At 53.3% G+C, this 136,500-nt stretch overlaps 10 protein-coding genes and 1 long non-coding RNA gene across 22 annotated transcripts; 7 read left to right on the top strand and 4 right to left on the bottom strand.

Annotated features, from left to right (window-relative positions):
* The first annotated feature begins 5,477 nt into the window (after nt 1-5,477).
* Nucleotides 5,478-6,810, top strand: ZSCAN22 (zinc finger and SCAN domain containing 22). The gene is given in 3 exon segments (XM_027514461.1): nt 5,478-5,509; nt 5,993-6,636; nt 6,639-6,810. Coding segments are annotated over 3 exon segments (759 nt in total). The 3' UTR covers nt 6,722-6,810.
* A 4,309-nt stretch (nt 6,811-11,119) lies between these two features.
* On the bottom strand, nt 11,120-15,335 carry A1BG (alpha-1-B glycoprotein). Its single transcript, XM_027514580.1, has 8 exons — nt 15,189-15,335; nt 15,081-15,116; nt 14,718-14,996; nt 13,819-14,091; nt 13,298-13,594; nt 12,552-12,848; nt 11,636-11,923; nt 11,120-11,296 (listed from the first exon to the last, which is right to left on the bottom strand). The coding sequence occupies exons 1-8, from the start codon at nt 15,220-15,222 to the stop codon at nt 11,289-11,291; spliced, it is 1,512 nt and encodes a 503-aa protein (XP_027370381.1). The 5' UTR covers nt 15,223-15,335; the 3' UTR covers nt 11,120-11,288.
* A 14,739-nt stretch (nt 15,336-30,074) lies between these two features.
* On the top strand, nt 30,075-36,062 carry RPS5 (ribosomal protein S5). The gene is made up of 6 exons (XM_027514593.1): nt 30,075-30,525; nt 31,253-31,361; nt 34,543-34,752; nt 34,899-35,027; nt 35,769-35,867; nt 35,947-36,062. Exons 2-6 carry the CDS (start codon nt 31,254-31,256, stop codon nt 36,013-36,015), a joined length of 615 nt encoding a protein of 204 aa, XP_027370394.1. The 5' UTR covers nt 30,075-30,525; nt 31,253; the 3' UTR covers nt 36,016-36,062.
* A 1,272-nt stretch (nt 36,063-37,334) lies between these two features.
* On the top strand, nt 37,335-40,359 carry RNF225 (ring finger protein 225). Its single transcript, XM_027514590.1, has one exon. The coding sequence runs from the start codon at nt 37,335-37,337 to the stop codon at nt 38,316-38,318; it is 984 nt and encodes a 327-aa protein (XP_027370391.1). The 3' UTR covers nt 38,319-40,359.
* Nucleotides 40,360-49,758: 9,399 nt separating this feature from the next.
* Nucleotides 49,759-57,374, top strand: ZNF584 (zinc finger protein 584). Of its 2 annotated transcripts, none has more exons than XM_027514586.1 (3): nt 49,759-50,205; nt 51,071-51,197; nt 55,854-57,374. In XM_027514586.1, the coding sequence occupies exons 1-3, from the start codon at nt 50,188-50,190 to the stop codon at nt 57,119-57,121; spliced, it is 1,413 nt and encodes a 470-aa protein (XP_027370387.1). In that variant the 5' UTR covers nt 49,759-50,187; the 3' UTR covers nt 57,122-57,374. The 2 variants fall into 2 exon arrangements, with proteins under 2 accessions (XP_027370387.1, XP_027370388.1); XM_027514587.1 differs by having other exon boundaries at nt 50,197-50,284.
* Nucleotides 57,375-61,835: 4,461 nt separating this feature from the next.
* Nucleotides 61,836-72,206, bottom strand: ZNF132 (zinc finger protein 132). 2 transcript variants are annotated; one of them, XM_027514544.1, is made up of 4 exons: nt 71,846-72,206; nt 69,324-69,404; nt 68,999-69,167; nt 61,836-64,670 (listed from the first exon to the last, which is right to left on the bottom strand). In XM_027514544.1, exons 1-4 carry the CDS (start codon nt 71,858-71,860, stop codon nt 62,746-62,748), a joined length of 2,190 nt encoding a protein of 729 aa, XP_027370345.1. In that variant the 5' UTR covers nt 71,861-72,206; the 3' UTR covers nt 61,836-62,745. The 2 variants fall into 2 exon arrangements, with proteins under 2 accessions (XP_027370345.1, XP_027370346.1); XM_027514545.1 differs by having other exon boundaries at nt 71,835-72,205.
* Nucleotides 72,090-80,000, top strand: LOC113875898. The gene is made up of 2 exons (XR_003506353.1): nt 72,090-72,617; nt 79,788-80,000. It is a non-coding gene; the product is annotated as an uncharacterized LOC113875898 (long non-coding RNA).
* Nucleotides 80,001-83,087: 3,087 nt separating this feature from the next.
* On the top strand, nt 83,088-88,828 carry LOC113875882 (zinc finger protein 324A-like). 4 transcript variants are annotated; one of them, XM_027514566.1, is made up of 5 exons: nt 83,088-83,485; nt 83,596-83,658; nt 84,989-85,115; nt 85,400-85,516; nt 86,108-88,828. In XM_027514566.1, the coding sequence occupies exons 1-5, from the start codon at nt 83,450-83,452 to the stop codon at nt 87,499-87,501; spliced, it is 1,737 nt and encodes a 578-aa protein (XP_027370367.1). In that variant the 5' UTR covers nt 83,088-83,449; the 3' UTR covers nt 87,502-88,828. The 4 variants fall into 4 exon arrangements, with proteins under 4 accessions (XP_027370367.1, XP_027370368.1, XP_027370370.1 ...); XM_027514569.1 differs by having other exon boundaries at nt 83,449-83,485; nt 83,596-83,665; XM_027514568.1 differs by having other exon boundaries at nt 83,449-83,485; nt 83,596-83,766.
* Nucleotides 88,829-90,774: 1,946 nt separating this feature from the next.
* Nucleotides 90,775-99,240, top strand: ZNF446 (zinc finger protein 446). 6 transcript variants are annotated; one of them, XR_003506351.1, is made up of 8 exons: nt 91,363-91,631; nt 92,133-92,500; nt 92,576-92,777; nt 93,086-93,180; nt 94,256-94,337; nt 94,466-94,558; nt 94,713-95,168; nt 95,397-99,240. XR_003506351.1 is itself a non-coding variant. In XM_027514585.1 (7 exons), the coding sequence occupies exons 2-7, from the start codon at nt 92,159-92,161 to the stop codon at nt 95,090-95,092; spliced, it is 1,191 nt and encodes a 396-aa protein (XP_027370386.1). In that variant the 5' UTR covers nt 90,775-90,869; nt 92,133-92,158; the 3' UTR covers nt 95,093-99,240. The 6 variants fall into 6 exon arrangements, 5 of the variants coding, with proteins under 5 accessions (XP_027370386.1, XP_027370385.1, XP_027370384.1 ...); XM_027514585.1 differs by lacking the exon at nt 91,363-91,631 and adding an exon at nt 90,775-90,869 and having other exon boundaries at nt 94,469-94,558; nt 94,713-99,240; XM_027514584.1 differs by lacking the exon at nt 91,363-91,631 and adding an exon at nt 90,775-90,869 and having other exon boundaries at nt 94,713-99,240.
* Nucleotides 99,241-103,097: 3,857 nt separating this feature from the next.
* SLC27A5 (solute carrier family 27 member 5) lies at nt 103,098-112,450 on the bottom strand. The gene is made up of 10 exons (XM_027514556.1): nt 111,203-112,450; nt 110,647-110,856; nt 110,165-110,323; nt 106,301-106,425; nt 105,060-105,254; nt 104,889-104,979; nt 104,123-104,321; nt 103,771-103,868; nt 103,529-103,659; nt 103,098-103,448 (listed from the first exon to the last, which is right to left on the bottom strand). Exons 1-10 carry the CDS (start codon nt 111,888-111,890, stop codon nt 103,272-103,274), a joined length of 2,073 nt encoding a protein of 690 aa, XP_027370357.1. The 5' UTR covers nt 111,891-112,450; the 3' UTR covers nt 103,098-103,271.
* A 648-nt stretch (nt 112,451-113,098) lies between these two features.
* ZBTB45 (zinc finger and BTB domain containing 45) lies at nt 113,099-118,010 on the bottom strand. Of its 2 annotated transcripts, none has more exons than XM_027514572.1 (3): nt 117,914-118,010; nt 114,495-115,773; nt 113,099-113,898 (listed from the first exon to the last, which is right to left on the bottom strand). In XM_027514572.1, exons 2-3 carry the CDS (start codon nt 115,771-115,773, stop codon nt 113,642-113,644), a joined length of 1,536 nt encoding a protein of 511 aa, XP_027370373.1. In that variant the 5' UTR covers nt 117,914-118,010; the 3' UTR covers nt 113,099-113,641. The 2 variants fall into 2 exon arrangements, with proteins under 2 accessions (XP_027370373.1, XP_027370372.1); XM_027514571.1 differs by lacking the exon at nt 117,914-118,010 and adding an exon at nt 117,586-117,822.
* Between the last annotated feature and the right edge of the window lie 18,490 nt (nt 118,011-136,500).

The raw sequence follows: 136,500 nt of genomic DNA, 5'->3' as shown, positions 1-136,500 counted from the left end.
CTGGTATTCCCATCTCTTTCAGAAGTTTCCACAGTTTATTGTGATCCACACAGTCAAAGGCTTTGGCATAGTCAATAAAGCAGAAATAGATGTTTTTCTGGAACTCTCTTGCTTTTTCCATGATCCAGTGGATGTTGGCAATTTGATCTCTGGTTCCTCTGCCTTTTCTAAAACCAGCTTGAACATCTGGAAGTTCACGGTTCATGTATTGCTGAAGCCTGGCTTGGAGAATTTTGAGCATTACTTTACTAGCATGTGAGATGAGTGCAATTGTGTGGTAGTTTGAGCATTCTTTGGCATTGCCTTTCTTTGGGACTGGAATGAAAACTGACCTTTTCCAGTCCTGTGGCCACTGCTGAATTTTTCAAATTTGCTGGCATATTGAGTGCAACACTTTCACAGCATCATCTTTCAGGATTTGAAATAGCTCAACTGGAATTCCATCACCTCCACTAGCTTTGTTGATAGTGATGCTTCCTAAGGCCCACTTGACTTCACATTCCAGCATGTCTGGCTTTAGGTGAGTGATCACACCATCGTGATTATCTTGGTCGTGAAGATCTTTTTTGTACAGTTCTGTGTATTCTTGCCACGTCTTCTTAATATCTTCTGCTTCTGTTAGGTCCATACCATTTCTGTCCTTTATCAAGCCCATCTTTGCATGAAATGTTCCCTTGGTATCTCTAATTTTCTCAAAGAGATCTCTAGTCTTTCCCATTCTAGTCTTTCCTCTATTTCTTTGCATTGATCACTGAGGAAGGCTTTCTTATCTCTCCTTGCTATTCTTTGGAACTCTGCATTCAGATGTTTAAATCTTTCCTTTTCTCCTTTGCTTTTTGCTTCTCTTCTTTTCACAGCTATTTGTAAGGCCTCCTCAGACAGCCATTTTGCTTTTTTGCATTTCTTTTCCATGGGGATGGTCTTGATCCCTGTCTTCTGTACAATGTCACGAACCTCCGTCCATAGTTCATCAGGCACTCTATCAGATCCAGTCCCTTAAATCTATTTCTCACTTCGACTGTATAATCATAAGGGATTTGATTTAGGTCATACATGAATGGTCTAGTGGTTTTCCCTACTTTCTTCAATTTCAGTCTGAATTTGGCAATAAGGAGTTCATGATCTGAGCCACTGTCAGCTCCTGGTCTTGTTTTTGTTGACTCTAAAGAGCTTCTCCATCTTTGGCTGCAAAGATTATAATCAATCTGATTTTGGTGTTGACCATCTGGTGATGTCCATGTGTAGAGTCTTCTCTTGTGTTGATGAAAGTGAAAGTGGAGAGTGAAAATGTTGGCTTAAAGTTCAACATTCAGAAAACGAAGATCATGGTATCTGGTCCCATCACTTCATGGGAAATAGATGGGGAAACAGTGGAAACAGTGTCAGACTTTATTTTTGGGGGCTCCAAAATCACTGCAGATGGTGATTGCAGCCATGAAATTAAAAGACGCTTACTCCTTGGAAGGAAAGTGATGACCAACCTAGATAGCATATTGAAAAGCAGAGACTTTACTTTGCCAACAAAGGTCCATCTAGTCAAGGCTATGGTTTTTCCAGTGGTCATGTATGGATGTGAGAGTTGGACTGTGAAGAAAGCTGAGCGCCGAAGAATTGATGCTTTTGAACTGTGGTGTTGGAGAAGACTTTTGAGAGTCCCTTGGACTGCAAGGAAATCCAACCAGTCCATTCTGAAGGAGATCAGCCCTGGGATTTCTTTGGAGGGAATGATGCTAAAGCTGAAACTCCAGTACTTTGGCCACGTCATGCGAAGAGTTGACTCATTGGAAAAGACTCTGATGCTGGGAGGGATTGGGGGCAGGAGGAGAAGGGGACGACAGAGGATGAGATGGCTGGATGGCATCACTGACTCAATGGACGTGAGTCTGAGTGAACTCCGGGAATTGGTGATGGACAGGGAGGCCTGGCGTGCTGCGTTTCATGGGGTCGCAAAGAGTCGGATGTGACTGAGTGACTGAACTGAACTGAACTGAACTGAACTGCGTGGGCTTAGGGATTTCCCAGGTGGCACTAGTGGTAAAGAACTCACCTGCCAAAGCAGGAAAAATGAGAGGCAGGGTTCTATCCCTGGGTTGGTAAGATGCCCTGGAGGACGGCATGGCTAGCTGCTCCAGTGTTCTTGCCTGGAATAATCCCATGGACAGTGGAGCCTGGTGGGCTACAGTCCATAGGGCTGCAAAAAAGTTGTACAGGGCTGAAGCGACTTAGCATGCACGCATAGTGGGCTTAAAGGGGGAGAAGATTCTAGAGCTGAAATCCCGACTTGGCCACTAGCTAGCTGTGTGATATTGTAAAAGTTACTCAACCTCTCTGTGTTAATCATGTGGTCCTGTACCAGTTACTCAAGACCTCCCCTCAGTTGGGCGTGCATTTCCTTGCCTGGAACACAGTGGTCAAAGTGCCTCTTTCTGAAAGCAGAATGAAGCTTACACGAGGCAATGGAAGTTACCCACTTGTTGGGGGCCAGCGTGAGGTACTCCGCCCATGGCAAAGGTCATGAGGAAGGAGGCTCGACATACACAAAGGCGGGATCGAGCCTCAGGAGTCCCCCTGGAAATCCTCGAGCATCTACCCCCATAACCAGAGCCTGCCTACTTTACTACTTTGTGCTCTTACCTACACCTCTGACTTTACAGGGGGCTGTCCCCCACCACCTCTTTCGGAGAAGGAGTTAACTTAGAGCTTCAGTTAATAATAATTCTTGGGTGTGATAGGAGTGTTTCAACCTACAAACTCTCTGAAGGTTCTCTAGCCTGCCTGACAGGAAGGACGCCTGCAGCCTATGTAAACCCACATGTGATTGCTCACAGCCTCCCAACCGTGAGAGGCACGAGATGCTTTAAACCTTCTAAAAACAGGTTCCTTAGAAAAGTTAGAAAACCATTAGTATAAGTATAGTGGGCTGATTAGAAATTGTATTGGTGAAGGGTTTTTCATTTGTTGAGCCAATGTTTGTTGCTAAGTCTCCACATTCCCTGCCTTTACACACATTAATGAATATATAGAAGAAATAAGTATTAACCTTTGATATTAATCACGTTAGACCTTAGGCTAAGTAAATTCTTTCCTTAATTAAAACCAACTACACCCTCACCCTATAGGAATGTAACTTTATCTGGTACCTTCGGAAGGTGGAGTCTTTTTTAAGAATAATCACCCCTGGAGAAATAAGTGTCCTGGTTGACTGACCGCTGTCACAAGGAGAGGGTCATAAATTGTCAGCAGGGCCCCTGGCCAGAAGATGATGTAACACCTCTAAGACCTCTGTATACATTTGTGTGAAGCACCTGACTTTGATAAAAGTCAGGACTGCTGACCCCGCGTGACTTTTGCATAACATCTCAGTGTATAAAAGTAGGCCATGGAAAATAAAGAATTGGGATCAGTTTCTCGAAATACTGGTCTCCCCATGTCGTTCTCTCTCTCAAACTCTAGCTGAGTCTCCATCTGGAGCGCGGAACCCACCAAGCTTACTAATTATGCCTGGGCTTCTAAGATCCGACCGGGGAGGCCTCAGTGTCTCCTCTCCTTCAGGAGAACGGAAGGATGCCTGCAGCCTACGTAAGTGGTGCAAGCTTCTTGTCTTGAAGTTTTATTGGTCTCCTGTGTAACCAAGCTACTCAGCCTCTTTTCTCCACTGAATTTTCCTACTGAGCTATCCTCATTCTATTACTCTTTACATTGCTAATTAATATCTAATTGAAGCTATTGTATCCTGATCCTCGCCGACGCTGTCCCCGCTTCAAACTCCCCAGATCAGCCGGGGTAGTTGGAGCCTAGCATAGAACAAGAGCCTGATGATGGCCAGCAGCCCTGAGAGGCAAGCAGTATAGTATCCCGTCTTCCAGATGAGGAAACTGAGGCCCAAATGAGGGCAAGACTGCCCAACCCTTGGAGCTGGCCAGCGGCAGAGCTAGAGCACTACTGTGGACCTAACCGACAGTTATTCCAGCCACCCCCTTCCTGGAATATGTCCAGCAAACAATGCCCAGTCAAGCATCCTCAGACCGTACACACCCGTCAAGAGCAGATCAGTTCAGGCATGCTCCTACCCCATTCACAGGCCAGCTTGCAGCTGCCCCTTAGGTGTGCACTGCCTTCCCAGCAGATTGTGAAGAGTGGGCCTTGGGTTCCAAGGTGGCTCAGGGAGGCCAGGTGGGCATCACCCACCACCCACAGCCCCAGGTATCTGCCTGGGCTTCAAGGGCAAGTCTCCTGCAGCCTGGATTGATTCCCTCACCCAACCAGTCTTTACTGAGCCTCTGCAGATTTGTCCAGGTCCAAGCAGCAGGGAATGAGGGGGTGGGATGGAGCTCGAGCCAGCCCCGGAAGCATGTCCTCAGGCGTCTGGCTCTCTCAGATCAGTTCAACCCTGGGGATTTCCTTCTGATATTTGAGACAAAATCAGGGGCCTTAAAGAATGGAGGGTTTGAGAGGGAGGTAGTGAGTGAGGGGTGACTAGAAACCTATAACAGGGTTTTTAATATATTGGTTTACAATGCTGTGTTAATTTCTGCTGTTTAGCAAAATGATTCAGTTATACACACATATACATTCTTTTTCATATTCTTTTCCATTGTGTCTTATTCAAGGGCATTGAATATAGTCCCTGTGCTGTACAGTAGGACCTTGTTTATCCATCCTATACATACTAGTCTGCATCTGCTAACCCCAAACTCAGTCCAGCCCCACCCCTCCGCCCCGTGGCCACCACAAGTCTGTTCTCTATGTCTGTGGTCTGTGAGTCTGTTTCTATTTCGTAGGTAAGTTCATTTTTGTCTTTTTTTTTTTTTTTTGGCTGCGACATGTGCCATGCAGGGTCTCAGTTCCCTGGCCAGGGATTGAACCCGCGCCCCCTGCAGTGGAACCAGGGAGTCTTAACCCCCGGACCACCAGGGAAGTCCCTGTGTCATATTTTAGATTCAACATGTAAGTGATATCATGCGATACTTATTTTTCTCTTCTTGACTTACTTCACTTCGTATGATAATCTCTAGTCCCATCCATGTTGTTTCACATGGTTTTATTTCATTCTTTTCATGGCTGAGTAATATTCCATTGTGTATATATACCACATCTTTATCCATTCATCTGCCAGTGGACATTTAGGTTGCTTCCATGTCTTGGCTGTTGTAAATACAATATGAACAGGGGTGCCTTTTCAAATTAGAGTTTTGTCTGATTATATGCCTAGGAGTGGGATTGCTGGGTCATATGGCAAACACTATTTTTAGTGTTTTGAGGAACTGTCATACTGTTCTCCATAGTGGCCAAGTCAATTTATATTCCCACTACACACCCTCTCCAACATTTATTGTTTGTAGACTTTTTTGATGATGGCCATTCTGAGCAGCATGAAGTGGTATCTCACTTCTGATTTGCATTTCTCTCGTAATTAGCGATGATGAGCACCCTTTCATGTGCCCATTGGCCGTCTGTGTGTGTGACGCAGGTGGTTGATGGTGTTGGAGGACACCATCCAAGACACCAAGTGAGAAACTTTTCTTTGGAGAGGGGACCAAATGTCAGGAGTGGCCCACAGCTTCCCTCTCAGGGTGAGGTCAGGGCTCGGCAGAGTTAGGGAGGCCTGGTATGAGAAAAGTGGTGACTCTGTGGTTTGAACTGTTGCAGGCTGGGCGCTGGGATCTGAGCTCACAGACACCAGCTATAAGCGGAGTGGTTAGGAGGAGTCGGAGCCCTGGGACAGGGCCGCGGAAACTCTGGGAGGAGGGACTCCCTCGGGAGCCGCCTTTGGTGGTGACTGTGAATCCCAGGGCGGCCCAGAGAGGCAGGCCAGACTCTCAGGGGAAACGTGGGCCCAGTCTGTCTCCCACCACATGGATTTCAGGAAAACTTCAGGGCCTCACAAGGACGCTCCCCTAGCCCAGCCCAGCTGTGAAGCTGGTGCCTTGGGGGATAGCCTCCACGTGCGGCCAGACCTCACCTCCTGAGAGAAGACTCCTTCTGAGGAAAGATGGGATCCACCGGATGGTTGTGGGACAGAGCCTCCAGGCACGTGCTCGGGGAGGAACCCCCCGACGTGTGGAGAGTGGGGGAAGACCCTCCGGAGCCCCTCGGAGGCCCACCAGAAGAGCCAGGCCCGCAAGATGCCCTACACCTGCAGCGAGTGTGGGAAAGCCTTCAGCCGGAGCGCACACCTGGCGCAGCACCAGGTGATGCACACGGGGGCCAAGCCCCACGATTGCATGGAGTGTGGCAAGGCCTTCGCCTGGCTCACCCACCTGAGCCAGCACCGGAGGGTGCACACCGGTGAGAAGCCCTACGCCTGCGGAGAGTGCGGCAAGGCCTTCCGCCGCAGCACCCACCTCAGCCAGCACCGGCGGACGCACACGGGCAAGCGGCCCTACACGTGCGACGCGTGTGGCCAGGCCTTCAGCCAGAGCACGCATCTGACCCAGCACCAGCGCATGCACACCGGCGAGAAGCCCTGTGAGTGCGGCGCCTGCGGGAAAGCCTTCAGCAACTGCTCAGCTCTGGTGCGGCACCTGCGGGTGCCCTCCGGGGAGAAGCCCTACCAGTGCCGGGAGTGCCCCAAGGCCTTCGCGCAGAGCTCCTCCCTCCTGGAGCACCAGCGCGTGCACACAGGCGAGAAGCCCTACGGTGCGACGACTGCGGGAAAGCCTTCAGCCGCAGCTCAGCCCTCATGCTTCACCTGCGCCTCCACGTCAGCGTCCTCCAGTGACGAGCGCGCCTCCCGCCGCGGCGCAGCGCTGGCAAGGAACCTGAATTCCAGAAGAGCCAGGACAGCTGGACTGGGGACTGGGGCGTCCCCGAAACGACAAGGGGCTTACGGGCAGAATCTGGGGCTGCTGGGGGACAGCACTTCATTCAGGGACGCGGAGGGAGGCTCTTCAGGCCAGCCGGCGAAGCTTCCAGAAGCCCTGGCTGCCCTCCGTTCCCCACTCAGGGCCGTCTCAGGACAGCTGAATCCAGGGGGTGCGTTGATCCTTGAAGCCGGGACAGCCCAGGTCGCGCTGCTCTCAGGACTCAGGGGCCCCCAGGTGCTCGGGCGGGAGGCTCGTCTTCACACGCCCGCGTGGCTGCCCTCCTTGCCCGCCCCTCTCCTGTGTAACTGGGGCCTGCCCGCGCCCACCTACTTCTTCACACACACTGTTCTCTCCGCCTGCTCAAGTCCGACTCCGAGGCCAGCCTGGGAGCTGCCTTTTCCACGAGACCCTCTCCGACCCTCAGCCTCTCTGGCATTTCCCCCGCCCTGAGGGTGCTCTTGTCCCTGCACAGCATCCATTTTTCCCTCCCCACTCCGTGCACGGCCCACCAGTCGTCAGGCTGTTGGTTTTACCTCACTACTCCATCTTCACCGTCATTACCTTCTGCGGGCCCACATCCCCTGTTCGCGGGATTCCAGCAGGGGGTCTCCTTCCTAACGCCTTCCTGCCTTCATCACACACACACACACCACATACATATACACACAGCACATACATATATCACACACACCACATGCATACACACACAGTACATACATATATCACACACACCACATGCATATACACACAGCACATACATGTATCACACACCACATGCATATACACAGCACATACATATATCACACACACCACATGCATACACACACAGCACATATTATCACACACACCACATGCATACACACACATGCACACTATATACAAACACATTTCCCCCACACCACATACACCACACACAAACCAACACACGCACCACACACACATGCCACTTACATACACTCCCCACATACACACACACGGTTGTTTCCTTCTCCACACGGGCCTCCAGCAGGCTCTTTCCACAACCCGAATCTGATCGTGTCTCTACAGTCATGGGAAGCTCTCCACTGTGTCACCTTCTACAGCAAAGCTTCCTGAATGGGTTACAAGTTCCTGTCAAGGCATCAGCCTTCTTTCATGTGTTTCTCTGATGACTCTATGGTGTGTGAACCTGACCCCCCACCATACAGTTGTGTATTGTGTACTGGTCATCTATACCATCTCTCCCGGTGTTTCTCCCTCTGTCTGGAATTCATTCCTTCTGTGTCATGAGTAAACAAAGACCTCTGACGAGCGAGGTTAAGAGCAGGAAGGCTGAGACCCAGGGAGACGGAGATCTTGTAGTGTCTCAGAGAGTCCTAGATGTACCTAGACACAGCATGGCTGAGGCTCAGATGCTGAGGAACTGATGGGACGTGAGGAAAGACTGAGAGGCAAGAGATGCATGTCCCCCTGCCCTTAGGCCCCCAGCAGGCTGCAGGGAGTGGAAAAGACATGAACCTAACATCAGGACGCCTTGGGGACCCCAGGTAAGTGACTTCCCTGAGCCTTAGTGACCGGCTCGGTCAGGAGAGGGGATGATGAGACCCGCCTTGTGCAGCACCTGATGCAGGCTCTGAGCACTGGCCCTGACTGCTGGCATCTGACTCCCCCTTTCCGCCCCACCCTCCCGCTCTCTTTCACTGAGGAACTGAATCTCCTCCCCACCCCAGCACTCAGAGCACTATCATACCCACTTTGTTGTGAGATGTGTATCTACTTTGTTTATTCAAAGGAGAAGGAGTTCAGGGGAAGAAATGAATCTTTATTAAGGTCTTACATCCCATTTAAATGGTAAAGTATTAATTCTAAGTAGACTGCAAAGAGTTAAGTATGCATACTGTAATCCCAAGAGAAATCTTTTAAAAAGACTATACAAAGAGAATTCATTGGAATGACTGATGCTGAAGCTCCAATATTTTGGCCACCTGATGTGAACTGACTCATTGGAAAAGACCCTGATGCTGGGAAAGACTGAAGACAGAAGGGGATGACAGAGGATGAGGGGGTTGGATGGCAGCACCGACTCGATGGACATGAATTTGAGCAAGCTCTAGGAGTTGGTGATGGACAGGGCAGCCTGGCATGCTGCAGTCCATGGGGGTCGCAAAGAGTCGGACATGACTGAGTGACTGAAATGAACTGAAACAGATGATCAAAAACTCAGATGAGTTAAAAAGGAAGCTGAGAAACAACCCAAAAGAAAGCAGGAAAGGGAAAACTGACAGATAACAAAAGGAGCAAACAGGAAAGAAAAAGGCAGACCAAACCGTAAGCTTATACATTGTTACATATAAGTGATCTAAACATACCAATTAAAAGAATTTGCCAGAATGAATTTTTTTAAAAAAGAAAATAAGAAACTTAACTTTCAGTGTGATGATATAGGGACTTCCCCGGTGGTCCAGTGGTTAAGAATCCACTTTGCAATCCAGGGGACGGGTTTGATCCCTGGTCAGGGAACTAGATCCCACATGCTGCGTAGAAACTGAGTACCACAACTACTGAGCCCACGTGCTCCGAAGCCGCTGAGCCACAACTAGAGTTCATGTGTCCCAGGGGAAGATCCTGCATGATGCAACAAAGACCCTCAGGCCCCAACTAAGACCCAGTGCAGCCAAATAAATAAATATTTAAAAAATAAATGTAATTAGGTAAGCTTAAGGTAAAAGAGTGGGGAAAGATATATATTATGAAATCTCCACATCAAAAAATGCTGCAATGGCTATATTAGTATCAAACCAAGTAGACTTAAGAACAAGGAAAATTACTAGGAACAAAGAGAGAACTTACATAGTGATAAAGAGACAATTCACCAAGAAGACATAACAGTTCCAAATAATGTATGCATTTAACAACAAAGCCTTAAAATAACAGGAAATAAAAACTGATAGAGCTGAAAGAAAATAATAGACTTTAAATTCACAAATTATAATTGGAGACTTCAACACCCCTCTCACTAGAATCAACAGAACAAAACAGAAAACCAGTAAGGATACAAAAGAACTGACCAATGTCATCAACCAACTGGATGAATGGATGAAGCTGCCAAAGGTCAAACTTTGTTTATCCAGAAATAAGTAATTTCCCATGATTTAAGCTAAGATAAAGCTTTTGAAGTCTGATTTTAAGCTGTTACTAATGTTTACCCCCAAAAGTGAATGGTCTAAGTTTCCACCTGAAGAAAATGAAAAAGAAATTAATTCAGAATTAAGTAGAAGGAAGGGAATGACGCAAGTAGTGAATCACAAAATAGAAAAGAGTACCAAAATGAGCACTCTCAAAAGGTAATCTGTTCTTTGATAAAGATAAATATAAAGATAAATACAATTGATAAACCTCCAGCTAGACAGAGAGGGAGAAGGGACACAGCATCAGTCATGAAAGAGGTGGCATCCCTATAGACCCTGCAGGCATGAGAAGACTACAGCTGTGCTATGAGCAATTCTGTGCCAGTCAATCAGACCTCTCCGTTCAAGAAATAGGCAAATTTCTTGCAAAAACAGTTCACCAAGCATTAGTTGATTGGAGAAGGCGATGGCACCCCACTCCAGTACTCTTGCCTGGAAAATCCCATGGACGGAGTAGCCTGGTAGGCTGCAGTCCATGGGGTCGAGCAGAGTTGGACACGACTGAGCGACTTCACTTTGACTTTTCACTTTCATGCACTGGAGAAGGAAATGGCAACCCACTCCAGTGTTCTTGCCTGGAGAATCCCAGGGACGGGGGAGCCTAGTGGGCTGCCGTCTATGGGGTCGCACAGAGTCGGACACGACTGAAGCAAGTTAGCAGCAGCAGCAAGCATTAGTTGTTAATGCTAGCCTTACTCACAACTGATGTATGTCAGCACCTGGAGGGCCAGGCTAGGGCCGGTCAGTGGTCCAGGAGAGGTCCAGTTCGGGGACCGTGGGGAAGAGCAGAGAGGACCCCTCCCCTCCCGCGGCCTTGGGCTGCGGGGTGGGCGACCCGGCCTTGGAGCGGGACACAGCCCCGCATCGCCACCTGGTGGCCGCTGAGCCGGGAAGAGAGCTGTAAAATGCAGCCTCTGAACCGCCTCCCATCCAGTCAAGGAGGTCCGGAGCTTCAGCTGCCTCCCACACCTGCGAGGGTTGGGCGGAGGGGACTGGGGAGCAGGAGGAAGCTTAATGGGAGAAAGCAAGAGAAGGGGCCTCCACCCTCAGGATCCATCCCAGAGCCCACCCACCTTCAGGACTCAGGATCCCAGCCCGGGGGCTCCCGCCCCCCGCACCTGGACCACCATGGGCCAGAGACACGTCTTAAAGGCTGTCTGCACATTTATTAGTTCCTGGGATGGATCAGGGAGAGGCGGCCATTCCCCCTGCTCCCAGGGAGAACTCCAGCTTCCCGCTGCAGCACAAGGCATCAGAGGCAGGCTGGAGAAAGGACTTCCCGAGGATACTATCAGCACCCGAGTCGGCCACTGGGTCAGCTTCCTGGACCAAGTGGACAAAAGAGATGGTGGGGAGGGAGGCTCCCTGCGTCCTCCCTGATGAGTCAGGGCGGGCCTCGTTGAGGCCTCAGCAGGGCGGGGACTGGTCAGCTGCCCGCGAGGAAACATGCCCCCACCGCCCCCTACAGGTGCTCGTGACCACACCCCGCCCTGCCTTGCAGTCCCCCGACACACACACACACGCACACACACACACCCAGCAGTCTAGGCCCACCAGCCAATGTCAGCCCTGGAAGGGCGCATGAAAGCGCAGCCCTGGAGGAGAGTACCGTCGGGGCAAAGACCTGGATCGCAACCCCCTCCTCCTGGGGCTTCAATTCACCTGCCACCCGGAGCTCCACCGGGTCGCTGAGCTCCGACAGCAAGGAGCGGGGCCCGCCGGTGCGGTAGCGGCAGCTGTATGTGCCGGCGTGCTGGGGCCCCACGGAGGTCAGCACCAGGTCCGCGGGGCCGTGGGTGGACCAAGCCACCGCCAAGGGCTCCTCTTCGCCCGCGCGCAGCAGCAGGAAGGAGACGTCGGGCACCTCGGCCTCGCAGCGCAGGACAGCATCACGGCCCGGAGTCAAGGCCCCAGTCCACAGGGCCCGGAGCTGCGGCCTGGGCAGAGGCCCTGGGCGAGCGGCGGGAGGTCAAGTGAGGCTCCTCGCCCCGCCTCCGACCCTCGGCACTGCGCTGTAGCCGGCGGGCCTCCCCGCCCCACCCCCCAGACCTGCCATGAGGTCTGAGCCCCCCAGGGGTCCCCATCACGGGCACACAGCGCCCAGGAGGAAAACGCCACCCGCCCAGCGGAGTGGGGTTCCTGCGAAGGGCACAGCCGGGGCAGCGGCCCAGAGGTGGGACCTGTGCGGCCAGGAGTCCCGGACGCTGAAATCCGAGGAGCACACAGACCCAGGGCCGGGGGGGCTCGGCGAGAATTACACCTGGACCCTCCGCGTAGGCACCTGGGCTCCAGGAGGGCCGGGATCCTAATCTGACGACCACCGACAGGCGCGTGGCGCACGAGCCAGTGCAGAGCGGTTAGGAGTCTGAACCCTAAAAACTGGATCCGCTCTCCACGATCTCCACCAAAGCGCCCCACCTGCCCAGCGCTCACGGCGGCGGCAGACAGGCCACCAGGCGGGGCGCCCCGGGGCCCTGGAGGCCGACCCCACCCCCTCAGGCCCCGGGCGCCTCCCGTCGTATCCCGGGACAGGCGCCCGGGTAGAAGGGGGCTCCGGGCCGCCGTGCCCGCAGCTCACCGTCCACGCGCAGCTCCAGGGTCGCGCTAGGCTTGGAGCCCGCGAAGGGCGGCGACGTGTCCACGTAGACGCAGCTGTAGTTGCCCGAGTCCACCGCCGAGACGCCGCGCAGCTCGAATTGGGCCTCGGGGCCCGCGGGGCTCAGGACGCGCTGCACCTGGCGCCCGCCGGCGTCCTTGCGCACCAGGGCGAAGCGCACGCCGGCGCGCGGTGCCCGGCACCGCAGCTGCACCAGCGCGCCCGGCGTGGGGCTCAGGATCGCGGGTTCGGCCGACAGCTCCGGCGCGGGGAGCGTCCCTGCGGGGAGCGCGCGGGAGGCTGGCGCACAAACCGGATCCTCCCCCAGAAAGATCCGTCTTGCTCCCTCCCGGGAAGCCGGCTGAGACCACCCCGGAGCCTTCCTCCCGACCCGGCCCGGTCCTCGCCGGACGCGGACATTCCTACGCTCTCCGCACTAGTCCGTAAGCGCAGGAAAACGGGGTGCGGGCGCGTTTTGTGGAAGGAGCACCCCCGAGCCCCCGACGACCTCTCCTGAGCTTTACGCCCCTGGTCCGAGTCCTTAGGGGTCCTGCAGCCCCCCCTTGGCTCCCTCCACAGCGGCCTCAGGGCCCACCGGGGCCGGCCCTGCGCTCCTCGCCTTAGGCTCGCGGGGGAGAGCGCGCCCCGGGCACGGGCAGGGCCGCGTCCGGGCTCCGTCCGGGCTCTCGCAGCCCTCGCAGCCCCGCGGTCTCGTCCCGCAGGCTCACCGTCGCTCAGCACCAGCTCAGCCGGCGCACTGTCCCGGGACCAGGCCGCCAGCTCGCTGCGCAGCCGGTAGCGGCAGGTGTAGCCGCTGCCGTCGCCCGCGGCCAGCGCGCTCAGCCGGAAGAAGACGCGGTCCGGACTGGTGCTGGCCCGGGGTACCAGCTGCTCCTCCGCGCCCCGCCGCAGCTGGAAGTCCACGCCGCTCAGGGGCGCCACGCAGGTGAGCGAGGCAGACGAGCCCGGCCTCAGGACCTTGGCCGACTCCCTGTCCACTGTCAGCGTGGGCGCCGGCGGCGGGTCTGCAGGGAGGGGTGTGTCACTGGGGAGGCCGCTGGGGGGCGCCCAGCCCCCAGACCTCTGTCCCAGGAACAGCCTGCCTGTGGTGGGTTCCGACGCAGCTCCCCAGGCAGGCCGCTGCTTCCCACAGCCGTCCTGGGTGGGGCTGCTCAGGGTCCAGGGTAGTTTCTCGTCCTCCAGGAGCCTCCTCCCCCAGGAAGCCCTCTGGGCTGGCCCACCCACTCACCTAGCTCCTCTATGGTCACTGTGGCACTGGGCTCCGAGGGGGTGCCTGCCGCGTGGGTCCGGTAGCTGCAGCTGTAGTTCCCAGCCCGGTGGACCGGGAAGGTGGCTTGCGTGGCCTCTGGGGCCTCAGCCACCTCCAGAAACTGGTCCTCTCCTTCCAGCCTCAGCAGGAAAGTCACACCTCGAAGTCCCGAGAGGCACAGCAGTGTGGTGTTCAGGCCGGGTGTGATCCAGGACACGGGACTGGTTGAGATCGAGGGTGGGGGCAGGGGCTCTGCAGATGGGGCAGGGGTCACAGCGGGACAGGGGTCTTGGGTAACTCTGCCTGAGCTGGGAGACATGGGGGCCCAGCCCGACCTGGACCTCCAAGCTCCTGACAGTGTGAGGGAGCCAAGATGGACGTCTCGATGGGGGAGTGAGCCGGGAATACAAGTGGAAGGCATGGGGCCGGCTGCCCGCAGCTTCCTGGGGATTCAATCATTTATTCTCACAGCCTTCTAGGGTTGGTGAAAACATCACCCTCTTTTTGTTCAGTCACTAAGTCTGTCCAGTTGTTTGGCACCCCACGGACTGTAGCCCGCCAGGCTTCTCTGACAGTGGGATTCCCCAGGCAAGGATACTGGAGCGGGTTGCCATGCCCTCCTCCAGGGGTCTTCCCGACCCAGGGATTGAACTGGCCTCTCCTGCACTGGCAGGTGGATTCTTTACTACTGAGCCGCCAGGGAAGCCCAGTCACCCTTATTTAACAGATGGGGACACTGGGCTCAGAGACAGCACCGGAACTGCCCGAGGCCACCAGCTGCTCTGGAGCGGCAGCAAGAGCACAGGGAGGGTGAGGCTTGAGCAGAGGAGCCTCCCCAGCAGCCCGCCTCCTGCCTCCAGGCTGGGGACCACACTCACCTGCTCCGGTCACTTCCACCAGGTTGCTCGGGCTGATCCAATCGTTGTCGCCCTTGTAGCTGCAGCGGTAGAGGCCCCGGGTGGTGCTGGTCACTGGTCCCAGCGGGAACCTGTGCTCATGGGCAGGGGACTCCAGGTGCACTGGTTCCTGGCCCACGCCATCCTTGAGGAGCTGAAACTTCTGGGTCGGCAGCGGGCTCTGGCAGGTCAGCGTCACATCGGCCCAGGGTGCCAGCAGTGAGCCGGCCTCGGCCCACAGGGATGGCCTGGGGTCAAAGACTGAGTAGGGGAGGCAGTCAGAGCCGGGCACCCACCCGCGGGCTCACCCCGCAGCACCCTCCGTGCCCAGGCTGGCCCACTCACACGTCGCCTGCTCAGTCACCGGGCTCAGGGACAGACCTGCAGAGACCCAGCTGTTAGGCCTCACTGCCGTTCCCCCCAGCCCCCGACCACCCCAGGACCCGGCCTCACCCCAGAGCAGCAGGAGGGCTGCCCAAGCAGACATGGTCCACGTCCCGCAGCCTCAGGGCTGTCTGTGGGGTTATAAGGTGCAGCCGGGGCGGCAGGGCTCACCCCCGCACCCTTCCCGGAAAGCTGGGCTCCAGGGGCAAAGGGCGAACCTTGACCCCCAGAGGCTCAGCCACAGCAACAGTCAATAACCACGCTGAATGGGTTTGCTGCCTTCCCGTCAGTTTTGCAAATCACTCAAACGCAGTCGTCTGGGGACTAGCGGCTGTCAGGTTACACGTTTTGCCCCAGACATGTCAGAAAGACTGGACACGGCTTCTTTTCAGGATCCCGCTGGCAGCCCTCACAGGCAGGTTATTTTTCCCTTGGATATCCCAACCACAAAAAACCTGCCTGCCAAACAGGAGACGGGTTCAATCCCTGAGTCAGGAAGCTCCCCTGGAAAAGGGAATGGTAACCCACTCCAGTATTCTCACCTGGGAAATTCCACAGACAGAGGAGCCTGGAGGGCTATAATCCATAGGGTCCCAAAGAGCCAACACAACTTAGAGACTAAACAAAAAATCTCAACTACAGCCGCAGAGATGAATCAGTGGTCAGAGCTCTGGGGAAAAGGTTTTTGAGTGGAAATCAGCCACGGTGAATTGGTTAAAGGTGAGATTGCTGAGGAAGGTGTGGCCTGCGGACAGTGAGGGGCCACAGGAGCTGCAATTGCTCTGCTCGTCAGGGACTGCTTGTCGGAATCCAGAAGCTGAAGGCCCCGAGTAAGAGCGTCCCGTCTGGTCCTGCGTTCGGCAAGTAACTGGTCTGAGGCATTCCCCAGAGAAACAAGGAGGCCATACAGACAGGCAGGACCTGAGGTTCTCACACAGGTCACACATCACACACACTCATCACACACACACGTGGCCATTGCACAATCTCCCGTCCCCTCTGGGCCTGTGTGGGCCTGGCCTTCAACCCAGGGAGGTGAAGGCCTCTCCCCCCATTGGTGGCATTGATCGGGTAATTCCTTGGACATCCAGTGCCTCCCGTGCTCTGTGGCAACTCACCACATTGTCCCTCGGTTTCTCCACCTGACAAATTAGCCAGCTGGAGCTTGAGACTGAAGAATGGGTGCTGGGAGCCCCTTCTCCAAGCAGGCGTGAGGATATTGGGGTGATGGTGAACACTGGCATGCCATGCCCCATGCCAAACTGTCCCCAGGGCCCTGATGGTCACCCGTCACCACGTGGGAGGATGTGACGAGAAGCTCCGCTTTCCCAGAGCTCGTGGGCTGGAGTCCGAGGATGCTCATCCCAGGCGGGACGTGGGCTGGCCGCCATGCTGCCTGTCCACCTGAGATGCTGAGAATGGGGCTGTGGGGAGCCAGGTGCGCTGGCTCAGCAGCAGGTGGGAACAACCTGACCCACAGTGGACGCCAGCCCAGGCCGACAGAGCTGGGGTCAGCAGCTGTGACTCCTGGGGGAGGTCAAGGAAGGTGTTTCTCTAGAATTTGAAGCCTGTTGTGCAAGTAAGTAGACCAGCCGCAGGTTCCAAAAGACGTCACTCATACGCCCAGCAGCAGGTGGGAACAACCTGACCCACAGTGGACGCCAGCCCAGACCGACAGAGCTGGGGTCAGCAGCCGTGACTCCTGGGGGAGGTCAAGGGAGGTGTTTCTCTAGAATTTGAAGCCTGTTGTGCAAGTAAGTAGACCAGCTGCAGGTTCCAAAAGGCGTCACTCATACGCCAGGACGGGCAGAGCGGTGGGCGGCAGGCCCTGTTGTGTGTCACCCACTGCGGCTTAACTGCTCAGGCATCCAGCACCCGGCCCACACAGAGTCTGCCCTGCCGAGGACAGATGGGCGGGAAGAGCTGGCCGGGGAAAGGCAAGTGCAGAATGCACCCTCATGTGGCAGCTGGGAATGGAAAACAGTGCAGCCAGCCGCTGTGGATGGCTGCCTGGACGTGCCCGCAGTGGTCAAACAGTACACCACACGTCCAGTCCTACGTGAGAGAAGTGAAAACAGGCGTTCAAGCAAACACTTGTACACTAATGTTCACTGCAGAATTTTCCCTAACCGCCAAAAGGTGGAAACAACCCAAATGTCCATCAACTGATGAATGGCTAAATGAATTGTGGTCTACCCATAGGATGGAATATTACTCAGCAATAAAAAGGAATGAAATACTGGTACGTGGTCAGACCACAGAAAATACCACGGTCAGGGAAAGAAGCCAGACACCAAAAGGCCACATATTGTATGATTCCATTTATATGAAAAATCTAGAACAAGCAGATCCAAAGTGAATTAGTGGTTGCTAGGGGCTGAGGGGAGGAACAAAGGGGAGTAATGGCTTAATAAGCAGAGTTTCATTTTGGAGTGTGGAAATGTACTGGAATTAGTGATGATGACAATCACACAGCACAGAAAATACATGAACTAAAAAATATAACAAAAACAAAAACCAACCTGAATTGTACACTTTGAAATGGTTCAATTATGTTCTGTGAATTGCATCTCAAAACCAGAAGGCACTCAGGGCATAAGGTGTTCTTGCCTTTGGCATGCTGGGGTGTCCACTTGAGGTGGCTGGGGCCAGCCCACCCACCAACATCCAGAAGCCATCCAAGCCCCGCCACAGGGACAAGATTGCATTGACAGGAGGTGAGTGCATATGTGTTTAAGCGATATTTTTATAATAAAAACAAGGTCTTGGGAATTGTTAGGTAAAATAAAACATCAGCTTTTTGTCCATGGTCAAGCTGACTGCACACCAAGCAGTTTTTACATCAGAAGATTAACGCAGGGTTGACAGAAAGTGGAGAGTGAAAAAGTTGGCTTAAAGCTCAACATTCAGAAAACGAAGATGATGGCATCCGGTCCCATCACTTCATGGGAAATAGATGGGGAAACAGTGGAAACAGTGTCAGACTTTATTTTTCTGGGCTCCAAAATCACTCCAGATGGTGACTGCAGCCATGAAATTAAAAGACGCTTACTCCTTGGAAGGAAAGTTATGACCAACCTAGATAGCATATTCAAAAGCAGAGACATTACTTTGCCAACAAAGGTTCGTCTAGTCAAGGCTATGGTTTTTCCAATGGTCATGTATGGATGTGAGAGTTGGACTGTGAAGAAGGCTGAGCGCCGAAGAATTGATGCTTTTGAACTATGGTGTTGGAGAAAACTCTTGAGAGTCCCTTGGACTGCAAGGAGATCAGCCCTGGGATTTCTTTGGAAGGAATGATGCTAAAGCTGAAACTCCAGTACTTTGGCCACCTCATGTCAAGAGCTGACTCATTGGAAAAGACTCTGATGCTGGGAGGGATTAGGGGCAAGAGGAGAAGGGGACGACAGAGGATGAGATGGCTGGATGGCATCACTGTCTTGATGGACGTGAGTCTCAGTGAACTCCGGGAGTTGGTGATGGACAGGGAGGCCTGGTGTTCTTCGATTCATGGGGTCGCAAAGAGTCGGACATGACTGAGCGACGGATCTGACCTGATCTGATCTGACAGCATTCTCCCCAGGGCACAGACTTCTCTTCAACCAGGTGTCTCTTAATCCACTTGCTTCAAGAAGAAAATGCTTTGTGGGAAGATGGAGACACCTGCTGGGAATAATGGGCAGCATGCTGGGGCGCAGGGCCCATTATTGCCCTGTGGAGGCCAAGTGCAGGGCACTTCAGTCACCACAGATGAGGAGCTGTGACTCCACGAGGCCTGACTCTGGCAGGATGTGCGGCTCAGTTTGTCGGACTCTGGAGCCCTGGCTCCACACCCGGGGGGCACTGGCTCCCACCACTGCCCACCTCATTCAGCATCTGCCTCCCACAGGGGTCGGCCTTACTCTCTGGCAGGGGTCGGTGGGGCAGGGGGTGGTCTGCAGGGCAGGCCCAGGCTGCTACCTCCCCAGCCTCGCTTGAGTCTCTGCCTCTGCAGGTTTAACAGACTTCCTTGGTCTGCCTCCAAGAAGCCAGGCTGACCCTGCAGGGGACCAACTGCAGAGCTGCTGGGGTGGCTGCCAGGAACCTCTACTAACGGGGCCAGCCCAGGGACGCCGGCAGGCGAGGATCTGGGGTCCCCACACACAAGGGAGCCATGAGTGCTGATGTGGGGACCCTGCCACCCCTTCTCTTTGTACAGCTGCAACCCAAGTGTGAACCCGGCCCCTCACAGAGAAGGGGACCCCACAGGAGTGCCGAGCCTTCGGAGGCTGTGCCTGCCAACACCTTGATTTCAGACGACTGGCCTGTAGAACTGAATCAAGTCCTGTTGTTTCAAGCTGCCCAGTCAGTTGTAGCCACACGTGCAGAAACCAGCCCAGCACCCTCGATGGGATGGGTGGGTTGCCTGGGGAGGGGGCCTCTCCTGACCCCCAGTGATGCCCTCCGATGACTGCTCAGTGCCAGACAGAGGGTCGCGGGTGATGGGGTGGTACCTGGAAGCTGCAGCCCCATCTTGCAGGAAGGGGCCGTGGACTCACAGGAGGCAGGGCTGAGGGCGCCTCCAGACACCCTGCCCCCACAGGTGGCTCCTCTGCACATCCCAGCACTAGAGCTGGCAGATGGAAGCTGCAGAGCGTGGCTATGTCTCTGCCTCTGCTGCCCTGCTCCGAGGCTGCATCATCGAGCCACCTCTCCTGTACTTGACCACCTGCCAGCCACGGACCCAGGATCTGGGGCTGCGCTTGGCGAGGGCAGCCGGGAGCCCGTCCCTGACCCCAAACTGCAATTGTTCCAGGTGTCTGACAGTAACCTCCCGTCTGCCCTGGGAGACCACGACCTCCACGCTGCGGGCTGGCCCAGCCTTCCTAACTGGCTGCCGGTGAATGAGATTTGGGCTCAAGGACCTTCGGGCCCGCAGGGAGGCTGGGGGGGCCAATGTCTCCCGGGCCGCGTCCTGCAGACCGCACGCCAGCTTCCGTGGGAAGGAGGTGAGCGAGGCTCAGCGTCCTCAGCACCCGGACACGACCCCTGAGGCTAAGATTTTCCTGGAAATCAACAGAGGCAGCTTTGAAGCGCGGAGGGCAGGCCGGGGGCGGCTCCACCACCTCTTATCTTAAGCCAACCGCACCCCCACCGAGGGCCCGGGAGAACCCTAGCGTCTGTCCCTGCACCCGGCGGAAGGGCGGAGCAGGACGCACAGCAGGGCGGGAGGAGCGCAGTCTGCGTGCCGCCAAACTCCCTCCCACGCCCGTCCTCCGGGTGGTGCAGCCGCCCGGGCCTCGGCCTCCACGACCGGGACGCGGGAGCCGGAGCCAGAAACACAACGGACAGGCCCGCCCGGAACTGAACGGCCGACAGCGGTGCCCGCCCGGGCCGGAGCCCGCGGACCGGAAGTGCGCTGGTCCGCCCCGCCGGGACCCCGCGTGCAGCGCTGGGGTGGGATCCGGGGTGGCGGACGCCTGGGCGCCCCGCTTGCAGGCTGGGGTCGCGGGAACGCGCGAGATGCCCGTTACTCGCCGGGGTGGCCGGCGCGGGTCCCCGCGTCCCCGCCCGCTCGCAGCGCGGAGCCTTCCACCCTCCTGCTCCGGGCCACGGTTCTGAAGAGGGGCGCGGCTGCGAGGACGGGCGGGACCCCCGCCCCCGCGGGTGCGCGCTCAGTCCCTTCAGTGGTGTCCGACTCTTTGCGGACCCGTGGACCGCAGCCCGCAGGCTCCTCTGTCCATAGGATTCTCCAGGCAAGAACACTGGAGCGGGCTGCCGTGCCCTCCTCCAGGGGATCTTCTCGATCCCCGTCTCTGAGTCTCCGGCATTGCCGGCCGATTCTTGACACGCTGAGCAGTCTGGTACGCCCCGCTCGCGGGGGCTGCTGGGAAGTGTAGTCCTGCAGCGCTTGGCTCTCCGTCCACCCCAGGACTCCGGTTGCCGTGGTAACGGGCTCCCGCAAGGAGTGAGCCTGCGTTGTCGCCAAGGAGATGGCGTCTGGGACCTGGGACTCCCGGGCGCACCTGGCCCGGGAGAAGCTGGTGACTGGCCAGGACGATGCTTAATAGTCCTTGTCCCCTGTCTGACTTCTGGGACATACGGACTGGGAAAGGCGTGGATGGGTCGCAGGTGGAAACACCCGGGCTGCTCTGAAACGTCCGGGTGAGCAGGTCGCTCCCAGAGGTGAAATCAGAATCTCGGAGCGGGGCTCGAGCATCTGCGTGTCAGAGCTCTGGGGCAGATTCTAGTATGTGCAGCCGCGTTCCAGAGCCGCGAGCCCCGGGGCCGCACAGGTGACGCTGAGCCTGCTCGCTCTGCTGGGCAGGATGTGCCGGTTAGGCCCCCCGCCCACTATGTAACCCGCGTCGGTGCCCGCCCTTCCCGGGACTCCTGAGCCACAACCACACGGACACACGTGATGATGTCGACCGATGTGGCCCCCATGTGGCACTCAGCGGCCCCGACGGTCTGCTCCCACTGTGTGTCCCCTTCTCCATCCTTGTGGGCGTCTGGACATAGAATGCCCTGCTTCAGTGAGGCCTGTCTCCCTGCCCAGCGGCAGTGTCAGGGCTTGCTTGAAGCTGTTGGTGGGGGTCACCACACCGTAATGTTGGAGCGGTGGCTGACCGGCACGCGGAGGGCCGCTTGCCCGCGTGCCTACCCTGGTGGAACAGGAAGGCCTTGCTAGGGTGGCTGCAGAGGAGGGAAGGTGCGTGGGTGCCCCCGGGGTGTGGGCAGGCCCCAGCACTACCTGAAGACTCTTGTGCACTCCCTGGGGCTTCTCACTGCTCAAAAGGCCAGGGCTCAAAAGGCTTACAGAACTGGGACCTCTCAAGCCTGTGGGTGCACTGCTGCTGAAGGAGCTTCTCCTTCTTGCAAAAGGACCTCCTGCTCTGGGTGCACAGAAAGGGCCACTCCCTGGAGTGAATTATCTGCTGCCTCAGGCCCACCTCCCAAAGGCCCTGTTGCTGTTGGGCAGTCCTGGAGGGTGGATGTGGGCACCTGTGTGAGGGACTTGTTTCTCTGGGGTTGGCTGCAGGGTCTGCTTTACAGAAACTGGTTGCCTAAGATGACCTCCTGTCCCACCCCCTGCCCCCTAGGGCTTATGCTAGGAACAGCACCCGAGAAGTACTTGAGTGCCCTGGTGGGCTATAGGGGGTTTTTAGGGGCAGGACCCCTGGTCACACTGGGAACTGAAGTGGGACTGGGGCTCCCGCATGAGGTCCCTTGAAATATCAGGCTCCTGGACCAGGGCTCACACCGGGCCCCAGCCCTGGGAGCCTGTGCTCAGGGAGCCTGTGCCCTGGGCAAGCTGTCCTGCCACCTACCACCCCCCCGACGCAGGAGGGGGCCTCTCAGCTCTGTCTGCTGGGGGCCCAGGCTCCACCTCGGCCTCGCCTGAGGTCCCAGGACAGCTCGTGGGGCATCAGCCTGCTCAGGGCACTTGGTGTCCAAGCATCCATCCCAGGGCCAGCCTCCAACTCAGGAGTCCTCCTTGCAGGACATGGAAGAGCTGAGGAATGGAGAGGTTGGCCGTTCCTATGAGGGGAAAAGCAAACTTCAGTGACTGAGGGATTCTGGATGACTTGGCCAGATTTCCTTAAGAGTCTTGAAAGCAGTAAAAAGGGGAAAGACATAAAGAAAGGAGTTTCAGGGCCTTCCCTGGCAGTCCAGTGGTTAGGACTCCATACTTCCATTGCGGCAGGCATGGGTTCAATCCCTGGCTGGGGAACTAATATCCACAAGCTGCTCGAATTAGCAAACAAAAAAAGAAAAAAGCAGGAGCTGAAGGCAGCTGGTTCAGTGGATTGAAGTAAGTGGTCAAGAAAGAACTCCTGGCCTCTCTAGGCTTGGTTTCTCCCCTCCCCTCCACTGTCCTCTCTCACCCCTGTGACACCTGGCCCTGTGCTGACCTCTGCCTTCCTCAGACCCACCCTCTTCACCAGCTGTCCTGAACATCCTCCCAGACAGCCCATCTGACAAGCCACACCCAGTACTTGTCATTTGGTGGCTGTGCCAGCCCCGCAATGGACCTGCTGCTGACCAGTATGGAAAGTGCAACGTGTATATGAGGTCAGCAGAATAACGGACCGCAACTAGATCCACATCCTAATCCCCAGAGCCTGTGAGTGTGCCACCTCATATGGCAAAGAGGACTTTGCAGATCTGATAAGCGATCAGGAGATAGAGAGAGTGTCCTGAATCATCCGGGAGGGCCCTAAATGTGGTCACAATGCTCCATATAAGAGGGAGGCTGGAAAGCCGGTCAGCAGAGGAGGTGTGATGACAGAAACAGGGCAGAGTCACGCAGCCGCAGGAATGAGCGGGGGCCTCTGGCCTGTCCCTCCCCATTCAGCTCCACGCAGACCCCTGAGGGACCTGAAACTCCACACTGAAGTTGCCCAGTGGAAACAAAGGATGCAAAACAGAGCTCTCAGGGAAAGTATTTCTGGCACTCAGCTCCCTGTAGCTGCCTGTAGCTGCCTCTGGGTGGGTCTGGGGCTGTGGGCCATCTCTTTATACCTCTGTGATCATAACTTTTCCATCTCTTCTCCAACAAGTAGGTATTAGGAAATTGGAAGGCATCCCATTTTTGCTTTTACAACATTTCAGGGGCCCACTTGTCCTAACACCTGGGCAGTTATCTACGATTGAGTAGCAAAGCACCCCAATATATGTATCATCCACTCTTAAGAAGTGTGCTTTATTCCACTTAGCTGTGAAGAAAGTTCTACATTAGAATCTGTTTTTGCTAAATGAAAGAATCTTTGAAGAGGATTTTCACCTTTAGGAAAAGTTAAAAAGGGAAAACTTCATCCCCCATTTGTTTTGCAGCGAGCCGAGTGACAGAGGAAGCACACGCATGTAAGTTAAATAAGCAGGGTGGCAATACACAACCTTGATGTACTCCTTGCCCTATTTGGAACCAGCCTGTTGGACTTCCCTGGTGGCTCAGACGGTAAAGCATCTGTCTACAATGCGGGAGATGCGGGTTCAAGCCCTAGGTTGGGAAGATCTCCTGGAGAAGGAAATGTCAGTCCACTCCAGTACTATTGCCTGGAAAATCACATGGACAGAGGAGCCTGGTAGGCTACAGTCTAAGAGGTCGAAAAGAGTCAGACACGACTGAGCGACTTCACTTTCACTTTCTGTTGTTCCATGTTTAGTTCTAACTGTTGCTTTTTGACCTGCATACAGATTTCTCAGGAGACAGGTACGGTGTTCTGATATTCCCATCTCTTTAAGAATTTTCCACAGTTTATTGTGATCCACACAAAGGCTTTGGCTTAGTTAATAAAGCAGAAGTAGATGTTTTTCTGGAACTCTTCCTTTTTCCATGATCTAACGGATGTTGGCAATTTGATTTCTGGTTCCTCTGCCTTTTCTAAATCCAGCTTGAATATCTGGAAGTTCGTGGTTCACATACTGTTGAAGCCTCGCTTGGAGAGTTTTGAGCATACTTTGCTAGCATATGAGATGCCTGAAATTGTGCGGTAGTTTGAACATTCTTTGGCATTGCCTTTCTTTGGGATTGGTGTGAACACTGACCTTTTCCAGTCCTGTGGGCACTGCTGAGTTTTCCAAATTTTCTGGCATATTGAGTGCAGCACTTTCACAGCATCATCTTTCAGGATTTGAAATAGCTCACCTGGAATTCCATCACCCTCACTAGCTTTGTTCGTAGTGATGCTTCCTAAGGCCCACTTGACTTCCATTCCAGGATGTCTGGCTCTAGGTGAGTGATCATGCCATCGTGATCATCTGGGTCGTGAAGATCTTTTTTGTATAGTTCTTCTGTGTATTCTTGCCACCTCCTTTTAATATCTTCTGCTTCTGTTAGGTCCAAACCATTTCTGTCCTTTATTTTGCCCATCTTTGCATGAAATGTTCCCTGGGTATCATTAATTTTCTTGAAGAGATCTCTAGTCTTTCCCATTCTGTTGTTTTCCTCTATTTCTTTGCACTGATCACTGAGGAAGGCGTTCTTATCTCTCCTTGCTATTCTTTGGAACTGTGCATTCAAACGGTTATATCTTTGCTTTTCTCCTTTGCCTTTAGCTTCTCTTTTCTCAGCTATTTGTAAGGCCTCCTCAGAGAACCATTTTGCCTTTTTCCATTTCTTTTTCTTGGGGATGGTTTTGATCACTGCCTCCTGTACAATGTCATGAACCTCCATCCATAGTTCATCAGGCACTCTATCAGATCTAATCCCTTGAATCTATTTGTCACTTCCATTGTATAAGTGTACGGGATTTGATTTAGGTCATACCTGAATGGTCTAGTGGTTTTCCCTACTTTCTTCAATTTAAGTCTGAATTTGGCAATAAGGAGTTCATGATCTGAGCCACAGTCAGCTCCCGGTATTGTTTTTGCTGAATGTGTAGAGCTTCTCCTTCTTTGGCTGCAAAGAATATAATCAATCTGATTTCAGAATTGACCATCTGGTGATGCCCACGTGCAGTCTTCTCTTGGTTTTTGGAAGAGGATGTCAGTGCTTTCTCTTGGCAAAACTGTTAGCCTTTGCCCTGCTTCATTCTGTACTCCAAGGCCAAATTTACCTGTTACTCCAGGTATCCCTTGACTTCCTACTTTTGCATTCCAGTCCCCTATCACGAAAAGGACATTTTTGGGGGTGTTAGTTTTAGGTCTTGTAGGTCTTCATAGAACCGCTCAACTTCAGCTTCTTCAGCATTACTGGTTGGGGCATAGACTTGGATCACTGTGATATTGTATGGTTTGCCTCGGAAACGAACAGAGGTCATTCTGTCGTTTTTGAGATTGTACCCAAGTACTGCATTTCAGACTATTGTTGACTAGGATGGCTACTCCATTTCTTCTAAGGGATTCTTGCCCACAGTAGTAGATATAATGGTCATCTGAGTTAAAGTCATCCATTCCAGTCCATTTTAGTTCACTGATTCCTAAAATGTCGATGTTCACGCTTGCCATCTCCTGTTTGACCACTTCCAAATTGCCTTGATTCATGGACCTAATGTTCCAGGTTCTTATGCAATATTGTTTTTTGCAGCATTGGGTTTTACTTCCATCACCAGTTACATCCCCACTTCACAGATGGGAAAACCGAGGCCCAGACAAGAAAGCCACGCATCCTGGGCTCGACCCATGCAGCCAGACTCGTATCCACGGCCCACGACCGGGGGCTGATCTGCCCCAATCCCTCACCCCGGCTCCATGACCCCGCCCTATCCCCTACGGGCTTAAGGGCACGACCCCCAGCCCACCCCAGGGCAGCACCCAGGCGCTACGCCCCCCTCTCGGCGTTCAGCGGCTGAGCACCCGGCGAGAGAGGAGCCGGCGATCGTCTCCGGGCTTGGCCAGGCCTCCCGGTTACCTTGGCGACCACCACCTTTTCCGAGCCCAGCCCCTCTCTGAAGGCGGCGGTAAGTACTCCAGCGTCCGCGTAAAGCTGGAGCCTTCCTGCGATTCGCCATCGCCTTGGAGACACGTGGCGTCACACAGCTGACAATCACTTCTACGCTAGTGATTGGTCGTGCCCAGGGGAGGGCGGGGCTTTCGGTGTGGGTCCTGGCTGTTAGTCGGGTCCACTCGCAGGACAGGCAGGCCCGAGCGTTCCCTCGAATGTTTGAACTGTGTCCTTAGACCGCCCCCCCCCCCTCCGCCGCGAAATCCCCACGGCCGGGTCCTCCTGCTCCGGCCTAACTTAAGTTCCCGCCTCTAGTTCCGACGAGTCCGGATGCCAGATTCTACCCCAGTTCTGCCATTGGATCCCACCGCCCAAATCCATGTATCCGTTTCTCGCCCAGTTAAGGCGTTGGTTTCCCCTCTTCGAGTCCCGGTCCCCCTTTCTCTCCGAATTTGTGCCCTGCATCTCCAGATCGCAGCCGCTAGTGTCTGTATCTGTGAGACTTATGAATTCATACATCTGGCCTCCAAAATTTGAGATCCTGTACCCACTAACTCTGGATATTTGGATGTTCGAAATGTGTTTCTGGACTTATCCTTCATCCAAGCCTCTGAGAGCCCCTATTAATACCCTGTCCTAAATTCTTCCTCCCCTCTATTCTCCACCCAAGTGCTGCCAAATGAGGAGACAGGTCTGCAGCTGCTCGGGCATCGCCATCCCAGCCCTGCACTTTCTGTCCCGTTGCCCCTTCTGGCCCTCATTCCGAAGAGCCACCCTGAACATGTGGTCCTGATTTACAACTAAGCAAATTGAAGACGGGGATTGGGCTTAGACTAGCCCACCTAGCAGGTGAGCTGGTCCAGGTACCTCCCTTGTCTTGAGCTCTAGTCCTATAACAAGCATCCTGGACAAGCCACCCATCCCTGTGAGCCCAGACTGATGCTCAGTGGCCAGGGCAGTGGGAAAGATCAACTTGCTCTCTGCCAAGGAGATGGGTGCGGGTGTTGTGTATGTGTGGGGGGTGGTGGTGGGCGGGTGGCAGGAAGACTAATAGTCCTGCAGGAGTTAGAGGAATGATAAATATGCTTGTTTGTTCACATTCATTTGTTCCTTTGAGCAGGTTTGAAATCAAAGAGACCATCCTTCCTTGGTAAGTATATGGTTACTGGTTCATGAACCTTTTCTTTAATAAGGGAGGAGCTTAGGGGGCAGAAAGAGACCCTCTCTGAATCATGCCAGATCCAGTGGAAAGGCCTAGAGTTGATTGGACTCATTTGTTCATTGGACACATATTTATTGGGCACTTTGTAGGTGCTGAGCTCCCTGGCACTGGGGCAGACATGATGCAAAGAAGTGGAGAGGCCAGCTGAGGGAGGAGAGGTCAGGTTCTGGGGCAACCAGCTTAGAATTCCAGCTCTGCCCCCTTTTGCTGTGTGACCCTGGGTAAGTTACTGCACCTCTCTGGGCCTCCATGACTACCTAATCAAGTTGTTCTGAAGAGCAAATTGTCTGATTCCTAGATTCCTAATGCCTACCTGGGATTAGGAAGGGGTTTCCCAAGGCTGACCTCGATTAAGAGGTGGCCAGGAGGACTTCCCTGGTGGTCCAGTGGCTAAGACTCTGTGCTCCCAAGGCAGGGGTCCAGGGTTGGATCCCTGGTCAAGGAACTAGATCCTACATGCCACAACTAAACAGGGGTAGCCAAATAAAAATAATTATTTTTTTTAATTTTTAAAAAGAGGTGGCCAGGAAGAGGGACAGAACCACGTGAGGAGGTGTTCTGAACAGGGGACAGAAGGACTATGGGTCTGAAATTGGTGTCTCATGGAGGAAGGAGGCCCAGTGACTCAGTGTCTGCCTGAAGCCCACAGTGGGAGCAGCAAGACTCTGGAGACGTGCCACAGTTACTGTGAGCAGAGGCTGTACTTCCAGCTGGGGATACACAGAGAACAAGCCTGACATTCCACCCTCATGGAGCAGTTGGAAAACCAGGGCACAGAGGATGGCCAGGGCTCCTTAGCCCAGAGTGAACATGCTGCACCAGGAATTGGGCGGGGGTGGGGGTAGGGGGTGGGGTTTACAGAGCCTTGCCCCCTCCAGCCTGGAGAACACAGTACCAGCATCCCGAGGCTTACAGGATCAGACTCCAGACTTTGTACCTGTGTCTGGGGACCTGGAGAGGTGGGACTACCCTAGCCCTGGCAAATAGTGTGTGATCTTCAGCTAAGCAAGGTGACCCCCGCCCCCCCCCACCACAGAGGGCTTTACAGCAGGTCCTCCCATCTGCTCTTCACTGCACGGTGGTCACTCTTGTCAAGTCTATAAAGATGTCCACTATCAAGTGACCACTGATGGCCAGGCCACAGACTCCTTACTCACCTTGTTTGATTTAGTTCTCATTTTCACAGACAGGGGAAACAGGTTCAGAGGGGTGGGCCCTTGTCAGCTTTTGAGGAGAAAGAGGCAGGGCTGGAGGCGGGGCACTCTATATCCTGCTGGGTGAGAGTGCCCAGTGCCTACTCCTAGCTTCCTGTTTTCCCCTGGGAAGTACTTCCCCAGCTGCATCCCCCAGGACCAGACAGAGCCTACTCAGCCCCTCCCTATCCTACAGACCATGGTGGGAAGCCCAACTGCTGCTCTGCACACAGCAGGGCAGAGGCCAGGGGAAGGCTACAGGATGCAGGGTGGTGGGGGGGTGGGGGCTTGGCCTCTGGGCTCAGTCCCCAGACTTCCACCCCCCTAGAGCCTGAGGTCTGATTCTCTGCCCAGACCAGCTTCAAGTCCTGTGTCCCCCCTGGACAAAGACATGAGCTGCGATTGAGACAGTCCAGAGTTTCTGAAAAGCTCCAGGAATTGAGATGGGGTGGGACCGAGTCTTTATAGTCAGTAGTCAGTCAGTCAGTCAATACACACCGCAGCTACTGAGCACCCGCAATTCATATGCTGGGACGGTGGACAAGTGGGGTTGCTGGAGACAAATGAAGGACCGCCTGAGTCACGAGGCTGAGCCCCTTCGGGTCTCAGAAGGGGAACTCCCACCGGTGGAGGTTGAGATGGGCACTTGGAGGTGAGGAGGCTCAGGGGACTCAGTTCTGCCAGGTGCCGCTTCCTGCCATCTGCAGCCAGCACGGGTGTACAGCTGGTGCGTCGCTGCGTCTGCGAAGCCCGCCGAGGAGGCGTCCACCTCCCAGCTCGGCTCCAGGGTCTAGGCTGGGGGTGTGACTCTTGCCACGTGCTCTCCACAACGATCGCCGGGGTCACTGAGTGCGGCTGCAGAGTGGACAGGGCACCCATCACGGTGCGGCCCATGCACTCGACTAGAGACCTCAACAACACAGGCCCTAGCTGAATCAGAAAGGGAGGGAGCTGTCCCCCAGAACCCCTCCCCGATTTCCTCCCGCACGCGGAATGGGGCAAGAAGCGGGGAACAAGGAGAGACACTGGGGAAGAGGACCCCGGCAGGAGGTGAAGCGAGGGGTCCCCTCTCGGAGGCTCAGGCCCCAAGCAACCCCGGCCGCGGGAGTGTAGGGGGGACGGACACTCGAGTGGAGCCTGGCCACACGCTCGGGGCCGGGACCACAGAGGAGCGCAGTCAAGACGTCCCGGCACCACTCAGCCGACTCGGCCTGCAACGCGTGCGGGTCGGCGTAGCGATCACCGCGGGCCAGACTTCTGACCTTATTAGACATGGTGGCGTTAGCCTCAAAGAGACCTCTGCGCCTGTGCAAGTGCTCCTCGACGAGCTTTCAAGGGCTGGAAGTTGGACTTCCGCCAGACTGGCTTTTGGGCCCACTTCTGCGAGAACGCATGCGCTGAATGTATACGTGTTCCGTCTGACCCCGAGGGCGCGTTTACATGCTCGTTCCGGATTGGTCTATTACTAGGCCGAGTCCACATGCGCACCTGCCACCTTCGCTGACCCGGAAGTTGTCGCCTCGGCTAAAAGCCTCGGCCCGCGGTGCGCGGCCTCTTCCTGTCTGTGTCTGGGCGGCGCGTGGTCCACGCCGAGCGATAGAGACGCCTCGGCCGTGTCTTCAGGTGAGGCTGCCGCGGAGTAGGGGGTCCGAGGAGCGATCCTGGGTTTTCCGGAAGCTGTGGGTGTGCCCCGTGCCCGGGGGCTTTCCTAGTGCGGGTGACCGGATGGAGGCGCGGGGAAAGTTACCCTCGCCCTCTGGCTTCAGCGCCGCCGCCGCCGTAGCCTTGCCTCGCGGCGTACTGGAGAAGTTGCTGGCGGTTTGCCTTGGTCTTTGCAGTTGTACTTTATTTACGTAAGAAGATTCCTTACATACAAGACTCACACTTTGGAGACGCTTCCTCCTACATAACAGCCCCTAAAGATCCCCTCGGGGTCGGACTCCACTTTTTGTATTGGTAAAACACAGAACCCTTATACTTTACTGATGAGGGAGCTGAGTCCAAAGGAGAGTTGTGGATCTGTAGGTTCACAAAGCTCTGGAAGAACATGGTTGGGGTTTGAATTCTAGCGGATGCACCGTCAGGGCATTTGGACTCAACCTGCCCATACCTGGGCCGCCCTGCAACTGTTGAGGGGGTGCCTGTCAGCTCTGGGCCTCAGGATTCCTGGGTAAGAGACAGGTGTGGCTTGCTGACAGATGAGTGGTTTTTCTAGCATTCAGCATGGTGGCCCCAGATAATTCCCAGCGTTCTTTGGTTGCTGGTAATTTCCCACTTCTCAGGTTGTGCTCTAAGCTGGCCTCAGAGTCAGTGATAAGTATGCCTGCGCTTTGACGATTTTTATCCCTAGGATGACGGAGTGGGAAACAGCTGCACCTGCAGTAGCAGAGACCCCCGACATCAAGCTCTTTGGAAAGTGGAGCACCGATGACGTGCAGATCAATGACATTTCTCTGCAGGTGTGGAGGGTGTTACGATTATGTTCTCCAGCTGGGGGCGGGGTCACTTGAAACTTGTAGCCTTTCTCCCAAGTAGAGTTGAAGGTGGGACAGGTAAAGGAGGGATTCCTGGACCACCACACCCACCATATCTGCTTTTCTTTGTATCCTGTTAGAGGTTGCTACAGTTTTTCCCAGGAGATGGTTCCTTCCACAGTAATTATCACTTCCCACAGGTGGTTTAGTTTTTTTGTGTTGTAGGGAAATATACAGAAAATTTATTTTTTAGTTTTATACATTTTGTTTTTTAAAGGTGTTTCTTATTTTACTCAAGTATTGAAAATGGCAAAGGTAATACTGTTTCGTTCAGGCTATAACATTTGAATTATATGTTTTAGAATTAAATAAAAATGGGCAATATTCATCAAGTTCAGAAGTTGTGCTCTGGAGAGAAGAGTCAAATTACAAAGATTCAAATGCCTGAAAATCTAAAGACTTTCCAGTTGTCCCTCAGTGTCTGAGGGCATGTTGGTTCCAGGAGCCCTAAGTTTACCAAAACCCTCAGGTGCTCACGTCCCTCCATTTGCACAAGTATTTTAAGTGTACAAGCCCCAAATTATTTTGTGGGAGGAAATCCAGTTGTCCTAGCACATTTGATTTTTGTCTTTTGGAGTTTTGTGCATCTTAACAATTTAGGCCATAAAATGTTACTTAAGTCTCATTTATATGGTATATGTATGTATCCTGCACCATTTGTTGAAGGGACTATTTATCCCATTGAATAGTCTTGGCACTGTTGTTGAATATCAATTCAGCAAAGATGGAAGGGTTTATTTCTGGATTCAGAACTCTATTTCGTTGGTCTCTATGCCTTTTTTTTTTTTTTGCCAGTATCACACTCTTGATTACTACAGCTTTGTAATAGGTTTTGAAGTTGGTAAATGGGAGTTCTCCACTACAGTGTTGCCCCCACATTGTTTTACACTTGGGCTCATTAGGACATTTGTGGGGCCCTTATAAAAAGAAATTTATGTTTTCTGACTGCATTAGTATTGTTGTTCAGGGGCTAAGTCATGTTTGAGTCTGTGACCCCATGAACTGCAGCACATCAGGCTTCCCTGTCCTTCACTGTCTCTCGGGAGTTTCCTCAAACTCAGGTCCATTGTGATGCCACCCAACCAGCATTACTATTTAATTACCTCTATGCAATGCAGGGAACCCCGATTTGATTCCTGCGTCGGGAAGATCCGCTGGAGAAGGGATGGGTTACCCACCCCAGTGTTCTGGCCTGGAGAATCCCATGGACGTATAGTCCATGGGGTCACACAGAGTCCGACACAACTGAGAACTTTCATCTTTCATGTATATTACAGTATGCAGGCACTGAGCCCAACAGAAAATTCAAACCTGTTTTTCTCTCTGAGTGTCTTCTAGAGCTGTTTTATTTCATGGGTTTGTTGGAGGAGGTTTGCAAACTTCAAATGACCAGATAGTAAATGTTTTAGTCTTGGCAGGTCACATGATGGTCTGTCACATGTGTGTTTGCCTCTTCCTTCTTGCTTTTTTTGGTACAAAACTTTAGTAATATAAAAACAATTTTTCACTTTTCCCTGGTGTTCTCCAAGAGGCTGGGGAAGCAGAAGTCAGCATGGTATCAAAATTCTCACTATCAGACTTCCCTGGTGGTCCAGTGGCTAAGACTGTGCACTCCCAGTGGAGGGGGCCTGGGTTCAGTCCCTGGTCAGGGAACTAGATCGCACACGCTGCAACTGTGACCCTGTCCAGCCAAATAAATAAATATTAAAAAAAAAAAAAATTCTCACTACAGAGCTGTATTGGACTTTACCATGGGGCCCAGCAACTTAACCAAATGCTTGCTGGGGTGTTTGGTATTCACAATTTTTTCTTGCACAGTGCGAGTCCCTGCATGTACACCCCTCTGTATAGTTTTGTTTGTGCAAATGGTTCTCTCCAGACGAGACTCCAGTCTCTCATGCCTATGTCAGAATCCTGTATTCTTTGCTATCAGTCCTTGGTTTTGTAGAAACTCATTGTTTGTATATGTTCTTGTTTGTTTGTGGTAGAGTGACTTTTTAATGTAGGGTTCATCCTGGAAATAGGTCAGAAGTAGTCCTTTTCAGGTACATGGAGTCCTCTGACTCAGCCCCTCCCCCAATGATTTAGTGTTTACTAGATATTGTCTTGGGACTTGTATGTATCCATAGGCAAGATTGTTGAATGATTCTTTTAAAACTGGTTCTCTGGGATGGATCCCCTGTCAGCCCTTTAGGGACACTAGGCAATGTCCGGGCACTTGTCCGGGTGTCAGTGGTGAGTGCTACTGAATACCCTACAGTGTGCAGGACAGCAAAGAATTGTTTGATACAAAATGTCAGTGAAGAGTGAAGGACACTGTTAAAGAAAACCGGAGTTGTGGGCCGCCATCTCCTTCGTGCTCCACAACCTTCTTCCCATTATTAGGAAAGTACTCTTCTAGGGACCTTGTGAAGAAGACACTTTGTTGTTCAATTGCTAACTCTTACCTAACTCTTTGCAACCCCATGGACTGCAGCACACGAGGCTTCCCTCTCTTTTCACTGTGCCCCAGAGTTTGCTCAGATTCATGTCCATTAAGTTGGTGATACCGTCCAGCCATCTCATCCTCTGTCCTCCCCTTCTCCCGCCTTCAATCTTTGCCAGCATCAGAGTCTTTTCCAATGAGTCAGTTCTTAGCATCAGGTGGCCAAAGGATTGGAGTTTCAGTATCAGTCCTTCCAAAGAATATTCAGGGTTGATTTCCTTTGGGATTGGCTGGTTTGCTCTCCTTACAGTCCACGGGACTCTCCAGAGTTTTCTCCAGCACCACACAGTTCGAAAGCATCAGTTCTTCAGCACTCAGCCTTCTTTATGGCCCAACTCTCACATCTGTACATGACTACTGGAAAAACCACAGCTTTTAACTATACAGGCCTTTATTGGAAAAGTGATGTCTCTTCTTTTTAATACTCTGTCTAGGTTGTCATAGCTTTCCTTCCAAGGGTCACTTGCTTAGATTTTAATTTTTGCGGCAGGTAGGGGCTCACATCCAAAGCCCACAGGTGGGTGGGGGCTCCTATAAGTGGGTGTTGGGTCCCCCTGGTACCCTCGGATGTCCTTCCTGCTCTTGAGTGAGCTCCCTCCATCCCCTCTTCTGCTGCCCCAGGATTACATTGCTGTCAAGGAGAAGTATGCCAAGTACCTACCCCACAGCGCGGGCCGCTATGCGGCCAAGCGCTTCCGCAAGGCACAGTGCCCCATCGTGGAGCGCCTCACCAACTCCATGATGATGCATGGCCGCAACAATGGCAAGAAGCTCATGACCGTGCGCATCGTCAAGCACGCCTTTGAGATCATCCATCTGCTCACTGGCGAGGTAGGGCTCGGGGCCAGGCAGGGAGAGTGCCCTCAGGCAACCCGCAGCCAACAGCACCCCCACCATACGCATGCCGTGGTCCTCCAGGGACGGGGAGGGACGCGGGCTGGGCGTCTGGCTCATGCACGTCCCCCCGCACCCCCCAGAACCCCCTGCAGGTCCTGGTGAACGCCATCATCAACAGCGGCCCCCGGGAGGACTCCACCCGCATTGGGCGAGCTGGAACAGTGAGGCGGCAGGCCGTGGACGTGTCCCCACTGCGCCGTGTGAATCAGGTGGGCTTGGGGCCTTTGGGCACATGCAGGCACCCAGGAACAGCCACCTGGCTGGTTCAGAATGCTGCCTGGGGCAGAGGCTAGCAACTGGGGATGTTCGCATCTGCATGTTTTACCTGAGTGTCATTTCCTCCAGGAAGCCTTCCACGGTTCCCACCCCACAGAGCACATCCTTGCTCTGGCCCTCTGCTGGGCATCGTTTGGCTGAAGGACCAGTTTCATTTGGGTGTATGTTTTTATGTTGTTTTCTATTTTCTTGGACCGTGTGAGAACCCACCCATTGCAGGTGTTCTGACCGTTTTTCTGTTAACACTTCAGCGGGTGTCTCCTAGGTAGTCTGGTCTGTCCCCACCGTCACTGCAAGGAATGTAACCGCAATCTGTCGCTCACGTTGCATCACAGGTCCAATTTGTGGAGCTGGCACCAGCACACCCTTTACAGTTGTTTGTTTTCAGTCAAGGCTTCCGGGCCAGGAGCACACATTGCTTTCCCCGTCTCAGCCGGTTTAAATCTGCTCCATCAGGGACCCAGGCCTCAGCCTTTGACACCCTTTTCTGTGGCTCTCTGTCTGATCCCAGCCCTAGCGGCCTGCCCTGGGCAGCACCGTGGGCTCCCGTTACCATGCTCGGTGGGCCTGCGGGTGGCAGCGTGGTCGGCAGGGTGTGTTAGGGGGCCCGGTACCGGAGAACCGTGAGCCCTCCTGGTGTGGGGGCACCTTTTCAGCTGGCCCCCTGCCCCTAGGCCATCTGGCTGCTGTGCACCGGCGCCCGGGAGGCCGCCTTCCGGAACATCAAGACCATTGCCGAGTGCCTGGCGGATGAACTAATCAACGCAGCTAAGGTGGGCGGGGATGCTGTAGGGGGCAGGGGGGTCTCAAGGGGAAGGGGGTCCGCGTTGAGCTAAACGTCTCTTCCTGCAGGGCTCCTCCAATTCCTACGCCATCAAGAAGAAGGACGAGCTGGAGCGCGTGGCCAAGTCTAACCGCTGATCGCTGGCTGCAGCCACAATAAACCTGTTTCCCTGTGGGGCAGCCCCTCCTCCGTGTCTGTCCTTGGCGGGGGCTGAGTGGGAGCCGAGGGTGAGGGGCGGGCTGAGCATGGTGTCTGAGGAGTTGGCCGCATTAATTCCTGGCGTGTCTTCGGCCTGTGGGGACCTGGATTCACCAGGGAGGACTCAGCTCGGGAAGTATCGCTGACTCAGAAACCGCGGCACCTTGGGCTGCAGGCCTGGCTGCCTGGACCGTCCCGGCAGGTGTCGGAGATGAGAGGGGTGGGGTTGTCCTGGCAGAGATGGCATTGGGCGGGCACTTGGGAGGTGCAGCCCACCCTGAGAGTTGCCAGGGAGCAGCTGGGGTCAGGGCCTGGGCCCTGGGCTACAACAGTGTCCCCCCCCCCAACCCTGTCTGCTGGCCGCATAGCGGTGGCCCAGTCCAGTGCACTGTGGGTCTGCCCGCCTTCAACCCCCAGGACCCCAGAAGGTGGCTCTGGGTACGCTGTCCCCGGCCCGGGTGCCCCCCGCGCATGGACACACTGGTACCCCCAATACCTCTCATCCCACAGTGACTGGGTGGGAGGTTCATGAGCTGGGGAAGGCTGGAGGTGGAAGGGCTCCCCCTCCCAGGCCCTGAACTGTCATGCCCTTGTCAACCTGTGCTTCCAGCCGCCCCCGACACTGCTGAGGTCAGGCTTGTGCGCTCAGTCCTGACAGGACCTTCCTGGGGGCTGTCGAACAGGTCCAGTGGGAAGCTGGGGGGCGTGGCCCCGCCGTGGGCGGCGCCCACGGGGAGGGGCGCGCAGTGTCCACCTCCAGGCAGGTCTAGGGATGGGGTCAGAACCCGTGCTTAAGTGTCAGCCCGAGGGTGGAGGCGCCACCAGGTAGGAAGAGGCTGCTGGGGTCTGTGCTTGGGGAACCTCCTGGCCGGGTGGGCTGCCGGCCCGACGTCCTGAGGCTTGGGGCCTCTCCCTCTCCTGCTTCTCCTTTGATCTGTGGTCTCCCCGGTCTGTCTCTGCTCAGCTCTCCTGAGAGCCCGTCGGGTCTTTTCTGAAGTCCCTCAGGTCCACTCTGCTCCCGCCTGGGGGTCCCCAAGTCTGGCTCAGTCCGCGGTGATCCTGGTGTCTGTCCGTAGTCCTCAGCCTCTAGACCCCACCTGCCCGCCGGCGGCCTCGGGTCCGCACCCCCCGCCGCTGCCCGCACCCTCCTGCCTTCCAGCCGCCTACTCCCGGCTCTGCTCCTCTTGCTGCCCTTCCCCGTGTCGGTGGTCCCTCCAGAGCCAGGCCGCTGACCGCCTCTCCCCGCAGGCCGGCCCGGATGCCCTGCCCTCGGCCGCCATGGCTCCGCCGCCCGCGGGCCCCCCGGGGCTCGGGCCCCAGCACCCCGGGCTCCGCGTGCACCCCGCGCTCCCCCGGCAGGGGGCAGGACGAGGACGAGGGCGGTGAGGAGGAAGCGGACGGCAGCCCCGGCCCCATGCTGGCCCCCGCCTCCCCGGTGGAGTGCCTCATCTGCGTGTCGCCCTTCGACGGCGTGTTCAAGCTGCCCAAGAGCCTGGACTGCGGCCACGTCTTCTGCCTCGAGTGCCTGGCACGCCTGTCGCTGGCCACGGCGGGCGGCGGCGCGGCGGTGGCATGCCCGGTGTGCCGCGCGCCCACGCGCCTGGCCCCGCGCCGCGGGCTCCCCTCGCTGCCCACGCAGCTCGGCCTGCTGCCCGGCCCCGCGCGCGCCCCGCCGGCGCCCCCAGGCTCCGTGCGCTTCGACCGCCGGCGCGGCCTGCTCTACCTGCGGCCGCCGCCGCCGCCCGGGCACGGGCCGCGCAAGGCCCGCGCGCCGCCGCCGCCGCCGCCGCTGCGCCTCGGCCGCCCGCTGTCGCGCCGCCTGTCGCTGGCGCACTCGGCCTGGCTCTTCCACGCGGCCGTCGTCTTGGCGGTGCTGGTGGCCGCGGGGCTCGTGGTCTCGGGCGTCTACATCTTCTTCCTCATCCCGCGCGCCACCACCTCCCACCCTGCGCGGCCCCAGCTCGTGGCGCTCGCCCCGGCGCCTGGCCTCTCCTGGTTCTCTCCTCGGCCCACCGCCCAGGCGCTCCGGACCCCCGGCTGGACGCCGCTCCCCGCGGCCCCCGACCCGGACTCGAGTTCCGATCCGGACGCCGCCCCATCGGGGGCTTCGGAGGACGCGCTGGAGACCGAGGGGCTCCCCAAGGACACAGAGACACTTGCTGGACGCTCGGAGCGCGCGCGGGGGGCGGAGGCTGGCCCTGAACGGACCCCGCGGGCACGGGGCGCGGGGACCCGAGGGTAGTCCCGAGGCTCCCCATGATCGCCCCGGAGACCTCGGGCGCGGGGCAAGGGCGCCTTGCTCCAGCGAGGCCCAGCGGCTCATTCCGGGCGTCCTCAGGAGGCAGGGACCCTCCCAAGGAGCAGCCCCGACTGCAGTCCCCGTGGGCCACTGCTGGAGGAGCCCCGTGGGTGTCGAGGCCCCGCGGGGAGGCACCCATCAACGGGCCAGGGGTGCCCTTGGTCCCCATCTCTCCTGGGACTCCAGCCCCCTGGGCAGCATCCCGCGGGGCCCTGCTAGGGGCACCCCCCGACCCTGAGCCTCAGAAGTGTCCTCCGAGTCATCAGCGCCCCAGGAGGACGTTCAGCCCTGGCTGGCACCGGGGCTGCCGTCTCTGATTTGACTCATACTTTGGGCTTTCCCTGGGTCCGCACCCACGTCTGCGGGTGGCTGGGACCAACCACCCTGCTTCTCTCCGGGCTGGGAAGTTTGTTTTCCACTCTGCTGCCTGCAGGCTGGGCCTGGGTGGGATCCAGCCGTCTCCTTGCAGGGCCTGCGTGGCGGCCTTGTGCACCCGGCTGGGGCTGGGGCTGGGGCATGCCGGGGAGGGGCCCAGGCCTCCCAGATGGGCTCCCATCTGGGCCCTGAGCAGCAGCTTGCAGCGGCCCTCGCTCCCACTGTGGTGGGTGGCTTCTGGAGTTCTCTAGAAGCCTCCTCTTGTGAGGGCAGCTGTGGTCTGGCTCAGAGCGGCCAAGGTTGCCTCCAGGTCAGGCCGTGTCGGTGGGGATCTCTCCTGACATTCCTGGCCTGCCGCAAGGGTTCCTGGCCCCTCTCCCCACCAGGAGCCCCCATCACCCGCATCTCCACCCCCTGAATGCTCAGGGTCAGTCTCTGCCCTTCTCCAGGACTCCTTCAGCACCTTGTCAGCACTGAGGGCAAGGGGCCTCCACCCTCCCTGTGGACAGCAGGTTGCAGGGAGGGGGTCCTCCTCCCGGAAGCCTTCCTGAATTATCACAGTGGGGCAGCCCCTCGCCACACAAACTGGACCAGGGCCTTCTGTCTTCCCCGCAGGCCTTGGGGCCCTGTCTGCCTCACGTCGCGCAGTGGTGGTGTGCTGTGCGGCAGAGTGGCGTCCAGCGTTTTCCAGGGAGAAATGTCACTTCTTAGGGGCTGGGGGCACCTGGTTGACTGTTTACATGTGTGTCCTCAGGACCTGGCACACAACGGGTGCGGAACAGCTCTGTAGGGAGGGACGGCCCTTCAGGGACTGCTGCGGGCACCTCGGTTCACCTGGCTCCGGGCATCCTCACCAAGGCGCGCCAGCAGAGCTGCTTCCGATGGGATCTGCTGCTCCGTCTGAGGGAGTGTCTCCCTGGACCAGTTCCTGTCCAACATCGGGGCCAATGACGCCTGCAGGGGCCTGGACCAGGGTGCTGCATCACGGGGCAGGCCCAGCCCAGCCCCACAGGGAGGAAACTGGTCAGGCAAGAGCAGGGCTGACTGGTGGTCTGTGTAGGTTTGCCCAGCTGCTGCAACAAATCACCACTGACTCAGTTCCTTACAACAGCACATGCTACTTATCTTCCTCACTCTCTTCCTCACTTTCCTGCTGCACTCTTCCTGAAAAGGACACCAGGATTGCACTGAGCCCAGCCAGATAATTGAGGACATCTCCAACTCCATATCCTTAATTTCATCACCTCTGTAAAGTCCATCTTTACTGTTAAGTAACAGATTCAGATTCTAGGTATTGGGGGGGGGGGCATTATTCAGCTTTCATAGGGTCTCAAATATCAACCTCCTCATCCCTCGCCTCCTCCACTACAGGCTGGGAGGAGTTGAGGTGAGGGCATAGAATGAGCAGAGATGGGCCCGGCCATGGGGGTGCTCAGAAAGGGGCCCTTGGCTGTTGGGTGCACAGAAGAGAAAGGGACGATGCTTTCTGCCTGAAGGTGCTCAAGGAAGGCTGCCTGGAGGAGTAGTACCTTCAAGAGTGCTCAGGGGAGGGGACTTCCCTGCTGGTCCAGTGGTTAAGACTCTCAGCTCCCAATGCAGGGGGCCCAGGTTCGATCCCTGGTCAGGGAACTAGATCCCACATGCTGCAACTAAGACCTGGTGCAGCCAAATAAGTGAATAAATAAAAAAAAAAAAAAAAGAAAGAATGCTCAGGGAAGCGTCATCTGGCCCTGAGGCAGGGGGACCTGAGGGAGGGAGCTCGTGGCTTAGGGCAGCTGGCAGGGCTGGCTTCTCCTTGTGAAGCAGAGCAGGACCTTGCTCCCAGACCTTGTTCTCTGCCTGCCCTTTGCCTGTGGATAAGTCTAGTCCAAGAAGAAGTTTAATCAGGGAAGTGAGAAACTAAGGAAAACAGTCTAAGGAGACTAAATAATGATGATGTAGTCATTAGGTGTATTCAAGGACCTCCAGTTCTTTCTCAAGGGCTATAGATAACATTCTGAGCCATGTCCTGTGAGCTGTCTTACAGATACCAAAACACCAGCTGGAGAAGTTGGTCACCAGGTACATGATGACCAGGCTGTACCCAGGATTTGAGCTGCCACAATTCTGAGAATTGATCGCAAAGAATTGGGAACAGTTGCACCCGGGACTGAACAACTGTATTTAAAACAACCAAGATGATGCCGGTCAGACCACTGATGACCAATTTGAAGTGCACTGTTAGAGATGACGGTGCTGTTTCTGCATGTTGTCCCCCCACCCCAACTTTGTCTATAAAAGCTCTCACTGCCTGCTTGTCAGAGGGGGGAGTTGGCCTTTGGACAGATGGCTGCCACCCTCTACTCCACTTGCCAGCATCTGAAATAAAGCAAACTTTCCTTTCCACCAGCCTTTTGAGCAGTGAGCAGCCAGACACCCCCCACGCATACATTTTGGTAACACTTGTCCTAATCTGCTTCTCCCTCCAAACGGTGGGCAGTGGTTGCTTCTCTACCCTCCCAGATGGGAGCCTGAAACCTCGTTCTCGCTTCCTGTAAAATGCAGCTGATGACAGAGCTCAGGCGTCGCTGAGCGGCCCTGTTTGCTGATTACTACCTTGATGTGCACCCGCATGCTCCTCGTGAACAAAGGGACTGCCTGAAACCACCACTTGGGCCAGGACTGCTGGGCACCTGCAGCCTCTGTGGCCACCTGGCGCTGTGCTCTCCAGGTCTGCCTGGGCCCGCTCCATCCCTGCTGGGTGCACCCTCCACACCTGCCCCAGTCTTGCTCCTCTTCTTAATGGTCCTGATGCCTGTGAACACAGGGTGGGGGGAGATGGCTGGTGGTGGGGGGTGGGCGTCTCAGTGCCTGGCATGGTGCCAGGGAGACCTTTACCCGTCAGACTTTATTCTATCTTCTGTAAAACGGGAGATGATAAAGTTGCGGGAAGAATTTTTCGTTCCTCCATAAGTTTTTATTGAGCGCCTGCTCTATACTTAGGGCGCACTGGAGGTGCCATGACAGGGCAGTTGATGTCCAGAGGGCGAGAGGCAGCCATCATCTTGGACACACGACCTCTCCCTGCACACTCATGGGGCCCTCCACTCCCCAAACCTTTCCCAGGCCCTCCCAGGTCTCCTCCCCTTGCAAACAAGGTGTGCGGGATGCTCCACACCACTAGGATCCAGCCGGCTTCTCTTCATGAGGGCCAGGGAGGCCTCTGGCCACACTACACCCATGTCTGGCCATGGGTTTGCCTCTTATGTTGAGGTTGATGGCACAGGGCCACGGGAGGGCCCTCGCTGGATGCTGAGAGCAGAAGTGTCCAGCTTAGAGATGGGAAATCAGGCTGAGGGAAGGACAAGGCATGGACTCGAGCAGGGACCAGAGAGCCTTCTGAAGAACAACTCCTTTCAAGTCCACTCCCTGGCCCCGGCCAGGAAGACCCTCACTCTTCCTTCCTCCTGGGGCCCAGCAGTCTCAACTCTCTCCTCCATACACCAGTTTCCCTACCTCTTTATTCTTCCCGCTCGCAAACCTAAGTGGCCACAGGACTGGAAAAGGTCAGTTTTCATTCCAATCCCAAAGAAGATTAATGCCAAAGAATACTCAAACTACTCACAGTTGCACTCATCTCACACGCTAGCAAAGTAATGCTTAAAATTCTCCAAGCCAGGCTTCAACAGTACATGAAGTGAGAACTTCCAGATGTTCAAGTTGGATTTAGAAAAGGCAGAGGAACTAGAGATCAAATTGCCAACATCTATTGGATCATAGAAAAACCAAGAGAATTCCAGAAAAACATCTACTTCTGCTTCATTGACTACATGAAAGCTTTTAACTGTGTGGATCAAACATACTGTGGAAAATTCTTCAAGAGATGGGACCAGACCACCTGACCTGCCTCCTGAGAAATCTGTATGCAGGTCAAGAATCAACAGTTAGAACAGGACATGGAACAGACTGGTTCAGAATATGGAAAGGAGTACCTCAAGGCTTATTTAGTATTGGTATATTGTCACCCTGCTTATTTAACTTATATGGAGAGTACATTATGAGAAATGCCAAGCTGGATGAAGCACAAGCACAAGCTGGAGTCCAGATTGCCAGGAGAAATATCAATTACCTTAGATATGCTGATGACACCATCCTTATGGTAGAAATTGAAGAAGAACTAAAGAGCCTCTTGATGAAAGTGAAAGAGGAGAGGGGAAAAGTTGGCTTAAAGCTCAACATTCAGAAAACAAAGATCATGGCATCCAGTCCCATCACTTCATGGCAAATAGATGGGGACACAATGGAAATAGTGACAGACTTTATTTTCTTGGGCTCCAAAATAACTGCAGATGATGATTGCAGCCATGAAATTAAAAGATGCTTGATCCTTGGCAGAAAAGCTATGACCAACCTGCTGCTGCTGCTAAGTCGCTTCAGTCGTGTCCGACTCTGCACGACCCCAGAGATGGGAGCCCACCAGGCTCCCCTGTCCCTGGGATTCTCCAGGCAAGAACACTGGAGTGGGTTGCCATTTCCTTCTCCAATGCATGGAAGTGAAAAGTGAAAGTGAAGTTGCTCAGTGAAGTCTGACTGCTAGCAACCCCATGGACTGCAGCCTACCAGGCTCCTCCGTCCATGGGATTTTCCAGGCAATGACCAACCTAGTGAAAGTGAAAATTGCTCAGTTGTTTCCAGAGCTTTGTGACCCCATGGACTGTAAAGTCCATGGAATTCTCCAGGCCAGAATACTGGAGTGGGTAGCTGTTCCCTTCTCCAGAGGATCTTCACAACCCAGGGATGGAAGCCAGGTCTCCCTCACTGCAGGCGGATTCTTTACCAGCTGAGCCACCATGACCAACCAAGACAGCATATTAAAAAGCAGAGACATTACTTCGCCAACAAAGCTCAATCTAGTCAAAGCTATGGCTTTTCCGGCGGTCATGTATAGATGTGAGAGTTGGACCATAAAGAAAGCTGAGGGCCAAAGAATTCATGCTTTTGAACTGTGGTGTTGGAGAAGACTCTTGAGAGTCCATTGGACTGCAAGGAGATCCAACCAGTCCGTCCTAAAGGAGATCAACACTGAATATTCATTGGAAGGACTGATGCTGAAGGTGAAGCTCTAATACTTTAGCCACCTGATGCGAAGAAGGGACTCATTGGAAAAGACCCTGATGCTGGGAAAGACTGAAGGCAGGAGGAGAAGGGGACGACGGAGGATGGTTGGATGGCATCACCGACTCGATGGACCTGAGTTTGAGTAAACTCCGGGAATTGGAGATGGACAGGGAAGCCTGGCGTGCTGCAGTTCTTGGGGTCGCAAAGAGTCGGACAGGACTGAGCGACTGAATTGAACTGAACCTCCGCGGTGTTCGAGAAGGGGAAAGCTAAGGGGGTGTCAGCAACGCGGACCAATCGGAGGCCGCATTCCGGGCTGGGGGGGGGGGGGGGCGTGACCATAGTTGCCTTGGCAACTTGGCCCGCCTTCGCCGCGCTGCTCCGAGGGACTGCGCGTGCGTCACACCCTCCCGGCGCCGGTGGGAGGTACAGAGACGATCCCGCGCTGAAAGCTAGAGGAGCGCCGGCGGCGGCCGTCGCTGTGGCGATTTTACCCGCACCCGGACCCTCGCGCGGTAGCGCTGCGCGCGCACAGCTGTCAGGCTGCGGTCTAGAGGGAGAGCCTGCGGGAGGCGGCTGTGCCCAGTCAGTCAGGGGCGGAAACCTGAAGCGAAGCTATCATGACGACCTCTGGGGCGTTTTCGGCAACCCGGCCGCGGGGCCGCGGGAGGAGGCAGTGATCCGGTTTGTTATCACACCGGTGGCGCTTCTGCTGAGCGCAAGGCTCAGCGCACTGGACAGACACGTCCCCGCCCTGCGGTCCTTGGTGCTCAGCTGCTGCTGCTGCTAAGTCACTTCAGTCGTGTCCGACTCTGTGCGACCCCATAGACGGCAGCCCAGGCTCCCCCGTCCCTGGGATTCTCCAGGCAAGAACCAGGTGCTCAGCTAGTGCTAATCTAATAAATTTTAACGCAGACTATTGCGAACACAGGTAGATTAGATTACAAAGGAAGAGCGTGACTCAGATGTGCTGTCCCTAACCCTAACCCCACCCCCTGGCCGACCTGGGAAGTGCTGGAACCCTCCGTCTCAAGGGGAAAGCAGGCTCGGATGGGGAGCGTCTCCCTTAGGGGCACGCCTTGGTAGGGCAGCTGGGCATGTCCTCCTAAGCTGTGGCTTTCTCTGCCCTCTCAGTCTCTGCAGAAGCTGGGGCAGACGAGCCAGGAGGGACCTGAGAGCTGCATGCCGCTCACTGGGCATGGATATTTCCACTCTAGTGGCCATGAAAAACTCCACATTGGATATGGGACTTTTCCAAGGAATCTTCCAGAAAATTTTCTCGTTTTTATTTTTAATAATAGGTTTCTTGCAATGTAATCTAAACACAATAGGTTCTTGCAATGTAATCTAAACACATTCATACAATTTGCCCAGAGTCTACAATTCATTTTGTTGTTAATATGATCATATAGTTATGCAACCATCACCACCAATTCCAGAACATTTTCAAGAAGCCCCATCCTGATCCAATCATGTCCCATTTCTCCTTCCCCTTAATCCCTGGCAACCATGTCTACTGTTTGTCTCTGTGGATTCACTATTGTGGGCATTTCATACCAATAAAATCATACATATGCAGAGATCCACCCTTTAGAACAGCAGCCTGTGGATTGTGCTTCCCAGCCAGTGGAGCCAACTCAGCCATGCATGTGAACTCTGGAGCCAAAGAGGTGAGGGTGTGAATCCTACTTCCATTGTAGCCTTGTTCTTTGCCCTTCTGAAACTCACTCTTCACTTGGGGAATGGTGTGGGTGGGGTACACTTGGCCTTGGGTGTGCCTGGCTTCACACAGGCTGTGCTCCCTGCTCTCAGGTACTCGTGGGCTGTGAGAGGACTGTGGGCCTCTGCTGGATTAAAAAAAAAAAAGATTATTTTATTTTTCGGCTGTGTTGGTTCTTCATTGCTGCACATGGGCTTTCTCTAGTTGTGGTAAGCGGGGGCTACACTTTGTTGTGTGTGGGCTTCTCATTGCGGTGGCTTCTTGATGCAGAGCAAGGCTGTAGGTGCCTGGGCTCAGTAATTGCCGTGCACTTGAGCTTAGCTGCTCTGAGGCACATGGGATCTTCCTGGACCGGGGATGAAACCAGTGTTCCTTGCATTGCAAGGTGGATTCTAAACCATTGCTTCCCAGGTGGCACTAGTGGCAAAGAACATGCCTGCCAATGCAGGACCCACGAGTCAGTCAGTCAGTCAGTTCAGTAGCTCAGTTGTGTTGGACTCTTTGCTACCCCAAGGACTGCATCATGCCAGGCTTCCCTGTCCGTCACCAACTCCAGGAGCTTGCTCAAACTCATGTCCATCGAATCGGTGATGCCATCCAACCATCTCATCCTCTCTCGTCCCCTTCTCCTCCTGCCTTCAATCTTTCCCAGCACCAGGGTCTCTTCCAATGAGTCCTTTCTTCGCATCAGGTGGCCAAAGTATTGGAACTTCAGTTTCAGCATCAGTACTTCCAATGAATATTCAGGACTGATTTCCTTTAGGATGGACTGGTTGAATCTCCTTGCAGACCAAGGGACTCTCAAGAGTCTTCTCCAACACCACAGTTCAAAAGCATCAATTCTTCGGCGTTCAGCTTTCTTTATAGTCCAACTCTCACATCCATACATGACTACTGGAAAAACCATAGTTTTGACTAGATGGACCTTTGTTGGCAAAGTAATGTCTCTGCTTTTTTAGTATGCTATCTAGCTTGGTCATAGCTTTTCCTCCAAGGAACAAGAGTCTTTTAATTTCATGGCTTCAGTCACCATCTGCAGTGATTTTAGAGCCCCCCCCCCCCGCAAAAAAAAAAGTCTCTCACTGTTTCCATTGTTTCTCCATCTATTTGCCATAAAGTGATGGGACCAGATACCACAATCTTAGTTTTCTGAATGTTGAGGTTTAAGCCAACTTTTTCACTCTCCTCTTTCACTTTCATCAAGAGGCTTTTTAGTTTTTCTTCACTTTCTTCCATAATGGTGGTGTCATCTGCATATCTGAGGTTATTGATATTTCTCCCAGCAATCTTGACTACAGCATGTGCTGGAAGGAAGAAAGAGAGGGAGAAAGAAAGGAAGGAAGAACGCCTTCCTCAGTGATCAATGCAAAAATAGAGGAAAACAGTAGAATGGGAAAGACTAGAGATCTCTTCAAGAAAATTAGAGCTACCAAAGGAACACTTCATGCAAAGATGGGCACAATTAGGGACAGAAATGGTATGGACCAACAGAAGCAGAAGATATAAAAAGAGGTGGCAAGAATACACAGAACTGTGCGAAAAAGATCTTCATGACCCATGTAACCCCAGTGGTGTGGTCATTCACCTAGAGCCAGACATCCTGGAATTGGAAGTCAAGTGGGCCTTAGGAAGCATCACTATGAAGAAAGCTAGTGCAGGTTATGGAATTCCAGTTGAGGTATTTCAAATCCTAAAAGATGATGATGTGGAAGTGCTACACTCATATGCCAGCAAATATGGAAAACTCAGCAGTGGCCACAGGACTGGAAAAGGTCAGTTTTCATTCCAATCCCAAAGAAAGGCAATGCCAAAGAATGATCAAACTACCACATGACCACACTCATCTCACATGCTAGCAAAGTAGTGCTGAAAATTCTCCAAGCCAGGCTTCAACAGCACGTGCACTGAGTACATGAACAGTACATGAAACGTTCAAGCTGGATTTAGAAGAGGCAGAGGAACCTCAGATCAAATTGCCAACACCTGTTGGATCATCAAGAAAGCAAGAGAGTTCCAGAAAAACATCTACTTTTGCTTTATTGACTATGCCAAAGCCTTTGACTGTGTGGATCACAATAAACTGTGGAAAATTCTGAAAGAGATGGGAATACCAGACCACCTGACCTGCCTCCTGAGAAATCTGTATGCAGGTCAAGAAGCAACAGTTAGAACTGGACAAAGGACAACAGACTGGTTCCAAATAGGGAAAGGAGTACATCAAGGCTATATACTGTCACCCTGCTTGTTTAACTTATACGCAGAGTACATCATGCGAAATGCTGGGCTGGATGAAGCACAAGCTGGAATTAAGATTGCCAGGAGAAATATCAATAACCTCAGATATGCAGATGACACCACACTTACCCATAAGAGAGATGGGTTCAATCCCTGGGTTGGGAAGATCCCCTGGAAGAGGACATGGCAACCCACCCTATATTCTTGCCTGGGGAATCCCATAGACAGAGGAGCCTGGCAGGCTACAATCCATACAGCTGCACAGAGTTGGACGCAACTGAACCAACTTAGCACGCATGCACAGACCCCCAGGGAAGCCCTGATGTCAATTTTCAAAGGGCAATGGGGACTTCCCTGGAGGTCCAGTGGTTAAGACTGGGTGCTTCCACTGCAGAGGGTATTGGTTTGATTCCTGGTCTGGGAACTGAGATTCCCGCATGCCATGTGGTGCAGCCAAAAAAAGGAAAAAGAAGAGATTTGGATATCACACCAAAGAAGATACACAGATGGCAGAGAGAAGCAGATGAAAATATTCTGAACATCATATGCCGTTATGGAATTTCAAATTTAAACAATGTCACTACATATCTATTAGAGTGGCTAAAATCCAAAATACTGACAAGCGGTACCAGAACTCTACTGCTGTCTAGAATGCAAAATTATATAGCCCTTGGAAAGAAAGTTATGACCAACCTAGATAGCATATTGAAAAGCAGAGACATTACTTTGCCAACAAAGGTCCGTCTAGTCAAAGCTATGGTTTTTCCAGTGGTCATGTATGGATGTGAGAGTTGGACTGTGAAGAATGCTGAGCGCCGAAGAATTGTTGCTTTTGAACTGTGGTGTTGGAGAAGACTCTTGAGAGTCCCTTGGACTGCAAGGAGATCCAACCATCCATTCCGAAGGAGATCAGCCCTGGGATTTCTTTGGAAGGAATGATGCTGAAGCTGAAACTCCAGTACTTTGGCCACCTCATGCGAAGAGCTGACTCATTGGAAAAGACTCTGATGCTGGGAGGGATTGGGGGCAGGAGGAGAAGGGGACGACAGAGGATGAGATGGCTGGATGGCATCACTGACTCGATGGACGTGAGTTTGAGTGAACTCTGGGAGTTGGTGATGGACAGGGAGGCCTGGCGTGCTGTGATTCATGGGGTCGCAAAGAGTCGGACACGACTGAGCGACTGAACTGAACTGAACTGAACTAGGAAGACAATTGGTAGTTTCTTATAAACTTAAATACACTCCTAATATGTGATCCATCTACCACACGCCTAGGTATTTACACAAATGTATTGAAAATATGTCCACACAGACAGTGGAACAGGAATGTTTATAGCAAATTTATCCGTAATTGCTTAGAACTGGAGTCAAACTGAGATGCTTTTCCATGCGTAAATGAATAAGGAAATTGGTGCATTCATACAATGGAATAATATTTAGTAATAAAAAGAACCGCGCTCTGGAGCCACAAAAAGGCATGGAGGAATCTTAAATGTGTATTCCTAAGTGAAAAAGTCAGCTGAAAAAGGTACATACTGTATGATTCCAACTTTATGACATTTTGGGAAAGGTAAAACTAGAGAGAGTGAAATAGTGGTTGCCGTGGTCTCAGGGGAAGGGAGGGAGGGGTGAATAGATGGAACCGAGGAGATTTTTCATGGAGCAAAACTATCCTGTAGTATACTGTAATGACTGACGTGTATAAAAAAGTGTAAATTCTTATTTCTTACTTTAAAAAGCAACAAAACCAGTATAATTATACTCTTTGGTCTGTAACAAACAAATACATTTGCCAACAAGGGAAAGGCAGGTGGGTGGGACAAAGCTGTCCTCCGCCCGCGACCAGGTCCAAATGTCCAACCGAAAGTCCGGGCCGCCCTCGGCGCTCTCCCGGAGACGCCCCTCTCCTGGCTGTCATCGACTGCATCTGTACAGACGCGGTCTGTGACGTCAGTTACGCGACAGGTAGTTCGCGCGCGCCCCAAACCGGGTCACGGGTGACCCGGGAGTCGAGTTAACGGAGGCACACGGACAGAGGTGCCACCTGGCGGCCCTGGCCGGCCGGGGCTTCCGACGTTGCTGTCGGGTGTCGGTTTTGCCTCCGCTGGCGGTCCCTGCGTCACGGGGAGGGCGATGGGGCTGGGCTCCCGGCGTTGACCCGCGCTGTGAGGCACTGTGAGGGCAGCGCTCTCACCGCAGAGCCCGTCGCCGCGCCTTGGCTCGCACCGTGACCTCGGCCGTGAGTCCCTTTTGCTGAGACTTGCTGTCGTCCCCCGAGAACCTCCCGAAGCGGCTCCTGGTCTTCAGTCGGCCGGGGGCTCGGGCGGGCTGGCGGGTACGGGTCTCAGCTGAGCCCGCTGAAACTTTCCGCCATTCGGTTCCGATGGCAAAGGAGGCGCAGGTGAGTGGGAGGTGCGCCCCAGGTTCTCAGCACCCGAATCCCCACCCAGCAGGTCTGGACTCTGAATGGCCTGTGAGAGGTAAGGAAGGCTGTGACAGGTGAAGGGACAGTCTGTACAGAGACAGAGGCGGAGGAGGGACGGGGATCTGGGAGCTACGTGTGTGGTGTGGTTCCCGGCGACAGAGGGTTGCAGGGTGAGGAGGTCCTCTGTGCAGAGCCGGGGGGTCCCCTTGGCCGTGGGCCGTTGGAGGTGTGGCGGGGCGGGGGGCGAGGCAGGATGGACTTGAAGTTGCTCCCCGTGGTAGCACCCTGGAGACACAGAGTGCACAGTGGCATGCGAGAGTTGTCAGTGGGGTGGACTGGTGAGGTTGTGCTGAGGGTGTGGAGTTGTACCGTGCTGCCGTACAGAGTTACGTGCCTGGCGTGCAGGAGGGCAAAGTGGAGGGCCTTTGGAGTATGGTACTCAGGCCTGAGAGAGAGACGGTACCGTGGGTTTTGTTACTTCCGAATGGTGATCCCTGGGAGACAGGGAATTGACTGGCAGGAAATAGGATAGACCTGTGTGCTTCAGGGCGTCCATCGATGGCAGCCTGTTGTGGGCTGGATGCAGAGTTTAATAGCAACAAGATGAGAGAGGCACCAATGGTATTTGTGGCCCTGGGAATCCTCTGAGCTAGGGGTCTTAGGAGGAGAGAGGTATGAGGGCTTGTGAGTGATGGGGGCTCACAGGGAACCATGACGGCAGTGAGGGATGTCGCGGGACCTGAGGCATGGATCAAGGGCGTGGGTGTGTTTCTCTGTCCATATTTTGGTTGGCTTTCTGCCCATTATTGACCCTAAGACTCAGTGGAATGCATCATTACAGGGCCCAGTGACTTTTGAGGATGTGGCTGTGTATTTCTCCCTGGAGGAGTGGGGTCTCCTTAATTTGACCCAGAAGAGCCTGTACCGTGATGTTATGCTGGAGAACTTTGGACTCATTGGCTCACTGGGTAAGTCACACTTTTCCCTAACAGACTGACCACCTCTGCCTTTTCTCCATGGGAAGTTCTGTTTATCCTAAAGCCCACAGAGTCTGTGTGCCCTTCCTCGTCTCTCTCTGAGCAGCTGTTGGCAGCTTTGACACCTGTTGCCCCACAGGCTCCTGGAGTAGGGCTTGGGGTTCAGATGTTTATAGTTTGCCCAACAAATCCCAGCTCTGCCTCTTTCTGACTGTGTGACTTTGCTGAAGCTTTGGCCCCTCTGTGCTGAGTTTTGTCTTCCTCCTCCAAAAGAAATTTTATAGGGCCCTCCCTGGGCCAGATGTCAACCATGAATTGAAATCAGTAGATCAGTTTGGGCAGGATAGCCACCTTTTTTTTTTTTTTTTTTGCTGCTTTGAGTGGTGTGTGGGCTTTTAGTAACCCATCAGGGATTGAAGCCGCGCCCTTGGCAGGGAAAGCGTGGAGTCTTAACCACTGGACCTCCAGAAAATTCCAGGACTGCCATCTTTAATATCTTTCAACCCATAAACATGAATGTATTTCTGTTTGTTTAGCTCCATATTTTTTTTTTTTAGCTCCATATATTTTTTAAAAATAATTTTATGTATTTATCTTGGACTGTGCTGGGTCTTGGTTGCTGCGGGTGGGCTTTCTTTAGTCGCAGCAGTTGGGCTACTCTTCCTTGTCATATGCAGGCTTCGCATTGAGGTGGCTTCTTTTGTCGCAGAGCATGGGCTGTAGGGCACATGGGCTTCAGTAGTTGCAGCAAGTAAGCTCAGTAATTTCAGCTCCCAGGCTCTAGAGCACAGGCTTAGTAGTTGTGGCTCAGGAGCTTAGTTGCCCCACAGTATGTGGGATCTTCCCGGACCAGAGATTGAACCTGTGTCTCCTGCATTGGCAGATGGATTCTTTACCACTGAGCCACCATGGAAACCCACTAGCTCTAATTTTTTAAACAGTGTTTTTAATATACAAGGCTAAATTTATTTCTAAGTATTTTATTCATTTTGATGCTCTTTCCCCCTCTTTTTTATCTTTTTCTTTATGCTCTTTTAAATGGAATTTTTTCTTAATTTCATTTTAGATTATACATTGTTAGTGTATAGAAATGTAATTGACTTTCCTATACAGATCTTGTACTCTGCAACCTTGCTAAACTCATTTATTAGTTCTAATAGTTCTTTCAGTGGATTGTTTGGTATTTTCTATATATATAATGTCAGGACATCTGTGAATAGAGATATTTTTACTTTTTCCTTTGCCTAACCAATTTGGCTATTGGATATAAATTGTAAGAGTAGACGTCTTTTCTTGTTCCAGTTCTTATAGGAAAAGCACTCATCAGTCTTTCACTAATAAGTATGATGTTAGCTATAAGTTTGTTACATATGCCCTATTCAGGTGAGGAAGTTCTCTTGTTGAGTGAAACGTTGTTAGATTTTGTGCAGTGCTTTTCCATATCTATTGAAATGATCATGTGATTTTTGTCCTCTATTCTATTAATGTGTATTACAGTAATTGATTTTCTATATTCATAAGAGTTATCAGTGGTACAGTTTTCTTTTCTTGTATCTTTATTTGGATTGAGTATGAGGATAATTTTGGCTTCAATGGATGAATTGGGAAATGTTCCCTTCTGTTTTATGAACAGTTTCTGAAATATCGGCATTAATTCTTATTTCTGTGTTAATATTAACCTGTGACACCATCTCAGCCTAGCTTTTTTTGTTTTTCCTGTGGGGAAGTTTTTTTTTTTAAGTCTGTTCAGCTATTCTATTTCTTCTTCAGTCAGTTTCTTTTTTTTTTTTTAATTGTCTTTATCTACTTTTGGGTTTTTTTCTTCTTTTTGTTCTTTGAAGTATAAAGTTAGGATATTGGTTGAAGGTCTTTTTTTTTTTTTTGAAGGTCTTTTTTTAAAAATTCATTTTATAACTGAAATGTAGTTGATTTTCAGTGTCTCAGGGGTACAGCAGAGTGATTCAGTTAAACGTATAGAGATCTTTTTTACTATGCGTGTTGTGACAGTATAAGAAATATGCATTTTGTCTTTGTTCCCAATTCTTTGGCATGCAGCTCCTAAAACTTTTGGAGTCTCTGGAGTGATGAGATGCTTCTGTATGCTGATGAACGTTGACAGTTGCTGGGGACCCCTGGATAGTCTCAGAATAGGGGCTGGTCACCAGAAATACCGGGGGATGATTGGAAGGTTGGATTTTCAGTTACTCCCAGCCTCCTCCTCTCACTTCCCTACCCTGACTTTTGGAGGAGGGGCTGGAGTTTGGGCCAATCATCAATGGCCAGTGATTCAATCAGTCATGCCTATGTGAGGAAACACCCATAAAAACTCCAAAATGACCAGTTCAGAGAGCTTCTGGGTTAGTGGACACATCTGAGATGCTAGGAGAACGGTGCCACCAAGGGCATGGATCCTTCTTACCCTCTGCATCCTCAGTCTCCACCCCTGGCATACCCTGCCCTTTTCATTTCTTCCACTGGCTGTTCCTGAGTTATAGTCTTTAAAATAAATTGGTAATAGTAAGTAAATTCTTTTCCTGAGTTATCTGATCTGTTCTAGCAACTTATTGAACCTAAAGAGGAATCAATAATTGTGAGAATCCCAGATTTACAGCTATCAGAAGTATGGGAGGCAAGGGACTTCAATTGATGCCTGAGGTAGGGGCAGTCTTGTGAGACCAAGCCTGTAACCTGTGGGATCTGGTGCTAATTCCACGTATCTGGTGTCAGAATTGAATTGAATCCTTGAACACTCAGTTGGAGTTGGAGAAATGGTATGGAAACCCCCCCATGGATTTGGTGTCAGAGGTATTGTGAATAAGGCAGCTCAGAGGTGTTGCTATAATTTTCCTTCTAAGCAAGACTTTTCCCCATAACTTTTGGTATGTTGTGTTCTCTTGCATTTATCTCAAAGTGTTTTATAATTTTCCTTGTGGTGATTTAGGAGTACTTTAATTTCCATAAATTTGTGAGTTTTCCAGATTCACAGACATGGAGAACTGAGTTTTGGTTGCCAGGGGACGGGGCAAGGAGGAGGAGAGGGGTGGACTGGAGTTTGTGACTAGCAGATGCAGGTTATTATATATAGAACGGATAAACAACAAAGTCCGATTGTATAGCATAGGGAAGTATGTTCATATCTTGTAATAAACCATGATGAGGAAGAATTCTAAAGTATTTGTGAACTTCCCAGTTTTTTCCTGTTGTTGCTTTCTGCCCGAAGTCTCCTGAGGCCTATTTTATGTCCTAGCAAATGGTCTCTTTTGGAGACTGTTCCATGTGCACGTCAGAATGGAAGAGAGTATGTCCTCTGTTAAGTAGCGTGTTCTATAGAAGTCTTAGAGGTCTAGTTGAGTTTTAGCCTCATTCAAGTGTTATATCCTTCATTTTCTGCCTAGTGGTCCTGTCCATTTATGAAAGTTAGAAATTGAAGTCTCTAAATATTATTGTTTTAATTCTTTCTTTATTGTCAGTTTTGCCTCACAGGGGGTTCTTTTCTAGAAAATTGTGGTAAAACAAACCGTGATATTTACCTTCTTAACACATTTTTAAATGTACAGAAGAGGTTCCAACAAGGAGCTACTGTGCAGCATAGGGAACTATGTTCAGTATCTTCTAATAACCTATAATGGAAAATAATCTGAAAAATATATACACACATATATAACTGAATCACTTAGCTGTACACTAGAAACTAATACAGTACTGTAAATCAACTATATTTCAATTTAAAAAAATAAATAAAAAATAATGAACATTCAATTGCCTCCGACAATTTTTAAAAAAAATGTAGAGTCCCATGTTCTAATACTTGGTATCCTTCATGGTTGCCATGGTGACACGAGCTTCCTGTTTTTGTAGGGTGGGTCAGCCTTGATTTGGGCTGGCATGTTATTACTCTTCTCCCTCTTAGGCTTTGCACCTTCAAGGTCCTCCAAGGTTGCCCAAATGGAGGGTGAGGAAGAGGCCTGGGTGCCCAACATGGTGGACAGTGTGGTCAGCAGAGCAGAGGCCAGGAAGGGTTCCAGACTCAGTGACTGGGGCTAGAGGAGGCCTTGGTTTCAGTGATGGGTATCTGTGTGCACTGGCATTTGGGTGCTGGGGCAGTGACCACAACTTACTCCCACCTTGCCCCTCTTCTGGACTCACCGTGTGGTCTTGCAGTCTCTCCCGAGGCTCTGGATGACCCACCTCTCTGGCCTCTGTCTTGTGGTTCCCTCTTCTCTGTGCCACTGCAGAGCTGTCCGCTGCGACCTGCTCTGCGTGTGACTTGAGATGCACGTCCTTCAGTAGTCCATGAACACTGGCTGCTCTGTCAGTCATCTTTACACGGGGGCAGCCATCCTCTCCACAGAGCTTGCTGTCTTCAGCATCGCTGGCCTAGCTGAAGCCCTCGGCAGAGCGTGACTTGAAGACCGTGACCCCCTCCCTGCAGTGCTCCTGTCTCTGTCTCCTCGTCCCTGTTGCAGTTCCCCTGTTCTGGGGTCAGGCAGAGCCCTGTTCCCCTGGGCCAGCCCCTCCTCATCCGAACCTTTCCCTGCTGCCTCCTGCAAGTCTGTGGACACCTCCGTGGGTGTGTGCCACAGGCACCTGCTGAAGGTGCCGCCTCCCTTGCAGGCCCACTCTGAGTGCCCGCCTCTTCCGTCCCAGGTTGTCTGCGTAGACTGCAGGATGAGGACGCCCTTCTCGAGCTTGGAGAGAGCTGCCGAGTCCGCCTGTCAGAGAAGCCCTCTCTGTGTGGGACGTCTGGACAGGTCTTCCCTGCCACTTTAGGCTTCTTCCAGCCCCAGGCTGCCTGCAGAGAGGGAGCGCCCCGCGGGAGCCCCGAGTGCAGCGAGGCCTGCCCACCCGGCTCCGCTGGCCAGCGGCAGCAGGGCTGCCATGCGGCGCAGACGCCCTTCCGGTGCAGTGACTGTGGGCAGGCCTTCCTCCAGGCTTTCACGCTCCTTGACCACCTCGTTGCTCACGCCAGAGAGAGGCCCATCAGGGGCCCAGCAGGTGGAAGCAGCCCCACGGAGAACTCAACCCTGGTTCCTCACTGGAACGCTCACCCTGGAGAGACGCCCCACGTGTGCAATGAGTGTGGCAGGGCCTTCAGTTACCCCTCTAAACTGAGGAAGCATCAGAAGGTTCACACTGGCATCAAGCCTTTCAAGTGTGCCGAGTGCGGGAAGACGTTCAACCGCAAGGACGCGCTCGTCCTGCACCAGAGAATCCACACCGGAGAGCGGCCTTACCAGTGCGGTGAGTGCGGGAAGGCCTTTAGCGTGCTGTCCACCCTCATTCGGCACCGGAAGGTGCACATCGGAGAGAGGCCGTACGAGTGCCGGCAGTGCGGGAAGCTCTTCAAGTACAGCCACAGCTTCGCCCTGCACCGGAGGGTGCACACGGGGGAGAGGCCTTACGGCTGCGGCGAGTGCCGGAAGGCCTACGTGACCCGCTCGGGGCTGTACCAGCACCGGAAGGTCCACACCGGCGAGCGACCCTACGAGTGTGGCCTGTGCGGGAGGACCTTCACTACCAGGTCCTACCGCAACCGCCACCAGCGCTTCCACACCGAGGAGCGGGCCCACGAGTGCCCGGAGTGCGGTCGCTCCTTCAAACACGGCTCGACCCTCCTCCAGCACAGGAAGGTCCACGCCGCGGGAAGGCCACAGGGGGCCGGCAGGCAGGCAGGCAGCCCTGAGCCGCGGCTGGCGCATGCTCAAGTTCTCAGTCCAGAAGGGAGGCTGGGGAGAGGGGCCGTTTGCAAGCGGAACCCGCCGCCCACACCGACTGGGGCAGGCGCGCTGCCCTCCGGCCCGGCCGCTGTTGGGCCATTGCCAGTTCCTGTGACAGGAGCCGTCCCACCCCTCCGAGCCGACAGCTCCCGTGGTGTGCAATCTGGGTGCTCCGGGAAGCCGTTCTCTCCTCCATAAGGGAGAGTCATGTGCGCTGGATTCCATATGGGGTCTTATTCCCTCCCCACAGCCGGTTCAGGTGTGGACATGACCTAGCTCTGGCCGAGAGTAGCTGGGCAGTGTCTGCAGGGGCTTCCAGGGAAGGTTAGCCATCTTTATGGACTCTGTGGACGCCACGTTTGGTTTCTGTCGTGGATTTATCCAGCCCTGGGACTGTCTCACGCGGTTCTGGAATGTCTAATAAAGACCTTTTTGTGTACACCACCCTTAATCTGTGGGCTCTGATCTGTGTGTGTGGAAGGACTGAGAACCAAACTGGGCTCATGAATAGAGGGCGCTGTTTCTCTGGAGGTCCCTGACTGTTGTCTGCCTCAGCGGGGACAGCAGGATGGCAAAAGCCAGCTCCAGTCAAGGTTGGCCGAGTTTGCACTGGAGCTTCAGACGTCGGGGGGAAGACTGAAGGGCTCTGGGTGGATCTCTGGCCTGGGTGTCAGGTGTACCTCTGGGCCCAGAGCTTGCCTGAAGAATGGAGTGGTGGGTAGAAGATCCCCGTGTGACTGGGGACAGGTATCAGCTGGGCTCCTTGTTTCTGGGGAAAGTTCTGCAATCTCCAGTGCTGGCCAGAAGAAGCTGCTTCTAGAACCAGCTCAGCAGCCGAGCTCTCTGAAACTGAGAACGTGGAGGTAAGTTTGAGAGTGGCCGTATGTTCTGCAGGGGCTGCTGGGCAGAATGAGTGGGCACAGGAGCACGGAGAGGAGTCCTGTGGAGCAGGGGGCCTGGCACATTTGAGGCTTGAGCTGGTTCTGAAGAGGAATCCATGGATGTTCCGGGAACGTGGTTTTGGGGGGGAGGCGGGCAGTTTCTCAGGAATTTCAAGCCTGTTCCCAGTGTCCAAGGTCACTGTCAGCAAATAGCCTACAGGTTCCTTGGATCCTCAGAGCCTTTCTGGGCATGTTCATCTCCTGGCCATCACCCTGGGGCTGAGAGAAGATCCCGTCATACTGGGATTCAGCTTTCATGACCTGGCTGGGATTCCTGGTGTGTCTACAGACAGCAGCCTTGACTTTTTGCTGTTGCTGTCACAGGGCTCCAGGGAAGGAAGTTGTTGATCCACATATAGATCCAGATCTGCTGGTTGTGGGCCCGTTGATAAAATGTTGGAAACTACTCTTTTACAAGGTAAATGTCAGTTCAGTGAAACTTGTTATGTGGTTGTCACTGTGTCTCTGGTCTACAGTGCTTCACGTCAAGAAGAAAACATTAGTGGAGGCGTGTTTGGGGAGAGCCAACCCCAGACTGGAGGCTTTGGGCTGAGTAGTGCTCAGCCAGGACCATGTGTTGGGGTTGGAACATAAAGGCTGCCGCTGCCTTTAGCTTCAGCAGTTCCTCTCAGACACCCTGCTGGCAGGAGGGGTGGCAGCCACAGGGGCAGGAAGTTCTCAGCCAGTCTGCTCGGTGTTTCCAGTACCTTACGGCACACATCACCCCAGGCCTGCTTGGACGCGCGTGTGTGTAATCCCTGTGTGTGATAACTGTCTACCTTTGAGAGAGTCATTTCCTAGGCAGGTTGATAATAAGTCTAGGGGTCCCCAAGGAGAGAGGGGTCTGGAGTTGTTAGCTCCCATCTGTAAGAGAGAAAAAAAGCGACCAGTGCCATCTTTCTACTGGAGGCGTCCCTCCCTACTCTAGACGGGGGTGTAGACAGACTTTACACCAAAGCTTTCCTTCCCTGGTCGGACTTAGTCTGTCCCTTACCGACACAGGTGACATACTCATCTTTCCCGGTTCTACCACCGAGACAGGCTGGGGATGTACCAGGGGTAGACCTGATGGCATCCCTAACTGACGTCCAGCTCTTCAGCATTACCTCAGATGCCACCCGGGGTGCAATCAGAGTAACCTTCCGGAATGCCTCCCAGGCTAAACCGCTGGGGGGAAACATTCATCACCTGGGTGCCTGTGCATGACCCTGAGTATATTCCTGACCACAATAAGACCGATACGAACATAAAACTGAGATGTTTCTTCCAAGCGTCACCACATCAGTATGAGTCTACTCTGGTCCACTAAGAGCCAGCGCTACCAAAGGAAAGAACCCCATTGCAGTTCCGAGTAACCTTTAACCTCAGAGGTGATCTTGTAGCTATAGCGCCATCTAGCTTCCAAACTTTCTATTCCTAGCGAGGCTAGGAGCTTCCTGACTACCAATCCAAGTTTCTTCCTCCTTGAGAATTGCAGACCCCTCTCTCCTTGGGGACCCCTAGACTTTTTATCAACCTGCCTAGGAAATGACTCGCTCATTCCCCCCTTTTCTTTTAGGAGAATTATGTTGCCAAGGGAAAGGGATGTCATTTTCATTCCATAACTACTTCCTGCTGTTTAGGGGTGTAATCCCTAAAGTGTTGAGGCAACATAGTCTCATAACCCTCATATTGAGGGTCTCTGATCCAGGGGCCCCAAGTAATAGTTGGAGGAGGCTGTGGCACTCATAGGAGCTTGGACAACCATTTGTAACTTAAAAACCTTCATGCAATTAGAAACAAATCCAATTACACAGTTACAGATGTAGGGAGCAAACAGCAAAAATAAAACAATCAGAATTATTGTAATTAAGATAGTTTTCCATCATAGGGAACTAGTTAACATCTCCCAAAGTGAGGCAACTGAGGCTTCAGGAGTATTCATAGCTCCAGTCATCTTGTTCATGTGTTTAGAAAAATAAGTAACATTAGTGCTCATATCAGGTATATATGTACAGCATTGGGTATGAATAATGGCACACGTTTCTCCTTGGGCAGCTGTCAAAATATTTAAAGCCAATCTGTTTTGTAAAACCACCTAATTTGTGGTTGTTCAGCATTAAGAGCTGAAATAGCTTTTTGAGAATCTTGCAGTGCCTGTTGAGTAAAATTAGTCAAAGCATCTACTCGTAGCATGGTATCTGTAGTTCCCAAAGAGGGAACAAACACTGCAGCCAAATAATCATACCAGTGAAACACAGACCTTGCCCACAATGAGAGAGTCATTTCCTAGGCAGGTTGATAAGAAGGCTAGGGGTCCCCAAGGAGAGAGGGGTCTGCAATTCTCGACGAGGAAGAAAGGACAAACTTTCTTTTTTCCTCTACATTCCTTAGGATTATGTATCCTGCCTGAGGACAGTCTCTGGATTAAACCTGGTTGATCATGTTATCCTAAAATGTAAATTATGGGAGTAAGTCTGGTGAGATCTTTACAACCTCCAGACATTCTTTGGATTCCTTGGAGAGTATATAACTCCATTGCTAACACTAGCAAAGGGTACTCTTTCTACCCCCTTCTGATGTCTATGTCAGAAGCTTTCTCTATCTCCTTTATACTTTAATAAAACTTTACTACACAAAAGCTCTGAGCGATCAAGCCTCGTCTCTGGCCCCGGATTGAATTCTTCTCTTTCAGAGGCCAAGGATCCCGGGGTCGTCACGTGATTCAGCAACAGCCTTTCACCTTCAGCATGGAGGTCTGTATGGAGCAGAGTCAGAGTCTGGCAGAGCCAAATAGGGCCCAGATGTACAGGCAGGTGGGGGTTAGGGCAGACTGACCAGACTCCTCACCCCACTGACAGGGCGGCATGACCCGTCTCCTGACCTCTCGGCCTGCTTCTTCCCCGTGGTCCCTCCATGGGTCATCTCTGCCAGGTGCCTCTGCACTGCTGCTCCTTCTGGCTGAAAAGGTTCCTGGAGTCCCCGCCTCAGATATTTTCCTGCCCACCTAAAAGCGAGCAGTAGCAGCCATCACTGTCACTCACCTGTGCTTCATTGCTCTTAGAGCTGCGGTTGCTCCGCAGTGACCCTGTTCTTTAGTCCCTTTGCACGTTAAATCTCTGTATCGCACATCAGATGGAGATGAAATGCATCTACCACGGAGCTCAGGCAAAAGCCTGGCACCCAGTAGGACCCTGGGGGACCTCTGGTGGCCCTGAGGGACGGTACTTGGCCCAGATCACAGCCCTCTCGGAGCTAACCCTGGGGAGCGAGAAGGTAGGAGACCTCAGGGAAAGAGTGGTGCTTATCCCGTCCTGCACTCACATGAGTGCAGGCACACCTGTCCCAGGCTGTAAGCGGCTGCTGAGCCCTAGAGACTTCACTCCCCTGGCAGGACGAAATCTACAGGCCCCTCATGCGTGAAACTGACATTGTAGTAGGGTGGTGTATACCGAACGCTGTGTCCCCCCACAATACCTAGGTTAAACCCTAACCCACTCAGTGTTCTGTATTTGGAGGTGGGGCATTTGGGAGGTTGATGAGGTCATGAGAAAGGAACCCTTGTGACTGGGATTAGTGGTCTCATAAGAGGCCCCCAAGGACCCCTTCTCCTTCACTGTGAGGACACAGAGGATGGCTGTCAACCAGGATCCTCACCTGTCACCAAATATCCTGGCACTAGATCTTGGATTTTCTAGTCTCCAGGACTGTGAGAAATTTGTTATTTTTAAGCCTCCCAGTTCATGGTATTTGTTACATCAGTTGGAATGGACTAAGACATGGGAGACAGACATCCCTCAAGAAAGCACACACTGGCAGCTGTGAGCAGGGCTGCGAAGGGCCCTTCAGTGTGTCAGTGAGGCCCCTCCTGGTGCACCTCATCTCAGGACCCCCCGAGTCTGTCCTTATGTCTGTCTTCTGGGGGCTCGCATGACCCTGCAGTTGGCTTTTACCTTTCAGTGAAGAGAAACTTCATGGCCTGGAGTCATGTCTGCTTCTTTTGTTGGAACTGTAAAAAACCTGGCATTTAATGATTCTTCTACAATCCATAAGGCTTATTAATATTTCACCAGTATACATGGACACACACACACACACATATATATATATATACACATACACATATGTCTCCCTTGGTACAGTTTTAGGTAATCCCACATATTTTGATATGCTGTTCTCATTTTCACTCCAAGTACTTTCAAATTTTTCTTTTGATTTCATCTTTGACCATGGATTATTTATAAGTGTGATATTCAGTTTCTGAATGAGGGTTTTCCACACATCATTCTGTTCTTTATTTCTTATTAGAATTCTGTTATTGTCAAGGTCCACACCGTGTATTATTTCTTTTCCCTTTATCAGGCCTTCTTTTATGGCCCAGAATATGCTCCATATTGGTAAATGTTCTATGTGCATGTGAAAAAAATGTCTATTCTGTCCTCTTGGACAGGAAGTTCTATAAATATTGATTAGGTCAAGCTGGTTCAAAGTGTTGTCTTCCACGCCTTTACCGATTATCTGGGAGGCTGTGAACTTCCCGAAGTGTAATTGTGAATTTGTCTATCGCTCCTTGCAGTTCCATCAGTTTTTGCTTCATGTACCCTGAAGCACTGTTAGGTACATAACGTGCAGGACTGTCACGTGTCTTTATTAATGAATCTCTCAACCAACACGGGGTCAGTTCATTCCCTGACCCTCTCAGAGGCCACAGGCAGCTAGAAAGAGCTTTACGCTCCAGAGGGGAGACAGTGCTGTGTAGGTTCCTAGGCCACTCAGAAAGGGCAGGGTAGCTTCTGAAGGCATGTCCACATCAGCGACACATTAGGGAATTTCTTTGTAGTCTGCTGCCTGAAGTTTGATGTGGCTGAAGATCTCCCAAAGACCATCTCCATAAGGCTCCATTCAGCTGTGGATCCTTCTGTGCTGTGCAAGGTTGCAGAGGCGACTGAAGATCTTCCCACAGTGGCCACACTCATAAGTCCTTTCTCTGGTGTGAACTATCTGGTGTCGAACAAGTGTGGATCTTTCACTAAAGGCTTTCCCACACTGGCTGCATTCATAGGGCCTTTCCTGGGTATGCACTCTCTGGTGACGAATGAGGTGAGAGTTACTGCTGAAGGCTCTCCCGCATGCACTGCACTCGTAAGGCCTTTCCCCAGTGTGAACTCTCCAGTGATAGATGAGGCTGGACTTACGGCTAAAGAACTTGCCACATTTAGTGCACTCATAAGGCCTTTCCCCAGTGTGAACTTTCTGATGCTTCGTAAGAATGGACTTTTGGCTAAAGAACTTCCCACATTCATTACACTCATAAGGCCTTTCTCTGGTGTGAACTCTCCAGTGCTCAATGAGACTGGAACTGTGAGCAAAGGCCTTCCCACATTCACTGCACTCGTAAGGCTTTTCCCCAGTGTGAGTTCTCCAGTGCTGAACCAGGCTGGAGTTGCGACTGAAGGCTTTTCTGCACTCACTGCACCTGTAAGGCCTTTGTCCAGTATGTACTTTCTGGTGTTGAATGAGGGTGGAACTATTGCTGAAGGTTTTCCCACATTCACCACATGCGAAAGGCCGTTCTCCGGTGTGGACTTTCTGATGGCGAAGGAGGTGAGAGCTTTGGCTAAAGTCTCTCCCACATTCACTGCATCCGAAAGGCCGTTCTCCGGTGTGAACCTTCTGGTGCTGAGCAAGGTTGGAGTTGTTGTTAAAAGCTCTCCCACACTCACCGCACTCAAATGGCCGTTCTCCAGTATGAACTCTCCAGTGCTGCATGAGCGCAGAGCTGCGACTGAAGGCTTTACCACACTGACTGCACTCATAAGGTTTTATGTGGGTGTGGACTTTCTGGTGCCGAAGGAAATTGGAGCTTTGGCTGAAGGCTCTTCCACATTTGCTGCACTTGAAAGGCCTTTCTCCTGTGTGGACTTTCTCATGCCGAGCGAGGTGTGACCTGTTATTGAAGGCTTTCCCACATTCACTGCATTCATAAGGCCTTTCTCCTGTGTGGATTCTCTGGTGATGAATAAGGGTGAGTTTGTGGCTGAAAGTTTTCCCACAGTCGCTGCATGCATAATCTTTTACTCCCGTGTGGAATTTCTGATGCTTCCTCAGTTGATATGGGTGACTGAAAGCCTTGCCACACTCTTTACATACATGAGATGTTTCTCCAGTGTGAAACCATTGGTCACTAATAAGGGCTGATTTCTCCTCTAAGGAATTTTCAACTCTTGTGCATCTAAATGGTGTCTCTTCAGAGCGAGTGCTCCGGTGGCTGAGGAGGACAGAAGTCTTCTGGAAAGCTTTCCCACTGTCACTGCAGTTGAAGGGCTTCTGTGAGGACTGGACCTCTTCGAGCTGCCCAGAACTGAAAAGGTGCAGTGAGGCCTCCCTGCCCTTTGTGCTGCTGTGTGGCTCCCCACTGCCGTCCGTGCTTGGGGGCTGGAGGAGGTCATGGCCGTCTGAGACATCCTGGCCACCTAACCCACATGTAATGGGTTTCTCTGACAAAGAGCCTGTTGAGCTTTTTACAAACAAGTCCCTGTCTCTGTTCCATTGGAAGGGCTTTTCTCCATTGTACTCTGGATGCTGGTGAAGATTTACACCAAACCAAAACTCTCTTCCATATGCTAAACATGTGCAGGAAGTCTCCCCAGTATGTCTCTGATGGTCGTCCAGCTGCAAAATGTCTTTCAAGAGTGGCTCACACGTGTCACAGCTGTCAGCCTTCTGCATGGAAGGAGGTACACTGGGAGTTTTGACCTGTGACACCACTTCTCCAGAAGCATTCTTCTCAGAAGGCACCTCCTCATCTTCCACCACAGGCCAACAGCCTGAAAGCCGAGAAATTTCTGGTTAACGTGAGCGTTCCACTTAGTGAAAAGGGTGACTTCCTTAGAAATGTGTCACTGACACATACAGGAATGGGCCAAGGATTTGCCGATAGGCCAGGTGGGGCAGAGTTAGAGTGCAAGGCTCACTGGCGGGATAGGGCCCTCACCAGAGGCAAGAACTCAGAGGTAAAGGGCCTGAAAAGACATTTTTCAAAAAAAGATATACATACACAAATGGACAAAAAGTAAATGGAAAGAAGCTCAACATCATTAGTCATCGTGTGCACAGTGTGCGCTCAGTCATGTCCAACTCTCTGTGACCCCATGCACTATAGCCTGTCAGGCTCCTCTGCCCATGGAATTTTCCAGGCAAAAATACTGGAGCAGGTTGGCATTTCCTACTCCAGGGGATCTTCCTGACTCAGGGATCGAACCCACATCTCTTCCATCTCCTGCACTGGCAGGCAGGTTCTTTATCACTGCACCACCGGGCAAACCCGTTAGTCTTTACAGAAATGCAAGCTCAAACCACAATGAGATACCACTTTAAACTCACCAGGATAGCTTGAAGAAAAAAAGATAGTAACAAGTTTTTGATGAGGAAGTAGAGAAACTGAAACACTCATAAACTGCAGTGGGAATGTAAAATGGTGCTGCCAATGGGGAAACAGTTTGGGAATTTCGCTGCTATGTATTTACAGAAGAGAAATGACATATATCTACACAAAACTTGCACATGAACATCTGGAACAGCCATAATGTTTATAACAGTCAAAAAGTGGAAAAAAGCCAAATGTCCATCAGCTGATGAATGGATAAACAAAACTGGTATATCTATATGCTGGAATATTATTCAGCCATAAAAATGAAAGAAGTATTATTGATATCTTCTATAACATGGATGAACTTCAATAACATTATGCCAAGTAAAAGCCAGTCACGGAAAACACATATGGTATAATTCCATTTGTATAAAATACCTATTAACAGAACAAGCAAATCTGTACAGTCAGGAAGTAGATTAGTGGTTGCCTAGGACTCAGGACAGGATGCGGGAATTTGAAGAGCGACTGCTAAAGGGCAGAGTCTCTCTTTAGGTGATGAAAATGCTTAGAATTAGAGTGTGGTGATATTAGTTTACTGAAAAAGTGAAAGTGAAGTCGCTCAGTTGTGTCCGACTCTTTGTGACCCCATGGACTGTAGCCTACCAGGCTCCTCCATCCGTGGGATTTTCCAGGCAAGAATACTGGAGTGGGGTGCCATTTCCTTCTCCAGGAGATCTTCCCGACCCAGGGAATGAACCCGGGTCTCCCGCATTGTAGGCAGACTCTTTACCGTCTGAGCCATCAGGGAAGTCCATTTGTTTATTATCCTTAATTAAAAAAAAATAAAAAAACTAGAGCAAACTGCCTCAGTTATACATATGTTCTTTTTCATATTCTTTCCTATTATAGTTCCCTGTGCTATACAGTAGGACCTAATGTTTATCCATTCTATATATAATAGGTTGTACTTCCTAATTCCAATCCATCCCTCTCCCAACCCCCACCGTTGGCAACCACAAGTCTGCTCTCTACATCTGCGAAACTTTTTCTGCTTTACAGATACGTTCATTTGTGTTGTGCTTTAGATTCCATATATAAGAGATATCACATGGTACTTGTCTTTTCTCCTTATGACTTACATCACTTAGTATGATAGTCTCTAGGTTCACCCGCGTTACACCAAGTGGCATTATTTCTTTTTTATGGCTGAGTAGCGTTCCATTGTATACATACACCACATCTTCTTTTCCATTCATCTGTCGATAGAATTTATGTTGCTTCCATGTCCTGGATATTGTAAATAGTGCTACAATGAACATTGGAGTAAATTTATCCGTTCGAATTGCTGTTTTTTCTCCAGATATATGCCCAGGAGTGAGATTGCTGGATCGTGTGGGAACTCTAGTTTTCATTTTTTCAGGAACCTCCATACTGTTTTCCATAGTGGCTGCACCAATTTACATTCCCATCAATAGTGTAGGAGGGTTCCTTTTTCCACATGCTCTCTCCATTTGTTATCTGTAGACTTTTTAATGATGGCTATTCTGACTGGTGTGAGGTGACACCTCATAATAGTTTTCATTTGAATTTCTCTAATAATAAGCAAATAATAATAATAAAAGAAAGGCAATGCCAAAGAATGCTCAAACTACCGCACAATTGCACTCGTCTCACATGCTAGTAAAGTAATGCTCAAAATTCTCCAAGCCAGGCTTCAGCAATATGTGAACCGTGAACTTCCTGATGTTCAAGCTGGTTTTAGAAAAGGCAGAGGAACCAGAGATCAAATTGCCAACATCCGCTGGATCATGGAAAAAGCAAGAGAGTTCCAGAAAAACATCTATTTCTGCTTTATTGACTATGCCAAAGCCATTGACTGTGTGGATCACAATAAACTGTGGAAAATTCTGAAAGAGATGGGAATACCAGACCACCTGACCTGTCTCTTGAGAAATCTGTATGCAGGTCAGGAAGCAACAGTTAGAACTGGACATGGAACAACAGACTGCTTCCAAATAGGAAGAGGAGTACGTCAAGGCTGTATATTGTCACCCTGCTTATTTCACTTCTATGCAGAGTACATCATGAGAAACGCTGGGCTGGAAGAAGCACAAGCTGGAATCAAGATTGCCAGGAGAAATATCAATAACCTCAGATATGCAGATAATACCACCCTTATGGCAGAAAGTGAAGAGGAACTAAAAAGCCTCTTGATGAAAGTGAAAGTGGAGAGTGAAAAAGTTGGCTTAAAGCTCAACATTCAGAAAACGAAGATCATGGCATCTGGTCCCATCACTTCATGGGAAATAGATGGGGAAACAGTGGAAACAGTGTCAGACTTTATTTTTTGGGGCTCCAAAATCACTACAGATGGTGACTGCAGCCATGAAATTAAAAGACGCTTACTCCTTGGAAGGAAAGTTATGACCAATCTAGATAGCATATTCAAAAGCAGAGACATTACTTTGCCAACAAAGGTTCGTCTAGTCAAGGCTATGGTTTTTCCAGTGGTCATGTATGGATGTGAGAGTTGGATTGTGAAGAAGGCTGAGCGCCGAAGAATTGATGCTTTTGAACTGTGGTGTTGGAGAAGACTCTTGAGAGTCCCTTGGTCTGCAAGGAGATCCAACCAGTCCATTCTAAAGGAGATCAGCCCTGGGATTTCTTTGGAAGGAATGATGCTAAAGCTGAAACTCCAGTACTTTGGCCACCTCATGGGAAGAGTTGACTCATTGGAAAAGACTCTGATGCTGGGAGGGATTGGGGGCAGGAGGAGAAGGGGACGACAAAGGGTGAGATGGCTGGATGGCATCACTGACTCGATGGACGTGAGTCTGGGCGAACTCCGGGAGTTGGTGATGGACAGGGAGGCCTGGCGTGCTGCGATTCATGGGGTCGCAAAGAGTGGGACAGGACTGAGCGACTGAACTGAACTGAATAATAAGCAGTGTTGAGCGTGTTTTTACATGCTTTTTGGCCATCTGTATGTCTTCTTTGGAGAAATGTCTATTTACGTCTTCTGCCCATTTTTCAATGGGGTTATTTTCTTGTTATTGAGTTGTATGAGCTGTTTGTATATTTTGGAAATTAAAACCCTTGTCAATCATATCACTTACAAATATTTTCTCTGTTTCTAAGTTGTATTTTCATTTTTTTAATGGTTTCCTTTGCTGTGCAAAAACTTGTAAGTTTTATTAGGTTCCATTTGTTTGTTTTTATTTCGTTGCTTTGGGAGACTGACTTACGAAAACACTGGTATGATTTATATCAAAGAATATTTTGCCTATGTTCTCTTCAAGAAGTTCTATGGAGTATGGTGAGATTTATACACTGAAAACACGAAAACCCACTAAACTGTACACTTTAAAAGGGTGAACGTTAAAATTGATTTTTGTAAAAAAAAGTAAAAGGGTGAACGTTATGATATATATCAGTAAAGCCATTAAAAAAAAAGTCTCTGGGGAAGGGGCAGAACCTCGGCATGGCCACACACTAGATCAGCCAGCCAGGCACTGGTCAAGTTGAGCAGGACCCTTCAGGCAGGCCAGAATGCTGATCCCCAACCTCTGCTCCCACAAGGCCCCTGTGGGACCTAATAGCTGTTAGGACTCCTCAGGAGGCTGCTCAGGGAGAAACGGGGGTGCACACAGCCCAGGCCCAGCACTCACAGCAGCTACAACATGAAACCTGGGCAGGAAGCAGTGTCCCTGGTCCAGCTTGGGGATGGGAGAAGACAAAAGGCAGGTGCTGGCCCCAGGCCAGGGAAGGGAACGAGGGCCTTACCAAGTGAGGTCACGAGCTCCAAGGTCTCCAGCATCACAGTGTGGTACAGCTGCCTCTGGGCTTCATCGAGGAGCTCCCACTCCTCCCTGGAGAAGTGCATGGCCACCTCCTCGAAGGCCACCAGGCTCCCCCATGAGGAGACAGCAAGGCCAGGGGGCCAATAGGTGGGCTGGAAAACAAACAAAACGGTCCAGCGGGCACATTCAGGCCCTTGATGTGCGACTCAGTGCTCTGCCCCGTGTCCCATTGGCATCTCTTCTCCTCATGACCCCCATCCGTCCTCCCTCCACCCGCCTGCAGCTCACCCCCTTCCCCAGGCCCTCACCTCTGAGAAGGCCACAGGTGCTGGCCCCACTGGTGCCCCGCTCTCCTCACAGTCCCACTGGCCACTGTTTTCAGACCAATCCTAACGAGAGAGACAAAAGGAAGGTGGGTAGATGGACGCTGTTTGAGCTCTAAGTGGTCATATGACACCCCTCTCCCTACTAACCAACTTCCCTTGTGTCCTTCAGGTCACACCTCCCAAATCTAAGAAAATCTGAGCTCTCTTTTCTTCCTTAAGCCTCTGTATCAGGCCTCATTCCCCTACCACGTACACATCAATCCTCAAACCTCTACTTCCCACATCCCACAGTATCATCGTCCCTCTCCCTGGCCACACCACAGGCATTTCCCCTGTACTCGTTTTCCACTATGCACTTAGCTTGCCAACAGAGGCAGGCAGGATCCGATGCTAACCTTGGACTGTCCTTGACTGCAAGAGCTTCCCACTAACAGAGAGAGCCATCACCTCTCTAGATAAAGCCTCCCTTCTTGGCTCTGTTGCTCCAATCTTGCACCCCAGAACCAGGAGTAATAATCTCAAACACCCTTATTCTCTTCCAGCTCTAACCTTATGCATGCTGTCCCTTCACCAGTCATAGCTGTCCTTGCCCTTCCTAATACACAAATCCCTGACCTGCTTGTCCCCACTCTTGGCATGGCAACGCTTAGCTTGGCTGAGCCTTTTTGTCCCTGATACTCCAGCAGCCTAATAAACCCCCCTGGACGTAAGGAGAATGGCCAGAAAACCCTGTGAGCTGTAGAAAGGTAAAACAATCTAAGCTCAGGCCCACTGTCATCCTACCTTACTTACTTATGTGCTTTTTCTTTTCTTTTTTTTTGTATTTATTTATTTGGCTGTGCTGGTCTTAGTTGCACTGTGTGGGATCTTAGTTGTGGCAGGTAGAATCTAGTTCCCTGACCAGGGACTGAACCCAGGTCCCCTGCATGGAGAGCATGGAGTCTTGGCCACTGGACCACCAAGGAAGACCCTGTGCTTCATTTTTTCATCCCAGGTCTACACTCTACTCAGAGGCTTGTTCATCATCCTCAACCCAGCTCACAGTGCGCAAGCACAAGCCTCCCGCCGGCGGACGTCTCTAGTCTCGACCTGGCATGAAATACACTTGACATCTCAATTTGGCAGTCTCAATGACATTCCAAATACAGTATGGCCAAAACAGTTATTTTCCCTCTGAAATCTACTCCTCAAACCATCTTCCACATCCGAAAAAATATTCAGGGTCAACCATATTTCCCTGCCACATATCAGGAAATCTCAGTTCAGTTCAGTTGCTCAGTTGTGTCTGACTCTTTGCGACCCAAAGAACCACAGCACACCAGGCCTCCCGGTCCATCAGCAACTCCCAGAGTTCACCCAAACCCATGTCCATCGAGTCGGTGATGCCATCTAACCATCTCATCCTCTGTCATCCCCTTCTCCTCCTGCCCTCAATCTTTCCCAGCATCAGGGTCTTTTCAAATGAGTCAGCTCTTTGCATCAGGTGGCCAAAGTATTGGAGTTTCAGCTTCAACATCAGTCCTTCCAATGAACACCCAGGACCGATCTCCTTTAGGATGGACTGGTTGGATCTCCTTGCAGTCCAAGGGACTTTCAAGAGTCTTCTCCAACACCACAGTTCAAAAGCATCAATTCTTCGGCGCTCAGCTTTCTTTATAGTCCAACTCTCACATCCATACAGGACCACTGGAAAAACCATAGTTTTGACTAGATGGACCTTTGTTGGCAAAGTAATGTCTCTGCTTTTGAATATGCTATCTAGGTTGGTCACAACTTTCCTTTCAAAGAGTAAGCGTCTTTTAATTTCATGGCTGCAATCACCATCTGCAGTGATTTTGGAGCCCAGAAAAATAAAGTCAGCCACTGTTTCCCCATCTATTTGCCATGAAGTGATCAGGAAATCTAGTCCACCCTAAAAATTACATCCAGGAGCCAACCACTTCTCCTACCTTACAGGCACCTCCCTGCTCTAGCCACCAAAACCACACACCGGGACTACTGCAGTCACCTCCTCCATGATCTTCGGGCCTCCAGTCTCATCCCACTTTCCAGTCTTTTCACTCAGCATCCACAGGCTTGTTAAGATCTGATTCAGATCACCTCCTCCTCTGCTCTAAACTTCCCGTGACCCGCACCACACTGAGAATAGAGGCCCAGCACCCCAGCCTCCCTTTCCGGGCCTGTCTCCAGTCCCTCTGCTCTCTATTTCCACCAGAAGAAATGGAGATCTGTCGTTTCCCTCAACACTGTCACCTTATGCCCACCTCCAAGCAATTGGCACATGCTGGTCTCTGTGTCACGGACACCTTTCCAGATCTACCCCTTGTGATCCGCTCCACATAACCTCTGGCCTAGGTTCAGGATGCCAGGGGAAAGTGACTCTAAGGGGCCCAGACTCATGTGCAGGCCGAGTTCGGGACGCCACCATCCCCTAACAGACCCCAGGGTCACAAGGGCGGGGATCTCAGCAGGTGAGGACCTGTCTCATCTCACCTGCCACTCACCTGCCTCGGGTCCATCGGCGACTCTGCAAGACCGGTCACAGCCTGTGGGCTGGGCGGGGCCGTGTCAGGCGGCGGCCGTGACGAGCCTGCGCGCTCACCCGAACACCCCCACAAACACTGGGAGGGGTGACGCAGGTTGATGGTCGCACTCAGTGCTTCGACCGTCCCCAGTATGAAACGGAAGCTGCCTCCCCGGAACTTGGGACGAAGGCGGGGCGCGGAGAAACCGAGGCTTAGGAAGGAGGAGCGGTAAGCCGAGGGTAAAAGGGAGTGCCAAGGTGCGAAGAGGGTCCCAGAACGTCCCCCTGGGGGCCTTCGCCTCACGTCCCAGGGTGTGTCTCCTGCAGCCCCACCAGGCACAAAACTAAGACTGCAATGGCGACGCCGGAAGTCCCGCCCCACCACCTGAGGCCAGGCGAAAACGCCCAAATCCTGACCCTCACTGGCTCCAGGCTCGTGGACGTCTATGTCGCTTTTCCCTGAGCCTATCGCGGTGCCGCCGAGTCGTTGCCTAGGTGATTAGACTGGACGCACCGCATCACGGCTCACGCGACTTGAACTACACTACCCAGAACTTCCCTCACTGTGCGTTCACACCAGTATTGACCAATGATAGCCCAGGAAATAGGCGTTTCCGGGACGGCCACGCCTTGGAGGGCGGGACTTCCGGATTCAGATGGTTGCTTCTCTGTCGGTCGCGGGCGGATGGACCTAGTTGTTGGACCGTGGTTGGTGTCCAGGGGGCTCCTCAGGCCCGCGGAAACGGGAGTGGGTAGGTACGACAGCCTAGGAGGTCCCAACTGTGCCCTGTATGTCCCGTGACCTCAGCAAACGTCCCGTCTCCCCGGGTTCTTGTTTCCTCGGCTGTCGGGGGACCGCCCGGCGCGGGGTTGTTCTCCGGGTCGTCCATCAAGGCCTGTCTGTGCCCGTGGCCGACCCGGAGTCGTCGCCCTGTGCATCGTATCCGCTTTACGGAGAAGGGCCCCAGGCTCCAAAGCCACCCGTTCCGAGGTCATGACCCAGCATATAGCTGGACTGCGGGCATGGTAAGAGAGCAGGGTCTCTTGGCCTCCACCTGGACTCCGAACCCCAGTGCCGCAAGTCCCCTACTGAACCCCAGGCTTCGGTGCTCAGGACACTGGGGCGTTCGTGGGTGGAAGTCTGCATTTCAGAGTCCAGTGTGATAAAATGTGGAGGGTACAGGCGGAGGGATGTGCATGTGCGAAGACTCGGAGGTGAGACTGGCCTGGGAGCATTCGGGAAAGTTCTGCAGTCTCCACTGCCGGGAACCGACAGCGTGAGCATGGGAGTCCCACCTCTGTTGACGGGCTTTGGATTCTGGGAGCCACAGATTTTCATTAGAATATGGATGGCCATGATCTGAGTTAGGATTTTGAAACTGCGTGAACACGGAGTTGTGGTGGGGGCTGAAAGCAGGCAGCTTCAGGAGGATGCTGCTGCAAATGTTTCTCCGGTGACCTCTCCAGAATAGAAGTAGGAGAGGTGGGAGAAATAATCAGATTCCCTATACGATTTTCAGAGTGGAATCGATGGGATTTCCGTTTACGAATGGAGAGTGAATGTAGTGGAGGATAAAGGACTATCCCAAGTGTTACAGATAAAGAATGAGATGGAGAGCGGAGGTTGGCCGAAGGAGTATGTTTGGCAGAAGAGTAGCAGTTGGATTATGTGGGAGTAGAGTCTGAGTTGTCTGGAGAGCTCTAGGTGGAGCTGACCCGCGTGCCCGTGAACAGGAAATTTCCATTTAGCTTCCTGATGTCTAGACTGCCCTGCCCTGGTGGCCTGGACCAGGTTATGTCCTGAGATGGGATTTTGGAAGGAAAATCTCAGCTTGTGGTTCCAGATGGGCCCTGAGATGAGTGTGGGATGTCCAGATGAAGGACCAGTAGCCGAGTGGAGGAGGTGGGTGCAGGAAAGAGAAACTGTCTAAACTCTGGTGGATGTGGGGACAGTGCACACCCAGGAGGAGGGCCCACACCCTCAGAGATGAAAGGGCGAGCAGGGGTGTCAGGGGACGGGGTTTTGGAGGCGTAAGGGGAGGTGTGGGCGGGACAAAGACTGGGGGCCCGGGTCCAGTGCCCAGTGCTTAGATCATATTCTTGTGCCCCTTGCCTGGTGTTGCAGGACCCAGTGACTTTTGAGGACAAGAGCATGTGCCTTTTTTGGGGAAGAAATAGGTCTCCTTAGTGAGGCCAGTGAAGCCTCTGCTGGGATGTGGTGCTGTCTTCACCAGGTCAGGCTTGTCATCTTTCCCAGGAGAGGCGCTGCTGGCCCTCGTGGTGGCTGTGACCACCTGCTTCTTCTCCCAGACCACCGTGTAAACAATCGCAGCGCCGTTTGCCTTGGGACCTTGACAGCCATGGTCCAAGATCAGAAGCATCACAGCCTGAGTAGCAGCAGATCGTTCACCTTGGTTGTTTTCTGATCGGGTGGCCCAGTCCGGACCTGTGACGTTTCCCTCCGTCACCTGTCCTCCGGCAGCGCTTGGGGGCTCCGCTTCGTTGTAATGTTCCGGCTTCTCGTCGCGGTGGCTTCTGTGGTTGTGGGCCGCGGGCTATAGAGAGCGAGGGCGTCAGTAGTTGTGGTGCACGGGTTTAGTTGCCCCGAGACATAGAAGATCCTCCTGGACCAGGGATCAAACCCATGCCGCCTGCATTGGCAGGCAGGCTCTCAACCACTGGCCCAGCAGGGAAGCCTGGCAAGTTGATGTTTACCTCCTTGGAAGCTCCCGAACCATTTCCCAAAGGGTCTGTGCCTTTTATACTCCCAGCAGCGCTGCAGGACTGTTCAGTTTTTCCACCATGCCAACACCAAGACAACTTGGAGCTGGCATCCTGGTGGTGTGAAATGGTATCTCAACGGCTTTTAAAAACCATGGCAAAATATGCACAAAACTTAGCATTTTAACCATTTTTAAGTGTATGGTTCAGTGGCATTAATTCAGTTGTGCCACTTTAACCCCTGTACTTCTTCAGAACATTTTTATTATCTTGAACTGAAACTCTCTACCCTTGAAGCCGTCATCTCATTGGGCTTTTGATCTCCATTTTTCTCATGAACAATGGTATTTTCACGTGCGTGTTAACAGTCTGTTTCCTCCAATGAAACGTCTATTCAGATCTTTTCCTTATTTCTAATTGGGTTGTCTTTTTATCTTTGAGCCATAAAGTTCTTCATAGATTCTGTATTTAGAAACCATATGTAAGTATTTTCTAAGTATTTTTTCTCAGTCTGTGGCTCATTTTTTTTAACTTTTATTTTATTTATTTGTGTTATTAAAAAAAAACTTTTTATTTGCATTGGGGGGTAGCCAGTTAACAGACATAGTTGTGGTAGTTTCAGGTGAACGGTGAAGGGACTCAGCCCTACATACACATATCTCCCTTATCACCCCCGCCAAACTCCTCTCCAATCCAGGCTGTGTGTGCATCTTTTAGTGTTCTGAATGGTGTCTTTTTACAAAAAAATTTGTTTATTTGGCTGTGCTGGGTGTTCGTTGTGGCATGTGGGATCTAGTTCCCCGACCAGAGGTCAAACCCAGGCCCCCTGCATGGGGAGCGCAGAGTCTTAGCCACTGGGCCAGCAGGAAAGTCTCTTAATGATGCGTTTTGAAGAGCAGATTTTACATTTTGATGTTAAATTTTACACTCATTGTCTAATATATTAGTTTTTCTATTTATATATTGTCTTTGTATCATACCTAAAAAATTATTTGTCTAGCCAAAAGTCAAAAAGTTCTCCTTTGTTTTCTTCTATAAATTTTATAGTCTTAGCTCTTACATTTATGGTCTTTTTCATGGTAACTTTTACGTATAGTTGAGATAAGGGTTTGAATTTATTTTTTTGCATGTGAATGTCTAGTTTTCCCAGAACCATTTGCTGAAAAGGCCATCTTTCCACATTATATTTTTGTTGGAAATCAGTTAAGGCTATTTTGCTCTCTTAAATCTGTTGATCTATATTTCTGTCCTACTGACAGGACCACACTGTCGTGAGTACCTTGGCTTTATAGAAATTTTTGAAGTTTAGTAAGGAAAGTGCAACTTTCTTTCTTAGCACAATTGTTTTCCCTGTTGTGTTCTGCATGTCTATGAATTTAGGGTCAGCCTGTTAGTTTCTGCTCAGAATGTTGGCTGTGGTTCTGATAGGGATTGCACACTCAGAACCAGTGGACCTGGGTTTGTTCTGGCACCACCGGTGAAACATGGGTGTTCCATAAAGTGCACAGAGCCTGGGTGGGGAGGGTAACAGGCAGGGGAAAGGCTTCTCCCAGGCGTGGGAGGCAGCGCCATGAGGCCTCGCTGACCACAGCTGACCGCTCTGGTACAGGGAGCTGAGCCCACCCTTTGCTTGGAAGCCTGAGGCCCCAAGGCACACCTGACTGCAGCTCTGATCGCAAGCTGCCCTGTCGGCGGAAGGGAAGGTCTGAGTTCAGTGGACATACTGATGCCTTGGAACGCTGGGGAGAGCTCAGGAAGACAGGCCCCAAGCTTGGCTCACCACAGGCCTGCAGGAGTGTCGGCTTCAGGTCGATGATGGGGAGGGAGTGGAGAGGCGTCCTGAGAGTGGCCGCAGAGTGCTGTGCAGCGAACCCTGGGCCCTGTGCCTTCCTGTCTGGGGACCCCTGGGCTCCTGGTTTGCCTTTTGTCCTGAGTCACAAATGATAGCCCAGAAACCAACATTGTATATAGCTCTCTCTCTATATATAGAAAGAGTGGAGCTCATACATACCTATAGACTTTGAAGTTTGGGGGGGAACAGTCTTGAACCTTTATAAAATCAAAAGGCTCCATGTAAAACATGCATCTCTCACTCTTCTTGGAAAAGCAGCGGATGGGACCACCAAATGTGGACCCCACCATCCCTGCCCACGTTCTGGGCCCCGCCTCGGTGGAAACCAGCAGATGATGAGGGCAGGTGCCCCCAGGCTCACCTGCAGTGTCGCTTGTGCCCCTGAGATCCTGGCTGCAGACCTCTAAGCCCCAGGGCTCCTGCCTTGCAGTGATGGCCTTGCCAGAAGCAAGCCCAGGGAGGCCAAGGAGGCCGCCTGCTTGCAGACTGTCGTCTGGCTGTGAGCAGCACGCCGCGGCTCACACCTGCTCTGCACCCACTCTCAGGACAAGGTGAGCCTGCGCGGCACCTCCCTGCCAGGCTGAGCCCTCCTCTCGCCCAGGGCTCTGCCAGCAAGTGTGGCAAGCATGACACACCACAGCCCTCCTGAGCTCAAACCTAGTGTGTCCACACTCATGTGGGATCTTAGTTGGTACACCAGGGCTGGAACCTATGTCCTCTTCATGGAAGCACGGGGTGTGTGTGTGTATGTGTAGGCACGTGTCACGCTCTGTCATATCCAGTTCTTTGCGACCTCAAGGACTGTAGCCTGAGGCGCCTCTGTCCAAAGGATTCTCCAAGCAAGAATACTGGTGTGGGTTGCCATTTCCTTCTCCAGGGGATCTTCCTGGACTAGGGATCGAACCCGCGTCTCCTGCATTGGAGGTGGATTCTTTACCATCTGAGCCACCAGGGAAGCATTAGCTGCTGGACCACCAGAGTAAGTGGGTGTGTATGTGTGTGTATGCGTGTGCACTCCGATCAAACCCACATCTCTTACCTCTCTTGTATTGGCAGGTGGATTCTTTACCACTGGGACCACCTGGGAAGCATTAACTGCTGGAACACCAGGGAAATCCCTAAACTTTATTTTTTTAACATGGACATTCTTTATTTCTGGCCAGTGCACCCTGTTCTTTCCCCTACTTTATTCAATTTAACTCTGAATTGGCAATAAGGAATTTAAGTCTGAATTTTGCAATAAGGAGTTCATGATCTGAGCCACAGCCAGTCCTCAGTCTTGTTTTTGCCGACTGAATAGAGCTTCTCGATCTTCAGCTGCAAAGAATATAATCAATGTGATTTCGGTGTTGACCATCTGGTGATGTCCATGGGTAGAGTCCTCTCTCTTGTGTTGTTGTGTTATGACCAGTGTGTTCTCTTGGCAAAACTCTGTTAGCCTTTGCCCAGCTTTGAAGGCAATGGCAACCCACTCCAGTACTATTGCCTGGAAAATCCCATGGACGGAGGAGCCTGGTAGGCTGCAGTCCATGGGGTCGTGAAGAGTCAGACACTACTGAGCAACTTCACTTTCACTTTTCACTTTCATGCATTGGAGAAGGAAATAGCAACCCACTCCAGCATTCTTGCCTGGAGAATCCCAGGGATGGCAGAGCCTGGTGGGCTGTCGTCTGTGGGGTTGCACAGAGTCGGACACGACTGAAGCGACTTAGCAGCAGCAGCAGCAGCATTCTGTACTCCAAGGCCAAACTTGCCTGCTACTCTGGGTATTTCTTGACTTCCTACTTTGACTTCCTTCTGTGCTATCTTTTTTAGTTAGCATAGAAATCAAGTTAAATCATATATAAGCAAGAATGACTTGCCTAGCCCTCAATATGTGAACATTTCTTCCTTTAACATCTACCAAAATAAAAAGTGCACTCATTCTTGATGTAACAAGTAGGCAATGCTTAATTTTTGTGTAAGTATACTTATGGTAAGCAGGGCTTCCCAGGTGGCTCAGTGGGTAAAGAATCTGTGTGCAGTGCAGGAGATGCTGGTTTGATCCCTGTGTCGGGAAGATCCCCTGGAGGAGGGTATGGCAGTCCACTCCAGTATTCTTGCCTGGAGAATCCCATGGACAGAGGAGCCTGGTGGGCCACAGTCCATAGGGTCGCAAAGAGTCCGACACGACTGAAGCAACTGAGCATGCATGGTAAGCAGACTAAAGCACCATTCCCGCCAAAGATGTGGAGGACTTAGTGTCCAGAACATGTTGTTACAGGGCAAGAGGGAACTACATTTAGATGGTAGGTGGAAATAAGGTTGATAACCAGCTGACTTTGGGACATGGAGATCATTCTGGATTGTCTGAGGTTGGCAGGGTGGGAGGAAACATCGTAATAACCCTTGTTATTACGGGTCCTTGTTGTAAGGGTCCTTATAGTGGAAGAGGGAGGCATAGAGATGGAGAGAGACCAAATCAGAGTGATGTCATGTGAGAAAAACTCAAGGTGCCTTTGCTGGCTTTGAAGACAGAAAAAGCCAGGAACCAAGGAATGCTGGCAGTCTGGAACAGGCAAGGAAAGCCCTTTTACCCCCAGAAGCAATGCAGCCTTGCTGAGGCCTTGGTTTTAGAGCAGCTGACATGAGTGTCAGACCTAGGACATTCTTAGATTTAAAATATCTGTGTTGTGCTTTTCTGCTTTCAAGGGCTCATGTGATTATACTAGACTAACCCGGGCAATTGTGGATAATATTCCCATCTATGGCCACGTCAGGTAACGTGTTAATAGGTTCCAGGCATTAGGGTGTGGACGTTCTTGGAGAACCGTGGTTCTGCCTACCACACTGAACTCACATGGCTATTGATCGTGCTCAGTCACTCAGTCGTGTCTGACTCTTTGCGACCCTGTGGACTGCAGCCCTCCAGTCTCCTCTGTCCATGGGAGTCTCCAAGTAAGAATACTGGGGTGGGTTGCCATCTCCTCCTCCCAGCTGTCTTCCTGACCCAGGGGTTGAACCCATCTGCATCTCCTGTACTGCAGCTGATTCTTTACTACTGAGCCATTGGGGAAGATTTCTAGATTCTCATGGTATTAGATATTGTAAAATAAGTGCTGCGCCTTCTCTGGCAGTCCAGTGGTTAAAACTCTGCACTTTCCACTGCAGGGGGTCTGGGTTCCATCCCTGGTTAGGGAAATAAGATTCCCTCATGCCATGCAAGGCAGCCAAAAAATAAAACAGATACAAAAATTATAAAAGCAGAAGTTCCACAAAGAAATCCTAAGGTCTAGCTCCTCCAGGAAGTACACACCCAACAGAAGATCCTGCAACTGTGCTTACCTTTCCCGCTTTCCTTTCTTCACAGCTGTGCCTCTGCGCCCTGAGGCTGGACAGCCATGAAGGTCATGACTGCTGAAGTCACCAGCAACCCAGCTTGGGCAACAGGAGCCTCCCTGGCTTTTGCTGGTGGGGTGACTGCTCTCAGGAATATGGCTCAGAAGACTGCAGGATTCAGGACAACTTCAGCTGCTCAGTGACCTTATGCGTGGTGTTAATAGATATGAGTTTGGCCCCTGTAGATCTCACAGCCTGTGCCCTTGCGTACTGGGCTCTGGCGTCCCCTGTTGCCTGTTCCCTGTGCCCCACCATTCCCCATCTACGTAGAGGGGACCTGCCCCTGTCTGCCTGGAGTGGTGATTACAGGGATCTGGTTTTTCTGGCCTGGCACAGAAAGATGGCTCATCTCCAGCTGGTGGCCACACGAAGCTGCGCTGGTTTGAGGGACCTGCTTCCTTATTCTCAGACCGCTGTACCCCTCAAGTCCTATGATTCCACCTCAGGTAAGCTCTGGGCACACAGGTGACTGAGAACCTGGCCACAGTGCTTTCCCTGGAGGCCTGGAAGTCACAAGACCCTTTGGACCACAAGAGGACAGGGCGCCTCCCCTGCCCTCCCACTCTGTCCCCAGAGGCACGTGGACATCGCTGTCATCGAGAATCTGCCCCCTCAGCACCCTGGCCACGACCCATTTCTATTCTGCCTCCTGGGCCACAGCCCTGGCTCCAAGGTGATGTAACCCTTCCGGCTTTATTGTCACAGAGTCTGGAGCAGTCGGAAGGGAGTTGCTCCCAGGACATTCCAGTTGCCCCCAGCAGAGTGAGCCTGTTCAGGAAGCAGGGAAGCTCCCCTGGCACTGCCAGCAGACCCTCCATGGGGCCCTCGGCCAGAGAGGGTCAGTTCCCAGCCCCTGTGCAGTTAGGGCCTAACAAGTTCTGACTCTGCCACCCCATGTCCATGGAATTTTTCAGGCAGAACACTAGAGTGGGTTGCCATTTCCTTCTCCAGGGGATCTTCCTAACCCAGGGATTGAAACAGTGCCTTCTGTACTGGCAGGCAGATTCTTTACCACTGAGCCACCTGGGAAGCCCCATATCGTTCGTGTTCCATAGCTATGCCTTTCTTTTAAAGGTTCTGTCTAAAAGAACCTCTCTCTATACAATATTGTAAAGTTAAAAATAAAAAATATATATATTAAAAAAAAAAAACAACTTCTCTGTCCTGCTTCAGAGGGATCAGCATGTGCAGAGGCTTGGAGGAGGGTATGCAGGACACCTGAAGTCCTTTACCACAAAGTCCCAAGGGAGAAGGATTCATGTTAGGCCTTTATCCTGGGGGGGACGGGGTGGGGCATGAGTTGGGGAGACATGATTGGAGGAGTGACTCGATCTGACAAGAATCCCTTTTGGGACTTCCCCAGTGGTCCAGTGGTTAAGCGCCCACCTTGTAGTGTGGGGGATGCAAGTTTGATCCTTGGATGGGAAAATACGACCCCTTGTGCCGAGATGCAAATAAGCCCGAGTGCCACAACTGCTGAGCCCACATGCTCTGGAGCCCACAAGCCACAGGGAAAATCCCCTATGCCTCAAGTAAGACCTGACATAGCCAAATAAATACATTTAAAAAAAGAACATCCATTTGACATCCACGTGGAGAAGGGAGGGGGACTGGGTGAAGGGCGGGGGGATGGGCCCTCTTGAGCCTCCACATGTGACACATTCCGGCAAGGCCCTTTGGTTCAGCTGCCCCTTCCTGGTCAGCAGAATCATGTCCCCCACCAAAGATGTCCGCAGACTCCTAACCTGCCCGAGGGCCACCACGAGGCCTGGAGTCGAGGAGGGTTGCCATCTGTACCAGTGCGGTCAGGCTCACAGTCCAGGACCACCACGCAGACCCAGAAAGCTGGAGAGCCCACCCCTGTGACACCTGTGTACACATCTTCAAAGACACCTGGTTGTAGTAGGTGGAAGCCATGTACCCGGGGACGTGGCGGGGAGGCTCCCAGTTCAGCCCCAGCCTCCACCAACACCAAAGGCAGCTGAAGTGGGGGTACATGTAGAGCCCCTCCCCAGTGCAGAGAAGCCCCAGAGAAGTTACATGACACACGCACCAGCACCTTGACAGTGCTGAGGCCAATGGTAAAAGGTCAAAAAGTGGGCAGTGGCCCAATTCCTGAGAATCTTCACTTCTTTCCCCAAATAGTCGGAAAAGCCCTTCCACTCATTAAGTCTATGAAGTTACCCAGCCCATACAAACTAATCACCCCATGTTTTGGGGCCTCTCGCTTTCTGAGATGGCCCACACTGTGGAGTGTTTCTCCCATGGTCGTTCTGGCCTTTTGAGGCTGACTGCATTCTATCTATGGAATGTGTTTCTAAATAAATCTACTTCTTACCTATCATTTTTGTATCTCACTGAATTCTTTCTGCGATGAGACATAAAGAACCTGAACTTCGTTAAATCCGGAGACCCGGTGTGTGATCTCAATTAAATGACCATGGGTTGGGACTTACTTGGCAGTCCAGTGGTTAAGACTCCATGCTTTCACTACAGGGGGTGCAGGTTTGATCCCTGGTTGAAGGGATCCCTCGTGCTATGCCATGAAGCCAGAACAATAGAAAAACACCTTGTGTTTGAGTTCCAATATATAGGTTTAGGCTGGGTTTGTAGTCCAGACGTGGGTTCAAGGTGCACCCCAGATGGGACTTGAATATTCTTTGTGTACAAGAATGGCAGGAAACATGTCCTACAGAGATATGCATTAGATTTTCTTCAGTTTCAAGGTGAGCAAAATTTAAGCACAAATACTAATTGTAGTATTAAGGAAATCAGTCCTGAATATTCATTGGAAGGACTGATTCTGAAGCTGAAGCTCCAATACTTTGGCCATATGATGCGAAGAACTGACTCACTGGAAAAGACCCTGGTGCTGGGAAAGAGTGAAGGCAGGAGGAGAAGGGGACGACAGAGGATGAGATGGTTGGATGGCATCACTAACTCGATGGACGTGAGTTTGAGCAAGATCCGGGAGATGGTGATGAACAGGGAAGCCTGGTGTGCTGCAGTCCATGGAGTCTTAAAGAGTCGGGCACGAACTGAGCGACTGAACTGAAATGAACGCCAAAATGGATGCTATCTCTTACAATACAAAGATTTACATACAGTATTAATAGTACAGACATCTGGAAGGCCGGCTACTCCACTTCCCAGCGTCCCTCGCGGTGACGCTTTGCCGTTGCCGTGGAGACAGGAGGGCGCCCGCCACCCCCGTCCGCCCTGCCTGCAGGCAGGCAGAAGCCACGCCTCCCCGAAGTCTCTGCGCGTGCGTCCGCAACGCGCCACGGGCCAATGAGAGCTCACGAGATTGGACTTCCGGCGCCTGGGACTGTCACTTGGCTACCGGTGTCGGGCCACGCCGGTGACGGCCGGAGAGGGCAGGGTCGCGGCCGGCTTGGCTGGAGGGTCTTGTGACCCGAGGCGCGGGCAGCGAGGACGCGCGGGAGGAGATTCGAGGCGCGGGCGGCGGAGCCAGGAGGCCCACGACTCATAGCCGGTCTCAGTTTCCCCGGGTGCCGCTTGGGCTGCCGCCGAGCCGCGCGCTCTCTGGTTTCCACGCAGCCCCGACGCGGCGCCCTTGACGGACGGGGAGTGAGGCCCGCGTCTGGGCGCCAGCCCTTTCTGCAGGTTCCAATGGCGGCGGCGGCGGCGCAGCCCGACCAGGAACAGGTGAGTAGCTAGAGCCCGGGCGCCCCACCCCACTTTGCCTCTTCCAGGGACCAGAGCCCCAAGCCGGGGAGGCAGTTCACCTGATGTCTTCCCCTCGCGCTTCGTCCTAGGCCCTGGTGTTCCGGCCGGTTGGGCGTGCACTCGTGGGATCCCCACTTCTTGCAGCTAAGGGGGTGAGGTGTGAGTAGAACTTCCCAGGGGACGTTGCCCCGTGTACAAAAGCTGGGAGGGAAGCCTGAGTGTAGGCGCTTCCGAAACCGAAACTGCGGGACCAGGAGAGGGTATGTCCTAAAGGACAGGCCGAGGAATTAAGACTATCCCAGGGCACTGGAGACTGGACATGCTTTAAGTCACGAGGTTTTACGTATCCTATCGTTTTCTGGATGGAGGGCAGCAGAGGGGGTGGCGCTGTGCAGGGAGCAGGCTGCGGCCAGAGTCCGGGCAGTGGAGAAGAGAATTCTGTGTAGATACTCTGGTGTAGCAAGTGGGATGTGCGTGAGTCCCCAATGGAAGGACCATTCTAAGGTTTTCCGCGGAGCACCCAACAGGATGCAGGTGTGGGGCCAGGATTTGGGAGCTTGGCCTGAAATCGAAAACCCTTAATTACATCCTTGCCCTGGGACTGTGTCAGTGACAACTATCACTCAGTGGGACAGAGTGGGGGAGGGGGAAGAAGGTGCTGTAGACAAAATTAGGCATTTGAAGGGAAAGTAGGTTTAAGGGGAAATTGGTAAGAGTCTATGGTATCTTAGAGTGGAGGTGTCACATGGACCTGGAATTGTAGCTGTCCAACGACAGTGTCCTGGTGTTCTGAGTGAGGCTGAGCCTGGGAATCAAACGTAGGAGGAGGGGATCTCATGGAGTCAGCCAGGGACATGCATAGATACTTAGGGTTCTAGGGAGATGGAAATGGCTGGCAGTCCTGGGGCTCTTGGGGGAAGTCTGGCAGGTGGCTGAGGGAAAGGAGGCGGCAGCCGAATGAGGAGGAAATAGAGGAGGTCTGACTGTTGGAGGAGGGAAGTGGCTTCTGTGTGCCCGCCAGGTCCTTGGGATCTTGCCTGTGGCGACTGCAGGGGATCAGCCAGCCCTCTGGTTCAAAGAGCAGCCTCGAAATGTTGGGCGAGTTCAGCAGGAGAGGGCGTCCCTGCAGGGATGGGCGTGTCCTGGGGGCTCTGCTGCCGTCACTTGCTGTTACTTGTGCAGGAGCAGTGAGGGCACCTTTGGGTGGGTCAGCATTTGCAAAGGCTGGAGAATGGGTGGGCACCAGGGGCTTCCCTTGGGGCTTCCTCATGTAGATGGTCAGGCGGGGTTAAAGAGGCATCTACGGCCTAGATAAGGAAGGCGGAGGGGCTCAACCAGGTCAGGGGCGTTCCACCTGCAGAGACTTGTTGGGGGGGCGGGTAGCAGCTGAGAGACGTGCGCAGAGGTAGCTTTTGGGGCAGAGAGCTGGGTCTTGGGTCACACAGCCGTAGCTTCATTGTGTCCACCTTCCGACTCTGGCAGGGCCTAATGGCCTTTGAGGATGTGGCTGTGCACTTCTCCCAGGAGGAGTGGGGGCTCCTGGATACAGCGCAGAGGGCTCTGTACCGCCGGGTGATGCTGGAGAACTTCGCCCTCCTGGCCTCGCTGGGTAAGTGCTGGGTCCCCACGCGAAGCCAGGCTGGGCTGCCAGCACTAACCTCTCATCGCCTGGCAGCCACGTGCCCACTGGCCAAGCATCCCTGTTAGCTGTGGTGTCTCAGCACTCAGTCCCCTGCTGGTGCTGCCAGCACGGTTTTCCTCACTCGTGGGAGGAGGTGTGACCCTGCCCTGGGGTATGCCCTTGGCCTCCTCATCCTCACAGACGGTGCTGTCTGCGTCCCATGAAGCCCCAGCCCCTCCGTCTGCCCCTCACTCGCCCGTCTTCTCCTGCAGGCCTGTCTGTGTCCCGGCCCCGTGTGGTCACGCAGCTGGAGTGCGGCAACGAGCCCTGGGTTCTCAGTGGGGCGGACGTGACCTTGGCCTGGGATGCCCAGAGGAGGCCCCACCACGGTGAGTGGGGCTCGGGGTGTGAGCTGGCGGCCAGTCTTTGAGCTGGCTTCGTACGCCTCCCTTCTCGGACGTGGTCCTTTCTGGCTTCCCACCCTCCTGACTGTTCACTTTCAGCCTCTTCTAGAGGCTCCGACTTTGGCCACCCTTTGAAGGTGGCTTCGGGGCCGCCTCCAGGCCATGGGGAGACCTGCCCAGAGTTCCACCCTCGGCCAGTGTGTGTGGCCTCAGACCCTTCCAGTCTTCCCTCGCCACCTCATCCGTGAGGCCATTTATTTATGGGTGCATGGTTTCTTGAGCACTTGGGGTGGCCAGCTCCATTCCAGGCCCTGGGGACACAGTCTTGCCCAGATCACTTGTGGTCTTGCCTTGGTGGGGTCCTACGGGGGAGAGGCAGTCAGTAGGTGCTAGGGCCCAGGCGGTCAGTACCAGAGTTGGTGAGGGAGGAGCAGAGAGGAGAACCCCGGGGTCAGCTCTGCACCTGAAGGTAGTCAGGCCCCTGTCCCCCTCATCCACGCTGGGTCTGGGGTCCCCTCGCCCACCCCCACGGCCCGCCCAGGATGACCCAGTTGTCCACCGTTTCTGTGCCTGCAGGCTCCCCTCCTCTGGTGGAGGACGGTTGTGTTTCTGGAGAAGCCCCATTCCCAGGGGCCTTCGGGGATGGCTCCCCTCTGGCGCCTGCCGGGGTCCTCCCCACCGCGGGTGCCTGTGAGCGCGGGAAGATCCCGGAGGGTCGGCGCAGCATCTCCCCTTCCCGGGAGAGGAGACCCACCGGGGTGTCCGTGATCTACTGGGAGAGGCTCCGGCTGGGGCCGGGCAGGGGCGACGCCAGCGTGAGCCTCCGGCTGACCTCTTCTCTGCGGCCGCCACCTGGGGACAAGGCCCTCGCAGAGCACCCCACGCCCAGCCAGCCACCCCGGGTGTCAGAGCGGCGGAAGCCCTGGGCACGTGAGGCCCCCAGGGGAGCCTTCTCGAGTGCTCCCGGGGCTCCAGGAGCGCGAGGGATGGGCCCGGCCTGGCGCGAGCCTCCCGGCTGGGCCGAGCTGAGTGAGGCACTGCAGCCCGGGCCTGGCCTCCTCTCTGGGGAGAAGCCCTTCGAGTGCAGGGCGTGCAGCAAGGTGTTCGTGAAGAGCTCCGACCTGCTCAAGCACCTGCGCACACACACCGGGGAGCGGCCGTACGAGTGCACGCAGTGCGGCAAAGCCTTCAGCCAGACGTCGCACCTGACGCAGCACCAGCGCATCCACAGCGGGGAGACCCCCTACAGCTGCCTGGCTTGCGGGCAGGCCTTCCGGCACAGCTCGTCGCTGGTGCGGCACCAGCGCATCCACACGGCCGAGAAGGCCTTCCGATGCGCCGAGTGCGGCAAGGCCTTCAGCCACCGCTCCAACCTCAGCCAGCACCGCAAGATCCATGCGGGCGGCCGGCCCTACGCGTGCGCGCGCTGTGGCCGCAGCTTCTGCCGCAACTCGCACCTCATCCAGCACGAGCGCACGCACACGGGCGAGAAGCCCTTCGCCTGCGCGCTCTGTGGGGCTGCCTTCAGCCAGGGCTCGTCGCTCTTCAAGCACCGGCGCGTGCACACGGGCGAGAAACCCTTCGCCTGCGCGCAGTGCGGCCGCGCCTTCAGCCACAGCTCCAACCTGCGGCAGCACCGGCTGCTGCACACGGGCGAGCGGCCCTTCCGCTGCGCGGACTGCGGCAAGGCCTTCGCCAAGGGCGCCGTTCTGCTCAGCCACCGGCGCATCCACACAGGCGAGAAGCCGTTCGTGTGTGCGCACTGTGGACGCGCCTTCCGCGAGCGCCCGGCCCTCTTCCACCACCAGAGGCTCCACACCGGCGAGAAGCCGGCACGGCGGCCCCGGGCTGGCCCGCGCCCCCAGTCCAGGCCGCCTTCGGGGGCATCGCCCGAGGGCGCGCTGGGGCGGGAAGCCGGGCTCCCCGCCACCTCGGGGCCAGCCACCATCCTGAGAACCACTGAGGCCTGAGGGTGCGGCCCGACCTTCCCCGGCGGGTGATTGGGCCCTTCCGCGCACACAAGCCCCCTCCTCCGCAGAGGCCTCCACTCTGGAGGAGCTCGGCGCGGGCACTGGGGTTCCTCCTGCACCTGGTGACGAGATCTGCCGCTTGTCGGCCACAGCTCACCCCTCCAGCCTCAAGCGGTCTGGCTGCAGAAAGGACGGGGGAGGCCGGCAGGGTGCTGCCGGTTCACGCGTGTCTTCCCTGTGGTACCACCAGAACGGGAGGTGCTGGAGGGCGTGGAGGTGGTCCGGAGACATTTCCGAGGTTTCCACCCAAACGAGGCTTCGTAGAGAACCGCTGCACCCCCGCTGCCGGGAGATACCCCACCCCAGGCCTCAGTTCAGCTCAGGCTTCCTGGGAGCGGGCCCGTGGACAGGAGGCCTTGTGGGAGGTGGCTGTTGGCTTTAGAACCAGTGGCTGGGCTCTGAGCCTCAGCTCCCACCTCCGGGGAAGAGAAAACATTGAGGCTGCAGACGGCAATCTGCAATCCCCGCAGGCTCCCGCCAGCTCCGCCTCTGCCTGCAGCGGCTTCTCCTGACAGCGCTGAGGGGCTGGTGTGGCTGGGGTCTCCACTCCCCAGAGGAGGCTGAGGCGCAGAGAGCTCGCCCCTTCACCCCACACTTAGCCTGCCAGCTCGGAAGGTGAAGCCTGCCTCGCTCCCTGCACGAGGCCGACCCTCAGGAGGAGGGGAGTCCTCAGGGAGCTGGGGGGCAAGGTGCAGAGTGCCGGTTCCCTGGCTATGCTTGTTCACTCAGATTGTGGTCCCGGCTTAGCTCCTGTGTCCTGCCCTCCCTAAAGTCAGCGCCATCCGAGCCTCTCCAGCCCCACTGCCCTGACGGAAGGTGACCACAGCAACAGGTTCAGAGGAGGCGGATTGGCCACTTGCTTCTGTGGGATCCAGTGTCCGTGTGCCTGCCTGTGCTCCCCTCATGGGGTGGAGGACTTGACACCACCTGAAGCTGTGTGTGGCGCTCTTCTGAGACCCCTTCCCAGGGTGCCACAGCCCACCCGGTAGGGGCACTGAGGCAGACAAATGGGCTGGGGGCCCGGTTGGCTTCTTGTGGCCTTCCACCTGGGGCATCTCCACCCGGGGTCTCACCTCCAGGGAAGTTAACGGTGCATTTATTGGAGGGGAAAAGACTAGAAATTGCGGCTTGGAGGTACGTTTTAAACTCTGCACGGCACTGTGCAGGTCTGAGGCCTCAGCCTCCAGGTCGTGGTTCAGAAGGTTTTGATAAGACAGAGTCCAGAGAGACTCCCTAATAAAGGTTTCTTTTTAGAAACATGAACATAGCTGGCCTGAAGCGGGTTTCATCTCAGCGTGATGCACACGTGTTGTCACACAGCTGCAGGGCCCTGGCTTCAGGCCTGGTCCCTGTGAGGGGCTGCAGGGTAGAGGTGCAGCCTGTCTGTCCCCTGAGCAGTCGGGGACCCGGATGGGGTGGGGCTGCCCCACGCTGCAGCTCTGCTGGGAGATGAGCCCTTGTGGGTCCAGACCCTGGAATCTGAGGCTGTGGCCACGTGTGGTGACCCAGAAGGTTGACCCCAGCCCAGTGAGCGCTCCAGCTCCATCACCTCAAGACCTCACATTGTTAGGTTTAAACCTGCCGGCAGGCTGCCGCCCCTGAAACCTCACAAGTCTTTGAAGGAAAGGAGACTTGGGGGTAGGGAGAGGGGTCACACAGGGTCAGGCTCCCCAAGACTCCTCAGAGGCAGGTCCTCTGAGCCAGTGTCCAGCCGTCTTGGGCCCAACCTCTCTGCCCTGGTCCTTGCCTTGGCCTGACTCTGTCTTGTCTTCCCCTAGGCAGGCCTCCATGAGGGAGCATTGAGCAGGTTATATCAGGGTCTGTTGGTGTGGCTGTGAGATGCAGGCAAACCCCACAGCTTACAGAGCGCTGTGGTAGGAGCCCGTGGGACTCAAGAGCAAAGGAGCCTGTTGCATATCAAACAGGTTCCCAGAGAATCAGTCACATGCAACCTTTGTTGCATCTCAGAAGAAGCTCCTGGAACCTGGTTTCCACCCTGAGCCCTACTGACCCCTCAGGCTAGGCCTGGTGCCCTGTCCAGCCTCCTTCCTGCTTCACTGAGCTTTTCTTGCCATGTGGTTGGCTCCTACTACCCCAGTTCCTCCACCCTCCTCAAGTCCACCCTCCCAGTACCAAGGGGTAGGAACAGCAACCATAAGTATCCCCCTGCCCCCATGTCTTGGCCCCAGAGTTGTCCTCCAAACTTTTGTGGTCATGTTGGGCTGTGTCCTGCCAGGCTGACCCCTCTGCTTAACCCCGAATGTGTTATGACTAAGTTTTTGTGGGTTTTCTAGGTCAAGATGAAGGACTGAACACATGCATCTTACTTGGTCCAGAAACCCACTGAAACCACAGGGAGCGTTTGAAACACGAACCCTTGGGAATTCCCTGGCAGTCCGGTGGTTAGGACTCCAAGCTTCCATTGCTGAGGGCCCAGGGTTCGATCCCTAATTGGGGAACTAGGATCCCACATTCTGCGTGGTGTGGCCAATAAGTAAATAAAACACAAAACCACAAGTAGGATCGTGAAAGAGGAGGCAATGGCATACGGAAGCTAGAAGTGGGTGGAAATCGAGGAGCTAGTACCGATTTAGGGAAAAGCCAAATACTGAGTTGGCGCTGGTGGACGTGCAGGGTGGTCCAACCAGGCTCACGCTGTAGAAATCCAGAAGGCTTGAAAACCAGCAGCCCTCTGGAAGGGTAGACCCAAAATAAACATGACTGAGGGAAATCTCCTGAATAGGCTGTTAGAGCTCCAGCTCTCCCCACATGGTAGATGGTGGAAGAGACCTTTTTTTGCAGGACTCATCTAGCTGAAGGCACGTCTGAGAGTCTGAGGATATAGATTACGGGACAGTTTCCTCATCAGTAGATGAGTGCCTGCTGTCCCTGCACACCCGCAGGGCGCTCAGTGGTAGTCGAATGACGGACCCCAGCGCCACCCTCGCTGGAGAAATTCCTGGGGAAGGCGGAGAACGCTCATGGGTTAGGCCAGCCTTCCCGGCAGGTCCCTGCTTCCTCCTGGGACCCCGAGAGGCGAGTCTCTGGGAAACTTCCCGCCGCCTGGGAGGGCACGGCCACGCTCCGGCGGTCGCCTTGGAAATAGCGGGAGGCGGGCCGCTGTGCTCCCGCGGTAACCACGGCGACCGCCGGCGCCCAGAAGGAGGCTGCAGGGAGAGCACCAGGGCGGAGCGCTAGCCTGATTGGCCGAGAGGTCACGCCCCGCCCCGCCTCACCTCTCGGCCAATAGGTGCCGGCCTGCTGTGCGCATGCACAACGTCCGGAGGTCTCGTCCATCTCTGCAGTTGGTGAGTCTTCGGGGGCGGGTGCAAAGGGAGAGCGGCTGCCGGGACGGGGCGGGAGACCCCCGAAGCCCGCGGCGCCGCAGATGCCGCACGGAGGAACGGGGCGCCCCTCAGTCATGCGAGGCCTCCGAGAAAGAGCACCTGCTCTGAGGCCGCTCCTGTGCTCGCGTGCTGAGGCTCATGGGAAACGTAGTCCGATGGGAGGGGGGCGGGGTCTCGGAGCAGACGTGTGATTCGCCAGGGCGGCGTCGCCGAGGCAACGCGCGAAGGGCAGGCCGACGGGAGCTGCGGAAGGGACGGGGCTTCAAAGCAGACGCGTGATGGGTCAGGGCCGCGTCGCCGGGGCAACGCGCGAGGGGCGGGCCCATGGGGGGGGGTGGCCCGCGGAAGGGGGCGGGGCCGCTCACCGCAGTGGCTCGGGGTGGCGGAGTGAGCGCCGGCCGGCGCGGCGCACGGGCCCCTCCCGCCGCCGCCCTATGCGCGTGGGCCCTCCCGCTGCCACCCGACGCGTGCGGAGCGCCCCGCCCCCGAGCCTTCGTCTGGCCCCTCCTCCGTCTGGGGCGCCGTCCCTTCCTCGCGGAGGACCCCCGTCTCCCCTCCGTCTGTGGAAGGCCAGCTCTGGGGGTCGGGCCCTGTCCAACCTGTCGGACAGGCCCCCCCATGTGGACGCGTCTCCCTGCGGACCCTCAGGGCCGGGACACGGTTGTCCGCGGAGCGCCCCATACAGCCCTAGGCTCTGTTTTGCTTGGCTTCCGCCTTTCACAAGTACGGTCCACACGGTGTGAGTCACGCACAGCTGTCTAGTGTCAGCGAGCACGGTGTCTCGGGGTGCACGTCGGCCCCTGCCTCGCCCGTGGCGCAGACCAGCCCCTCGGGGTGCCCCTCTTGAATCAACGTCACCCAGAGATGGAGGGGACGGGTAGCCTGTTCTCACCCTGGTTCCCCCACCCTCGGCTCCTCGGCCTGACCCTGGAAGCCTGGGGTAATTCCCCTGGCCTTGGGTTCAGCATCATCTAGCTGTTCCCTGGAAGCTCCATCCGACTCCAAGTGATTCACAAGATTTCCTTCTGCTCTTAGTTCCAGCTCTCGTGACCTTTCCTTCCACTAAACTTTCCCCAGTTCAGCCTCGAGCGTCCCCACACTAGGGTCCTCTCTGTCCAGACATCAGCACCACCACCACCACCCCTGGGCTGGGGCTGTCTGCACGCAGCTGCCTCACCTTGGCTGTGGCCTTGTGGCTGACACTCTGACCCCTCTTTCCTGCAGGTGGCTCCAGGAAGATTCCCCGCACAATGCCATCCCCACTGGGTCCCCCAAATCTGCCTTCTCTGGACCCGGAGGCCATCCCAGAGAATCCTGAGACGGCACGCCAGCGCTTCCGGGGCTTCTGTTACCAGGAGGTGGCTGGTCCCCGGGTGGCTCTGGCCCGGCTGCAGTTTCTGTGCCACCAGTGGTTACAGCCCGAGGCGCACTCCAAGGAGCAGATACTAGACCTGCTGGTGCTGGAGCAGTTCCTGGGGGCGCTGCCCCCTGAGATTCAGGCCTGGGTGCGGGGCCAGCAGCCAGGCAGCCCTGAGGAGGCGGTTGTCCTGGTCGAAGACCTGCAGCGTGACCCTGGGCAGCTGCTGGGTTGGGTGAGTGTGGTGGTGGTGGCTTCTCTGAGGGACAGAGTGAAACTAGCACCCCAATGACCCTCCCTCCCCCCTCAGATTACAGCACATGTCCTACAGCAAGCTGTGCTCCCAGCCACGCAGAAGACAGAGGAGTTGGTGGGGGGTGTCCACCCCTCAGGGACAGTGGAGCCCCTCAGGGCAGCCTCTGGGGAGGGGCCAAAGGATGCCCAGATGGAGGGCAATGCCCAGCTCAGCTGCAGCGTGAAGGAGGAGCCTGATGGCTACATGCAGGAGATAGGTGAGGTGCGGGTGCACGAGGGCTGGGGCCCCTTGAGAGTCAAGGTGGGGGAGTCCAGGAGAGGTTGTGCAGAGACTGGGGGCTCCTGGAGTGGGTCTGGCGTCTCCAGCTGGGAGGCGGGCCCCACAAGGACTGGGCCCCCCAGAGGCTGGAGGGAAGGGCTGGCTGCCTACCTGCCGTGTGCCTGGCACACAAAGAGCACACCTCCTGTTGCCAGAGGAGGGCCTAGGCTACAGCACCAATGCCAGCTCCTTGCCTGCACTGGCTCGCAGGGACAGTCCCTGACCCCTGCCTGCCTGGCTTCCTAGCATCCTCCAGCCCCCCACCTCCAGCCCAGTCCCACAAGGAGCACGTCGAACAACAGGAACCGACCTCCGCACCCTTCCAGCCACCCCGGCTTCAGGTGAGCAGCCCCTGGTTGGCGAGTACAGCCCTGCTGCAGGAAGAGGGTGTCCTCAGGGGCTGCTCTCTGTCCTGCCGGATGTCCAGGCTCCTTCGCCAGTGCTTCTTGTCCTCTTTGCTGCCCTGAAGTGGAGTTGGTGTCAGGGTACCCCTGGCAGGGCCGGGGGGACAGAACAGTGCTTGGAAAGAATTCTGCTCTCAGGGAACTGGGAACCTGGTTTAGAGTGATGGGAACTGGCAGAGGTAGGTTTCGCACTTACAGACGTGAGACGGAGATTGGCAGGAGTCCTGAGCCGGCACCCGGGGTGAACCCTCATGGGCTTGTGCAGAGGGGACAGGGTCCCCAGTGTGGCAGGAAAGCCTGAGTGCCACCCAGCAGTCTGGCCTCCCTTGCACACCTGAGGTCAGAATAGAGACACTTTTACCAGGAAATGGCCCGGGGCCTTCATCCAAGGCCAGTCAGCCCTCAGCTGCAACCAACTGGGCGTGGAAGCCCCTGTCACTGGAGGGCTTGGGTCCTGAGTGCCGGCAGCAGGGTCTTGTCCTTTCCCAGTGACACTGTTCCTAACCCTCTCTGCACTGAGAAGCTCGCGAGGACCCAGCCGCAGCCTGAAGGCCTGGTTGCATCATCCACAGCCGGCCCAGCTGTGCCCGGAGGTGCGAGGCTGTGCCTGCCCTCTGGCGCCCCAGCCTCCCTGCAAGTTTGCTGAGGTGCTGGGCACTTTCCCTGAGGATCTCTATTACCCTTGAAACCAGAGGCAGGGGAGAGGTGGTTGGGGTCCTCGCCATTCCCTGGCCTTTTGCTGCACGCAGCACACGCAGTCCCAGGGCCATCCAGGTGTCCTCAGCTTCCTTCTTTGCGGCCAGAACGAGGGGTGGGGCAGCTGAGGGTGACTGGTGAGCCAAGAGGCAGCTCCCTTCCCGGGCCTACATCTTCAGTGCTCACTGGTTCCCATCTCAGCAGGTGAGGCTTTGGTAACCTGCCACCCCTCAGGGGACCAGCAGGGCTCTGGCCAGGATCGGCCTGGTGGGTGCAGGGTAGATAGTTATGTGGGTGATGGGTTGTGTCCCTGCAGGAGTGGGGGCTCCTGGAACCATCCCAGAAGGAGCTGTACTGGGACGCGATGCTGGAGAAGTACGGCACGGTGGTTTCCCTGGGTGAGGACCCCTCTCCTTGTCCGGGCCCTTGGGCGCACCTTGCCTCCCAGCGCTTCCCAAGGGCTGCCCCCCCGCCCCCGGCCCTTCATTCGTGCGAACCCCTCACCTGATGGGCCCCCCACCTCAAGCAGGGTTGCCGCACCCCCTGCCTGAGTCCCGCGCGGAGTCTCAGCCGGAGGTGCTGAGCACCGGATCCGAGGGGCGGAGACGCCTCCGCCCGGGTGAGTGGCCTCTCAAGGTCCCTCGGTGGGGGTTGGGGTGCAGGTGCGGGTGGGGCAGGGGCGGGGGTGGAGAATGGGGGCGGGCGGGGTGCCCAGGAGGCCTCGGCTGGACAGTGCTGGGCCCCCAGGTGACCTGGCCTCCTTCACTCCCCAGGAGATGAGAGCGAGGGCCGGCCCGGTGGCCCCGAGGCCCCGCCACCACCGCCGCCGCCGAGGAGCAAGCCCTACACGTGCACTCAGTGCGGCGGCGCCTTCGACTGGAAGTCGGTGTTCGTCATCCACCGCCGCGCGCACGCCGGCGGCCCGTGCACAGAGAAGCCACCGGCCGGCCCGCCCCAACGCGCGCTCCCGGGCCCGCGCGGCTACGCCTGTGAGGAGTGCGGCCACAGCTTCAGCTGGAAGTCGCAGCTGGTCATCCACCGCAAGGGCCACGCCGGCCAGCGGCGCCACCTCTGTGCTGACTGCGGCCACAGCTTCGACTGGAAGTCCCAGCTGGTCATCCACCGCAAGAGTCACCGGCCCGAGGCCCCTTGAGCGTGGGAAGGGCGGTCTCCCGTCCCTGCGCCAGCGAGGCCTGGAGACCTGGAGGCCGCCCAGGACCCTGGAGCAGGTCAGAGTCCCAGGGGATCCCTCGGCCCCCCTCAGTCTCCCCCCGGAGTCAATGCTCCCCGTCTCCTGCCTCCCCCACCCCAGCTTTCTGAGAGGCCTGGGCTCCAGGCCTCCGCCAGCCCAGCGCAGCCAGGGGACTTGGAAGCTCCCACCGGTGACCTAGTGCAGGCTCGCCTGACCTCTGGGACCACTTGGCTTGGTGACCAGGCCCCTCCCACTCCTCCTGCAGAAGCTGGGCCCGAGGTTTGAGTGTGGACGGGCCAGGAACCCCAGGAGAGCACGGCCTGCTTCCGTCAGCAGCCAGCTGCAAAGTTGAAGTTTATCCACTGTGCGTTTTAGAGTTTTAACAGATTCCAGTTTTAAACTGGAGACGTTTCTGCAGAAGAATCCTGGTGTATGGTCTCTGCTGATCGGATCAGAGCAACTGCCCTCCCGCCTAGCCCCTGGAGCTGCCGAGCAGCCGGCCCCCGAGCCGGGCCAGCGTCCAGCCCACCTGCTCCTTGGCCGCACACCCAACTGCTGGCATTGTTGTCCCCGCCTGAGTGGACGTGAAGGGAATTTCTCTCCAAGGATTTCTGGACAAGGATGGGCTCCGAGAACAGATGTCACTTAGGCCTGTAGGCCGGCGGCTCAGGGCTGTGTCCCCACAGCCTGCACAGTGGGTCACCCCCGGCGGCCCATCTGGGTCCTGGGCAGTCGTTCAGGTCTCAGCCAGCATCCTGTGGTACTTTCCTACTGCTGCGATGGCTTCACACAACACGTGTGTCCTCTTGGGACTCTGGATTGGGTCTCCCTGGGCCCAGTCACGGTGTCAGCAGGGCTGGTTCCCCCTGAAGTCTCTAAGGGGGAATCCACTGCAAGAGTTTTTCTGACGTGTAGAGGCCGCTGCACCCCTTGGTTGGTGGCTCTTCACTCCATCCGAAGTGCTCTCTGTGGACGGTGCGGTCCCACGCTGCCTCCTCCTCGTCAGGCCCTCGGGGCTGCGTCCAGAGTCCCCAGTAACCGTGGTGGTCCTAGTCTCAGGACTGCACGGCTTCCACGTCCACCCACCCTCCTGCTCTCATCTGCACAAGCCCTTTGCATGTGAGGTGACATTCAAGGCTCCAGGGGTTAGGACGTGGACGTCTTGGGGGCTGTTACTCGGTGCGCTTCGGTCTCCATTCTGCTCTAAAACGAGCATTTTGTGGGAGGTGATTTCAGGGAAACACGTGCGCCCAAGAATTGAGCCCCCTGCAGCCTTGGGCACATGCAGGGGTTGCAGGAGGGTGTTGAGTGCTGTAGTAACCATCGTTACCGGGCAAGGTGGAGGACACCTGGACGGGGGTTGGGGGGCTTACTGCAGCCTGAAACCGGGAGGGAGAAGCTTTCATCCCAGGGACCCACCTCCTCCATGCCCAATCCTCCATGCCCCCCAAATGCCCAGGGACCTTTGAGCTGTTGACCATACTCAGGCCCGGGGAAGCACAGCCAGGCTGCAGGTGGAACTGGGCACCGGTGACCTCGTTACCGCATCCAAGCTTGTGTTGCTTGGTGCATGACAGGCTGATGAACTGAGAGCCTGAGTGGTGAGGGCAAGGAGTAGTGCGTGTATTCAAAAAGCCAGCAAACTGAGACGGTAGGAGACTTGTGCCCCAAAGAACCATCTCGTCTGAGTTAAAATCCAGGCTGCTCTTACACTGAGAGGTGATGGAGTCAGGTGAAACATTTCCTGCTTCAGAGGGGATGTGTTCATTTCCTCCTTCCTGTAGACACTCACAGGTGGTGTGGTCAGGAGGTCTCCTGTGAGCTAAACAAAGGAATTCTAGCTTAAATGCTCACTACCTGTGAGTCAGGGCTCCCAGAGGCGGGCTATTATGTATAATTTAAGCTTAGAAGCAGCATTCTTAGTGACTAAGCAGCATCACTTAGTGACTTAGTGATGGACTCAGGTGACAGAATTCAAAGGTTCTTCCTCATTATAACACAGTCTGGCTGGCAGCCAGAGGTGAGGTCTGAGCTGGGGTCACAGAGGAAGGTGCCGGGCAGGGCCCAGCCGCACACAGGTAGTGAGGGGTGGGCGGGGGCAGGCAGGCAGCCTTCCTGGGAGATTTTCCATGTTTAAAGTAGTTTCTGTTTACTTAGGAAAGTCTGAAATGTACCAGAGGACAAAGGTCACAAAAGTGGTCCTGGATGGCACTGTTTTTCTCCGTGTTCAAACGGGGTGGGGTTTTACAGCGGGCGAGGCCCCAGCGTGTTGTTCTGAGCCCTGCTCTTCCCGCCCACCTCCCTGTTTTGCTAAAAATGGGACGTGTCATGATGCCTAGGTGGAGATTCCACTTCCTGGGTTTCCACCAGGCCCCGGCAGTTCCCTGTCTGCCTCTCCCTCACAGCTCCCCGTGCCCTGAGGACACACCTGAGCAGACCCTCGGCGGGGGGCAACCTGCGTGTTTCCTCAAAACAGACTCCCCGCAGAGTGGGAGTGGCAAGTTTTCTCGAGCGTGGGATTTCTGTTCTTATTTTCTTTTTCTAATTGTTCTAAGAAACAAAACAGATTGCAGTTCTGAGGTCAGGAGGCAGGCATAGTCTCACTGCGCTGAAGTCCAGGTCCCGCAGGCCTGCTTTCCTTCTCTGATCTCTGGGAGAACCATCGCTATACTTTTCCACCCTAGAGGCCTGTGTGCCACGCTCACCGCCCTTCCCCAAACCTTCTAGGCTGGCAGTGGCCACTCAGTGCTCAAGGGGGCTCGCCCGACACTCTCCTCTGCCCTCCTTTTCCACCTCTGAGGACCCTCGTGATGACGCTGGGCCCACCTGCATCATCTCGAACAATCCCCCTGTCTCACGGTCAGCTGGTGGGGTAAGGGGTTTTTAAATTCTCCGCGGACTCATCAGCGTCTTCCGGACACATGGCCCCCGCCCGCCTTCCCGGGAAGGAAAGGCTTCCAGCGGCAGAGGCCCCAGAACGTCGTGGACTTGCTTTTCCAACCTTCCTTTTCCATCCTTCGGGCGAAGCCCACGAGCTCTGCGTCTCTGCGGACAGCAGGCAGGCTCCGCCCCACCCACGTGCTCGGGTGTGCCTGTTGCCCTGTTGGCGCGGCCTCGCGCATCACGGGGTCACATCCGTCACTGTCTTCCATCGGCTTTAGACCGCTTGCCCCAGCCAGCTCCCGCAGCACGGTCACCCTGTTGTAACTGAGCCAAGCCTCCTCGGCCAGCCTCCCGGGCACCCCGCACCCCAGCATCGCCCGGGCTGCCTCTGGGCCAAGACCGTGGGCGGCGTCGGCGTCTTCCCGCCTGGTCCCAGTTGCTCGCTTCCCACCCCGTCTCATCTGGTTCTCGAGGCCACCGAGAGCCTCTGTCCTCAGCTGGGCCTCCCTCCAGCTCCGTCTCTTTCCTCTGCCGTTGCTCCCGAATTAAGCCTGCTGCAGGGGACCCAGTGGTTGGCCGAACCGCAATCTGACGCGGGTCTATCTGACATCTGCACCGGCTAAAAGTAAGGCCTGATTCTGTTGCCTCCGTAACACCGGAAACCAGGAGAGCCTCAAAGGGCAATTAGCGAATCCCCTTCCCTTGCTCCCCATGCTGTTCCTCGTAAGATCCCGAGTCAAACAGCTCCCTGGGTGCTGTTTCCCCCCCAGAGTGACTGATTCCCCCTCAAAGCCGGCAGTCACCCCAATGAGCCAGTCACACCCTCAGCAGGAGTCAGGGCCCCCCTAGCCTCTCCTGACTACAAAGCCTACCTCCCCCTGGTCCGATGGGCACGCGACCCTGCGTGGTGGGAGGTGCTCACCTCCACGTGTTGTGTGTTCAGCCATCTTGGTAGCTCTAGGGCTGGTTGAGCAGGAGATGGTTACAACGCTGGGCCCAGGAGCAGGCTGCCTGCCCCTGCACACGATGAAGATGCACCAGAGGCAGGTAGGGTACCGCACCCCAGAGCTGCTGAGCAAGGCTGGGGCGGGCGGGGAGAGTGGGGCAGGAGAGCAGGACGCTGGCCTGGGTCACGACTTTGAAGGGACGCCACAAACTCAGCCAGCAAAGTAGGTAAAGGCTTAATATTCTAAAAAATAAAAATGCACACATCGTAAAATGTTAAATTGCAGTGTTGAGATTTCTTAGCAGCTTTATGGAGACAGCCATATGCCATGCAATTCACTCCTTGCAGGTATACGATGCAGTGGTTTTTAGTGTATTCTCAGAGCTGTGCCTCAGTCGTCACAGGTTTTGAAAAATTTCTCATTACCCAAAGCATGCACCCCTGTTGGCAGTCCCCCAAGTCCTCTTCCCCCTGCCCCTGGCAATCACCGGTCTCTTTTCTGTCTCTCTGGATCTATCAGAGCTGCTTTTTTTTTTTTTTTTTTTTTTGCTGCCGATAATAATACGCTATTTACACATTTAGCACATTTGTTTTATCCATTCCTAAGTTCTCTGGGCACTGGGTTGTTTGCAGGCTTGGGGACTGGGAATAATGCAGCTATGAACATTGATGTGCAAGAGTTGGTGTGGACATATGTGTTTATCTCAGTTCAGTTCAGTCTCTCAGTCGTGTCCGACTCTTTGTGACCCCATGAATCGCAGCACGCCAGGCCTCCCTGTCCATCACCAATTCCCAGAGTTCACTCAGACTCACGTCTATCGAGTCAGTGATGCCATCTAGCCATCTCATCCTCTGTCGTCCCCTTCTCCTCCTTCCCCCAATCCCTCCCAGCATCAGAGTCTTTTCCAATGAGTCAACTCTTCGCATGAGGTGGCCAAAGTACTGGAGTTTCAGCTTTAGCATCATTCCTTCCAAAGAAATCCCAGGGCTGAGCTCCTTCAGAATGGACTGGTTGGATCTCCTTGCAGTCCAAGGGACTCTCAAGAGTCTTCTCCAACACCACAGTTCAAAAGCATCAATTCTTCGGTGCTCAGCCTTCTTCACAGTCCAACTCTCACATCCATACATGACCACTGGAAAAACCATAGCCTTGACTAGACGGACCTTTGTTGGCAAAGTAATGTCTCTGCTTTTCAATATGCTATCTAGGTTGGTCATAACTTTCCTTCCAAGGAGTAAACATCTTGTAATTTCATGGCTGCAATCACCATCTGCAGTGATTTTGGAGCCCCCCAAAATAAAGTCTGACACTGTTTCCACTGTTTCCCCATCTATTTGCCGTGAAGTGATGGGACCGGATGCCATGATCTTCATTTTCTGAATGTTGAGTTTTAAGCCAACTTTTTCACTCTCCTCTTTCACCTTCATCAAGAGGCTTTTTAGTTCCTCTTCACTTTCTGCCATAAGGGTGGTGTCATCTGCATATCTGAGGTTATTGATATTTCTCCTGGCAATCTTGATTCCAGCTTGTGCTTCTTCCAGCCCAGCGTTTTTCATGATGTACTCTGCATATAAGTGAAATAAGCAGGGTGACAATATACAGCCTTGACGTACTCCTTTTCCTATTTGGAACCAGTCTGTTGTTCCATGTCCAGTTCTAACTGTTGCTTCCTGACCTGCATACAGATTTCTCAAGAGGCAGGTCAGGTGATCTGGTATTCCCATCTCTTTCAGAATTTTCCACAGTTTATTGTGATCCACACAGTCAAAGGCTTTGGCATAGTCAATAAAGCAGAAATAGATGTTTTTCTGGAACTCTCTTGCTTTTTCCATGATCCAGCGGATGTTGGCAATTTGATCTCTGGTTCCTCTGTCTTTTCTAAAACCAGCTTGAACATCTGGAAGTTCACGGTTCACGTATTGCTGAAGCCTGGCTTGGAGAATTTTGAGCATTACTTTACTAGTGTGTGAGATGAATGCAATTGTGCGGTCGTTTGAGCATTCTTTGGCATTGCCTTTTTTTGGGATCTGAATGAAAACTGACCTTTCCCAGTCCTGTGGCCACTGCTGAGTTTTCCAAATTTGCTGGCATATTGAGTGCAGCACTTTCACAGCGTCATCTTTCAGGATTTGAAATAGCTCAACTGGAATTCCATCACCTCCACTAGCTTTGTTCATAGTGATGCTTCCTAAGGCCCACTTGACTTCACATTCCAGCATGTCTGGCTTCAGGTGAGTGATTACACCATCATGATTATCTGGGTTGTGAAGATCTTCTTTGTACAGTTCTTCTGTGTATTCTTGCCACCTCTTCTTAATATCTTCTGCTTCTGTTAAGTCCATACCATTTCTGTCCTTTATCGAGCCCATCTTTGCATGAAATGTTCCCTTGGTATCTCTAATTTTATTGAAGAGATCTCTAGTCTTTCCCATTCTGTTGTTTTCCTCTGTTTCTTTGCATTGATCGCTGAGGAAGGCTTTCTTCTCTCTTCTTGCTATTCTTTGGAACTCTGCATTCAGATGCTTATATCTTTCTTTTCCTCCTTTGCTTTTCGCTTCTCTTCTTTTCACAGCTATTTGTAAGGCCTCCCCAGACAGCCATTTTGCTTTTTTGCATTTCTTTTCCATGGGGTTGGTCTTGATCCCTATCTCCTGTACAATGTCACGAACCTCCATCCATAGTTCATTAGGCACTCTATCTATCAGATCTAGTCCCTTAAATCTATTTCTCACTTCCACTGTATAATCATAAGGGATTTGATTTAGGTCATACCTGAGTGGTTTTCCCCTCTTTCTTCAATTTCAGTCTGAATTTGGCAATAAGGAGTTCATGGTCTGAGCCACAGTCACCTCCCAGTCTTGTTTTTGCTGACTGTATAGAGCTTCTCCATCTTTGGCTGCAAAGAATATAATCAACCTGATTTCGGTGTTGACCATCTGGTGATGTCCTTGTGTTGCATCTTCTCTTGTGTTGTTGGAAGAGCTTGTTTGCTATGACCGGTGCATTTGCCCGCGCTATGTGCGCGGTTGCAGCCGCCCCTGGTAACGGTGATAATTGACCTTATGCTAACTCCACATGTAACCTTGAGATGACTTTTTTTCTGTTTTGCTCTGGGACTTTGTTACGGTGTGTGAGTTTCTCTCTAGTTGTGGCACCTGGACTCAGTAGTCATGGCATGTGTGTTGCTCCCAAGGCACATGGTGTGGGATCTTAGATCGCCAACTAGGGATCAAACCCCTGCATTGGCAGGTGGATTCCTTACCACTGAGCCACCAGGGAAGCCCTCCATCTTTTTTTTTTTTAACATCCACAAACATCTGTTGAGGTGGACACGATCCTCAGGCCCATTTTACAATGAAGGAAACCAGTACTCGAGAGGCAAGTGGTTCTAGGCATTGCCCAGGCCACCCAGCCTGGAAGTGGACAGCTGTCAATCCATGCTGCAGGCTCGGGGACCCATAAACCCAGGTTCCTGTCCAGCACGCACCCCCTCCCGCCACGTGGCTCTCTGGGCTCCCAGCATATGCTCTTCTGTTGACGGAATGGGTGCTAACCTCTTCTGTCAAGAGGAAATACAGTGACAGCCTCATCGGCCAGGGCCCCTTGAACTGGGCCTCACGGGGTGGGGGGTGGGGTGGGGGTGTGTGTGTGGCCACAGCTTAACCCCACTTGCAGCACGGCACGTGCTCGAGAAGTGGACGTATCAGCTGGCAGGGGCTGTTTGGCACAGGAGCCCAGGGACGCCTGGAGAGCAGAGTCCAGCACAAGACATGGCAGGAGCAGCTGACCACAGCAGGGCCGTTACTAGCACAGCTGCTCTTGCTGACATCAGCCGGCCTGCGGCTCCTGCAATGCCCCCGAGGGCACTTCTAGCCCCAAGACACCATGGCCTCCATTCTCCAGAAGCCTCGCCTCTGGCCCTTGTCAGACCTCCCCTCACGGCGCTTCTCCCCACACTCTCCAGACCACATCCTCGTCTGCAGCCCGGCCCAGCCCCGACAGAGGCCACAGGCAGACTCGGAGTGTTGTCTCCTCCTGGAGTGGCGCTGGCTCCAGCATTCCCCTGGCCTTGTCCAGACAGGGCTGCCCCTCAGGGGGACCTCACACCTCTGGCTCGTTCCCCATCGACACAGACATCCGTGTACACATCCGGGTTTATTCTCGCTCTGGTGCGGGCCAGGGTCACCCCAGCCTGTGAAGCTGGGGATAAGGCCAGGCTCGTCGGGTTTGGGGAGTGGGTGAGGGGACAAGGGGAGGGGGGAACAGCGTTGGGTGGAGCGCCTTCGGATGTCCTGTGAGCTGATGGGAGGTCAGAGTCTCCAGGCTCCCTCACACACTGCCCGGTATATATCTGGAGTCAGGGGCCGGAAGGCTTGGGCCTGGTTGTCCAGCACGAACAGGGGATCAGCAACGACGCTCACGTTGAAGCCCTCGCGCACCAACCGGGACTTCACCAGTTTGAACGTGCCTGTGATCTCCAAGGCGTCCTGCGTGGGGAGAGACTGTAATCTCGACTGCAACCGCCCTGCCTGGCCTCCCACCCACCCCTCCAGCCACCCGAGCTCACCTGGATACGAATGAAATGGGGAGCGGCGTAGCCCGGGAGAGAAGTGCGCACGTGCTGGTACAGCCTCTGCCCGTCGAAGGCCTGGCCGGGCACCAGCTGCACGGCGGCCATGCCCACCTTGCCCTCACACCCTGGGGAGCACGTGCAACCTCAGCACCACAGCTGCCCTCTCCCGGGTCCTGGCGGCTCCCCACCTGGAACAAGCCCCCACCCCTCGCACAGGGCTGTGCACTCCTCCGCACCGGGCACAGGCACGCCGTACACGTTCACCTCCTGCAGGAAGTCCACGACTGACAACACTCCCTCCACCTCCCGCGTGGACACATTCTCACCCTTCCACCTGCGGGGGTGGAGCATGTGCCTGGGATCAGGGCGCGGGAAAGGAGGTTCCACCCCTGACCAAGCGCCGCCTCCTGGCCCCTAGGCCCCTGGCCTGTCCCGTCCTGAATATGTACGAGGGGCCCACCCCTGGAAAGGATAGACCCCGCCTCCTGACCATCGAGCCCCGCCCCCTGGTAGGAGAGGCCCCGCCCACTTCCCAAGCCCCGCCCCTCCCCGAATCCACACGTCCGGCCCTGAGGAGCCCCGCGGTACCGGAAGGTGTCCCCAAGGCGGTCGCGGAAGTAGAGGAAGCCTTCGTGGTCCATGGCCAGCACGTCCCCGGTGTTGTAGTAAAGGTCGTTTGGGCGCCGCACGTTCTTCACCAGCTTCTTCTCTGACAGCTCCCGGGGCCCGCGGTAGCCCAGGAAAGGTTGGTGACGCAACACCTGGGTCAGCAGGAGTCCCGCCTCCCCTGGGGTAGGAGCGGGAGTCGGGCATTAGCCATGGCCGAGCGCGTCAGGAGCCCCCCAGGCCACGGCCCGGACTCTGCCAGAGAAGAGAAAGACCCAGAAACGGATCCAGAGACAGGAAATGAGGGTGGTATCAGAGAGTCCCCTCAGAAGAGGAAAAGGCCAACAAGGATGGACAAGGGAGAGACACAAATGGTGATGGGAAGAGAGATTCCGCTGTGAGCTTGCCAGCCCCCAGGAGAGCAGACCCTCGGAAAAGGTTCAGGGCGGGAGCTGGATCCCTGGGAGGATGGGACTTCCACAGAAAGCGCAAGCGAACACCTCAGATGGACACCCAGAGACGCAGCAGAGCCAGAGGTTGAAGCAGAGAAGCTGGGCAGAACCGACCAGCTGAGAGGGAGGCCCCAGACTGTGGGCAGACAGGCCAGGGATGCAGGGCCTGGCTGAGTACTGCAGGCGCCACCACTGGGCGTCAGCCACCTCGAGGCTTCGGGTGGCTTGTTCCAGCCACAGAGAAGCCCACAGCTTTCACCCCTTCGCACACCTGGGGAGGTTCCCCAGCCCCGTACCTGGCCTCGCAGGGATGCAGAGGCCCTGACTGTCCCTCAGAGGCTCCTCTGTCTCCAGGCTGTACTGCACCAGCTCGAAGGGGGACAGCATCTGGGTAGATGGTGGGAGGCATCAGCAGAAGTCCGATGGGCTCAGCCCCAGTCAGGGCTCCGTCATGCCCAGCAACTCACTCGGAGGAAGCAGCTGGTCTTGCCCTGGGCCCCACAGCGCCCCGGATAGTTGATGAAGCCGACGTTGCCCTCGGTGGAGCCGTACATCTCCCAAATCCGAATGGGGCCGAAGCGCCGCTGGAAGGTCTCCCACACTTCTGCCCGGAGTCCACTGCCAATCGCCAGGCGGACTTTATGTGTCCGGTCCTCTGGCCGCTGCAGGGACACCCCGAGAAGGGTGAGGAGGGGCTGCCCTTTGGTGTGCCCCAGTAGCCCTTACCCAGGAGAGCTATCCTGGGAGGTGACGGGGGCCTGTATCTAGGGGATCTGAGTTCTTAACTTTAGAGTAGTTACCTGGAGTCTATACCTGGAGAGAGTTACTTGCAGGGCTTACCTGTGGAGGATACCTGGGAACCTTACCTGGAGGAATATGTAGGGGTGGCCAGAGGGCTTCTATAGGGTCTGACCTAAGGGAGACCTCTGGGGTGTTATACAGGGGTGGTTATCTGAAGCTTTTACCTGGGGGTGTTTACTGGAGGCCTTAGCAGGAGGAGTTACTTGGGGGGCTTTTACCTGAAGGTAACCTGGGGGACTGACTTGAAGGTTAATTTTGAGGAGTTATCCCGGGGCCTTACTTGGGTTAGTTACCAGGAACCTTTTCCTGAGTGGTTACCTGGAGATTTTATTTGGAGGGACGTTAGGGCCCCCCTGGTGGATCAGATGGTTAAGAGTCGGCCTGCATGCAGGAGACCACGGTTTGATCCCTGGGTTGGGAAGACCCCCCCTGGAGAAGGAAATGGCCACCCACTCCACTATTCTTGCCTGGAAATTCCATGGACAGAGGAGCCTGGTGGGCTACAGTCCACGGGGTCGCAAAGAGTTGGGCACACCTGAGGGACTAACACACACTCCTTGAGAGAATCACCTGGGGTCCACGTGTCACTAATCCATAGGATGAGACCTGCTCAGGTCTAGTGACTTTATCCCGAGCCACAGCCTGCTCTCAGTACTTGACATGTTTGATTCTTGCTGCACCCCTGTGAGGTATTATTCTGTTTCCCCAAAGAGGACACTGAGGCTGAGAGAGGTGAAGTCACCCCCCCACCGCCCCCCACCACAAGATAGCACAGCTGATCCTCAAAGCAGCTGTGATGGGAAACCTTGCGTGGGACCCCCTGTCCTGAGGGCCACTGTGTGAGTCCTGGCCCGAATCTCCCTGAGACCTTCACTGGGATGACTCGGGGGCTCTCTGAGCATCTCACCTGGGGTGTGTTGCACAGGTACCGCAGGATCTCGCCCACGTACTGGATCACAGTCACACCATGCTGCCGACAGTCATCCCAGAAGCCGGAGGCAGAGAACTTGGGGGCCAGGACACAGGTCACCCCTGGAAGGGAGGAGAGGAAGGGGTTTCAGGTCAGGCCTCTGAGCTGCCATAAGAAGCTGCTCTGACCAGCTGGCTGTGGCCCATGAAGCCCAAAATGGCATCACACTCATCTCTGTGTCACTGGCCCAGCCAGGACTGTCCCCAAGAGAAGAGCACAGCCCAACCTGAGTCCAAATCCTGTTCAGAATGTGTGGAAAGCTCAGTGCCTGGTACAAAGCCCTGCTGAATGAGGGCTGTGAGCAAGAGTCATTCATGATTGTGATAAATGTCTTAGGAATGCCTATCTAGCTGGGCAAATGGATAGTGGGTAGAAGGATGGATGGGTGATGGGGGCTGGGTTGCTGGATGGATATATGGATGTTGTGAAAGATGGACATGTGGATCAGTACATCTTAGGGGCCACTACAGTCACTCCATGGAGAAGGGCATGGCGCCCCACTCCAGTATTCTTGCCTGGAGAATCCCATGGACAGAGGAGCCTGGTGGGCTACAGTCCATGGGGTCACAAAGAGTTGGACACAACTGAAGCAACTTAGCATGCACAGTCACTCCAGGAAAGTGCTCTCTCTTTTTCTGATCCCCTCCTCTGCAGCTGGCCCTGTGGATGGCACTCTCCCTACCTCAGCTCTAATCCTCAGAAAACCCCACAAGCTAATATCATCAGCCCTGCACCCAGAGGGATGACTGCTCCTGTGCTTGGGAAGGGAGCAGGTGTGTGTCTTCTTCGAAGCTGTATCTTGGCAGAGGTGAAGTATAATGTCCTCTCTGTGAAAATGGATGCTGGGTCCTTGAAAGCAACAGCTCTGTTGGCAACCCCAAGTGAAATGCCTGGATTCTGGAAAGGGCTTCAAGAGCTGCTAAGACCAGGGGGGAGGTTGATAAGGATTTTTCCAATGAAAATGTCCCAATTCTTCTTTGCCTAAAATGGGATCCCAGTTTTAAGAAGTCTCTGGTGTGACAAATTAGGAAGCAATATGCACTGCACCAAAGTTCTTCCCAAGAATAATTAAACTGAATTTAAATAAACTGGAAAATTCTGAAAGAGATGGGAATACCAGATCACCTGACCTGCCTCTTGAGAAATCTGTATGCAGGTCAGGAAGCAACAGTTTGAACTGGACATGGAACAGCAGACTGGTTCCAAATAGGAAAAGGAGTACATCAAGGCTGTATATTGTCACCCTGCTTATTTCACTTATATGCAGAGTACATCATGAAAAACGCTGGGCTGGAAGAAGCACAAGCTGGAATCAAGATTGCCAGGAGAAGTATCAATAACCTCAGATATGCAGATGACACCACCCTTATGGCAGAAAGTGAAGAGGAACTAAAAAGCCTCTTGATGAAGGTGAAAGAGGAGAGTGAAAAAGTTGGCTTAAAACTCAACATTCAGAAAATGAAGATCATGGCATCTGGTCCCATCACTTCATGGGAAATAGATGGGGAAACAGTGTCAGACTTTATTTTTGGGGGCTCCAAAATCACTGCAGATGGTGATTGCAGCCATGAAATTAAAAGACGCTTACTCCTTGGAAGGAAAGTTATGACCAACCTAGATAGCACATTGAAAAGCAGAGACATTACTTTGCCAACAAAGGTCCGTCTAGTCAAGGCTATGGTTTTTCCTGTGGTCATGTATGGATGTGAGAGTTGGACTGTGAAGATGGCTGAGTGCCAAAGAATAGATGCTTTTGAACTGTGGTGTTGGAGAAGACTCTTGAGAGTCCCTTGGACTGCAAGGAGATCCAGCCAGTCCATTCTGAAGTCCATTCAGCCCTGGGATTTCTTTGGAAGGAATGATGTTAAAGCTGAAACTCCAGTACTTTGGCCACCTCATGGGAAGAATTGACTCATTGGAAAAGACTCTGATGCTGGGAGGGATTGGGGGCAGGAGGAGAAGGGGACGACAGAGGATGAGATGGCTAGATGGCATCACTGACTCGATGGACGTGAGTCTGAGTGAACTCTGGGAATGGTGATGGACAGGGAGGCCTGGCGTGCTGCGATTCATGGGGTTACAAAGAGTCGGACACGACTGAGCGACTGAACTGAACTGAAAAACATCGTGGGGATTCTTCTCGGGTGGTCCAGTGGTTAAGAATCCACTTTGCAATGCATCAGACACAAGTTTGATCCGTGGTTGGGGATCCCACCTGCCACAGAGCAACTAAGGCCTCGGGCCACAATAGAGTCCAGGCACCACATTGAAGGCCCTGCAGGACACAACTCAGACCCACTGCAGCCAGATAAATAAATAAAGATTGTTTTAAAATAAATGAAAACACTATGACAACCTGGAATGGGATGCGGTGGGAGGTGGGAGGGAGGTTCAGGAGGGAGGGGACACATGTATACCCGTGGCTGATTCATGTTGATGTATGGCAGAGACAAACACAATATGGTAAAGCAATTATCCTTCAGTTAAAAATTTTAAAAAAGCGAGTCTCTTGTAAAGAGCAAAAAAAAAAAAAAAAAAAAGTAAAAATAAAACAGGGACTTCCCTGGTGGTCTAGTGGCTGAGACTGTATGCTCCCGATGCAGGCACCCCGGTTTGATCCTTGGTCAGGGAACTGGGTCCTGCATGCCACAACAAAGACCTGGTGCGGCCAAAGAAATAAAAACTGTTTTAAAAATAAATGAAAACATCTCTAGAAAGACTATCTAGTTTTAACAGGAATGTGGGAGGGAGAGGAACAGAGACCAAGCAAGCAAGTACAAAGAACACTTGAACTGCAAAAAGATAATTGGGCTAATTTTTAAAAAATGTATGTAATCATTTATTTGGCTGCCCTGGGTCTTAGTTGCCGCATGTGGGCTCTAGCTTCCTGACCAGAGATCGAACCTGTGGCCCCTGCAGTGGGAGCACACAGGCTTAGACACTGGACTACTAGGGAACTCCTGGGAAGTTTTTAACATGAGGTGAGCATCAGATATTATTCAAGAGTTACTGTTAATTTTTCAGGTAGGTGTGCTAATCACAGTGGTCACAGGTGTTTTAAGTTCTTACATATTAGAGATACATACTGCAGTATTTACAAAGAGAAAGATAGTATCTAGAATCTGCTCCAAAATAATCCAGAAAGAAGAGAGTTCCTATTAAATAAAATTGGCAACGTTAACAATTGTTGAGGCTGGGTGAGGATTTCAGAGACTTCATCAAACTATCTGCTCTGCTTTCCTGTATGTTTGAAATGGCCCATGATTTTAAGATTTTTGAAGAAATAATGAGAGTAAAAAGTGAGAGTAAAGGGGAGGTGATAATCAAAACACAGAAGAGCAAAATGCTGCTAACGGCTGCAGCTGGGTGGTGAGTACCTGAGGATTCATGTAGAAAACTTTAGAAATTTTGATATTTCAATATATTCCATGGTAAAATTTCAGAAACGACAACAATGGCAACAAAACCGACCAGGCGCTCTGTTCACTGAATTCGTGGCCAGGTGTCTAGGGAGACAACCGGAAGGAAAGGTTGCTGCCGGTTCCTTCACTGGCTCCACCTGGGACCCTGACTGCCAGGAATACCCAACACCCACAGCAGTGCCGCTCTCTTCCTGCCCGCGGCACAGCCACGAAGGACTCCCCGGGTGTCCGTCCCTCTATCCAGGTGGCCCTGGGCTTCTCTGTCCCTTGTCAAAGATGGGAACCTGGGGTTCTGGGTAACCTATTGGGCTTGCCACCCTGACATCCAGGCTGGGAGTCCTGTGGATTGAATGGGGACCTCAAAGAAAGAAAGGCTTACCAAGGTCCAGGCAACTGAGGACTCCAAGGACAAGCCCCATGGTGTGGTACAAAGGCAAGGCCGTGTAGACCACGTCGTCGGCTGTGACACCGCACAGAGTCAGCATCCCTGCAACCTGCAGCACCCGCTCGTAGGTGAGGATGGCGGGCTTGGGGAGCCCTGGGGAGAAGAGGCGAGAGGAGGGTAGGGCAGGCCCGCAAGCTCAGGGGTTTGAGGCTCTGGAAAGATGGCCAGCGTGGGTGGGTTTTCATCGGGGTTCAGCGGATGAATTCCAAAGGTCAGGGTTTCAGCGGCTGTTTACCGGCCAGAGGCAAGGTTCTGGCACTGACCATTCAGATAAGACTGGCTGTCAACGTTGGGGCCAGGGGTCACAATCCAGGGGCAAGGAGGGTTTCAGAGGCCAAGTTGAGGGCACAAATCAGGCTTGAGATCAGGTCAGCAGGAGAGTTCAGAGGTCGGGCCTGGACATCGGGCACGCTCACCGGTGGTCCCCGAGGTGTAGATGAACAGGGCTGGGCTTCGCAGCTTGATGTCCGCCCGCAGGTCGGCGGGCACCGGGTCTGAGGGGGCGGCGGCCAGGGCGGCGCCCAGGGCCCCCACCCCGGGCGTGGGGGAGCTGCGGCCCAGGTAGAGACAGTGCACCTTCTCCGCCTGCAGCTTGGGCAGGACCTCCTCCAGGTTTGCCCGGAGCTCTGCGGGAGGGGTCAGAGGAAGCTTCAGGGGGGCGGGGTGCCTTGCGGTGGGAGGGGCGAGACGTGCCGAGGCCCGCCCCCCGCAGCCGCGAAGCGCACCTGCCTTACCTGTAATGAGTATTGGGGTGCGAAACGCCCGCAAAGAGCCACGGTGAAAAAAAAAATCAACAGAACTCTGGGACCTTCAGCATTTCTGTCCAGCAACTGGGTTTGGGTCCTAAGAGCCAGCGGGCTGTGGGCTGTTTTAAGAGCCAGCCCCGACTGGGACCCCCTGGACAGCAGTACTCCGCCGCCCTCTCCCGCCTGCTGCCCAGCCCCTCCGGCCCCCTTGTCCAGGGGTTCTCACCTGGGTCCACCACCAGCACGCGGGCCCCGGAGCTCAGCACCGCGTGCACCAGGGGTGGCCCGCGGCCGTGAGGGTTGATCCAGACCACCGGGCAGCCCAGCTTGGCCAGCCCCAGCCACAGGCTCAGGGCGGGGAGCATCTGCGAGGGCAGCACCAGCAGGGCGGTGGGCTCCCGGGCGCGCAGGCCCGCGACGCCGGCCAGCTCAGCCTTCAGGGCCCAGGCTGCCTGGCAGGCCCTGGTGTCCAGCTCCTGGAAGGTGACCGCGCGGCCCCCCGGACCGGTGCACACCAGGATCGTGCGGCCTGGCTGCGCCCGTGCACGCCGCTCAAAGGAGTCCACGAAGGTGTCCGGCGGCTGGCGCCGCAAGCGTGCCCAGGTGCGGAGGCCCAGGCGGAGCATCAGGAAGGTGTAGGCCAGGTCGGCCGGCAGCCAGAGGAGCCCGGGCGGCGGCCGTGCGGGTAGCAGGGTCAGTAGCAGGGCCGCAGCAGCCAGGCTCAGCCAGTGCGGTGTCCAGGGGCCCAGCCAGGGCCCTGCCAGCACCGCCAGGCCCAGCAGCAGGCCGCAGGCCGGGTCGCCCAGGAGCCAGCGCAGGGCTGGGGCCGCTGCCGCCGCCCATGGCGACTGCCCCAGGCCCCACAGCAGCAGCAGCAGCAACAACGAGAAGGCCAGTCGCCTCCAGAGCCCCATGGCACCTGCTCCTAACTCCGGGAAATGTCCAGGAGTGCCCACCTCCGCCGGCGACCCGCCCCTGTGCAGTGACTCATGGACTGTTGACCAAGGTGTGGGCCCCAGGACTCTGCCCTCCCGCCTTCCTAACCCCAGGTGTTTGTTTGGCCCTGCCTGCTCTTCTGTGTGTCGCTGGCCTCTCTGCCCCCGTTCCTGCCACTGGGTGCCAGTCTCTTGGGAAACAGTCCTCTGAACTTCCAGCCAGGCAGGATAGCAAGGCAGCTCCGACGCTAGCAGGCCTCCCGGGAGGCTCCCTGTGCACCGACCTAACCTGACTCCGCGGGAGCTGGGTGGGGGCCAGGGACACAGCAGATGGGCAGTAAGCTCTGAACGTCGCAGAGCTTGAGTTCAAACCTGATCCTGACCCCCCTACCCAGGCCCCGCTCTGACTCTGCTGTACCCCTGGCATCTGTGGGGACCAGGCTCAGGGTTCAGGAGGCTGAACTTTGTCTGGAATATGGGTATGGCAGGAAAGCCTCAGCAGGGGAGCGTGGAAACGAGCCCGGGGCCTAGGATCTCAACGTGGGCCCGCAGGGCCCCCCCCCCCCCCCCCGCCCCCCCGCCCCACACCCCTGCCCCCGGCTCGGGATACTTTGCAGGCGGTGCGCGGGCCTTGCGCCAGCGATGTGAAGGAGGCCTGCGAGGAGGAGCCTCTAGCTGACCCTGGCTGGTATCTTCAGCAACCCCGGTAGGCAGCCTGAGAGGCCGGCTGCTGGTGTCTGTGCCGCCCCTAGGCCAGCGGGGCACTCGCGACTCTGAAGGCCAGGACAGTAATTCTGGGACTCAGGCCCCAAAGATCCCCTGCCCCTCAAAGTGAGTGGTTAAACCATCAAGGCCATCAGGAGGGGAAGCCTGAAGGCCAGAGAATCTGCCTGGATGATCTCGGGGGAGGGGCCTCGAAATCTTCATCTTGGGCGGGGGTTGGAAGGAGGAGGGGTGGGGTGGGTTGCGGCTTCCAGACCCTTGTCAGAGAGGGCTGTCCGCACCCCACTCCCCAACAGGAGCGAGGGCTCTAGGGAGCCAGGCGTCTCCTACAAGAGAACAGAGGCACGAGATGGCAAAGCGACCCATCCTGCCGCGCGCCGCCCAAGGGAGCGCTGCCCAGCGGGGTGCTGCCCAGGCGCACTGCACCCCAACACCCACGGCGGTCACAGACGGTGAGGCACACATGGGCTGGGGCTCGTGCTTCTGGGTTTGGACCCCACGGCCCCCAGTCCTTTATTACAGAGCAGGGCTCCCAAGGCCGGGCCTTAGTCCGTGGCGATGCCCTAGGTGCCAGATGAGGGAGGGGTGGCTCGGGTCGGGGCGCTGGGGACCTCGTAGCCTGGCACGGGGTCAGAGGAGCAGCTCCCACCCCACTCCCTGGAGCCGGGGAGGCGTGAACTGGAGTCGGGACCGTGAATCCTGGGCCCGGCTCCATGGCCGAGCCCTAGGTCAGCATGGAGATGATCCAGTTCTCGGAGGCGGTGGAATTCCTGATCACCCCCAGCCGGCCCCCACCTGGAGGGCCGAGTACGCAGGAAGGGAGGAACGAAGCAGGCGGGGCTGGGGAACAGGGTGGGCAGGAGCAGGGCCTGCGCTCGGGGACAGCGCGGGCCGGCGGCGGGAAAGCGGCCAAGAGGCCGCGACAGGTGTGACGTCGGCCGTGGACGCGGCCGCCAGCGGAGCGGAGAGGCCAACCCCACGGGGCGCGGCCAGGGCCCAGGCCCGCATCAGGGCGCAGGGTGCGCGGCCAGGTGGCGCTCCAGCAGCGCGCGGTGCGAGAAGACCTTGCCGCAGGCGGGGCAGGGCGCGCGCTCCGGCCGGTGGGTGCGCATGTGCACGTTCAACGAGCTTTTCTGCGTGAAGCGCTTGGCGCAGACGGCGCACTGGAAGGCGCGCACGCCAGTGTGCGTGACCATGTGCTTGAGCAGGTAGTCACGCAGCGAGAAGGATCTCCAGCACACGGCGCACTGATGGGGCTTCTCCCCTGCGGGCGACAGGGCGGGAAGCGCGCTCAGGTTAGCTGGGAAGGGGCTTTGGGGCGCTGTGCCAGACCACGACTCCCCTCCGCACCCAGACGTGTCATTAACCTGGAATCCCTCCACCTGGCAGGGACGCCCCTTTCCCAGACCCTAATGGTGACACCAGGGTCACTACCTGTCAGTGACTCACGACTCCAACAGGTAGCTCCTAGCAGGGAAGCCCGCAGGTCTAGGACATCGTTGCCCATCGAGGCTGACCACTCAGGTCTACCCCCACCTCCAGGGACGATACCTCCCCCCTCAAACTTCCTGGTGTCGGGCCCAGGGCCGGGCTGCCCCTCCTCCATCCCTGCCGCGCCCAGAGAGCCTTCTGAACTCTGGTCACTGGCCGCCGTTCAGGCCCAGCGGCCTCACACTGGGAAAGACCGAGGTATACGTGCCCCTCCCTGCTGGCCGGCACAGAACCCCCGGGGTTACAGAGCAGGCCGCCCCATCACCCGAATCCGAGAGGGGAACCAGGCTGTGATGACCCTTGGGTCACTGACAGTTCACGAAAGGCCTAACTCCAAATCGAGGGGCCCAGAGACCCACCCCGGCTCACCCGAGTGGATGAACATGTGCTTGGTGTAGTTTTTTCGAGAGCTGAACGTCTTGTGGCAGTGGCTGCACTCGTAGGCGGGCGGCTCGGCACCTGGGGCGCGCGCGGGAGTGATCGAGGGGGCCACGGGGGGCGCAGCCGCTGGGGCCGGGGCCTCCCCTAGTGGCGCGCTGGGAGCTGCGTCCGACTGCAGCGCTGGGTAGAAGGCGGGCGGGGGCGCAGGGGCCGGCCCCGAGGGCGCAGGAGAGGGTTGCGCCGGCGGCCCGGGGGCTCCCAGGTGGAAGGGGAAAAGCGCCACGGGCGGCCCGGGGGTCTTCACGCCAGGTGGGCGGGGCCCCGACAGGACGCAGTCGGGAGGGGCAGGGGTCTCGACCGGACAGCCTTCGGGGGCAGCCTGATCGCCCTCTTGCCAGGCGGAGACGTAGCCGTCGGGGAACACGTCTTCGGTGGCCGAGGTCCCCCGGAGGAAGTCCCTGCCGGGCCCGCTGTAATCCGAGAGGCCGGCGGGCACAGACGGCTCCTCCCGCGTGCCATCCGCCGCGGCGGGCAGGAAGCCCGCGGCGCAGTCGGGGAAGGCAGGGGGCGCCTGGATCTCCCCGGGGCCGCTGCCCTCGCCGTCCTCGCCGTCGGTCTCGTCGTCGGCCTCGTCGTCGTCATCGTCCGCGCCGTCGTCCGCGGTCAGCGCGGGGTCGGAGGCCGCGCTCTCCGCCTTGGCGGGCGCGGGGGGCGCGGGCAGCTGCAGGCGCGCCGGTTGGCGCTGCTTGCGCGGGTGCGCGGCGCCGGGGGGGCCCGGGGGCCGAGCCGCCAGCAGGTGCCGCAGGCGGTGGCGCAGTTGCGCGGGCGCCAGCGGCGGCGGCACGGGCGCGGGCGGGGGCGCGGGAGCGCCCGGCGCGGGGGCGCGGGCTCGGGCGATGATCTGTGTGCACTCGTCTATGACCGTCTGGATGCGCAGCACCGACGCGGCGGTGAGCACCTGCAGCGCCTCGCCCTGCGCCACCACCAGCGAGCCGCTGTAGAGGAACTCGACGAGCTGGCGCACCGTCTGCGCGGGCACCACCGGTGGCACGCGGATCTCCGAGTGGCCGAGCAGCAGCTTGTCCTGGAAGAAGGGCGAGCCGGCGGCCAGCACGCAGCGGTGGGCACGCAGCGAGGCCTCTCGGATGCGGACCGTCACGTCACAGAAGTGCCCGCCCAGCCGCTGCCCGTTGAGGGTCTCGAGCAGGGACCTCGAGAAGTTCTGCAGGTGGATGTGGTGCACCGCCTCCGCCGCCGCCGCCGCCATCTGCGCGGGACGGGCGGTGTGAGCCGGGGGACCTCCCCTCAATCTGCACTGGACGGGGCTGTGGTGGGGGTGGGGGGGCGGTCAGCCATCCCTTCAGCGGGCCGGGGGGCCGCACACGCCCAGGCTTCAGGAGCCCCAGCCCTCTCCAGTGCCCCTGGCCCCTCCAAGTCCTGGTTCCCAACCCAGCAGGACTCCACTCCCCGCCTCCAGGACTTCTGTGGCCGCCTCCCACCCCCAGCACCTCCAGCTTTGCGGCCCTCCCGGTCGTGCTTACTGCCAGAGTGGGGAGACCCAGGGCCCGCCTCACCTATTTTGTCCTACCGACCCCCTCTTCCACTAACTCCCATCCATGCCTCCCCTACCTTCTCCTCCAATAGGGTGGAGAAGAGGGCAGGAGCCCCTATATAGAACACCCCCTTCCCCACCCTGCCAGCTAAGACTCCCACCACTAGGGACTTCTTTTTCATCTCCTCTTGGCAGGGCCTTCAACCTTGGAGCATCCAAGACCCTTGCAGACCCAGACCCAGACCCAGAGGTCTGCTGCCTCAGAACCTGGTTATATCGAGTGTATGCGCAGGTCTTCGATGGGGTGGGGCTGGCATGAATGGCCTCTGGGTCAAAGGGTGCTCATAGTCACAAAGTGTTGAGAGGAGGTTGGGCAGTAGCCTGGCAGGTGTCCTGAGTGCGCACTAAGTGGATTCAGTCGTGTCTGACTCTTTGCGACACTATGGACTGCTGCCCACCAGGCTCCTCTATCCATGGGAAGATTCTCCAGGCAAGAATACTGGAGTGGGTTGCCATGTCCTCCTCCAGGGGATCTTCCCAGCCCAGGGATGAAACCCGGGTCTCTTATATTTCCTGTATTGGCAGGCAGGTTCTTTACCACTAGCGCCACCTGGGAAGCCTGGCAGGTGCCGCTGGAAGGGAGGGAAATACATGGTCTAGTGGGAGACATGTCTTGCAGTCTGTGTTTCCTGGAATCTTGATGCGACCTATGGGGCACCTATGGGACCCAGGGTGTGGGTGTGGCATCGAGATGGGCCTGTGGACTGCCCAGGGCTGTGTGATTGGTTGGGTGCAGGTGGAGTAGCAGAGACATCAGGTTCAGCATGGCTGAGCAATATGGACACTTCTTGTCCAACTATAGCCTGGAAATCCCAGCACTGCCCACCCTCAGGCACCGAAAAGGGGAAGGGATTCCCAGGGATCTCTGGGAATCTGAGAAGCTCAGCTACTTCACCGTCAAACAGGAAGCATGCTTGCTGGGCCTCAATTTCCCCTTTATCAAACGTATGAGATACCCTGAGACGGTCCCACTCTGCACCAGTCTGGTTTAGGTGAGGCCTCGAAATCCTCGGAGCCTGCTGGGGTCTCAGACTCATCCCCTCTGGCTCCTTACGTCCAAATCGACTTTCCTTTGCTGGGGGCCGTTCATGCTCCGTATCTGACCCCTCGGACCACTTTGCACACCTCTACCAGGTTCCCCCACCTTCCGGTCTATTCCCCACCCGACAGCCAGAGGGAGCCTGTTGAGATCTATTAAGAACAGATCGGGACTCTCAGCTCTGGGGTCTTCGTGGCAATTCCTTACGCAGGCCAAGTCTACATGTGCCGTTACCTCTGCCGCAAGCCCCCTGCACTGGCTTTATTCGCCCGCGCCTAAAGGACTTCCAGCCTGTGCCCGGGCGACGCGGGCAAAAGCCCGCGCCCCAGTCCGTGGGGACTGGCCCTTCCTTTTCCGCCCCGCGCCCCGGCAGGCTCCTGTCTCTGCAGGTGCAGCGGAGCCTCGGGCGGCTCGGAACAAAGGCCCACCTTGAGCCGCGGCTCCCAGGCATCCTCGCCGCCGCCCCTTGACCCACGCCGTGCCCTCTGGTCCGAGCACCCTCTTGAGTCCCCTGCGCCATGCCTCGCGCCCCCCCGACCCCAGCAACCCGTTCTCCGATCGGCTCCGGCTGCGCCCGCTCCGGCCCTGGCCGACCTGGGTTCCCGCCTCCGCGCCCCGGCCCGCGACATGCCCCCGTCCTGCAGCGCCCCCTCACGTCTGCGACGAGCGCGCCAAGTCTAGCGCGGGCGCCCCTCCCCTGTCACGCCCCGGCCTCCCCGCCGGCCCTGCGGCAGGGGGATGCTCGCCTGACCCCACCTCCGGCTCCTCCTCAGGCACCAGGCCGGGCGGTGGCCGCCTCCAGCTCACCACCTCCGAGGCCGCACTTCCGGGCAGCGACGCCGGCGGAACTGAAGTCCGCAGATGCCGCGACGCGGCGAACCACTCGGTCAGAGCACGTTTCCGGCGTTTCCATGGAGACTAGTCGCCGCCGCCAGGTCGCACTTCCGGCCAAAGTCGCAGGGGGCCGGGGTAACCACGCAGTTTCGCCCTAGCGACGGGGCGGGGGCGGGGCCTGCGCTGTCAATCTGTAGGCCACGCTCCTCGCATGTGCTGTCCGGCGGGAGAAGGTGAGGCCGGGTGAGGCCGGGTGAGGGCGGGAGGGCGGTGGACTCCCAAGCCCGGGGCGGGTCCCGGCAGGTCAAAATCCCTCTTGTAGATGAGGACACCCCAGGCCTCCACCTATGTGGGCCTGGGGGCTGCGAGTGGAATGTGGGAACAGACGGGCACCACCTTGCCTTGGCCCAGGGAGAAGGTGAGGCACCCGGACTCGATGCCCCTACAGGAGGCGCACCTGCCCCAGGGAGGGGTGTGAGGAGGGACTGTTCAGAGTGCTTTCAGCAGGCCACACTCCGCGCCAACGCTCAGAAAATAAAGGCGGTAGAGGCGATGAGACGGGTCTTGCGTCTAGCTGGGAGGTGGTGAGCAGTCAGAATCCAAAGAGGCACTTTAGAGCCCAAAATCTGTTGGAAGAACTGTCCGGGCAGAGAAACAGCCTGGACCCCCGAGGACCTTGAGTTGGGCCTGGCTGTCCAGGGCCCCGGGGGAGCCAGGCCCACTGGATGTGGACTGGCTGGGCCTTAGGCTCTACTCATGGAGGCTGAAGGAAGAGGGAGGTGATGCGCAGTGGACCCCATGCTTTGTGCAGCAGGTTCGGAGTCCAGAGTGGAAGGGGCCGACTTCTCAGCTCCAGTTTGAGGATAAGATCAGAGACCCTGCCTCCTGCCTTAGGCAGCTACTGAGCGGCTGTGTTCAAAGCAGGGAAGGGAGCATTCCGTGGCCCAGGCCCCAAGGAAGCTAATTAAAATCCCAGTCTCTAGGCCTCATTGTCCCTGTTAAGAATCTGAGTCCTTCAACAATGGCCTGCCCAACTCCCTGGATCTCTTCTGTCCAACCTCTCGTCCCCAGTTTTTATCACTGATCATGCTTCACTGGCTTCACAGGCCCCTTGCTGTGCCCACCTCGAGACCTGTGAGACCAGTGGCTCACCTATATCCTGTGTCTTGACAGCTGTTGCCACTGCAACCTAAACAGGAGTGGAACTGCCAAAGCTGCCCTGGACTGGCCTGATTCCACAGGATTTGGGGCATTAAGTGAGAATTCTAATAGTTCATAGTACATAGCAGGTATAATTAAGGTTACTAATCAGCTGACTAGATAAGGAGATAGTCCTGGATTGTTTGGATGGGCCCTAGGGAATCATAAGGGTTCTTTGTTGTTGTTCAGTGGCTAAGTTGTGACTCTTTATGACCCCATGGACTGTAGCACGCCAGGCTTCCCTGTCCTTCACTATCTCCTGGAGCTTGCTCAAACTCATGTCCATTCAGTCGGTGATGTCATCCAACCATCTTGTCCTCTGACATCCCCATCTCCTCCTGCCTTCAATCTTTCCTGGCATCTGAGTCCTTTCCAATGAGTTGGCTCTTTGCATCAGGTGGCCAATGTATTGGAGCTTCAACTTCAGCATCAGTCCTTTCAGTGAATATTCAGGGTTGATTTCCTTTGGCACTGACTGGTTGGATCTCCTTGCAGTCTAAGGGACTCTCAAGAGTCTTCTCCAGCACCACCGTTCAAAATCAATTCTTTGGCATGCAGCCTTCTTTATGGTGAAAATCTCACATCCATACATGAATGCTGGAAAAACTAAAGCTTTGACTATACAGACCTTTGTCAGCAAAGTGATTTATCTGTTTTTTTTAACACGCTGTCTAAGTTTGTCATAGTTTGTCAAAAGGGTTCTTAAAGGTAGAAGAATACTCGAAGTAGGAGGACTCCAAGGTTTTGAAGGCAGAGGGCCGTGTGGTGAGGAATGTGTGGGTGGTGGTAGTGGACTCTTGAATTTCAGAAGAACCCTGGGAGACAGCCAACAAGAGAACAGGGACTTCATCCTACAGCTTCATGGAGCTGGCTTTCCTAGCAACCTGACTGAGCTGGGAAGCAGACTCTTCCCCCCAACCCAACACACTCGTACAATTTTTGTTTTCAGTTCAGTTCAGTTGCTCAGTCATGTCCGACTCTTTGCGACCTCATGAATTGCAGCACGCCAGGCCTCCCTGTCCATCACCAACTCCCAGAGTTCACTCAGACTCACATCCATCAAGTCAGTGATGCCATCCAGCCATCTCATCCTCTGTCGTCCCCTTCTCCTCCTTCCCCCAATCCCTCCCAGCATCAGAGTCTTTTCCAATGAGTCAACTCTTCCCATGAGGTGGCCAAAGTATTGGAGTTTCAGCTTTAGCATCATTCCTTCCAAAGAAATCCCAGGGCTGAATGGACTTCAGAATGGACTGGTTGGATCTCCTTGCAGGCCAAGAGACTCTCAAGAGTCTTCTCCAACACCACAGTTCAAAAGCATCAATTCTTCGGTGCTCAGCTTTCTTCACAGTCCAACTCTCACATCCATACATGACCACAGGAAAAACCATAGCCTTGACTAGACGGACCTTTGTTGGCAAAGTAATGTCTCTGCTTTTCAATGTGCTATCTAGGTTGGTCATAACTTTCCTTCCAAGGAGTAAGCGTCTTTTAATTTCATGGCTGCAGTCACTATCTGCAGTGATTTTGGAGCCCCCGAAAATAAAGTCTGGCACTGTTTCCACTGTTTCCCCATCTATTTCCCATGAAGTGATGGGACCAGATGCCATGATCTCCGTTTTCTGAATGTTGAGCTTTAAGCCAACTTTTTCACTCTCCACTTTCACTTTCATCAAGAGGCTTTTTAGTTCCTCTTCACTTTCTGCCATAAGGGTGGTGTCATCTGCATATCTGAGGTTATTGATATTTCTCCTGGCAATCTTGATTCCAGCTTGTGCTTCTTCCAGCCCAGCGTTTCTCATAATGTACTCTGCATATAAGCTAAATAAGCAGGGTGGCAACATACAGCCTTGACGTACTCCTTTGCCTATTTGGAACCAGTCTGTTCCATGTCCAGTTCTAACTGTTGCTTCCTGACCTGCATACAGATTTCTCAAGAGGCAGGTCAGGTGGTCTGGTATTCCCATCTCTTTCAGAACTTTCCACAGTTTATTGTGATCCACACAGTCAAAGGCTTTGGCATAGTCAATAAAGCAGAAATAGATGTTTTTCTGGAACTCTCTTGCTTTTTCCATGATCCAGCGGATGTTGGCAATTTGGTCTCTCGTTCCTCTGCCTTTTCTAAAACCAGCTTGAACATCTGGAAGTTCACGGTTCACGTATTGCTGAAGCCTGGCTTGGAGAATTTTGAGCATTACTTTACTAGCGTGTGAGATGAGTGCAATTGTGTGGTAGTTTGAGCATTCTTTGGCATTGCCTTTCTTTGGGATTGGAATGAAAACTGACCGTTTCCAGTCCTGTGGCCACTGCTGAGTTTTCCAAATTTTCTGGCATATTGAGTGCAGCACTTTCACAGCGTCATCTTTCAGGATTTGAAATAGCTCAACTGGAATTCCATCACCTCCACTAGCTTTGTTCATAGTGATGCTTCCTAAGGCCCACTTGACTTCACATTCCAGCATGTCTGGCTTCAGGTGAGTGATCACACCATCGTGATTATCTGGGTTGTGAAGATCTTTTTTGTACAGTTCTTCTGTGTATTCTTGCCACCTCTTCTTAATATCTTCTGCTTGTTAGGTCCATACCATTTCTGTCCTTTATCGAGCCCATCTTTGCATGAAATGTTCCCTTGGTATCTCTAATTTTATTGAAGAGATCTCTAGTCTTTCCCATTCTGTTGTTTTCCTCTGTTTCTTTGCATTGATTGCTGAGGAAGGCTTTCTTCTCTCTTCTTGCTATTCTTTGGAACTCTGCATTCAGATGCTTATATCTTTCCTTTCCTCCTTTGCTTTTTGCTTCTCTTCTTTTCACAGCTTTTTGTAAGGCCTCCCCAGACAGTCATTTTGCTTTTTTGCATTTCTTTTCCATGGGGATGATCTTGATCCCTGTCTCCTCTACAATGTCACGAACCTCCGTCCATAGTTCATCAGGCACTCTATCAGATCTAGTCCCTTAAATCTATTTCTCACTTCCACTGTATAATCATAAGGGATTTGATTCAGGTCATATCTGAATGGTCTAGTGGTTTTCCCTTCTTTCTTCAATTTCAGTCTGAATTTGGCAATAAGGAGTTCATGATCTGAGCCACAGTCAGCTCCTGGTCTTGTTTTTGTTGACTGTATAGAGCTTCTCCATCTTTGGCTGCAAAGAATCTAATCAATCTGATTTCGGTGTTGACCATCTGGTGATGTCCATGTGTAGAGTCTTCTCTTGTGTTGTTGGAAGAGGGTGTTTGCTATGACCAGTGTATTTTCTTGGCAAAACTCTATTAGTCTTTGCCCTGCTTCATTCCATATTCCAAGGCCAAATTTGCCTGTTACTCCAGGTGTTTCTTGACTTCCTACTTTTGCATTCCAGTCGCCTGTAATGAAAAGGACATCTTTTTTGGGTGTTAGTTCTAAAAGGTCTTGTAGGTCTTCATAGAACCGTTCAACTTCAGCTTCTTCAGCATTACTGATTGGGGCATAGACTTGGATTACTGTGATATTGAATGGTTTGCCTTGGAAACGAACAGAGATCATTCTGTCATTTTTGAGATTGCATCCAAGTACTGCATTTCTTTTTTTTTTTTTCCAAGTACTGCATTTCTAACTCTTTTGTTGACCATGATGGCTACTCCATTTCTTCTGAGGAATTCCTGCCCACAGTAGTAGATAGCCCAGCGTTCAGGTCTCCAAGCCCAGCCCTATCCTGGTGAACATGGGCTGTGCCCGGTGTGGGATCTCACACGCTTGCAAAGTAATGCTCAAAATTCTCCAAGCCAGGCTTCAACGGTATGTGAACCATGAACTTCCAGATGTTCAAGCTGGATTTAGAAAAGACAGAGGAACCAGAGTTCAAATCGTCAACATTCATTGGATCATCAAAAAAGCAGGAGAGTTCCAGAAAAACACCTACCTTTGCTTTATGGACTACAAAGTTAAAGCCTTTGACTATGTGGATCACAACAAACTGTGGGGAATTCTTCAAGAGACGGGAATACTAGACCCCCTGACCTGCCTCCTGAGAAATCTGTATGCAGGTCAAGAAGCAACAGTTAGAACCAGACATGGAACAACAGACTGGTTCCAAATTGGGAAAGGAGTACCTCAAGGCTGTATATTGTCACCCTGCGTATTTAACTTTTATGCAGAGTACATCATGCCACATGTCGGGTTGGATGAAGCACAAGTTGGAATCAAGATTGCCAGGAGAAATATCAACAACCTCAGATATGCAGATGACGCCACCCTTATGGCAGAAAGTGAAGAAGAACTGAAGAGCCTCTTGATGAAAGTGAAAGAGGAGAGTGAAAAAGTTGGCTTAAAACTCAACATTAAGAAAACGAAGATCATAGCATCTGGTCCCATCACTTCATGGGAAATAGATGGGGAAACAAAGGGAACAGTGAGAGTCTTTATTTTCTTGGACTCCAAAATCACTGCAGATGGTGACTGCAGCCATGAAATGAAAGGATGCTTCCTCCTTGGAAGAAAAGCTATGACCAACCTAGACAGCATATTAAAAAACAGAAACATTACTTTGCCAACAAAGGTCCATCCAGTCAAAGCTATGGTTTTTCCAGTAGTCATGTGTGAATTTGAGAGTTGAACTACAAAGAAAGCTGAGCACTGAGGATTGGGACTTGAACCCATGATCTTTTAATTAGAATCACTTACCAGGTGTCTGGACTTTCTGAGGCTCAGGTTCTTTGTGTCTCATGACAGGAAGAATTCAGTGGGAGACAAGGAGGTAGGTAAGAAGTGGATTTATTCAGAGAGAAACACAGTCCATAGAGTGTGGATCATGGCAGAGGGTGAGTGCAGCATCGAAATGTATGTGGTTAGCTTTTATGGGTTGGGTAATTTTATAGGCTAATGAGTAGGAGGATTATTCCAACTATTTTGGGGAAGGGGCAGAGATTTCCAGGAATCGTGTCAGTTCAGTTGCTCATTTGTGTCCAACTCTTTGCGACCCCATGGACTGCAGCACACCAGGCCTCCCTGTCCATCACCAACACCCAGAGTTTACTCAAACTCATGTCCATTGAGTTGGTGATGTCATCCAAACATCTCATCCTCTGTCATCCCCTTCTCCTGCCTTCAATCTTTCCCAGCATCAGGGTCTTTTCCATTGAGTCAGTTCTTATCTGGTGGCCAAAGTATTGGAGTTTCACTTCAGCATCAGTCCTTCCAATGAATATCTAGGACTGGTTTCCTTTAGGATGGACTGGTTGGATTTCCTTGCAGTCCAAGAGACTCTCAAGAGTCTTCTCCAACACCACAGTTCAAAAGCATCTATTGTTCAGCACTCAGCTTTCTTTGTAGTCCAACTCTCACATCCATACATGACTACTGGAAAGACTATAGCTTTGACTAGATGGACCTTTGTTGGTAAAGTCAAGTCTCTGTTTTTCAATATGCTGTCTAGGTTGTTCATAGCTTTTCTTCCAAGAAGCAAGCATCTTTTCATTTCATGACTGCAGTCACCATCTGCAGTGATTTTGGAGTCCAAGAAAATAAAGTCTCTCACAGTTTCCCCATCTATTTCCCATGAAGTCATGGGACCGGATGCCATGATCTTAGTTTTCTGAATGTTGAGTTTTAAGCCAACTTTTTCACTCTCCTCTTTCACTTTCATCAAGAGGCTCTTCAGTTCTTCACTTTCTGCCATAAGGGTGGTGTCATCAGCGTATTTGAGGTTGTTGATATTTCTCCTGGCAATCTTGATTCCAACTTGTGCTTCATCCAGCCTGGCATTTCTCACGATATACTCTGCATATAAGTTAAATAAACAGCATGACAATATACGGCCCTGAGGTACTCCTTTTCCAATTTAGAAAATAGAACCAGTCTATTTTTCCATGTCCGGTTCTAATTGTTGCTTCTTGACCTACATACAGATTTCTCAGGAAACAGGTCAGGGGGTCTGGTATTCCCATCTCTTGAAGAATTTCCCACATTTTATTGTTATCTGCACAGTCAAAGGCTTTGATGTAGTTCATAAAGCAGAAGTAGATGTTTTTCTGGAACTCTCTTGCTTTTTTGATGATCCAAGGGATGTTGGCAATTTGACCTCTGGTCCCTCTGCCTTTTCTAAATCCAGCTTGAACATCTGGAATTGTGTCAAGGCCCACTTTTTGGTTCTTGATGATCCCCTTGGAACTGTCATGGTGTCTCTGGGTATGTCAGCTTGCTAATGTGTTATAATACTCATCTGTTGCAATACTAATGTGTTACAATACTCATGTGTTACACTGAATAATATACTAAGCATCAGGAACTAGTCAAGTTGCCTTGTCTGCCATTTTGGACACACTCATTTTGTTCTAACCAGTTTAAGTTCTGCCCTCGGGCTATGTTACTCTTTCTATAGTTGTGCCCTTTCCCCTTCCCTCCAGTTTCACCACTGTTGCTTCCCCAAGGTCAACGCACCTGGGTCCCCTACTGGGCCCTTGCATTAATTTCCAAAGTTAAAAAAAGAAAACAAGAAGCACAGAAAACAATAGAACACACAGTGAAGCACTCACATTCTCAAGCTACCAAGTATTCTTGTCTTCTCTTTTTTTGTTCTATTTTTAATAAACTAAAAAACTTTTTTCAAGTAAAAATAAAAATTTTTTTAAAGTAAACTGAAAGTTTCTCAGTTGTGTCTGATTCTTTGTGACCCCATGGATTATACAGTCCGTGGAATTCTCCAGGCCAGAATACTGGAGTGGGTAGTATTTCCCTTCTCCAGGGGATCTTCCCAACCCAGGGATCGAACCCAGGTCTCCTGCATGGCAGGTGGATTTTTTACCAGCTGAACCACAAGGGAAGCCCTACAAAGAGTTATGAGGGAAGCGTTTAAAATAAAGCTTGTAGGTAATGGGAAAGCCACTGGACTTGTCACACCTAGGTAAATCTGTCCTGATGGCCTCCTGTTCCACCCTTGGGTTAACGCATCCCTTGAGGCTAGGTTAAAATGCTTGTTTTAACCAATGTTCCTCAGTGACTTCCCCTCCCTTCCATTGCTCCTCCTTGACGTGGGGCTGGAAGTTCCTCGCACCCTATACAACCTTTCCTACCTCTGAACACCAGTCTCGGATAAATTCTCCATGTCATGTGCACATATGACCCAGTCATTTTTAGTCAATTTACCGTTCTGTGGCTCAGCTGGTAAAGAGTCCACCTGAAATGCGGGAGACCTGGGTTCGATCCCTGGGTTGGGAAGATCCCCTGGAGAAGGGAATGGCTACCCACTCCAGTATTTTGGCCTGGAGAATTCCATGAACTGTATAGTCCATGGGGTCGCAAAGAGTACACAATTGAGCGACTTTCACTTGCACTTTCTTTAGCATCCTCCTGCTTTAGAACATTTCTCTCACCTCCACTGAGATCCCTCTGTCCTTGCATGTGAGTCTCTGATCTCACCCCTGTTCCAGGCAACTGCAGATCTAACATCACTGTAGACTTGCCTGTGCTGGACATTTCATAGCAGTGAAACCGCACCATATGAGGTTGCCACAGCTTTGGTTGGGCTGCTGTGCCCACCACCAAGATGTTGTGAATTTTGTCTTGTTGGATTGTTCCTTGTTTTCCTTACAGAAGCTGTGCCCTTGGCCTCAGGTCTGAGGAGCACTTCCCTGCTAACATGGGTGACTGCTGCCGAACCCCCAGGCTTGCACTTCCAGCCTATCTTCCTGCTATGTCCGTGGAGGCTGAAGCCCACGAGCCCTCCTCCCCTCCACTCTGCCCATTTCGTGTTTAAGATGCTGGCTAACTCTTCTCTTTTTGTTTTGTCTTCATTTTTGTTTTCTTGAAGTATAGTTGGTTCATAATGTGTTAATTTCTGGTGTTCAGCCCAGTGATTCAGTTACACAGGTATACATTTTTTAAATATTCTTTTCCATTAAGGTTTAATCGCAGGATATAGAATATAGTTCCCTGTGTAGGACCTTGTTGTTTGCTCCTGATTGCTGATTTAGTTGCTCAGTCATTTCTGACTCTTTCCAACCCCATGGACTGTAGCCCACCAGGCTCCTCTGTCTGTAGGATTCCCCAGGCAAGAATACTGAAGTGAGTTGCCATTTTCTTCTCCATGGATCTTCCCGACCCAGGGACCGCACTCACGTCTCCTGCATTGGCAGGTGGATTCTTTACCAGTGAGCCACCTGGGAAGCTCACCTTGTTGTTTATCCATCCTATACATACTAGTTTGTGTCTGCCAGTGCAGGAGACACAAGTTTGGTCCTTGCCTCTCCTACCCTTGGCAACCGCAAGTCTGTCCTCTGTGTCTGTGTATCTGTTTCTGTTCATAGATAGGTTCATTGTGTCATGTTTTAGCTTCCACATATAAATGATATCTTATGGTATTTGTCTTTCTCTGGTTTAATTCACTTATTACTAGAATTCCTAGGTCCATTCATGTTGCTGCAAATGGTATTATTCCATTCCTTTTTTATGGTCAAGTAATATTCCATTATATATATGTATCACATCTTCTTTAGCCATTTATGTCAATAGCCATTTAGATTGTTTCCATGTCTCAGCTATTGTAAATAGTGCTTCTGTGACCTCTAGAGTGCATATATCTGTTTTTTTTTTTTTTCCGGCTGTGTGGCATGTGGGATCAAACCTTGCCCTCTGCAGTGGAAGCGTGGAATCGTAACCACTGGGCAACCAGAAGATACCTGTGTATGTCTTTTTGATTTATGGTTTTGTTCGGATATATGCCCAAGAGTGAGACTGCTGGATCACATGGCAACTCTGTTTTTAGTTTTTATGGGACCTTCATACTGTTCTCCATAGTGGCTGCACCAACTTGCATTTCAACCAACAGTGTAGGAGGGTTTCCTTTTCTCCTCACCCTCTCCAGCGTTTATTATTTGCAGACTTTCTAATGATGGCCATTCTGCTGCTGTGAGGTGATACCTCACTGTAGTTTTCATTTGCAGTTCTCTAATAATTAGCCATGTTGAGCATCTTCCTGTGCCTGCCCGCCATCTGTATGTCTTTGGTTAATTCTTTTAACTTTAGGATTCATCTTTTAAAAACGAAGATGGTTTCCTTGCTGCCTGTCTTCGGAAGCTTCCTTACTCCTTAGCGTGTCTCCTCCACATCCCCACATCACCGTTAGTCCACAGACAGCCCTGAAGGCTGGCTTGTCCCTGCCTGGGGCCCACTCAGGATTGCTTAGGTCCTTTGCTCCCTACTGACCTGGAAGCCTCACCTCTTCTTTTGAAATAAAGGTGATTCACATAACACAAAAAGTAACCATTTTAGAGTGAACAATTCAGTGGATTTTAATATAGTTGCAGTGTTGCATAATCACACCTCCATTTAATTCCAGAATATTTTCCTCCAATAGCTCTCAATTTTCCCCTCTCTCCAGCCCCTGACAATGAATAATCTCTGCTGGATGTTTCTGTGAATTTGCATATTCTGGATATTTCACGTAAATGACATCATATTATATGTTGTCTTTTGTATCTGAGTTTTTTCACTTAGCATAATGTTTTCAAGGTTCATGTTTGCTGGAGCACATACTAGTACCTTGTTGTTTCTTTTTATGGTTATGACTCCATTGTATGAAAATACCACGTTTATCTATCCATTTATAATTCGGTGGACATTTGGGTTGTTTCCACCTCTGACCATTGTGAATCATGCTGCTGTGGCCAGTGCTTTACCAGGATTTGTTTGAACAGCGTTTTCAGTTCCTTCGGATGCATACGTAGTTCACTGCTGGATCAAAGTGGTAAGTCAATCGTTAGCCATTTGAAGAAATGCCAAATTTTTTTCCAGGATGACTACACTATTTTACATTCCCACCAGCAAGGTAGGAGGGTTCCAATTTCTCCATATCCCTGCCAATACTGTTATTTTCAGAGAAAGAAATGTTTGTTTTATTCATTATTTATTTGGCAGCACTGGGTGTTAGTTGGGGCATGTGGGATCTAGTTCCCTGACCAGAGGTTGAACCCAGGCTGCGTGCATTGGAAGTTCGGAGTGTTAGCCACTGGCCTACCAGGGAAGCTCTTATTTTAATTGTTTTTTTAAACCATCCCAAGTGGGTGTGAATCAGTATCTCACCATGGTTTGACTCGTGGTTCTCTAATGACTAATGATGTTGAATGTCTTTTCATGTGCTTATTCTCCAAGCCCATTTGTATATCTTCTTTGGACCTTCTCTCCTTTTTCAACAGTTGTATTGAAGTATAATTTATATGCCATAAAGTACACCCATAGCAGATATACTTCATATTGTGCAGCCATTGCCACAATCCAGTTTTATAACATTTCTCTCTACCTAGAAGCTTCTTTCATGGGAATTCCCTGGCAGTCCTGTGATTAAGATACCCTACTTCCACTGCAGGGGTCATGGGTTCAATCCCTGGTCAGGGAACTAAGATCAGCGTGCCTCACTGTTCGGCTAAAAAAAAGTAGATAACAGGAGAAACTTCCTTTGTGCAGTCTGTGTCCATTTCCGCTCCAGCCCCAGCTAGTCACTGCTCTGGCGTCTGGCTGGAGGTTTACAGCCCCCTCAATGAGGATGGGTGGGGGACAGTGGATCCTGGCTTCTGGCAGGACCTGCCCCATCCAGATGGCCTCTCTCCCTGCCTCCAACACCCCCTTCAGCTCCCATGGATGGAAAATGTGATCTAAAGACTTGCTGGGCTTTGGGCCAAATGTCGTTGGCTGGAACCCCTCACAGCTGGCAGGATATGAGTGCTATCGAGTCCCATGTAGGTTCTTCTGCTGCTGCTCCTAAGGGGGCGCAGTGGTGGCTGGCTCCTCTCAGTCACGTCCCCACCGCTGTTCACCTTGCAGTGTATACGGCATGTATTGGGGCCTGCTCCAGACTCATTACCGCCTGGGAAATGATGTTTTCTGAATTCTAGCATTTAATTATCTCATCAAGGACTGGGACCATGTGTTGCCCTGAAACACAGTTTCCTTTAGGAAGACAGCATCAGTCTGCATTCTCAGTGAGGAGATGCTGTAGAAGCAGCACCATGTGGTGGCAGATGGCCCTATTTTTCTGACTCTTTTTTTAAAAAATTTTAAGCTATAACAGTTTCAGAAAGACTTTTATTCGTTTTGCTGCTGCTGCTGCTAAGTCGCTTCAGTCGTATCCGACTCTGTGCGACCCCATAGACGGCAGCCCACCAGGCTCCCCCGTCCTTGGGATTCTCCAGGCAAAAACACTGGAGTGGGTTGCCATTTCCTTCTCCAATGCATGAAAATGAAAAGTGAAAATGAAGTCGCTCAGTCGTGTCCGACTCTTTGTGACCCCACGGACTGCAGCCTACCAGGCTCCTCCGTCCATGGGATTTTCCAGGCAAGAGTACTGGAGTGGGGTGCCACACACAACAGTAAAAAGTATACATTACACACATCGTTGTTTTAGTTGCTAAGTCGTGTCCGACTCTTTGTGACCTCCATGGACTATAGCCGACCAGGGTCCTTTGTCCATGGGATTCTTCAGGCAAGAATAATGGACTGTGTTGCCATTTCTTCTCCAGGGGACTCTTCTTTTTGAGAACCTTGGGCTTCCCTGGTAGCTCAGCTGGTAAAGACTCTGCCTGCAATGCAGGAGACCCTGGTCCGATTCCTGGGTTCTGGAAGATCTGCTGGAGAAGGGATAGGCTACCCACTCCAGTGTTCTTGGGCTTCCCTTGTGGCTCAGCTGGTAAAGAATCCACCTGCAATGTGGGAGACCTGGGTTCGATCCCTGGGCTGGGAAGATCCCCTGGAGAAGGGAATGGCTGCCCACTCCAGTATTCTGGCCTGGGGAATTCCATGGACCGTATAGTCCATGGAGTCGCAAAGAGTCAGACGTGACTAAGTGACTTTCACTTAACTGTGGATAGGGTGGATTCATTGTGTGTCAGTCAATGACAGTGGTTGGTTGTTTTGATGCTCGAGTCCTATCATTAGGTTTGGCTTCTGTGTCGTCTTAACAGGTTCCAGTCATCCTCTGGGCGCTCCACACGTGCGCTTCCACTGCAGGGGCACAGATTCCTTCTCTGGTTGGGGAACTAAGTTCCCTCATGTCCCATGACATGGCCAAAAAATAGAGAAAAATAAATAAATACACATAACCAAGTGCTCCAAGCTCACCTGGAGCTTTCCCTGAAATCCTTTGTCCCAGGACCCCTGGTTCCTAACTGCAGAGAAAGAGCTAAAGCTCTGGGCTCTGGATATCTCCTGTCCTTTCCCTCCCTGCCCTCCCTGGGGGCCAGAGATTCCCCAGGACTGTGGGAGCCTGGACGACATGGTCTACGCACTGGGATCGGTTTTTCCATCTGTGAAATGGGGGCTGCAGTAGGCAGAAGGGTGCCCCCAAAGATCTATATGACGTAATCCTCGGAAACCATAAGTGTTACCTCATCAGGAAAGAGGATCTTAGGAATTGTGATTAGGGACCTGGGATTGGGGAAATTATTTTGAGTTATTTGGGTGGACTCTAAATATTAATTCACATACACTTTTATGAGAGTGAGGCAGAGGGAAGTTTGTCATCTGTCTTAGTCGGTTCTAGGTACAAAAACAAAATAGTAATACTATAGACCAAGGCCATAAATTTGTTTCTCACAATTCTGGAGGCTGAGAAATTGAAGAACAAGATGCCCACAAGGTAGGTTTCATTCTGAGGCCCCTTCTCTTGGCTTGAAGGAGGCTGCTGTATGGCTTTATGGTCACATGACCTCTTCACTGTGATCACAGCAAGCTGTCTGGTGTCTTTCCCCCCACCTTTTAAAAAAAAATTGTTTTTGGCCACTCCTTGTGGCTTGTAAGATCTCAGTGCCCTGACCAAGAATTGAACTGGGACCACGGCAGTGGAAGCCCAGAATTCTAACCACTATGACACCAGGGAACTCCCTGGTGTGTCTTCTTAACTGGACACTTAAAAGGATGGAGGTCCATAACATTGTACAGAAGGCAGTGACCAAAATCATCCCTAAAAAATAAATGCAAGAAGTTAAAGTTGTCTGAAGAGGCTTTACAAATAGCTGAGAAAAGAAGGGAAGCGAAAGGCAAGGGAGACAGGGAAAGAAATACCCAAATGAATGCAGAGTTCCAGAGAATAGCAAGGAGAGATAAGAAAGCCTTCTTAAGTGAATAATAATTCAAAAAAATAGAGGAAAACAATAGAATGGTAAAGACTAAAGATCTCTTCAGGAAAATTGGAGATAATCAAGGGAACATTTCATGCAAGGATGGGCACGATAAAGGACAGAAATGGTATGGACCTAACAAGCAGAAGAGAAAAAGGAGAGGTGGCAAGATAACACAGAACTATCTGAAAAAAATCTCAATGATACAGATAACCATGATGGTGTGGTCACTCACCTAGAGCCAGACATCCTGGAGTGTGAAGTCAAGTGGGCCTTAGGAAGAATTACCACAAACAAAGCTAATGGAGGTGATGGAATTCCAGCTGAGCTATTTCAAATCCTAAAAGATGGTGCTGTTGAAGTACTTCACTCAATATGTCAGCAAATTTGGGAAACTCAGCAGTGGCCATAGAGCTAGAAAAGGTCAGTTTTCATTCCATTCCCAAAGAAGAGCAATGCCAAAGAATGTTCAAACTACTGCATGACTGCGCTTATTTCAAATGCTCACAAGGTAATGTTCAAAATCCTTCAGGCTAGGTTTCAGCAGTACGTGAATCTAGAACTTCCAGATGTACAAACTGGGTTTGGAAAAGGTAGAGGAACCAGAGATCAAATTGCCAACATTCGTTGGATCATTGAGAAGGTAAGACAGTTCCAGAAAAATACCTGCTTCATTGACTATGCTAAAGCCTTTGACTGTGTGGATCACAACAAACTGTGGAAAATTCTTAAAAAGATGGGACTATCAGACCACTGTACCTGTATCCTGAGAAACATGTTTGCAGGTCAAGAAGAAACAGTAAGAGCCAGACATGGAACAATAGACTTTCCAAATTAGGAAAGGAGTATGACAAGGCTGTATATTGTCACTCTGCTTATTTAACTTATATGCAGAGTACATCATGCGAAATGCCAGGCTGGATGAATTACAAGCTGGAATCAAGATTGCTGGGACAAAAATCAACAACTTCAGGTATGGAGATGATATTTGGAATGACAGACTAATTACAGCTCAAGCAGACAGATCCTTTCTTAAACAGGCAGCAGGTAGGACACTTCTGAGACATGGGAGCTGACTGACACTGAAGGACTGACCATGATCCTTTTTTGTTGTTCAGTTGCTAAGTCGCTAAGTCCGGTCTAACTCTGCGATCCCATGAACTGTAGCACTCCAGGCTTCCCTGTCCTTCACCATCTCCGGGAGTTTGCTCAAACTCATGTCCCTTGAGTCAGTGATGTTATCCAACCAGCTCATCTTCTGTTGCGCCCTTCTCCTGCCCTCAATTTTTCCCAGCATCAAGGTCTTTTCCAGTGAGTCGGCTCTTTGCATCAGGTGGCCAAGTATTGGAGCTTCAGTTTCAGCCTCAGTCCTTCCAATGAATATTCAGGATTGATTTCCTTTAGAATTGCCTGGTTTGATCTTGCAGTCCAAGGGATTCTCAAGAGTCTTCTCCAGCACCATAATTCAAAACATTAGTTCTTCATAGCCCAGCCTTCTTTATGGTCCAACATCTGTACATGACTACGGGGAAAACCGGGAAAACCATAGCTTTGCCTATATGGACCTTTGTCAGCAAAGTGTTGTCTCTGCTTTTAATAAGCTGTCTAGGTTTGTCATGGGCTTCCCTGGACCTCAGTTGGTAAAGGATTCACCTGTAATGCGGGAGACCCCGGTTGGATTCCTGGGTCAGGAAGATCCCCTGGAGAAGGGGTATACTACCCACTCCAGTATTCTTGGGCTTCCCTGGTGGCTCAGACCAGAAAGAATCTGCCTGCAATGCGGGAGATCTGGGTTCAATCCCTGGGTTGGGAGGATCCCCTGGAAGAAGGCATGGCAACCCACTCCAGTGTTCTTGCCTGAAGAATCCCCGTGGACAAAGAAGCCTGGAGGGCTACAGTCCATGCTGTCTCAGAGTTGGACACGACTGAGTGACTGATACTTTTACACTTTCATTTTCAGGTTTGTCATAGCTTTTCTTCCAAGAAGCAACTGTCATTTAATTTCATGGCTGCAGTCACCATCCACAATGATTTTGGGGCCCAAGAGAAAAATTGATTCTGTCTTTCTCCTTTTTATATCCCTTATCTTCTCCTCTTGGTTCTGCCCTGAGCAAAAATGCAAAGAGGCATATGCTCAAGGCCAATCAGGGAAGGGGGCGTGTCTGGGCTCATGCAAAATAGAGCTTTTTACATATTCATATAGGTGGGAGTGTACTGAGCACTTACAGGCTCTATTGCACATGTCTTTCCCATAATTCAGTCTGTTATAATCAGATGTATGTATGTGTAGAATATTTATGAGCCCGTAATGGGCTCCTAGCTGCCTAAGGTTACTTGAGGACACAGCTGTGCATCAAGGGTGCTTTTGCCAGAGTGGGAGAAACCTCTGTGGTTAGTTTGTATCCACTCACTGTGTGCTGATGGCCCCTGTGCAGGAGCTGGAAAAGCCTGTGGTTATTACTATTTTTTTTTTTCTGTTATTTATTTTTATTTATTTAATTTTTTTGTTTAAAATTTCTTTTTTAAAAATTTCTTTTTTTTACTTTACAATATTGTATTGGTTTTGCCATACATGTGGTTATTTTTGTAACATATCTGTGAGATCTCCTGGATGTGTCTGGGATGGGGTTTAGCGATCAGCTTGCATGGTTTTTGGCTAGGCCACTCCTAGTTGCTGATGCCGAACTTCCTACATAACAATACAGTGATACAGCTCTTAATGGCACAAAGTGAAGAGGAACTTAAAAGCTTCTTGATGAGGATGAAAGAGGGGAATGAAAAAGTAGGCTTGAAACTCAACATTCAAAAAACTAAGATCATGGCATCCAGTCCCATCACTTCATGACAAATAGAAGGGGAAAAACTGGAAACAGTGACAGACTTTATTTTCTTGGGCTCCAAAATCACTGTGGATGAAGTTAAAAAATCCTTGCTCCTTGGGGGAAAAGCTATGACAAAGCTAGACAGCGAGAGATTTGGACCATAAAGAAGGCTGAGTGCCAAAGAATTGGTGCTTTGAAATTCTAGGGTTGGGGAAGACTCTTGAGAGTCCCTTGGACTGCAAGGAGATCAAACCAGCCAATTCTCAAGGAAATCAACCCTGAATATTCATTGGAAGGACCAGTGCTGAAGCTGAAGCTCCCATACTTTGGCCACCTGATTGTAAGAGCCAACTCATTGGAAAAGACCCTTTTGTATTTTGCTATCAGAGCTGGTTACCATGGATGCTCACTGTACATGTGATGTGTATGCTTTTCTCTACATATCATAAGGCTCCATGAAAAGGTTTAAAAGTTCACAGAAACAGAAAACAGATCAGCTGTTGCTACTGGCTGGTTGAAGCAGGAACGGAGAGAGTGCTGACGGATTCAGAGTTTCCTTTTGGGGTGATGAAACTGTTCTGGAATTAGATGAAGTGGTGATTGTACAACATTGTGAATGTATGAAATGGCATTGATTTCACTCTTCAAAATAGATAAATTGATGGGTGTGATATGTGAATTTTAAGTGTTTTTTTTTTTTTTTTTTAAAGGTTTAAAAAGTAATAGAAGGGGCTTCCCTGGTGGCTCAGTGGTAAAGAATCCGCCTGCCAATGCAGAAGACACTGGTTTGATCCCTGGTCCTGGATGATCCCACATCCTATGGAGCAACTTAGCCTGTGTGCCACAACTATTGAGACTGTGCTCTGGAATAAAAGTCACAGCACTGAAAAGCCGAGTGCCACAACGGGAGAGTAGTCCCCGCTTGCAGCAACTAGAAAAACTCCCCACACAGCAATGAAGACTCAGTACAGCCAAAAATAAATAGGTAAGTTTAGCGACCCCATGAACTGCAGCCCACCAGGCTCCTCCGTCCATGGGATTTTCCAGGCAAGAGTACCGGAGTGGGGTGCCATTGCCCTCTCCGTTTTAAAAAGTAATAGACCTCAAATCTCATCTTGTAGCCTACAGAACTGGTATCATCTTCAAGCAGTTGTCCTTTTACTCACTGACTGAGTGCCCTCTGTGTAGCAGGCCCCAGGTGAGATGCAGCAGACAGGGCAGTGATGTAAACAGTTTGGACCTCATGTCTTTGTGATTCTCTCACGTTGAAACGTGAAAGAAGAGGAGTCAGAAAGAGAGGTAGGAGAACGTTTTGGGCAGAAGGAAAAGCAAGTGCAAAGGCTATGAGGTGGGAACAAATGGGTCAGCCTGTGTGGTTGGAGCTGAGTGTTGAGATCAGAGGTCAGAAG

This window comes from Bos indicus x Bos taurus, chromosome 18, assembly GCF_003369695.1.
Source record: "Bos indicus x Bos taurus breed Angus x Brahman F1 hybrid chromosome 18, Bos_hybrid_MaternalHap_v2.0, whole genome shotgun sequence".
Classification (NCBI taxonomy): domain Eukaryota; kingdom Metazoa; phylum Chordata; class Mammalia; order Artiodactyla; family Bovidae; genus Bos; species Bos indicus x Bos taurus.
Note: the sequence above shows the minus strand (reverse complement) of the source record. Positions and strands in the feature narration are given on the sequence as shown.

Bases quoted from the DNA above. Each gene is read 5' to 3' on its own strand.
- A1BG (XM_027514580.1), bottom strand. From the start codon at position 15,222: ATGTCTGCTTGGGCAGCCCTCCTGCTGCTCTGGG. The intron at 15,117-15,188 runs GTGAGGCCGGGT...GGGTCTCTGCAG, and splicing joins AGCCCTCCTGCTGCTCTGGG to GTCTGTCCCTGAGCCCGGTG. The intron at 11,924-12,551 runs GTGAGCTGCGGG...CCGCTCGCCCAG, and splicing joins CCTGGAGCTGCGCGTGGACG to GGCCTCTGCCCAGGCCGCAG.
- RPS5 (XM_027514593.1), top strand. From the start codon at position 31,254: ATGACGGAGTGGGAAACAGCTGCACCTGCAGTAGCAGAGACCCCCGAC. The intron at 31,362-34,542 runs GTGTGGAGGGTG...CTGCTGCCCCAG, and splicing joins TCAATGACATTTCTCTGCAG to GATTACATTGCTGTCAAGGA. The intron at 35,868-35,946 runs GTGGGCGGGGAT...CTCTTCCTGCAG, and splicing joins AACTAATCAACGCAGCTAAG to GGCTCCTCCAATTCCTACGC.
- RNF225 (XM_027514590.1), top strand. From the start codon at position 37,335: ATGCCCTGCCCTCGGCCGCCATGGCTCCGCCGCCCGCGGGCCCCCCGG.
- ZNF584 (XM_027514586.1), top strand. The intron at 51,198-55,853 runs GTAAGTCACACT...CTTCCGTCCCAG, and splicing joins TGGACTCATTGGCTCACTGG to GTTGTCTGCGTAGACTGCAG.
- ZNF132 (XM_027514544.1), bottom strand. The intron at 69,168-69,323 runs GTGAGGGCCTGG...TTTGTTTTCCAG, and splicing joins CACCTGTGGCCTTCTCAGAG to CCCACCTATTGGCCCCCTGG. The intron at 64,671-68,998 runs GTAAGGCCCTCG...CTCGGCTTTCAG, and splicing joins GGAGCTCGTGACCTCACTTG to GCTGTTGGCCTGTGGTGGAA.
- LOC113875882 (XM_027514566.1), top strand. From the start codon at position 83,450: ATGGCGGCGGCGGCGGCGCAGCCCGACCAGGAACAG. The intron at 83,659-84,988 runs GTGAGGTGTGAG...CGACTCTGGCAG, and splicing joins CACTTCTTGCAGCTAAGGGG to GGCCTAATGGCCTTTGAGGA. The intron at 85,116-85,399 runs GTAAGTGCTGGG...CTTCTCCTGCAG, and splicing joins CGCCCTCCTGGCCTCGCTGG to GCCTGTCTGTGTCCCGGCCC.
- ZNF446 (XM_027514583.1), top strand. The intron at 92,501-92,575 runs GTGAGTGTGGTG...CTCCCCCCTCAG, and splicing joins CTGGGCAGCTGCTGGGTTGG to ATTACAGCACATGTCCTACA. The intron at 94,338-94,465 runs GTGAGGACCCCT...CCCCACCTCAAG, and splicing joins CGGCACGGTGGTTTCCCTGG to CAGGGTTGCCGCACCCCCTG.
- SLC27A5 (XM_027514556.1), bottom strand. From the start codon at position 111,890: ATGGGGCTCTGGAGGCGACTGGCCTTCTCGTTGTTGCTGCTGCTGCTG. The intron at 110,324-110,646 runs GTGAGCGTGCCC...TCTTCTCCCCAG, and splicing joins CTACACCTCGGGGACCACCG to GGCTCCCCAAGCCCGCCATC. The intron at 103,660-103,770 runs GTGCGGAGGAGT...CGTGCTCCCCAG, and splicing joins GTACGGCGTGCCTGTGCCCG to GGTGTGAGGGCAAGGTGGGC.
- ZBTB45 (XM_027514571.1), bottom strand. From the start codon at position 117,786: ATGTCGCGGGCCGGGGCGCGGAGGCGGGAACCCAGGTCGGCCAGGGCC. The intron at 115,774-117,585 runs GTGGGCCTTTGT...CGTCCCGCGCAG, and splicing joins CCTGGGAGCCGCGGCTCAAG to ATGGCGGCGGCGGCGGCGGA. The intron at 113,899-114,494 runs GTGAGCCGGGGT...TGTCGCCCGCAG, and splicing joins GCACATGTTCATCCACTCGG to GGGAGAAGCCCCATCAGTGC.